The following is a 144,179-nucleotide window of genomic DNA, read 5'->3' on the forward strand; positions in this document are numbered from 1 at the left end:
TGGTAACTATTCCCACCCAGTTCCAGCCATAGGAACTGAGCAGTCTGACCATGGCAGCTGTCTGATGCTCGTCATTAGGAATGGTCCTCATGAAGGCAGGGAAGCGACTCTTATCACTCAGAATCACAGCCGTTGATGAATAACTTATCTGGAGGAGAGAAAACCAATGATTTTATTCTCATGAGATGTGTCATTTCCATTTAAGTACATGACAAATAAGGGGGAAAAAAGTAGGTTATAACGATGTATTATTCACATGGAAACAAGTAGGTTTTCTCATTATCATGTGAAAAAATACTTGTAATAACAGGAAAGGTGTTTGAAATATTAGACCGTCTCTGTATCTCACAAAAACAGCAGTGTTGGATGCATGTGCACATTTGAATGGATCGATCAAGTCTTTTAGGGCTAACACATAATGAAACTCCTTTATTACTAAGCAGCCTAGATGGGGTTGTTATCAGCATGCAGACCCTTCCAAGAATATAGTCCACTCTGCTTCTCTACTGGAGAAAGAACCATGGGATGTGATTGTCATAATAAAAGCACCTACTATTATGAAAAACATTATTATTATAATGAGAAAAGTATTTCAAAATGAGGAAATACTTTTTCTTGTTTAAATGAGAAAAGTTTCTAGTTATAACAAGATATTTTCTTGTTATAATAAGAAAGGTAGACGTATATTTCTTTTACTAAAGGTGGCAGCCCTGCGCTGGCGTATAAAAGAAATGAGGCTAAAAAAGTCAAGTTTGTCCAGAGGGTGGCACTAGAGGAAAAGGTCAATGCAGTCATAATTTATATTTGTACTTTTCCTGCTACATGGGAAAAAAGTACTTTGATCTCTTTTGGCTTTCATGGCAGATATATGAAGTTCAAAGTTGATATTTTGCCCTGATAATGGTACTTACGGAAGCCAAAAGGTGGTATTTTTTTATCTTCACGCACAAGATAATAACTTGTTCCTACATGATATTAACTTGTGCGCACAAGATAAAAAAAAAATCACCTTTTGGGAGTTTAGGGGCTCTGTAAAAAACATAGCAAATTGACTATTCAAATAAAGCAATGAACGCCACCATGTTTCTAACATAATTGAAAAAATCAACAAACCATTAAAAGCTATAAATGCAACTTACCCCCGAGGTCTTCAAAGCATAGACCTATCATGCCTTTACTGTACAGATACTAACCTGTTCCCACAAGATAATCATCCTGTACGCACAAGATAATAACTTGTTCACACAAGATAATAACTTGTTCACACAAGATAATAACTTGTTCAGACAAGATAATAACTTGTTCACACAAGATAATTAACTTGTATGCACAAGATAATTAACTTGTTCACACAAGATAATTAACTTGTATGCACAAGATAATAACTTGTTCACACAAGATAATAACTTGTTCACACAAGATAATAACTTGTTCAGACAAGATAATAACTTGTTCAGACAAGATAATAACTTGTTCACACAAGATAATAACTTGTTCACACAAGATAATAACTTGTTCACACAAGATAATTATCTTGTGCGCACAAGATAAAAAAATACCACCTTTTGGGACGTTAGGGGCTCCGTAGGTACTTGACAATATAACAAGCTTTTAAAATACAACACATTGTTAAAGATGAAACCAGTGGTTTCCAACCTTTTTGGCTTTTGACGTCTTACAAAAAGCAGTGTGTAGTCGGGGTCACATTTCACATGTCTATGAGTTGTTAACAGCTCCACCAAATAGTGATTTTTCCCTCTAAACTTCTCACATGCTTTCATTTCAATAAATGTTCAAATGATCCAATATTTCAGCAAAAATCAAAGATTAGAGAAAAAGTCCAAAAACTGAAAACAGATTTGTGTATCAGAACTTTGTTTTTTCTTCTTTCCTCTCCCATTAATCATCTCACCACCCCTCAGATTTATCTGCTGACCCTTTGGAGGGGCCCGACCCCTAGGTTGGGAACCACTGGACTAAACTAGCTAACTGTATATAAAGTAGTGTAAACTAGCTCCACCTCCAGCAGCTACAACAGTAACATGCTGCTCTAACACTGATGCTTCACTATTAATAATCTAATGATGTCATATATAATAATATATCAGTCAGAGGGATCAAACCACTACTTTTACTGCAATACTTTAACTACATCAAGCTCATAATACTTATGTACTTTTACTGCAGTACTTTAACTACATCAAGCTCATAATACTTATGTACTTTTACTGCAATACTTTAACTACATCAAGCTCATAATACTTATGTACTTTTACTGCAATACTTTAACTACATCAAGCTCATAATACTTATGTACTTTTACTGCAATACTTTTACTACATCAAGCTCATAATACTTATGTACTTTTACTGCAATACTTTTACTACATCAAGCTCATAATACTTATGTACTTTTACTGCAATACTTTTACTACATCAAGCTCATAATACTTATGTACTATTACTGCAATACTTTTACTACATCAAGCTCATAATACTTATGTACTTTTACTGCAATACTTTAACTACATCAAGCTCATAATACGTATGTACTTTTACTGCAATACTTTTACTACATCAAGCTCATAATACTTATGTACTATTACTGCAATACTTTTACTACATCAAGCTCATAATACTTATGTACTTTTACTGCAATACTTTTACTACATCAAGCTCATAATACTTATGTACTTTTACTGCAATACTTTTACTACATCAAGCTCATAATACTTATGTACTTTTACTGCAATACTTTTACTACATCAAGCTCATAATACTTATGTATCTTTAATTAAGTAGGATTTTTCATGCAGGACTTTCACTTGTAATGGAGTATTTTTATATTGCTGTATTGATACTTTCGCTTAAGTAAACAATCAAAAACTTACTTGTGGAATCATCATGAGGGTCATTTGCCGGGCTATAGCAACAGATATTTCAGAGTGAGAGGCTCCTACAATGGCCACGACTAGTTGGCCACATGCGGAGGCGTTGCCTCCTGTGTAGCAGCGGGTCTGCTGGGTGAAGTACGCTGTGGCCCTCAGAGATGTGCTGACATCAGAGCAGGAGTCCTGGATCTGGTAGCCCAGAGTGATGTTAAGAGCAGCCAGCAGAGGGGATTTGTTCATGATCTCTACTGCATTGATCATAGCCAGAGCTGATGTCAGGCCTTTTTCATCAAACCTGTGTTTAACAGTATCTTTTGTTAATACAATACAATATACAGTGTATAATAGGATTTACTTACCATGTACAGAATATTACTACACACTATCATTGTATACTGTACATACACTCACTGGCCACTTTATTAGGAACACCTGCACAATCTAATGCAATCCAATACAACAGCTCAGCTGCTTATTATTGAGGTCGTAGTGGGTAGTGGTGGTGTACTGGAGTGCATTATATTGAAAGGTGTTTCTAATATTTTTCCTCCTTCATTTCCAGTTGTGCTCATAAGTTTACATACCCTGGCAGAATTTGTGAAATATTGGCCATTTTTTGGAAAATATGACTGATCATGCTGAAAACTTTTCTTTTATTTAGAGATAGTGGTCAGTTGAAGCCATTTATTTTCACATAATTGTGTTTACCCTTTTTCAAATCATAATGATAACTGAAATCACCAAAATGGTCCTGATCAAAAGTTTACGTACCCTTGAATGTTTGGCCTGATAATAAAACACAAGTTGACACACAGCTTTAAATGGCTATGAAGGGTAAGTTTCCACAACTGTGACTCGTTTGATTGTCATTAGTGTCTGTGTTTTAATAGTCAATGAGGTTCTCAGTTCTTGAGAGACCTCTGCACATTTCATCTATGCTGCTCTGGCTTTACTGGATACTGAGCCATGGGGAAAGCAAAAGAACTGTCAAATGACCCACAAGAAAAGGTCATTGAACTTTATAAATCAGGAAAAGGATATGAAAAAATATCCAAAGATTTGAAAATGCCAATCAGTAGTGTTCAAGCTCTGATGAAGAAGTGGAAAATTAGGGGTTCTGTTGATACCAACCCATCGTCAAGTACAACAACAAAGATTTCAACCACAACTGCTAGGAAAATTGTTCGCAACTTCAGCTGAAATACAGGCTTCTCTGCAAAAACGTGGTGTGGCTGTTTCAAGATGCACAATAAGGAGGTATTTGAACAAAAATGGGCTGCATGGTCGAGTTGCCAGAAAAAAGCTGTTACTGCACTTACACCACAAAACAGCCTGCTTACAATATGCCAAACAGCACCAAGACAAGACAAGCCTCAAAACTTCTGAAAAAAATCATCAGTATTGTTATGTATATTCTTCTTATTATTATATCTTAATACTTGCATTTAGTACACTTTAAGTACATTTAAATTGTGGTATTACTACTTCTATGTTACTTCTTCCTCTATTGAAAAATAATGAACATCACGTTGTATTGTCTCATAATTCCTCACAGGATTAAATGACTTATTAAGATACCTGAAGTTTATGTAACAGTTTTGGGAGTTTGGGTAATTGCACCCATAGGACAAATATGATAAACACAGACTTGGAGTAAACAAAAAGGTAAAACATTGTCTGTTTATTATTGATTGTCTCAGACTGAATGGACTTACCTGACACACGGCTGAAGGTGAGGTGCAAATGAGTTGTTCTGTTTCTCTACATCTTCATGAATGGGGAAGATTCCTCCAATAATGATATCTCCTGGGGCTGTAGCTCCAGGCGCTCTGATGTCCTTTTCAGTGGCATGTCCTATTTCCAGAATAATAAGGAAAACTATGACATGCAAATAGATTCGACGAGCAACCCAGGCCATGCTACTGTTTTCTCTGCTATCCCTCTGTGTGTGGTTTCTAAACTCTCTTTACCCCTCTTACTGGGCTCTCTGTGTCTCTTTACCTCCGGCAGAGTGATACTCTCCTTTTTAAGCATCTTTACTGGGCTCAAAGAAAATTACCTCTTGCTTCCTGCTCCAGAGCTCACTATTCTCATATTCTCCCCTGCAGCCCTGCCCACTTCTTCATGAGTGACAGCAGGTTGAGTCACTGATCTGCAGAAGCAGCTTTCATCATGTTTGTTGTGCATAAGTCATTCTGGACTCTCAATTAGTGGATTGAAAATAGGACTGTGGGACACTTTACCTTCCACCACTTGTAAACAAACTAATTGAAATGCATGAACACAAACTGCAAACACACACATACATGTGTCAATCATTTTGGCACATGAACAGATTTTCTGTGTACTGGGTAACACTTAGCTGTATGGTATTTGTGTTAACTATGAAATTATGAGGTAACTGTTGATACTAAGCTATTGGTACTAATTATATATTGGCACTAGAATGTTTTTAATATTATATGATGAGTTAATGGAGACAGTAACTGAATAAACATTCAGTAATTGTCTGTACAAGAAACTCATGACAGGAAAGAGGGAGAAGGACATCTACACATTGACACTGAGCTCAGAAATCATGTTTCTGCTATGTTTTAGTCAAATAAAAAAAGCGCACACACGTTCACCCATCTTGGGGATTGCCGTGGCTGTGCTGTCTCTCCAGTCCGCTAGGTGGCAGTGATACATTCTAATAACAGTCACCGTGTCGGATGGGATACTGGCTCGAGAAGTGGCCGGAAAAGGAAGAAAAAAAATGGAAGCGGCAGTGTTCATTCTGTCACTTGTCGACTGCTGTGCATTGATTTTTCTCTCGGTCTACTTTGTATCCTTCTCACTAGTGTGTTTTCTTGTGTGTGTGGTGCGTGTACGCGAAATGTGTTATCTTGTCGAGAGCTCCTGAGAATTTCATTTTCTGTATCAGCAAATGAACGTTAGCAGCCGAGCTAACCGGTCAGTCGTCTTTCTACAAGTGTGTGACAGACGAAGCTGTTTAACAGTGTAACGATGTGACAAAGTGTGGCCAAAAGACTGCAAATGCATCATGAACGCTGGATTGAAGGTTTTACTTCAAGATAGCCATAGTTGGAGATAAAACCGTTGAGCAATCTATTGCGGTCTCGGTTAGCCCCAGTTTGTGCCTCATGTATCGGTAGATATTCACTCACAGAGAAAACATCAGTTTCTCTCAAAGATCATTAACCAGCAATATTTTAAAACCCACAAGCTCGTTTTAAAGCACTTACTGCTGTTCTGAAAATCTACAAAGACTCTTCTAACCATCTGGATAAAAATATCAGTCAGCTACACGACAAGAAAGCTTTTTAAGCCGTTACCCAAATTGTGACATTCCTGACCAAGTAGCCGGCGGGCTGCCATCTTTGTTGTGACACAGGAAGAGAAGGGCAACTTGGGAAACGAGTTAAAAATCTTTCTTATGATTCAGCAGGAGAAATATTTTTTCATCCAGATGGTTTGAAGAGTGTTTGTGGATTCTGGAAATACTGTTTGAACGGATATAAGTGTTTTTAAACGAGCTTCTGGGGTTTGATCTTGTAGAGAAACTGATGGTTGTATGTTGGTGTGTGACTGAATGTCTGCTGATAGATGAGACACTAACTGGAGCTGGGTCAAGGTTGGTGATAGGCTCACGTCTCAGGCCAGAAGCCATAAAACTAGCTATCTAATGTTGCTTTGGCTGTCTGTTGTCAGTCTAATCCTGTTGTCAATTTCAGTTAGTTAGCTGATAGATACAGGGAATGACGATGTTGACATCCAAGATATATTTTATGTATTCAACAGTCGCCAGTATATGACACCTTGACTTAAAGCTCAGATCATCACCCTGTCTGATCTGGAATGTGACTACATCAATGCCAGAGCCTGCTGCTCCAAGCTCAACAAAGTAAGTCTGGATTGCTATCAGATGAAACTTGTATATGTGCACCTCACAGATGTTTACTCTAGGGCTGTAACTCGAGGCTTCGCTTGTATTCGAACATAAAAATCAGTCTTCGAATATTCGTATATGTATTTTTCTTTCCCGGGGGGCGGTGGTCTGATAGGAAGAGGAGGGGGGGAAGAGAGAGGGAGAGATGACGGAGGCAGTGGGGGAGGATGAGTCTCACGGTGCAGGTGCTTCCTCCTCCTCCTCTCCACTCCGCTGGCCTTCCTCAGTGTGGCTCATCAGCTCACACTGAAGCGGCTTCTTCCGGCGGGGAAGCAGGCTGCTGTCTCTGTCTCAGACAGGCAGAAAAAGAGACAGTAGTAAGCAGCTACACATTGGGGAGAACAGGGTAACAGGCGTGACATGGGGACCCGCCAGAAGAAGAAGAAGAAGAAGAAGAAGAAGAAGAAGAAGAAGAAGCAGCTTCAGCTCGAGCTGGACGCCAAACAAAACACCGGCGGGCGGAGAGGAGGAGACTCGCTCTTCCCAGCTGCCGTCTGTCGTCTCTCTCTCTCACTCTCCAACCGCTGCCGCCTCTTGTATAACATGCCGGCGTCTGTTTGATTGCTAAAGCTGTTTTTAAAATGCTGTAGAGAGAGGCTGATCTATAAGTGCTGTTTTTAATGTGTATATATGTTTGATATTTTGTGTGTTCAGTGGGTAATTCCAGAGATGGTTGGCCAGTGTCTGTCCACTATGCTGATGTTGGTCTCCATGCACTGGTTCATCTTCCTCCTCAACCTGCCTGTAGCAGCCTGGAACATTTATAGGTACACTGCCAAGATTTGATCCATATCGCACAGAGTTCATGTCAAGCGAGGCTGCTGGGTTTACTCTCCTCCGCTGGTCCCTGTTGTTCCTGCAGGTATGTGAAGGTTCCGATGGGGAATATGGGCGTGTTTGACCCCACTGAGATCCACAACCGGGGTCAGCTCAAGTCCCACATGAAGGAGGCCATGATCAAACTGGGCTACCACCTGCTCTGCTTCTTCATTTATTTGTACAGGTATGAGTCACAGCATCTATAGACACACATGATCATTGTCTGTATAATAGTGCTGGCTGTTAGTGCACTGTCAGTTCTGTATTAACACATCTGCCACCACTGTTTTTTCCAGCATGATCCTGGCTCTGATCAACGACTGAAGCACTCAACTGACTCTCTGACCCCGGCTGCCAAATTTCAAACTCCTGGGTTTGCTGTTTCTCCCCTCACATCCTGCTCTTGTACTGTATGCATAAAACCTCTCAGAACTGCTGTGCTGAATACAACAGCAGAGTTTTGACTTTAAGATAATACTAAGGTTAATATTTAACCATTTAACACTTCAATAGCATCATGACAAAAAAAACCCCAAAAACTGTAAAAAAAAAAATCAATAAAATCCTCAGTGTTTACACAGTGAAAAGGCCATTCTGGGTATTATCAGAGTACCCAATTTATTTCTCCCCAACTTCAGTGTTTTTTAACATGAAGCCAAATAAGGTTAAAAACACCAGTATTGTTTCCACTCGATGTACCACTTCACATTATGTTTAGTACCTAAAACACTTGCTTTGCCAATTCTCAAGATCCCAAAACCTTTCAGTTTAACAACTGGAAGATGTTTGGGCTGTAGTTGATTTACTTGCAGCAGCAGCTTGTAGAGTGGAGCAGGTGAATCTGTATTAAACCCTGCAGGTACAGTATAGTCTTCTTATCAGCTGGCGTTCTGTCAGATAGTGAAACATGTAGCTCCGTGTTTGGCTCCTGCCATCAGTTTATCAACCTGTTCATGATGCACAGTTCAACACACAGTGGACTGTTTAGTCTTCAGCTGTTTGATTTTTGGCTTTTTATTGACAAGAATCAGACCGAAACCTCTGTAATCACCTACTCAGACATCACTTTCTACTTTATTTTTTTTCCCACTTGTGCCTTTTCTTCTTCCACAAGTGAAGTAACTGAACAGTGTCAATTCTAAGTTCTTAGCAGACATATTATCATCTCAATCCATATGATGAGATTCATGAATCCGGTATATAGTGGTGTGAAAATAGTTGTCTATTTTTTTTTTTAGTGTCTTGTTTTTTTTAGATAATGAACTCATCTCCCACAAGCACTGAGCATACGTGCACGTCATCTGGCAGCTGTAGTCTTGGTGCTGTGATCAGGTGTCTGATCCTCACGTTCTCACCATCCAGAAGTAACAAAACAGATGTGGAAGATATTTGGTTTGTGATGGTATTGAAGTGTAGTTAAAAGATTAGATCACTAATCCTGTTCTGAGACTTTTTTATGCATACATACCCTACCAGACATCCAGAATTACACTCCATCAGTAACGCTGATTAATATACAGGCAGATCTAACTAACTATGAGTCTATGTGTGTTCATTACTAAACTGGTCAGTCTCTGTGATGTGCTGCTGCTGCACCACTGTGGGCAGAATGAATGACAATCACACTACAACTCACACACACACACACACACACACACACAGATCAGCCCTCTCTCACCGTATCTGCGCCAAAGTCTCCTGTCTGTCGTGCTGGAAGGATGTCACATCACAGAGCTGGATACTGTTTGAACTCCGGGTCAAAGTGTTTCGCCATAAATATGTTGTTCTGTTCAGTCTGGAAATAATTGATGTTATTACTGTACGAGTGGCAGTTTGGATTTGACCTCAGTCATCACGCACTGATGTTGTTGAAGTCTGACATTCCCTGTTTTTTTGAAAGTTCCCTGCATCAGGAGTTGTCTCAGCTTCTCACTGGGATGACGGATGTGTGTGCGCACTCCTCTTTATTTGGTGAAATGTATAGACTGCTCTGTGTTATGAAAAGCCTCTACTGTGAGCTGTATGTGCAGATATTCTGGAGCCATTTCTCTCTTCAGTAAACTTAAAGAGGGCTGCTGGTGATTCCATTCATGTCTGATTCACACTAAACTGTCTGATGCAGTTTTAAGTTTCTTTTTTGAGAGATGTGGAGTTTCATAAATAAATCTGAAAGTGAAGTCGTTTTGTCTTTATTTCAATCGTGAAATTAAGTTTCATTTAAATAAAAATCCGTTCTCTAAAATGAATTGAATAAATAATTGTGCAAACTTAATAAAACATCAGAAAGATATGAAGAGAATATTTTGATCATCAGCTCCTTTTAGCTCCTGTTGTTGTTGATCTTTTTGAGACGGACAATCAGTTAAAAAATGAACATTTAATATGATGAATTTTGGATGTAAATAGTTCACACAATAGGCTTCAAAGTTTCTCACAGAGTCACTGACTTCACACAAGGCTGGATTTATCACTTCTCTAAAGCACACCTGGATCTAGCTCCTTCATCTGGAGCTGTTGTCATAGCAACAAGTCACTAAACTCAGACTTGCAAAAGTGCAACTTACTGGTAACAGTAATAATAATGATAATAATAATAATAATAAGTTTATTTAGTATAGTATCTTTCACAGAAATGAAATTCACAAAGTGCTTCACAGGAATAAGAGTTGAAAATAAGACCATAAAAACATACATAGAGTAAAAACATATGATCATTACACATCACACACAGCAGTCAGTTGAAAAAGATGAGTCTTCATCTTCATCTTCATCTTCATGGAAGTCACATCAGATACGAATCCTCACAGAATGTTGATATGACTGATTTTACATTAAATAAAAATTGAAAATTTATCTGTTATCTGTTATCTGTTGGTGCATGTAATTATCACTATTATCACAATTTTCACAATGAAGAGTTATGTACCATTACATGGTAAAATAAACAATAAAATAAAAATCAGTACACCAAAGAAAAAGAACTAAAAGTTTCTGTTAATTCAAGATTCATTAACATATTAATATACAATTCATATAACATTTCATTATGGCATCATGGTGAGTTCATGTATATAATGGCAATAATCCAAAGTAATAGATTGTTTATTGATGAATGATTAGTGAACTGTGAAAGGAAGGAAGTGGTCATCTAGAGATCCTTTCATCTGCTCTGTGGGAAGTTTTAACAGGGTTTCATTTTATAAATAGAATGTTTCCTCAGATTTGAAGGATCAATCTTTTCTGTTTCCACAGTTTTGTTATTTTCAACAAATCCCATAAAAAATCCAAACCAACAATGTGTTCGTTTGTCTTTCAGTACTGTCTGACTTCTCTACCCTGTCTGGGATTCTCTGCTCTAAGCTCATTGGTTCCTACTGAAGATGAAAATCTTTAGAAATCTCTCATTCACTCACAAATATTTTGCTTCATTTTTGAAAAAAAAGGCTCAATAATTTCTCTCAACAGCTGGTAAATGTAGTTTAACATATTAGTTATTAGTGATTCAAACAGAAGGAAATAGTGAATTTGTTAGGGACTATTTTCAGCAGCAGATAAATCTACACTTGGTGCTCCAGTTTCTTGTAGCAGGATGGTGTGTGTGTGTGTGTGTGTGTCAAGATAAACTACAGTGTGTGTGTGTTCATGTTAATGAAGGAACAACAATCAGGCTTTGATCTACTAACAAGTATTGTGTGTGTATCAGTTCATTGTTAATGTGTCTGCACATGAGATTAGTTCATAAAACATAGAACATTTCTGGCCTTATGCTGCGTTCACATAGATTCAGGCAGACGGCAGACGGAATACCTTTTGGACGGCAAGGGAAAACGAAACACGCATGATATTATATTGCTGTGGTTATGTTGTATTGTTTACAAGGAATGGAATAAAATATAATAAATAAAATTATTTTGTGTCTATTATTTGATGTAATTATGCTGGTAATGCATGTAGCTACAAAATGCAGATTTCTCTTAATATTCTATTGCAAACTTAAAATGAATGTTGAATTCCCTCCAAAACTCCTAAAATCCTCGATTGGATTTCAAGCTCTGATTGTATAATTCTGGGTGTTAACTTCTCGTCATCCATGTTTCCTCCTTGTGTGGAGAGAGAAGGGTCTATCTGCAGTCTGGCAGACCTACACGACACACCCACTTTACTACATGACACACACGACACATGCCCCGTGACCCCTGACCCTATAACCATCTCACTGCTCATGCCTAAACCTAACCAAGTGGGTATGTCTTGTAGATTTGCTTGTATGAGGGAGCTACATACATCCAGTTGTAAATTCCACCATGGAGGTAGGCAAAAAGTTAAAATATTTTAACTTTTGATGGCATACTGTTACTGTTGCAAGTATTCTGCCTTCTCACCTGATTTTACCATCCTGCTCTTGTCCAGTAAAATGATCTCCAGTTTGCCCTCTACCGTCTGCCTGCCTGAAACACAGCATTAAAATGATCTTATCCTGGGCAGCTGCAGTAAAAATGTGCTTTGACTCTACATACCACTCTCAATTATGACTTTTTATATTATTTTTGCCTTTATTTTAAAATGTGAGCACACTTTTTCTAGCAAATGTTAGACGTATTAGAAACTGTTTCTCTTTGGACGCAGCCAAGATATTTATGCAATGTATGATTCTTTCTCATATGTCTTATTGCATCACATCAAACTTTAAAAACTCTGGACAAAAAGCCAATGCATTTCCATCACTGTAGGGTACTAGAGAAATACAATTTACTGAGCTGAGAATTTTAGATTATTCTCAAATTTGTGCCTAGTTTATAAAATTTTATATGGTTTGGCCCCTCCTCCACTATGTGACTTTGTGTACACTCACTCAGTAAGTTCTATTAGATCCTCCAGAATATCCTCTATAAAAAGGTTGTATCATACCATTTCATCACATGCATTTGGGCATTCAGCTTTCTCTGTAGTCAACTCAGTAGTTCTATCAATGCATTCAAGACAAGACTGAAACATGTACTAAAGACCAATCAGCTGTGTGCTAGTTTACATCATTTCTAATTGACATTGTGGGTGTATGTGATGTGTTGTGTGTAGCTTTGTATTTTGTATGGTGTGTTCTGTGTGGGTTTTTTCTTTTTACTGTTTGTTGTTGTGCTGTTGTATGTTTTTTGTCTACAGATGCAAATTAGCTTCAAGCTAACTCTGGTGCAGTGCATCTTTAATGTTTCAAACGGCACACTGTCCCATGCAAGAAATAAATAAGAATAGCTGACTGACATGTTAGGGTCATGATGAATGGGGCCCTGGTGCTCGTTGACACACTGGTGACACATGAAAGAAACACTGTTTTAAGTACAGATCAATTGCGAGACATTAAAAAGTAAATGATGCTTTAAAACCCTGAATGCTTTATTCAAAATATGCATACATAACACTTCTCCTACAGAACAATACAGAACAGTACAATCACTTTTTGTAATAACACATTTAAAATGTAAAATGGTTTCTGGCAGAAATCGCCTGCAAGCAAACAAAGTTCCTACTTTGGCTTCTTACAGCAAGAAGAGAACAGAAGCCTGAAATACTCAGAATAAACAAAGAAATTTGCTGAAGCAGAGACTAGAACAACACATCTGTAATTGACTCAAGTGTGTGTGTGTGTGTGAGTGAGAGAGAGTGAGAGTGAGAGTGAGAGTGAGAGTGAGAGTGAGAGTGAGAGTGAGAGAGAGAGAGAGAGAGAGAGAGAGAGAGAGAGAGAGAGAGAGAGAGAGGAGAGAGAGAGAGAGAGAGAGAGAGAGAGAGAGAGAGAGAGAGAGAGAGAGAGAGAGAGAGACATCTATTGTTGTGTACCACTAGTGTGTGTTCTGTGATGGAAGAGTTGAAGCTGATGATGGCTGTGATGGTGTCTGGGCAGATTAACAGGGTTCCCACAGTCCTGACACTGCTGCAGTTATCTTCCACAACTGTAAATGTTTTGGACAATTTTTCATTTAAATAAACTTTAAACAGAATCTGTAGAAGCAGTTTGGTAAAATGTCACAAAAATAAGCAGGCTGAAATGCAATTTCAGCTGCATTGTAGTAAATAAATCTCAGAACAATTTTTTTTTAAAAAAAATGTAAATGTGCTGATTTATATTACAACAGCAGTGCAGTCAAGAAAGTTTGGTATGACAGTCTGAAAGAGCAGCTGAAACCTTCTTGAATTTGACAGTAAAAAACAGGCATGGGAACCCTGAACAATTGTCATTTGTACACAGCCTCATAATACATGCCATAACATACAAATATACAGCACATATTACAGAGAACATCGGATCAGTCAAGATTGTTCTTTTGACTCTGAAAGGAAACACTTTGTACAAGTTCTTCATAACTTTATGTTACATTTGTGTACAAATGTGTTACACACTGATTGTTAAAGATACACTCCATCATTTTGTTACTGTGTGTCCTCTCAGCTCACTGGTGATGTGTCAAAACTTAAAGGGTAAGTCTGGTGATATGCTATATTTTTTTTTTTACAGTCAACATATCTCAAGTGCAGACTCAACCAACGATGAAATGGTCTACTAACAAGTAATGTCTGTGTATCAAAGCCTGATGTATCTTCTTCCTGTGTCATAGAATTCCACTGTTGTCCAAAAAGTATTAAAAACACATCAGTGAGTCACACTGTTGCACTGGATGACATGTTCCTTCATTACCATGAACACACACTGTAGTTTATTTTGACTCAATCCCACACACACCATCCTGCTGCCAGAAATACTCACTAGAACACCAAATGTGGATTCATCCACTGCTGAAAATAGTCCCCAACAAATGTACTATTTCCTCCTGTTTGGTTAACGTTTGCTAAAACTTACAGTGACCAGCTGTTTTAGGAAATTACTGAGACTTTTAAAAAATGAAACTACACATTTGTGTTTCTGTTTTTTTTTTAGATTTACATCTTGACTCTGAACCAATGGGCTTGGGGCTTTTTTGCCAAAGAGTGTAGTTAAGTTAGAAAGTAGTGAGAGAAGGACTATTATATTGTTGGTTTTGGTGTTTTCATGAGGTTTGTTGACAATAAGACACATATAGAGTAAACCAGCCTCATCTTTTTAAAACAGTTCACTGTTGAGCTGGGGAATATATGGGGATTAGGGAGTGCTATCGGGTGCAGTAAGAAATCAGGGAGTGTCTCTTTAAATGTTACAGTTCCATTTGTAGTGAATAAAAAGATAACACAGTGATAAATACAACTTAGAAACATGTAACAACTAAACCAAACCAAAATAAATGTATATGAAAACTTCTGTTTGTACGCAGGGTGAGATGTCAACAGGTTGCAATCAAACAATGATTCGGAAAATAAAGAGCAAATAGTGAAGCCAGAGCAAAGCTGTTAACAGCAAAATAAACAGGAAGTCCTCAATGAAGGCATGAAGGAAACTACACTCAGATAAACCATATACAGAGAAAAGGGTTACCTGTCCACACATCAGCTGCTGTGTATTCTCACAAGGCAGCTCACCACTTGATGTATTTTAACAGGTATAGTGAGGACGTAAAACACCAGTTAGCCATCAAACACATCATCCTGTGCAATCCTATGCAACATGCTCATCAAATAATATTCTTTCTCTGGCTATAAGCAGGAAAGGTGAAAGAAAACAAAACCAGGAAATCTATTCTGTATTTTTTTTTAAAAAAGACAATATAATGTAGAATTTTGAATTTAAAAGATTCTCTTCAAGTGGGTGTTACATCCATCAAATGTTCCTGCAGGTAAAATCTCTTAAAAGGTTCCAGGAGTGAAAGAGGAAAAGAGTTTGAAGCTTCATGTGAGCAGCTCAGATGCAGGACTGGAGACAACTACCAGAACACACACCCACCACCAGGTGCTGCTACATCACAGCCTAGAGCCCAGTGAACTACTCATGAATAAATTATGTGGCTGATAATAAATAAGAGGAGGTGGGTGCTCCTGGATGGAGGTGAGCGTATGGGTCCGGACAGGAAGAGATGGTGTGTCAGATCCTGGAGGTCCTGGAGTCCAGCGTCACCTGGCCGGCCATACTTTCAATAATTTGATGGAGTCTGACATCTCTGTGTTGTGATGACCTGATACACAGCAGCCGCCAGCCCCGCCTCCAGGAAGCAGCTGTCCAATCACCATAACTTTCCTTGCTTTATCCATTCAAGTGTCTACAGAGTCTTAATGCTCCTCAGGTTCACAGCAGCAGCAGATCATCAGCTGTCCATGCTGCAACATTCTGACAGGACAAGAAGAGACAATGATAGAAGTATCGCTCATGAATCTTTATTCTGTCTCCTAACTGGAATAAAACTGGTGTAGTTTTTTCTGTGCGATCATATTTCAGCCAGTTGAAGGATGTAAAACGGGAGTGAAACAGACAAGCAAAATATGAATGAAGCGGTATGTGTGATTTTGAAGAGGTTTATGTGGGTGCGCTGTCATCAAATAAAGTGATGGAAATAAATACAGCTGAGCCGTGTGCACTGAGGTATTAACCTGTTCAGAGCAGGCAGGCAACAGATTGCACAAAATGTGGTCAGTCAGTACTAAGTGTGCCCCAGAAAAATTCCAAGTGTCACACCATACTTGAGAGTGTTTAAGAACCTGATGATCAGTGATTGACAAATATTACTTTAATTTCTTACACTGATGACCTGCAGATTTCTAAGGAGTGGCTTGTCTGTCTTTTAAATCTTTCATAGACAACTAAGCACAGTTTTCATCTACTCACCATTGAGCCCCTCTGAGTCCTGGATATCCAGGAAGGGGGCGGGTCCCCAGATTCGGACTGTCCCATCGTCGGAGGCGCTGGCCAGCAGACCGGGCAGGACGGGGTTCCAGCTCACACAGTTGACTGTGCGGGTGTGACCAGTCAGCTCTGCAATGGGCAACTCACTGCGCCGGTGCCAGATGTAAACTTTGTGGTCTGTGAGGAGACAGAAAACTTTTATCTGCTGGTTTATTTAGTTCAACCAAACTTACACATGAACATTTGTTTACTCATCATGGTTAGTACTCAGCCTGTCAACACTTTCTGTGCCTTCTGTGGCTCTAGAAGAGTTTTGTCATATCTGAGAAAATAATCCTGATGATGTAATAGTGATGTCATCAGGGTTGTCATCACAGTTCACAACAGCGTACACAGATAATCAGGTTATCCAGATTAGAGAGTTGATGATATTACATGAGTCTGGATTTTTTGCTTTTCCAAAGCTGAGAATTCTCTTTGAGACTTTTATAAATCTCTCATTTATAAAATTGATTTTTAAGTGTGTGAATGGCCTTGCACCACAACTATTCAATCAAATGATTTTCAAATATAAAGCACTACGAGGGGAGCAGTTAGTGGAGACTGCAAACCAGCACAATACAAAACAACATTTGGTCAATCCTCTTTTCCAGTTAAAGGTCCACAGAGTTGGAATACCCTGCCATCAGAAATAAAAAGAATTGAACAGATTTGCCTTGGTTGAAGCCATGGTGTTGCTTTAGTATTTAAAACTTTAAATCAGTGAACACTGAGATAAATGGGTTTATACAGCATACATACTTTCTTTCCCATTTGTTGTTCTTAAATCAGCGTTTTCAGACATTGTTCTTATTGTCGTTTGTTGTCTTCATCATCAACATCAACATCAGACTTCAGGTTTTTCCTGTATTTTCACAGTTTAGTCAAGTCAAGTTTATTTTCCTGTTTTATACACAAAACTACATTAAAATATGTGTATTGGGCTCTGAGCACTTCCAAAATGCAGGTGACCTACGCTCAACACTGTACCTGAATGCCTCCTGTGTAGACACAGGGAGCTCTCGCTGATGCTGCTCTGCTAAACGTGCTCAGAGGGAGGAGGACAGGAGAAAGGTTTGATAGTGACTGATGGCCATTCTTCATTCTTTCTAAACTTCACTCGGTATTTTGATGTCAGGAATATTGTTATTTTACTGACATTTTTGATTTCTTTCCAGTGAGATAGTATTGAATTTATATTTATAATTGTATTTAAGTGTCCTTTTATAACGTGTTTCTTTTGCACTGTCTCCATGCTTTTATGTATGTAAAGCATCTTGAATTGCCATGTTGCTGAAATGTGCTATATAAATAAACTTGCCTGGCCTTTGTCTGAGTGTTGTATTATAGCCTAACCAGGGACAAGGTCTGCAAATTAGCTACGGCTACGTCCTACATATATTGCATCGGTTGCATTTTATTTAAATGTAACAATGCTATCATCCCTGTCAATCCCTGTCAAATAAATAAATAAAAAGCCCAAACCTGCTATAGTGCAGCTTATTGATAGTTAGCTGGATCATCACAAAGATCAGATATGTCTCGCTTTCTCAGATTTATAATAAAATAATATTGATTTAATTATGATTTTGGGTGAGAAAATACAGGTTATTGATAAAGCATTGTGATCTATTGGTGTAATTATCACAAATAAATGAAGAGTTACCTATACTCAAAGATGATACAACTAAATAAAAGTTTGTGCACTAAAAAGGAATAAGTCCAAATGTAGTTTGGGATGCTCTGAACAAAAGACCTAAATTTAACTTAAAGATTCTGACTGTTGAAAGAGCAGCTGAGGTAGAACATATGACATTTCATTTGACATTTGAAACACTAAAACCTTTTAAGTGATTAACTATAAAGCTCACTTTGCTGAAACATGTTAAAGCAATTATAGCTGCTCTTTGGGATGTTTTACTAAGGTTTAATTTTCATAACAGACATGTGATTATCACCTAAAAGTCTCTTGTATGTTCAACAAGGAGAGCTGTACTAATCTCACACCCAGCATCACTGGCAGTCTGACCACACTGACTGGTAATATCTGATTGTTTAACAGTGATGAAAAGTGTGGCCACAATAGAAACACTGTGGAGCACAAAGTGGCAATGCGAGTTCTGTGGTTAATCATTTATTTATTTATCTTCAACAAACAATGTTGGATTGGTACTTTTTTAGTGCAAAAACTTTTATTTTGTTGTATACGTAAATGTATAAGTAAAGGTAACTTCATTATAAAATTTAATTGTGATAATTACACCGGCTGATCATAATGATTTATCAGTAACCTGTATTTTCTCATCTAACATCATAAATATATCAACATTCTTTCATTATAAATATAAGAAAACAAGACATTTGTATCTGAAAATTGTCAATAAGCTGCACTTTAGCAGGTTTGGGTTTAAGGACTTCCAGATGAATTTGAAACCAGCTTTGAAGAACCAGACTCATGTCAGATTGTCAGCATTCTAATGTAGATAACTCTGTTAACTCTGTTATGTCATGTTGTCTTGCCTTCACTGCCACTAGCAATGAAGTCTTCATTGTGCCCTCCAAAGCAGGAGTGGATGGTGTAGAAGCCCTGGGTCACCCCTTGGTACTTCCTAACCAGCACCCGGTCCTGCAGGTCCCATAGGTGCACTCCCTACAAACACAAAGCAGATACCAAAATCCAAAATCTGGCAGCAACTAGCTGAAGTTAAAATGAAAGGAAAGCATGTTGTGGTGTGAAATGTGAGGAAGTAAAAAGCTGCTCACCTGGGTGGCGACATTGAGCAGAGCTAACCTTCCATTCTTGGAAACAGTGAAGGACATAATGGGATGGTCCTCCTGCACTCTGGAACCCAACAACACACAACATCATCCACAAGCAGAGACATGTGGCTGCACAGAGAGGCCTACTGCTTCAAGTGAAGAAAAATTAGTTGTGTCATATTGCTTACATAATCAACAGGCTCACTTCAGTTCCACACATGCTGTTTTCTGCCAATATCCATTCCGTTAGCCTCTGTCTTCCACTGGTTGTTTGTTTATTCCCTAGTGGAGGTATGTTGTGTGATTGTAATATGACTTTGCGGTTTGGCTCGTTCATTCAAGTCACTAAATTTGATGCTATCTTATTCTGGTGAGACTCACATCTCTGTTTGTGGCTCATCTGTGTTGGTGGAATCTCTCCAGTTTGGAGGCTAACAAAGTTTATACTATTCCTTGGGTGAAACGCCAATGTGACATGGTTAATAACTTTAGCCTGTAATAAGACCTGGTTGTGCCTTCTTTATGACTCAGTCACATTTGATATTTTGAGATCTGCATGTAAACCAGTATGTATAAAAGGATAAACCTTTATACCAGCAGTCCAAACCTGGGGCTCAGGACCCACTAAGAGGTCCCAAGATTAACCTGAGGGGGTGCAAGATGAAAAACTAAAATATATCTAATACACAAATAAAACAGAAATATGCGCTGTGAAACAAATATCATGTCTGATTGGATTTCTGTGATGATGAATGGGCACAAGTCAAAAAGGTTGGAGACTACTGCTTTATAACTTCATCCCTGTCTTGGCACAGCCAGAGTGAAATGATAGAGCCCAGAATTTAGGTTTGGTTACACGTTGTGACGTCTACAGTGAGAGCTGGCGCAGAGAGTGTTGAGGTTTCTCAGCCCAGTCATGATCGTGACTTACATGTTTCTGTCAGTCAGGTCCTCAAAGTTGTATCCTCGGATTCGTTGGTGGGTATCGGATGCGAGGACGGTCCGGCCGTCACTCAAACACCACAGACACTGCACCCGCACTCCCTCCCATGAGTCTAGCAGGTTTCCATCCAAGTCCTGAGAGACAGCAGGAAACAAAATCTATTCAGGACCACCATCAACACCTGGATCATTCAATATTTGGGCTCATTATTTGTTGTTCTTTATTTGAAAACATCAAGTGGATAGTTCCGGGTCTGAAAAGTGAAGCCAATGCAGAAGTGCCTTAAACCTGCATTCTCTCTAGTTGCCAGCAGGGGGCGACTCCACTGGCTCCAAAAAGAAGTCTGATTTTATGATGTCTATGGGAAAATGACCCTACTTCTCACTTGATTTATCAACTCAGTAAACACTTTCCTACAGAGTTTATGGACTCAATCGCTAGTTTCAAGTCCTCTTCAATACAGCATGATGTTCATTTTGTAAATTATGGTCCCATTTAAAGTAAAATAGACAATAAAGTAGGGTATGCTTTATGGCATGTCTACCTTGTGTTTGACAAGTCACTACCAGTGTGTGAGGTGCTGTAGTTGGACCCTGGGGAGCTCCTCGGCAGCTCCACGCGTTCACCCAAGTATGGTCACTTTTTTTCACTTCTGACTCCAAAAAACCAAGATGGGGACTGTCAAAATGCTAAACTCGAGGTTTCAAAACAGGAGTCCACAAACCAGTGGTTAAAGTCATGGTGACTACATCCATTATTTTTATACAGTCTATGGAAAACAGCCAGTGAATGTCAAATCATTATCAGGTCCAACATTCTGTAGTTTCAATTTCATTTTTTTTTCAAATAAGAAGCCTACTCTTGATTCAGGCATTTTACCCAACTATAGACCTATATCTAATCTTCCATTTCTCTCTAAGATCCTTAAGAAAGCAGTTGCTAGTCAGTTATGTGACTTTCTACACAACAATAGTTTATTTGAGGATTTTCAGTCAGGATTTAGAGGCATCATAGCACAGAGACAGCACTGGTGAAAATCACAAATGACCTCCTTACTGCATCGGACAAAGGAATTCTCCCTGTACTTGACTTGTTAGATCTTAGTGCCGCATTTGACACAATTGACCATCACATCTTATTACAGAGACTGGAACATTTAATTGGCATTAGAGGAACTGCATTAAGCTGGTTTAAATCCAATTTATCAGATTGATTTCAGTTTGTAGATGTTAATGATAAATCCTCCATGCATGCAAAAGTTAGACAAGGAGTTCCACAAGGTTCTGTGCTTGGACTTATACTATTCACCTTATATATTCTTCCTTTAGGTAGTATTATTCGGAAACACTCCATAAGTTTTCATTGCTATGCAGATGAGATTATCAATGAAGCCTGATGAAACCAATCAGTTAAACAAACTCCAAGCATGCCTTAAGGACATAAAGACCTGGATGACCTGCAATTTTCTACTACTAAACTCGGACAATACTGAAGTTATTGTGCTTGACCCTAAACACCTTAGAAACACATTATCTAATGATATAGCTACTCTGGATGGCATTACCCTGGCCTCCAGCTCCATCGTAAGGAATCTGAGAGTTATCTTTGATCAGGATATGTCCTTCAACTCCCGCATAAAACAAATCTCAAGGACTGCCTTTTTTCACTTATGTAATATTGAAAAAATCAGGCACATCCTGTCCCTAAAAGATGCAGAAAAACTAGTCCACGCATTTGTTACTTCTAGGCTGGATTATTGCAATTCCTTATTATCAGGCTGCCCTAACAAGTCTCTAAAGACTCTCCAGCTGGTCCAGAATGCAGCTGCACATGTACTGACTAAAACTAGAAAAAGAGATCATATTTCTCCCATTTTAGCTTCGCTGTACTGGCTTCCTGTAAAATCCAGAATTGAATTTAAAATCCTTCTCCTCACCTACAAAGCTCTTAATGGTCAGGCACAATCATATCTTTAAGAGCTCATAGTACCCCATTGACCCACTAGAACACCGCGCTCCCAGAATGCAGGCTTACTTGTGGTTCCTACAGTCTCCAAAAGTAGAATGGGAGGCAGAGCCTTCAGCTATCAGGCTCCTAGGGGGCAGACACCCACTCTACGTTTAAGAGTAGGCTCAAAACTTTCCTTTTTGATAAAGCTCCTATTTAGGGCTGACCACCACATGTCTGGACCAGCCCCTAGTTATGCTGCTATTGGTCTAGACTGCCGTGGGACTTCCCATGATGCACCTCTCTCCTCCTCTTCTGCTCCATCTCAATCAATCAATCAATCAATCAATCAATCAATCAATCAATCAATCAATCGATTTTTATTTATATAGCACAAAATCACAACAAAAGTCATCTCAGGGCACTTTCATATAGAGCAGGTCTAAACCATTCTCTTTAATGTACAGAGACCCAACAATTACCCCATGAGCAGCACTTGGCGACAGCAGTGAGGAAAAACTCCCCTTTAATGGGTAGAAACCTCAAGCAGACCCCGTCTCTTGGTGGGCGGCCATCTCTCTTGACCAGGTGGGTTTCTCCGGCTATTGGTGCTGTTTGTTGTTGCTAGTAACATCTCTATTACTATTATTGTTATTGTTATTACTGTTGTTGTTCTGCTTCTTTCTGTCTCTCAATTGTGTCGAATTGTGTGGTCAATTGTGTCAAATGTCCTGAATTCAATTCAATTCAATTTATTTATATAGCGCCACATCACAACAAAAGTCATTTCAGGGCACTTTTCACATAGAGCAGGTCAAGACCATACTCCCCTTTAACGGGTAGAAACCTCACAACAACAACATCTGAATAATTCTGAGTGGTGCTGAAATATGCGGTCAACAGAGGATCTGTTGACTGTAAACTGCTGAGCAGTGCAGATGAGCAGACATTCATAGGACTGAGGATGAACATTGGGATATTATTAATTAATTCTTCTCTGCACAGAATATTACCAGTGGTGATGAATTAGTCCCTTGATGGAGTATGTCACTAAAGACAGCTCTGATGACTGATGATAATGAAATGATTACTAGTTACAACCCTCCCTCTTTCTGACAAAATGAAAGACTATACTATACAACTATATTATGTTCAAAGTGGACTAATTCAATTAACTTGAGCCCTGACCTTGTTTTTAGAGTTATGTGATGTTAGAAGCTGTGATGTCTTATGAGAATAAAAATTCAGTGAATGTGCTTTCAGAGGGAATGATCATGATGAAGTGTGTATGAAACCATGAAGACTGATGTGATGCAGCCTGGACACATAACCTTTTGAGTCCTGCTACCGGCTCATTCAATGCACACATGACAATCACACTTTGCTGAAAGTTACTTTTAGTTTCTTTATACAAAAGTCCTGCTTTTATATTTTTAAGTCAATGTTTGGACAGTTTTTTTTAAACATACAAACTGATATTGAACCCAGCAAAGTGAAGTTCTACTTTAATCAGAATGACAAATCCAAGGTTCTGTTTGTGAACAAATAAGCACCACTTAAGTCAGGTGAAAGACAGGGACAATTTCACATATGAATATCATGACAGCCTTATGACGCAAATTGGGAGCTGGACTGGCCCTGACCATAGTGCTTAACATATCAATGCATGTCTATTACATGTGTTTTTGTGTGTGTAATGGAACTGTGTATTTGCACACAATGTTCAGAGCATGTGAGCACTGACAGTAGAGTGTGTGCTGTGAAAGATACTTACACACTGGTAGAACTGGCCCCTCTGGCCACCGGTGACAAAGCGTTTACCATCTGGATTCCAGGCCACGCTGGTCAGGCTATCCTCGTGAGACTGACTCATCTTTGTTCGTAACTCCCCAGTCTACATAACAGAACAAAGAAGGGAACGCACTGAAATAAAGTTGATTCAGATTTACAGGTTCATGTGATGTGACCCCCAGTTACTTGAAAACACAATCTTACACTGACTGACATCTCATCTGTCATCAGGTTAGAAGAGGTTTGGGACAGACTATTAGTCAGTTATTTCTATTTTGTCATTTAGCGTCCCCTGCTGGTGGTTCTGTATAATAGTCATTTAGGTCATGTGTATCTAGTTGATATCAGTTTGCATCAAGGCGGTTCTCCATGGGTACATCTCAAGTCTTTTATTTAACCTTTCCTTGCTCCTCGCTTGAACCAGAAGTTATTCTGGTCCGCCATCTTGAAGGCTGTGTCAAGTCTCTTATTCCTGCTCTGGGGATCGAGGAGCGAGGAGGATCTCTGAGGAGCCATGAGTGAAGATATACCAGAGGCAGCCTTCAAGGAAATCTCATTGAATATTTGAATATTGAATATACAGTTATTGATTGGCAACTGCAGCTGATCGAACTGATTTGATACATCACAACATCACTGAGTGAAGACAGATGACAGATCAAACTCAAGTGTATCACTCCCAAGTTTTATATTTTATTTATTTGTTGGTCTGGTCAACTTAAGGACCAAAAAGACTTTCTTCATTTATTAGAAAGATGATCTGATCTCCTCCATTAACTTTTATTATTGATAAAGTTAAAGTCAGGGAGAGTCTGTCTGCCAGCAAGAAACACTTTTGAAACACATTTATTTTATCATTTGTCGTCATTTCCATTCAGTCACATGTGAGACTGAAAATTCTTGAGTGTCGGGTTTGATATGAGTTACATCATTTCAATTTTCCCTGAAACATTAAACCTAATAAATAATTGCCAGTGTTCAAAAGACACCCTGATCATATTCTGGGTTATTAAATAATGAATTCACAATCAGAATATCAATAAATACAGACGCAAAATGATATAAATATATTTTGTCATTAAAAATGGTTCCTGTGCCTCTGAGCAGGACACAGTACACAGTATAAATACAGAATGCAGGTTTTTATTCATGTGCAGGAGTTTGTTAAACAGGTAACAGGCTGCAGAGAGAAAACAGCTGCTGGCAGTGATAACGCTGCGCCTTTATTAGTGTCAGCACAGTGCACGTGTGCAGACAAAAACTGCATTAGAAGTTGATACAGCTGTTAAAGCCGACTGACAGCTGATCCAGCTGTGAGCAGCTTCACAGGACGCTTCAGAGGAAAGCACGTCTCATTTCTCTAAAAACATATTTCCTCGTTTCCTCTCTCCTCGCTTGGTTTCCTTGTGTCTCTCCATGCATCCTTGGTTGGAGGGACTAAGACACAAGAAAAAGACGCAAGTGAGGGAAACGTGGATGCAGTTAAGAGATTTGAGATGTACCCCATGTCTGAGCCTATGGAAAGCTCATGCCTTTTCATCTGACATCATCAATGGTATGTAAAAGTAACCTTTGGGTTCACAATTATTGATAAATATGAATATTTTCACAAATCAGAGATATTTGAGTGGTTTGTGTGCAGATAAAAATACAGATGGTGTATTCATGTTGGCCACATGTTCTGGCTAGTAGTGAGAAAATGTGCATGAGATACATTGTATGTAGCAACATCATGCTTACCAATAGCCTATATCTCATGTCTCATATCTTCATGACACATTTGGTATTTTGTATATCTTGTGTATTTTTTGTATACTTAATACTTACCTTGTACTCACCATAATGGGAATTTGAACACTTTTTGGCTGTTTTTCTTTGTGTCAGTTTTACCCTACTGCCTGTAGCTATATTAAAGGTCAAATTGGAACATCTTTGTCTGAGTAGTAATTGGGGAAGGAGTTCATCTGCCTGTCAATTCACACAAGGTGTGTGAAGAGGAGAGGACAAGAACACAATATGTCTGCCTTCACAGAGTACAGGTGCCTTTTACATGAAAGTGACTGGAGCAGCAGCAGCATGGTTTCATCAGTAAGGCACTGAACCAGGCTTGTTTAAAGCTGTGCTAATCAATTTTTTTTTTATAAACAATGGATCAAATGACTCAGTTTCATGTGAAAGGAGTCATGTGTAGTGACAAATCCAGAGATTTATCATAAACTCTGCGATTTCTTTCAGCTCTACTGAGTTCACTGTTTTAGTTTTTCTGCTCTCATCAACCTGCTTCCTTGCAGCAGTGACAGGCACTCTGATAAACACACTGTACAGTTCCTGCTCAGCACCAATGTTTTCACATCTCAGCAATTAACTTTGTAGCACAGGCAGAATTTCAAAAATAAAACCCAAATTGTAATAAAATAAAAATAAAATGATTATTTAAAAAGAATGGTTCACATTTCTGACAAGTCTGTCTGTACAATATCACACAGCTAAATGTACATGAAAAGATTTATGGGCTGTTATCATTGCTCCTGTTCATACTGACTACACTGTAAGAAATGGGGGTCAAAATCCACAGTCCTCATCCTATGCAAAGTGTATTCTAAAGTTCAACCAAACCTAATGAGAGGCTTCAATGGACTGAGTTAAACCATCAAATGCACATCTCCCAAAGTTTCAGTCTTCTTAGTACGGAATTCCCTCTTTGCCACAGCTCAGCAAGGAAAGACTGTCCATGAATTTTGAAAAAAAAAAAAGAAAAGTACGTTTGGAAGATCCCCACTTGATTTGTCTGACTCAGATAGCTGAAGCTTCATATTAGCTTCGGGTGGACTTTAGAATGTATTTTTACACAGAATAAAAGACTGGATTTTGTCCTCTGACTCTTACATTTGAGTTACACTCAGTAGGGATCTTTTCATGGCCAGTATGAAGAGGAAGGTACAGAAGCTGCAAGAAGTGCATCTTGTATGAGGAATGGGTATGACTTGTGTGGGTGGAGTAATAACAGCAAAGAAGAGAGGGAGGTTTCATGCTACACTGTGAGCTGACACTTCAGTACAAGGAAATAGCAGCACTACAAACGTTTGTAGGGGTTGTTCATTTGACCATAAAGACTCCATCTGAGATACAGTTTCTACTGTGGAGTTTGTGTGTGTGGCAGATGGACAGGCGGTGACAGCTGGTTGTCATAGAGAAGTTGGTTGGCTGGTTGTTGCACAACCCACAGCTTGTAATCAGGAGCAAGAAATACATTTGATCTAAAGCTGCATAATTAATCAAAGATAATCAAATGCTTAGGATTTTTTTTTTCCACGTAAGGATTTCACAAGACTGAAGTATTTTTGATATTTAGGTTCAAACAAACCTATATTCTTCATGCCATTTTTTTCCCCTTTTCATGATTTTAGCTGCAGGGTATGAATGACATACAGTGACAGAACAGCAGCAGAAACATATAGGATAGAACTGCACTACACACTGAAGACTGACAAGAGTAAAAAATTAAACAGTGAAAAACAATATTATACAAATATGTCACTGAATTTTTTCTTACTATTACATAAATGATGTTTTCTATTTGATAAATTGGCTTGGTCTTGCAGGGACCCTCATCAGCTTTTTAAAGCCTGAAAAAACAAACAAACAAAACATGCAGAAACATCCTAACACAGTTGTGATTGACCTGTGGTGCAAAGCTTCAGAGACTCAACTGATGCTAACTGATCTGATACAGTTTTGCACATGACAAAAGAGCTCAGCTTTTCCAGGACAAACAGCTGCTAGCAGCACCCGTTCAGTTACCTTTGTTGTTGTTCTGCTTGTTGAATTTGACTAAACATGGATACCAGCGGACGTGAGCCACTAATGTGCACCTGTGTGATGATGTTGTACCTGTACGTTCCACAGCCACAGCTCAGAGCAGTCATCAGGACCACAGGCTATCAGATAGGCATCATCAGGGCTCCATGCCAAGTAAGAGACACCATAAGCATGACCCTCTAGAGTCTTCATCAACTTCAGCTGGTGGGTTTCCTGTTGACCGAAACAGGAATAAACCAGTTATTTCAACTCTCAGACACCAACTCCTCATTTTTCCTGTTCTGAAACGGAATAATCAGTGAATGATGGATTACCGTGTCAACATGCCACACGATGACTGTGGTGTCTTTCGACCCGGTTGCCAGTTTTGTGCCATTGTTGGAGAACTTGCAGAACCAGACTTCATTGCAGTGTTCAGTGAGGATCTGCTGAGTGTAGCAAGGGAACTGTTTCCTGAAGATTAGTAAAACACACACACACACACACACACACACACACACACACACACACACACACACACACACACACACACACACACACACACACACACACAATACAGACATCCAGCTTCATAATGTATATAAAACATGACAGATCAGGTGACAGATGACTGGCTACTTTGTAGTTTGAATGATGACATATGCGTTGCAGACCTGCTTAGTACAAAATGCATATCAGAGTGTGTCGATCAGGCTGGGTGGAGTCCTGGTACAGTGCAGCGTGTGTGTGGGTTCTTACCGGCTGCAGGCATGGTCCAGCAGCAGTGATACAGAGTCCAGTCCACTGTCCAGCTTAGTGTTGTGGTAGAGGCAGCGCTCCCTCTGCAGCTCTACCGCCTGCTTCAGCAGAGTCTGCAGGCGGCGAGGAGGCAGCATCACTGACGGAGGCAGGTACGCTGCACACACACACACACACACACACACAAAGATTCCACTTAGCGCACAATATATAGTGACCGACTGCAGAAACCGATATTAAGTACAGAATCACAAATCCAAATTTGACACACATTGAGCAACTTTGATAGTTACTTAGTTCTCAAAACTGCTGAGATGAGGAGTGAACAGCCTGTTTTAAGTGGTGTAAATGTTACCCAACAAGTGACTCTCCCCCTTTCTTTTCATGTTTACATTCCTTACACCTCACACCTGTGCAATGTCCAGAAATTATTTATTCAGTTTTATATATATATATATATATTTATAGAGCTCTCTTTTTTTAATATAATGTTTTTATGTGTTTTTAACGATATCATGCTTGTAATCTCATGCTGCTTTGCATCACTGATGTTTTTACTGAATGACAATAAAAAGGAATCTTGAAATCTTGAATCTTACATTTGTTAACCCTCCACATCTGACTCTGCACATTACATTAACGTCAAATTTGAATTATTACTGTTATTGCACATCTGTATACCCTTTGAAGCCAACACTACTCATCACTAACATACTACTTAAAAGTTCTTTGCGTCTGTGTATCCTCATCTGCTCATTTGCAAACTGCATATATTCTTTGTACTATGAACATTTACACACTCCGTAGTCCATATTTTGTGCATTCCATTCTCTTCATTTTAAACACTGGACAGCTTTTTCAATTTAGAATATATTTCTTAGATTACTAGATGTTTGCAGTACTTGCATTTTCACATAACAAGACAAATTCCTTCTATGTGAAAACCTAAAACCTGTTTGTGATTCTGATTAGGCACAGGACCATAATCAGTACCATACATATAGGAATAGAATATTTTTTCTTGTTCATAATTGCAATAATCAGTAACAAAGATATGAGCCAGTGCACTACACACTGTGGCAGAGACACCACAGACAAAAATACTGTAGACAAAAGTGTATCGTAATGAGTGAGCTTTTATAAATCATATATATCATATGTTAACATAACTGACATACCAGAATAATTTTGGCAAGGATGAACATGATAAAAAAAATATTTCACATAATATTGAGAAAATCTCCAATTCAAATCTGATTGCAGTGTATATATTGGAGATGTCTATAAACATGAGGTGTAAATGTAATCCAAATAAATCATATCCACACATAATCTAGACAGGAAGCTTCATTCTAATGTCATGTAGGAAGCAGCAGCAGGATTACTGTGTGGGCAAGAAGGCGATGAAGATTACCCACTGCTGTTAATGCTTACAAATCAATATGTGGATATACAGTATACTACAGTGACAGTGCTCAGGGAGTTTAAACATGGACTCACTCTGAAGCTTATCCAGCAGCTTTGTTCGGGATGCAGTGCCTTTGCCTTCCCACTCTGCTTTGGCTCGCAGGTCCTCTGCCTGACTGCACATCAGGTACCTTCAAAACACATGACGACAATTTCTCACCTACTATCAGATACACTTATAGCCTGTTCTTTTGTGCATTTCACATATAAAAAAGGCTCTTACACAACTACTACATAAAATCTTCAGTATTCCTGCATATGGCTGTCATTCTTACTCTTGAAAGAGTCTAAAGCCATCTGTGTACAGCACCAGTCAAAAGTTTGGACACACTTTCTCATTCAAGTGAATGGGAAGGTATGTCCAGCCTTGTAACTGGTAGTGTATGTGACCGACTATGCACTGATTGTTTTCATTTGAATCACCTTCACAGTATTAGACTGACCAAAATATTCTGTGATATCTGACAGGCAAAGTTACAAACATATTCCACATAAAACTCTCCTGGCTGTTGGTCAGTTTGGTCAGTTTGGTCAAGAGAGTGTTATCTCAGCAACTACAGGCCAGATTGTCATGTCATGAATATCCATCACATGCCAAATTTGCTATGGATCTTCATGGTCCCAATAAGATGGCATCCTATTCATTTTTATTTTATTTTCCTATTCTTCCATCCTCAGGTTAAATTTTTGCAGGAGCCCTCTGTGGATGCAACCCCACTACACTGCTGTCATGTTACAATGTTACAATTGTTAAAATGTTACAATTCATTTAGCATACTCATTCATACTCTGACAGGGAAAGTCAACAGAGCGGCTGTCAAAATAAATTCTACCATATGTCTGGGGGATTTGACACATCATTTCTACTGCAACATGGAAAAAACTAAACTTAAATTCCAAAACATTTCAGTAACACTTCACATTTGAAGTGAAATTCTCTCTGTAAGTTCTGCTTCCATTGACATGAATAAACATAGAACCGACCCGCTTAAGATGTGGATGCGCTCTGTGTTGTACTTGAGAGGAGTGAGCTCGGCTCTGAGGACCTGCAGGGCCTCCAGGACCTTCCCATCCTCCAGATACTCCAGATACTTCTGCTGCAGCAGCAGGAACTTCATACGCTGCACAGATAGACACACAGAAGACAAGACCAAAAAGGACAAAAGATATTAGCCATCATGATGTCTCAAATAAGAGTCCTATCAGTCAGTAACAATGCACTGACTCTCTCCATACTGTAGAGCAATAAGTCTTTTCTTTCCAACCATAATATGGTTCCAACTAAACAGACAGAGTAGGAGCCTGTGTTACTCTACTAGAGAACAATATGATATTTGAGACCATGTCCATCAATGTCTAGTACTTGTATTTGAGGTCTTTGTGGCTGGCTGCTGCTCTCTTTGGTGTGAATGAGTAGACAGTTGGTCACATCACTGGCTCTGCTCTGTTGGTCTTCACTGACAAAGACTTTGAGATGAAAAGTGTTATTCTGATATCAAACAGTCATTGGGAATAATGCTGTTGTGATATAATAAAGAATGAAACAAAAATGAACTGCAGTAAACTCAAACTGAAGAAGCAGGATTAAAAAACATTTCATAATTATACTAATGATTTGAGTTGTTTTCTGTGTGTTTCTTTTTCAAAATTGGATTATTTCACAATGTCATAGTTATATTGGATATTTTGCCTATATTTATTCATATGATGATTTATTTCATATTGTCTTATTTGTTTCATTTTGAACACTTCATAGTACCGTACATTCTTGAAGACAATACATCTGGTGAATTTTGTGCTCATCCTTTTTTTCTAAGACCTACAAAACCTCATCTACAAACCTGGACTGACACCACATGTTCACCTGGCACGAGGCTTACCAACTGGGGAAACTCCACGAGCCCTAGGAGCTTCAAGCTTTCTGTTCATCATCTGGTTTGTAGTGGTGATTTAACTGACATTTTGGGAAGAGTGCCGGGCTGTGACGCCAATTTGACATATTGGCCAAACCATGTAATTACAACTTCTGAGTCTGTCATGTGATACACACTGGCCCAAACAGCATTTTTCTCACACACAATCATTGGAAAAGGCGCGGCTGTAGAACAGTGAATACTTTTTTGGAGTGTCACAACCCTTGCGAAATGACTCAATTTATTATTAGAATTTGATCCATTCGGCCCCATAACATTCGGAAAATCTAGTATTATTTTAACCCCATTCAAGTGAGCAGAGCAAACCGGAAGTTAACCAGCTTGACCAGTGGAAGTCCCTGGTGCACATGCTCTATGGGCCCAAAAAAAAAAAAAATCAGGCACATGGGCAACATTGGGGTCATTTCTTTACAGCTGGAAGCTGATTTTTTGGCTTCATGCACCACTGAGAAAACACTGAACATCTTTGAGTCTGGCATCCAGTTCTTCTCAATACATCCATGGTTAAAACCGCCTGTTTCAGACAGAGCCTGAGGCTGTGTAAAGAGTCACGATGCAGCAATACATTTACCAGAGGGCAACAGACACAGGGTGCCCTAAAGCCATTTTGCCACACCCAAGCCCAAGATCATATCAAGTATCAAGTTATGCCACTTCTGATGCATGTGCAAAGTTCTGTGATTTTTCGAGCACCCTCAGCACCTCAAAAATGCTAAAGGTAATTAGGGGGGCGCTATAGAGCCGAGTTTTTGAACAAACAAATGGAATGCGAAAATTTTGAAAAAACATGTTGAGAATGTTGAGAGCAATGATCCCACTGAATTTCATTAACATCCAAGCAACTTTGTCCAAACATGGCCATGTGTTTGGGGGTGCTATAGAGCCCCCTGGCCAAACCTGAGCCCAGTCATTAGAGAACTTTGCAATGTTAGCCAGTTCTGACATGTGTGCCAATTTTCATGAGTTTTAAGTATCCCAAGCACCCTCAAAAATGCAATGGTGTACTAGAATAGTAATAATTAAAGCTAGAAGCAGCAATGAACAGGCCCTTGCTCCTTACGCGAGTCGAAGTGATCGGCAGCTGTGTTATCACTATTGGAGGTCTGTTGAAACGGCTCTGAATTTTCAGGATTATCAGACACTGTGTGAATGGGTAAAATATTATTTAGTAGTTAGTAAAAGTATGGGGCCTATAACTTCCTGTTGCCAGTACAGGTTATTACTATGATTCAATATTGGCCTGTACAAGTCTTCAGACTCTTATCAAACATGTGAAATTTTGGGAAAGATCTGATGATGTGGAGTTGAGTTTGTTTGTTCATGGCGAAATGTCGAAATGCAGCGTCGGTCTTAAGGCTTTTCTGATCAAATTTGAGGTGGATCTGTTCAACCCCCTAGGTAGAGGTTGTAAATATACAGCACCTTTAACTTCCTGTAGTCAGTAGGTGGTGCTATGACTATGAGTCAATATTGACATGTAGATGTGTTCAGGCTGGGGCCCTTATCAAGCATGAGAAATTTAGTAGCTACGCCAAGGGTAGGGCCGCTCAATTATGGAAAAAAATCATCATCACTATCATTTTGGTCAATACTGAGGTCACGATTATTTAACATGATTACTCAATGACTTTGGAAACATCTTGCATTTTACTGAATTTTTTAATAAAACTTGTCTTTTTAACAGTGGATTTCTTTGAACTTGAAATATAATTCAACTAAAAAACAAATAAAAAGTTAATGTAAAAAGATGAGATAAACAGCTAAAATAAATATACAATATATAAATACATATATATATTTGAATAAATAATATAAAAATAATAAATAAAGATAAATTAGACCAAAATAATTGAGATCATATTATTGTTGTGGTTAAGATACATGTTGGTTCAGTGCTTGTTCTGTGAACCTGCTTCCTGTTTTTTTCCTTTGCTACTGACATTGTTGTGTTTGTGCACTGCTTTTAAAATCTTGATTTGTTGATGAGACAATACAGCATTAGAGATAAAACTGAGTCAGTGGTCTGAGGATTGCTTACCACTATGGCACTTGGAGAATGCATCAATGCCTTCAGCTCATTCAGGTCACTCTCAGCCTAAATAAAGAAGGAATATCATAGATTAAACCCATTACATACTCTTACAGTGATGTGAAGCATCTGTCTTGGAAAATTAAATCCATATGATTTCTTCTACTTGGCCTGAATAAAGTGCACAGATTACTGTGATAAGGAACTCCTCAAAATATGGACATGCAGTTCAAAGAACTTGGTTCAACCTTGTCCCACTCTCCTTCCATGACATGATTGCGAAACTTGGTGGCAGAGGGGTGCTCCAGTCTGCAGCCAGACTCCTGCATCAGGAGGTCCACCGTCTGACTGTAAATAGTATACACAGCAGAGTAAAAATATCACTTCACATTATAATCAATGACCTGAGAATGCCTCAGCACTCATGATCAATTTTTAATACATAGACTGGAAGAGGAACATGACTTGTCATGTGAACAGCTGATAAATAACAAATGACTGTGACTGAAAGACGTGCACTGAGTGGGCTGAGCCACCAATTAGATTAGATTAGATTTTTGGTTGTGAAGAAAACAGGTGGGTTGAGCAAAAATTCATGATGCTCTTTAGCGCTAAAGACATGAGCTTCAGCTCTGGAAAGTTGTGATTTGCATATTTCACAAATTGCTGCTTGGAAATATCACTTCTTTTGATGGTTGATCACATTTAAACCACAATACACAGTGCTGTATGAACTACAAAGAACATGAATTTGGGCCGTAAAGGATGGATGACCTAAAATAGTTATGTTTACCCTTTACTCCATCAATATCTTTGATGCCAGATACAAACCAATCAGAGACGAGGAATAGCGCTTCTCTAAGTGGTGGGAGAGAACCCATGCCAAACTCCGTTCCCAACTCAAGCCATTTTGAGCCGAATTACTTTTTTCTCCACAATTTTCATTGTGGCGAACATACAGTAAGTACATACAGTATGATCCACCAAGCTGCATCTGGTTGTAATGACACGGTCACTGTTTCCGTCCTCCATAAACGTGCGTCAGGAAAATACACTGTTTAAAAATTCCATCAAAAGCTTGAACTTCGACCACTGTCCCTAACAGAATACTTATTTGCTTGGTGGGTTAAATATAGGCAGAATTCACCTGCGAGGCTTACAGACTCGTAACATGTAGTTTAGTTATGTGTAATGCTGTAAGTGCATTGTTGATAGATAAGACAGCATCAAATTTCAGTTCAAACGACTTTTAGGAATCCACGCTACACTGGAGAGAAGGAAACCTGTCCAAAGGTCATGATAACTGCTCGGACTGCATGATGGATTTCAGTCAGATAATTCATCTGACAGCTGGCTGAACACAGGAGCTCCACTAGCGCACTTACTTGAGACCTAAATCGTGTAAATGTTGTCCTATCAGCCTGATGACGTCCTCCTCAGACTGAGACAGACGCTTGTTCTTCTTGACGCCTGAGTTGGCATCGGTCGAGCTGTTGTTGTTGGATGCAGGCTGGGCTGACACTCCGTTGTTGTTGCTGACAGTGTTTCCATTGTTGGTGACTGACAGAAGTCCGTTGGAGTGAGCTGCTCCGGCGGAGGACGACTCCCCGTTCTGTGCACCGTTTCGGCAGGACACTTCTGAATCTCTGTCCTGTCCTGCCCCGTTAGCCTGCATGTTCTCACGGTTTATACGGGTGAGACGGTGTTTAAGTAAACGACTGACAGGCGCGACGGGACACTACGGGGAAAAGAAAACCACCGGTACAGCCGCCGATGGGCCCACTGACCCAGATGCAGCCCCGAACTGCCCTGTTCCCCCTGCGGCCGAGTCTCCGTGTTTTTTTCGCGGCGATGACCGCGACGGTAACCTGTTTTCCGATTCGGAGGACGAAGACACGGAGGCCAGAGTTATATCGACAGCCGCATTTTGTGAAATTCGGTGGTAATTGGCGATGTCAGGTACCGTTTCCACCGTGTTTGAGTTGTTGGTTATCGCTTGTTATTGTTGCTCTCAGACAGCTGCAGCCCTGTTATGGACATACGCAGTGACGTCAGCGGAAATTCCTTCACGTCTTTTTGTGCAGCTGCGTCACCGTTAGGGGGCGCTGTCCGCCTCTATTTTCGGAATAGGCATACCATTACACATATGACAGTGCAATAATAATAATAATAATAGCGTTCTTAATTTCACACTCATCATATGATCATAACCAAATTAAACATATAATTATAATTATTATAATGATTATAGTCAATAATATTGTGATTAATGTATCTTCATTGTCTAGATAAGCCCATTATACCACTGCTGTCACCAATACAAATATTAATGACACTAATTTAGAATGTATGTTTTGTTTTTGGTCTATGTGGCAGCTCTTCAAAATATATATACACACACCTACATGTAACTGTATTGTTACATAACTATATGATACTTACAATACTATGTAATACTTAATTGTATATTACATACCTGTACATATATGTACTATATTATATGTATGGATATATCCATACATACAGAGGGGAAGGTGGGGGTGCCACTTTTTCTTTTTTTGATTTATATTTTTGTTAAAATGTTAAAGTGACGAATTACTACTTAGTTGTATGGTGTGTTGTGAACAAAGGTTGGCATCATCTCGCCAGTAGGGCTGTTGCACTTTGTTACATTACTTGACATAAGCCTACATGTAGCGAGTTGCGCAAGTACAGTACGGTCCTGTCATTCCATCCACTCCGTGGGCAAGGAGGCTTATTTAACCTACAAACACGCAACACTTACTGCAAGTCAACACTGAGTTTGAATACAGGATGCACCTTCAAAGCACACATGACTGACCTTTCCAATACGGCACTTATAGTATGGATGATACAAATCAAAATCAAAACAAGTAACTACGAGTTACCACAGAAACAGAAGCAGCAACTGCGTTCAAGATCTCACGAACTATTAACTTATATGCTTTCAAAACATGACATGTCCAAACTTTTGCGCACATAATCAATTAGGAGTTTCTGCTCTGACATTTTCAGTGGCAAATATTAACGGTGGAAAATATTCCAATACATTAGGCTATAATAAAGTTACACTGCATGGCAGCAGCATTGAATAAACAATTAGCCTACCTTGCTGCAGTCACGCTGTCTGTTATAGCCTCCAAAAGTGGCTCCTGCCGGGCCTTGCACGAGGTCCGTGGTGATGAAGGATCGCATCAGGGTATATAGCCTATGTCCAAAGTCAATATGTTCTCATGTATGAGAGCGCAGTCTCCTCTGGGTCATTGTACTGCTAAAGATTTTGGAATGACAAGATTTTCTAATTCCTCTTGCTCTCTAATGCTGCGCCTTCATGTATCAGACAGGAAATGTACAAGAAATGAGGCACAGACAGATAGTTGTGTGTCCAGTGATTATTACCAAAATGTTTCAGTGATGCCTCATTTACCACTGTAATTCATTGATCAATAATGAGAAACACTTCTTCTCTTTATTTTATTGCAAATAAGAATTACATTTACAGTATTTTATTTCTTATTTTAAAGGGCGTATTATGTAGGCATTTATCTAATTTTAAGACATATTAGGCCTATGTATCTTTTCAACAATTTAAACAACTTCCTTGAATCTGTGAAAAATGTTAGTAATTTTTCTTTGTAAAAAAATGTATTGAAATTTTAATTTTCCAAGTCAAAAAATTTCAAGCACCTCTTTCTTCTCTTGTATTAATATGCCATTTTTGGTGGGTGTAGCAACCACCAAATTTAAGATTAATTATTTCCAACCATGCCTGGCTACCTCACACCTAAGAGTAAAAAAAGAATTACAAACTGGGCAGCGGGCTACAGTACATTAGATAAGCAGTGGTCCTGGCTCCAAAAAGCACAGCCAACTGATGAATCAATGCTAATTCATTGCTTGTTTCCCCATTGTGACATCATCAAGGGCAATAATTCTGAACAGCTTGTTTAGGTCTGTTAATCTGAGGATTTCAAACCCTGGCTAAACACCAAGGAGTACCGTATTTATGTCATTTTCCCCCCATTGCCTAAATAACTTTCATTTGTGGAAGAGGCTTCCATCACCATTATTCTTTAGCATTATTCTTTTCTCAATCTTCTCCCTTTGTTCTACTATATTTTATACACTAATTTTTCACTGTCATGCCATGTGTAACTTTTAGATTATGGTTTATTGTTTGGATGGACTTGAGTAATGAGTGTTAGAACACTTGTCAGGTAATTTAGGTAATTTCCTATGCAATTATTGTTCATCTCAAAATGCATTAAAATGCATGGATTTATACTGTAGTCTTCAAAATTTTCGCGGGGGATGGGTGGGGGTCATAGAAATATGGCGGCTGTGACGTCAAAGCAGTAGCCTTTACACTTTCTTACAGCTGAAGTGTTTTACAGATGAATCAGCTGATGCTCTTGTCAGCCTCTTTGCTCAGACTCAGTCATCCTGCAGTGATGTTGTGATGTAGCGATGAAGAGCTCTTTCACAATCACTGTACTGTAGTTTCCAGTTACCGTGCAGTAATCATGACACTGAGGCTCATCTTTATTAGATTTTTTAATCAATTCACCTTATGATGACAACTGAAATGCATGAGGGTACACTGATTGAGAAATTCTTCAACTGAAAAAACAGGATTGGGATCAACTGCTGAGAACAGGTTGAGTAGACCTACAGTATGTCTAATTCAATCCACAAAAACTGTGAAGAGGAATCAAAGTTCGGAATCAAATTCTGAGAAAATCTGAAAAGTAAGAACAACTCGAAACTCAGGATTTAATCGTTTTGTTGCCGTCAGCTAGCCCTGCTGGCGTGGGCTCTGGCGTTTCAGTGTTGCTGTGTTTGTTGGTATTTAGCACAAAAATTGTGTTGCAACCAAAACCTGGAATCAAATACAGAGTTGACACATTATTCAAAGTGCTATTTTGTTCCCACACCTGAGATTGAAATACAAATCAGGAAACAACTATGGTCCACCTTTTAGCTTTTACATCCAAAGCCATTCCTTTATCATTGGCACTTTCACTTCTGCGTAAGAAAAAAAAAAAGAACGTCCCTGTCATTTCCAATAAATTAATCTGACCAGTAAACACTGTCTAAACTCTATGTACAATGAGGACACCTTCAGTCCTCTTTCCCTTTCTTTAAATAGAACAAAACTTGTACATTACATTATAAAAAATATGAATTAAAGGGGAAGGAATGATTAAACCTTTCCTTAAGAGAGGAGAGTGTCAGGTTTGTAGAAGAAGAAACTATTGCACTTTGATCCCATTCTACAGAGACACTAATGGGCTTTACAATCAGCAGAGGAAAGAGCAGTGGCTTCCTAAATACTTTCCCCCAAAACATACATACAGCTGCTTCCTATCAGGTGGGTGTGCTCCTTCTGCATGTCGCTGCTGGCACATCAAAGCCTCGTACATCCCAAGTACAAACATTGTGAATGATGTCAGTCAAGTTCCCCAAATGCAATCACATTCGTTTTGTTGCCACAAGCAAAATGAAAGGCTGGCTGACCTGCTGATAGTCACCATTTCCCAATAGACTGTTTGCCTGCGACTGGTTCAAACTTTTTATGTAATTAATTCAAGTGGCCCTTGACACACTTTTCTAATTTACCTGCTGTTTTAGGCGCCAACCTTTTCCACCTTATTTCCACCTTGGGTAGACAGACCATATCTAGCAACTGCAACATCTGTGTGAACACGTTAGCATATACAGACTACCAAAGCAGTATAAACAAAACCCTGTGTGCATCTGCTGTATGTGTCCATTTTGGACTATATGTGGCCCTTTACTTGACAAAGCAAGCAGGAATTAAAAAAAAAAAAACACACAGTTGAAAGTCGACTGGAAAAGCGAGACCCCATTTCTACCTAGTATTAAATGAGATCTACATCTGGATACCTTATCTAGACAAGGGGAAACCCATGTTAATGCAGTGCGGTGTAAATGTAGAGAGAATGCACATCTGGAGATGGTCTGCCTCACATTGTGATCAGATTTAAGTCAGGTTTAAATGACATTTGTGCAGTCTGACCACAGCCTTAAGAAAACATGTCACCTAACTCCAGTGACCTAACTCCGCCTCTTCCTGCTATCTCAAGCTGCCTGTAAGCTACAGGTAACATCTAAGAAGTTAATCAAAAAATGGATGACACTTGTCCATGAAGAAAGGTGGAAAACAGTGCTTCATAGCGCTGTCAAGGTAAAACTAGAAACCTTCTACAGAAAGGCAGCTAGCTCACCTACCTAAGACAGAATCAAGTAAACAAGAATGTTTATTAATTCTAGTTGTAAATCCAAAGGCCCCATTATTAGACATCATTATCCAGACACAGATTGTATGTTAACACCAAGAAGAGATGGTGTCGATCCAAATGTTGTGCAAGCAACATGGAAAGTTCACCTTCATGTATTTAAACTTTTTGTTGCTGTTGTCATTTTACTTCAGGAAATAGACTACGCTCTCAATTTACTTTTGTTCCTCCCAACAGCCATCTTTTCCTCATGATCTCCGTGCAGTTAAAGGAAAATTGCAGTTTATTACAGCCTGCATACTTTTTGGCTTTCCTAACATACTCACCAAGTTAACTGCTGAGATCATACACTATGTCACAGTGACATAACTAAAATAGGACCAAAGGATCAAGAAACATAAGCAGTCAGATGGTCAGACAGGTTATAAACAAGTCAACAGTTTATCCAGATGATTATTTTTATTTGGAGGTCAAACTGAGAGCCTGTGACCTGAAATATCACTAATAACCCCTCATTGTATGAGTACAGTTGGTCAAAGTTAAAACAGGAAGTGGGTGTGTAAACTGAGATGGATTTTACAGTTTGCTTTCATTGACTTCCCTGGAAGTTTCTTTCCAACCTGTCTGATCATCTGACTGCTCGTGTTTCTTGTTGTTCTATTTTTGGTGATGTCACTGTGGCCAGAGCTACAAAAATAAAAGCCAAGTTGTAATAAACTGGAATTCTCTTTTAATAGCAATGTGAAAGGACTTGAGAAGATTGTCCCTGCCTGATGAGGGCCATGGAATCCTTCAACTAAATTAAAAATGGTAATCACAGCTGTGATAGGCACTTCCATCTGTCCAAAATCAGTGTAAAAAATTTTTCTGCCTTGTGTGCTACACTCTGGACACCGTCAACTGTCCCCTCTCCTAAGACACATCATTTACACACTCACACACAGTACAGATGTCTGTTATCCTTTAACTTTCAACTCAGAAACATCCAGAAGCCAGCATTGGAGTGTGCTGTAGGAGGTCCAGGAACAGAGAGTAGAGCACAGTACTGACAGACCTGACCAGACCCCAGATCAGAATCAAGGAGAAAGAACACTTTGACTGTGGAAAAATACCCTATGAGCAAAGCACACACTCTCATACTACACATGGGCAGCAGCAGGTGGCAGATCAGTCTGGATCGTCACACTCTGGCATTGTATTGGTCCACTTCCAAATCCTCTTCCTCATCAGAGACATAAAATCTAAACTCAGTTCAGTCCATCAGGTGTCCTTACATGGAAGTATTTTGTAAATGGGGAGTAATGTCCAAAATTTAAGCTGGGTGCCCAAAAGCCCTGCAATATAATGTGTGGAGGAGATGGCATCATAACTAGTGTTTTTGCAAAAAAAAGGCTCATGTGTGTGATCAGTGTTCAGTTCTTATTTGAGAGATGTTCATGGAAAGAGATAAAACCAATCATTGTATTTAAACGGCATCCGATTCAATTAGTCATCCTCATGCTGAAATGTTGAATTCAAAACCATTTTCATTTGAATAACTCAAGTGAAAGATTCAATGTGTTTAGCAGTAGGATGAAACTGAATGTGTCTGAAACTGCACTTCATATGAACATGTGCAAGAAGACACAAGAGGTTGATTTCCTAAAGATTTGGGGCACTTTTAGATGCAGGTTTTTGGCAAAATTACAGAAAAGCTGCAATGTTGAAAACTGGGTGTTTGATGCAAAATGTTTTTATGGTGTTTGTGGGATGTAAATGTACATAATTAGCTGCTGAAACTGATTGGCCAGTTTTTATTGACCAGCAGCAGAGGCAGCTGTGTGTGTGTGACTGACAGTGTAATAGTAGTGGATGTCAAATCTGCTGCATTAGTATGCAAACTTTGGTAGAGAACACTGGAGAAGCTGCTTCAAATCTACAGGCTTCCAGCTTACTCGTTGGGGTTTGAGGCAGAAATTTTAGGGGTGAAACCAAACTATATGCATGACTAGATACCACGGAGGTTAGTGAGAAAATATGTTTGTGATTTTGGTAAAGGAGGCTCTCTTTTTCTCTGTTTGTTAATTAAGAGGATGTCTCAGACTTCAACTATATCTTAAGTTTTCATGAACGGCTGCATTTAAATAAAAACATCTGGCCATCCCTAGACTAGGTGGCATGATAACCCTTGTGCTTGACCTTGCAAATGCCAGCCTGTCCCATCTAGACCAGCCTACATGTAGTCTACTTATGTTATTTTGTATTTTTTCCTCTCATATATAGCGTCTGTATCTTCACGTCTGATGCTTCTGTCTTTTATTGTGATGCACTTTGTGATGTCTACTCTAGAAAAGTGTTATATTACATTCATTTGGCACTTACATTTGGGGAGCACTTTGGGGTTGAGCTGCAGCTGCCGTATATAAATAAACCATATCTACTTACTATGGGTATGTGGATGCAGTTCCAGATCCACATTAAATAAGTCTCTTAAATCATGCTCAGTTTCTAATCTTTTCAATGAACTCATTCAAATTATGAATGTTTTGAATTCCATGGTTCAAGTTGAACATGACGTTTTAATTCAAATACAATCTCTACTGGCATGTATATCTTTCCATAGACAGTGAACGTGTGTGTGTGCTCAGTAATGTCAGGTATCCTGTCACAGGTGTGTATGAAGTGTGTCACTATTATTTTTATCCAACCAGTAAACATTTTGTTCACAGAATTGAAAAAAAGCCCAGGTTTCTAGGCAAATGACTTCTCATTCTAAACTCTTTCCTCTGCCCCTCTCTGCATTCATCACACATAAACGTGATTACTGGGGAGTGTGTGTGTGTGTGTGTGTGTGTGTGTGTGTGTGTGTTTAGTCCTTAGCTGTCAACCACCTGGTGTGGCAGAGTGACAGAGGAGCCGTTGATAAATGAGCCTTGTTTGTCTCTTCCCTTCAGAAAATAGGTGAGCAGCTCCCCTTTCCCCTTCACAAAGATGGGCCCCCTCCTCACAAAGCGGAAACCGTACTCTTTCAGGATGTTGTAGCAGTCCTCCACAACCTGGGGGCAACACACACAGACAACATGATAAGGCTTTCACACTGTTTCTCAGAAAACATGTGACACATTCATTTGAAATCGAATATGCAAAGTTGTATTTGTGTTTGCAAAACAAAATGAACTAAAGTAACACTGAAGATGCAACGAGCACTTCATATAGAATTACTTTACTTGTGGAACAGATGCAACATGGAATCTATAATGTAACACAGCAAAACACTGTGCTTAATATGAAAAAAATAAGATATTACCATACAAATAAATGTGGCAACTGGCCTTTCTTATTGTACATGTACTGTTCATTTGATCAATGGAAGGTAATTCTGAAAAGAAATTATTGAATTAATAATATGATTGAATTTTTCATTTGAAATTTTCATCTCTGAAGTGATGATAAATGCACCAGAAAACAAGTACCTATTCACACATTTCATGTCATTTGAATGCAAAATTTGATTTCTTTTTTGCCAGTGGAGCTAAAACTGACACATATATCTTGAATTTGTATAATTTATTCACAATGAAAGTTGTGTAAACAGTGGTGGGCAGTAAAGTCTGGTGCTGTACCTGGATGTTTCCCATCACCCCTGTGGACTCCATGCGACTGGCCACATTCACAGTGTTGCCCCAGATGTCATAGTGGGGTTTGCGGGCACCGATCACTCCTGCTAACACTCCACCTTTATTCAGACCTGGAGGAGAGTGTTGACAAATGTGACATGTGAGATTATGACTGCTAATAAAAAATACTGAATATACTTACATGTTTTACTTGTAAGAACATGTTTTTGTAGTTTGTCCATCTTTCCTTTCAGTTAGGGTAACACCAGTGGCTACATCTTTATTACAAAGTCCAGGCAGACAAACAACTCCAGCAGTCAGACTACATCTTGATTTGTGGTTGATCAGAACTGGTTCTTACGACCACGTCAAATATGTTAATAGTTGTCCTGAACAGCTACACTCAAAGTCACTGAGAGCGGAGGGGGTGGGAGAGATATCATCCGACAGTCTCTCCTGGAAGGCAGTCATAGCTGTTCACATGAAAAGTGACAGAAATAGTTGCATCACGAATGACAAAGGAGAGCTAGAGAGAAAAGTTTAAACCCTGGCTCCTTTCTCACCTCTGCACAGCTGACCAATTGCTCATCGGTGTTGAAATGGCCGTGCACAGCCCCCCCCCCCCCCTTATACACCGTCAGAAAGCTGCGGGATTGGATAGCCTGTCGGATGATATTCAACCATCCATCAGGCATGTCTGAAGGAGTATGCCAGCCGCTTACCTGACAGGTTTTTTTTAAAGGACCATATCACTGGTTTTACATGTTTTTGCATACTTACTGTGAATCACATACTTTTCATAATAGTTAGCAAACCATGATGTTTCTCTACAATGACAAGCAGCCACTGGTTTCACTGCAATTCCATATAATATGAATGTTATTAAGCAGATTCCGGAGACATGATACATGATTTAAGTGCAGGTTGTTTTGAAAAGCCTCAGACTGATGATGCAACTTTGACAATGTTTTGTATTCATTCATGACTGTGATGATTACAAAACTCCAGCAAGTTTCAAGAGTCTGTGGATTGATTTTCATATTATACAGAAATAAATCAAACCAACTGATATCATGAACAGCAGGTAAAATAAATATAGAACTATACAGCTTGCATTTGAAAATGTTTGGCACAAATGTGCAGTAAACCTGATTTTTAGTTGAAAGAAGAAATCCACAGCTGAATATCTATATGAATACATGAACATCTAACTACTCCTTTGGAAGTGAAACAGAATGTGACTAAGTTGTCTGCATTGTAAAACTGCATGTGCATACAACTTTTCAAGTACAATAGGTAAAAGTTGATTCCATAAGGAGTTCTGCAAAAGTTCATGAACATTTACAATCACAGTTTGGGTAATAAATTCAACATTCACCTTCATTTTTAACTTAGATGTGGTTTATGTCATGTGAATAAAATGTGGACTTTAACAGCCCTCTTGTGAGGTTGCCCTGTATACTCTCTCTTCACTCATGTCCTGCAGAGTCATCAATCCCTAGATCTCACCACTTCAGTTGGCGAGTAAAATGTGTTACCACAATAATAAATAACACACAAAACTATAGATATAAGACCCAATTTGTAAAAAAAAAAAAAAAAAAAAAAAAAAATCTCTTAAAGGTGCAGTGTGTAGATTAAGAAGTGGCATCTAGAGGTGAGTTTGCAGATTGCAACCAACTGAATTCTCCCTCCCCTGCTAAGCATGTAGGAGAACCTACAGTAGCTGTAAAACTTGTGAAAAACACAAAAGGTCCTCTATAGAGCCAGTGTTTGGTTTGTCCATTCTGGGCTACTGTAGAAACATGGTGGTGCAACATGGAGGGCTCTGTGGAAGAGGACCCGCTCCCTATGTAGATATGAAGGGCGCATTCTAAGGTAACGAAAACACGATGATTCTTATTTTCAGGTGATTATACGCTAATTATAACATACTTTTGAATATTATATTCCACTTCTGCCAAGTCCATTCTGCTAGATGCCACTAAATTCTACACACTGCACCTTTAATTGTAATAGTCACACAGTGACAGCCCCAAATGGAAGCAAGAGGTCCAGTAAGTATTTTAAAGGCTTCACCAGCCAGAAGTGATGTGACCCTGTGATGCCGTATACAAGAACACACCAAAGAGAGGAGAAAGTTAAAGATCCTTTAAGGTTATTTAACAACTTTTATTTGGATGATGCATGTCAGATGTGGAGTTCCTGCGTCTAACCATACTGACACCAGAGGGTGAATCCATGCTGTTTCATTGAGTCAGACAGGGATGCTCCTCTCAGCTGCAGCAAACTGACACATTCTCAAATATTTACCAAAATTGCAGGGAGAACCAGGCCTTCATTTCACACAGGTTCATTCAGAGACGCACTTTTATTCCTAATTTTGCATATATTCAATCATATTTTAGTAAGTCTGCATTTTTTTTTATATAATGCACATTCCCACACTGATTCCATCAGTACAACAACAGAGTTGCCAAGGAGCTGCTAATTTACCATGTGAGCTATTACCTTACAGGCAATTTTATCAGGTCTTTATTAGGGAGTGACCTTTTGCATTGAATATTTTTGACTTTTATTTCAGAATTTACAGTACATTGATAACACAAGTTGATTTTCAAATCTAACTCTTGCAGAAAGCAGATTTTCTTTCATTTAAAAGTCCAAAAATCCTGTACTCTAGGCCTCATTTCCATTACACAGGAGGATTTTCCCCAATATTACCATAACTGTTAGAAGTTTTGCAGAGCTGCAACGATGTCAATTAATCGATTAGCTGCCAACTATTAAATGAATCACCAACTACTTTGATAATCATTTAATTGTTTGGAGTCATTCCTTAAAACTTCTGTGAATTTGGCATGAAATAGTAAAAATGCATATATGGAATCAAGGTTTAATTACTTATTTATTGGGACCATGTACTGTGTTAAACATAAATGTTACCATTTGATGTACTGTATCAGAGATTTTCATCTGCAGTCCCTTCAGAAGGTCACAATTAAAACATGTAACAGCACAATAACAAACAGCACAAAGCAAAAAGCACAGGACATATAATACAAAATACAAAACTACACACACTAGCACATCATATACACCCACAATATCAACTAGAAATTAATAATGCAAGCTTGTCAGATTAAAAGCAAGATTATTTGCGTTCATGAGAAGACCATGAGATGAAATTTAGATTCAGTGGTTACAGAGCTGAGTAGTTTTAAGCAGATTTTTTAATTTGGTTTTGAATGTACTGATGGAACTGCAGCTCGTCATATCATCAGGTAGGGTATTCCAAATGCAGTGCAATGAAATGGTATGGTACAATCTTGTATAGAGGATATTCTGGAGGATCTAATAGAACTTACTGAGCGAGTGTTCACAAAGTCACATAGTGGAGGAGGGGCCAAACCATTTAAAATTTTATAAACTAGGCACAAATTTGAAAATATTCTAAAATTGTCAAAGCTCAGTAAATTGTATTTCTCTAGTACCCTACAGTGATGGAAATGCATTGGCTTTTTGTCAAGAGTTTTTAGAGTTTATTTGTATAAGGACTCAAGAAGTTTTATGGCTGTTTCTCCAGCCTGCCCCCAACATGTGATGCAATAAGACATATGGGAAAGAATCATAGCATGCATAAATATCTTGGCTGTGTCCAAAGAGAAACAGTTTCTAATATGTCTAAAATTTGTTAAATTGTACTTTATGGTTTTAACCATTTTTTAAAAACATTTTTCTTAAAGTTTAAATTTGGATCCAGATCCAAGATTTATTTGTATTTCTATTATTATTTTATATATAATAATTATTATATTACATATATTTATTTTATATTATTTTTAATTATTTATGTATTTATTTATTTTATATCAAGTGCCTCATTAAGCATCCCCAAAAATCTGAGTGAAAATAAACATTCATAACTATTATAAAACCTAGCTCAAAAAACAGCTCATTTTGCTGTTTAGACCATTTTTCAAGACTGGGAGGCAGATCACGTTTTGATTGACACCCGCACCGGCTACTGGGAGCTGGCTAACTACAGTAGCTAACAACTGGATTTCCGTGGTGCAGAGCCACATCTCTAACTGACTGAGCCTTGCCTCCAACACAGCAAATAAACTGCAAATATCAGGAAACTTTACAAGAACTTAAATGACAATATTTCGAATTTGGATTGAAACTAATTTTTTAATTTTTTTTTTTAGATGCTTAAGATTATGTACATAAGACCCTAAATGACACAGTCAGAAGACTTTTGTGGATTTGGGTTTCCAGTGGTTTTAAGAAAAATATGTCCAAATTCTGTCATTCCAGCTTCTCAAATGTGAATATTTTCTGGTTTCTTTAGTCCTCTATGACAGTAAAGTGAATATCTTTGAGTTGTGGACTGGAAACAAGACACTGACATAGGACATCATCTTTGGCTTTAGTAAGTTAGCGTTAGTGGCAGCAATAAACTTTTGCTTTTGATTCCTACAAGGACAGAAGTACAAAACAACAACACACACATGCATGCATGCACACACACACACACACACACACACACACACACACACACACAGGTGAAGGGTTGGCGGGTTGGCACATACCAATGCGTAGCATGAAGTTGTTAAATGACTGGTAGTTGATGTTCATGAGTGTGACCTTCATGGCCAGAGCAAAGTCTGCCAGGTCTGCCAGGTGCTGCCAGCGCTCTCTGTCAGACTGCTCCTCCTTCTGACAAACAAACACAAAACAGCTCAAACTGCACCTCAACACAACAATCATCATGGCTGGTGAGAACAGTAAGTATTTCAATAATAATCATTTGAGAGGTCCAAGAAAGAAAGACTCTGTATATAGTATTCTGTTATATCATCACATTGTATTCTAAAGGAGTAATTTTCATGTTAGGTTGATAAGTCAGGGCTGGACAGGTCATGTGACCATGCTGACCTTCATACAGGTGTAGCCATTGCTGATGTCTGGGGTGACACCTGATGCTGCCATGTAGGTGCTACCGATGGTCTTGATTTTTGTGATGCAGCGGAACTGAGTCTCATCCAGCAGCTGTCATGGATACAGTTTAAAGGTTACGGTTGCACTATTTACATCTAGCAAATAACTAATCATGATTTAATTGCGTATCATGCTTTCCATAATAATGGTAGTAACCCTAATATCACCTAGAATTTCCCTGATAAAGACCTGATACTTTATGATAAATAATGGAATGATGTTACATAAAAATTGTTTGTCAAACTACTCTTTCAAATGTCAACTCTGAAGAGGAAAGGGCAGCATGTATGTTGCCTGACACGCCAAACACAAGGCAAAAAAAGGCTGCAAATGACTTGCGACTGCCCTGAAGCTACATTACTGTGAGTGCACAGAACTGAGGGCGATTCAGACAAGCATGTGTGTCCCCTGCCTGCAGACTGCTACTAAAACACAGTGAGGCAGAATGAAGAAACCAGCTTACACTGTCAAAGTCTGAGATGATCTCGTTGAGGAACCGTAAGCATTCAATCCCTCCATTATTGATGCTCTCCTCTGTGTAGAAGTCAGAGAAGTTGGGGATTGAGGCGAACATGACTCCAATCTCATCGTAGGACTGACTGTACAACTCCTGGAACATGGCAGATTAACAAGAGAGCCAGACATCACCATATTGTGTAACTAATGAACCAAACCAAAGAAATACTACAATATGATCTTATATTTATGGGATACAAGTATCAGAGTAACACTGCAGATAAACGTGCTGGGTTTTCTAATAATTCACAGGATAGATAAGAGACATCCTGACTTTTCCTGACAATTTTAGTTGTGTGACAGAAAAGTAATGGAAGTCTAATAACTGATAAGCAGGAAGATATAACATTACTTTTGGGATTAGCAATGAGTGATTTCTTGTACACACACAAAGTGAAGTGAGGACTGATCTGGGGTGTGTGGATGTGAGGATCTTACCTCATCCCTTTTCTTAGAACCCAAGAAGTGTCGAGCGACGTGTTCAGGCAGCATGTTGGTCACCAGTGCTTCGTTCCAGCGCCTCATCTCATACACCTTCTCCTTCTGCTCATGGACCTCAATCTTCCACAGGAACAGGGTGCGGGCAAGCTTCTCCACCTTCAGCCAACAATAGACACTGGTGTTAGCATTTGACAAGTACATGGATTTGAAAGCAGATGTGACCGAAATTTTTTTCCTGGTAAGCGATTCACTTGTATGACATAATGTACATAGTGTTAATGTTGCTCAGCGTTTCATTAAGAGGTGTATTTTTGGAAAAGTTTTCAAAAGAGCATTTCTGACACAGTTCAATAGGCATCTCAAGTAATCATGATGGATATGATCAATCAAACTGCCTCCAACGCTTCAATATCCTAACCTAAGAATGACATTACAGATACCATGTTTTCCTATGCAGTAAAAGTACAGCAGATGCAAACTTACATGTCGGGAGAAATAATAGAAGCTGACCATCATAATGAAGATCATAACTGTCATTGTGAACTTGGAGGGCACCAAGTATGACCTGCAAAGATGAACATTAACATATTGACAATTTATGCTACAATACATGAGTTCAAGAAAGCCCAACACTGTAGTTATTGTATGTTAAAAGATGGGTTCACATTTTTTCAAGTGTGTCTTAAAACAACAGTCAGGAGCCCAAATGAACAGTGGGCTGCACTGAGTATGCACCCTGGTTCATTTCTTCAACTGACTGTTAGTCTTTAACTACTGTTACACAATGATCTTTGCACAGTGAAAGTGCTACAAGAGGTGTACAGGTCTCTTTTTCTTCTCACTTGTAGCCGAAGCGAGCCATGTCGTAGCGGTCGAAGATGTCCCTCCAGCTGTAGATGTTAACGATGCCTGTGGCCACTGTGATGAGGAGCATCAGTGTGAGCTTGACCATGTGACTGACTTGAACCAGCATGGTGGTGGCCATGAGTGCCAGCACAGCAATGAAGCTGTAATATTTGGGGTTGTCCAGGCAACCGTCAGGGCTGGACCAGGTGGAGGAGGAGGATGAGGAGGCGGAGGAGGGAGCCATTGTGGTGCTGACTGAATCTGGGACTCGAGGCAGACAACTCAGCTAGACAATGGAGAGACACAAAGTCATGAGCTTACTACTGTAATTACTAATATTACTATTATTCCTAAAAGTACTTTGCGTACATTTCATATGCAAAACAAAATCCCCACACTGGTTTAGCCTTTTGTGGCTGTAAGAAAAAGCAGGGAGCAGCTCACCATGTCCATGATGTCGGCCATGGTGAGGATGAAGATGGCTGCCATGGCCCAGGTGTTACGAGCCCAGCGTGTGTGGTCTATCCAGGTGGAGAAAGACACCAGTTTCTTGGGAAAGACCTGAGACAAACACCATCTCAATGACTAATTCTAACAGGGTTTAGAGTGTTCACACTGAAAAACTATACTCAAGAAACTGCAACACTGATAAATCCTAAAATATTACAAACATGTCATTAACAAAATTTGATAAAGGAAGAAACTTTCCAAAGTCACAGTATGATTTATGATAACTAGTGTGGTTTTATCATTTTATTCACATTTTAGTCATTTTATTGTCAGTTTAAATTCATCAAAAGTCTTTCAACTTATTCCCATCTGTCGTGAGACTGACTGAGGAGAACAGACTTTCTCACTATATCGCTTTTCTCTTTCATATGCATATATGTCTGCACACACATGATGAGCCTGACTCTCCAAAATGTTTATTTTATTTATTACTGACTTGCCTGAAACCAGACTTTTATTGTTCATTTTTCTCTGATTTTTACACTTTATTTTATTGGTGTAAATCTGAGTCTGAAGTTAACATTTAAACCTGACATATGATAGGTTGTCACAATAACTGTTACAAGAAAATAAATGTATAATAACCTGTGGGTAATGTGCTCTATTTGAACCAACTACTGTATCTACTTTAAGGTTTCCAAATTTCACCTGAGATTCTGCAGCTCTGTGCTTCTTTCAGTTTGTTGATTCATTAAATTCAAGAGGTTAATGACAGAGCCACAGCAATCCTCAAACCCATCTTTGAATCACCTCAAAAACTTCTACTTACATTTTTTAATTTAACTAACTAACTAATCAGGGCGGGTATCCACCGTATCTCATTTTCTCACTCTTAATCGTAATAACCCCCTCTTTGCAGAAAATACACAAACCTGGCAACTCTGCATGGATCTTACTGTTAACATTATGTCAAATTAAAATGGCAATATTTGAGATCGGTAAAAATATTGGTAGGGACAACTCACCCTGACATTGGTCGGGACATGTCCCTACCGTTCAAACCCAAATCTACTCCTAGGCCTCGCACAATAACTACTTTTGTTGATAATATATTGTCCCAGGAATAAATGCAATAAATGAAATTATTGTTAAAACCAAAACAATAAATAAAATGGACTCTAGGGTTCTGTTAATAAAAACTGCACTTTAATATGTGTTTAAACATTTGGCACAAGTGTATAGAGAGTCATTCAAATCCAATTTCTCAATGGTTAACAAAAAGTGCAAAGTATTAGTTATAAGTTAGAGATAAATAACAACTACATAAATAACAAGTAGAGCAAAGCAACATGTTTGACATAAAGTCAGTTTAGGACTCCTCCTTGTAGAGTGTCTCTGGACATAACACAAAGGCACAGATGCCTCAACAGGCCATATCTGCTGCCAAATCTGTATTTTAACTGTTAGGCAGATTCCGAGCAAAGAACACCAACATGTTTTCCTTGCGGGGCCTAAGGCAGGATTTCTCTGGGGTAACAATGTTGCCAGCTGTGCTGAATTTTCTCTTCAAGCTAGTGCTTGTTGCACAAATGCACATGCATTTTTGTGCCAACTTGGCTATTGACGGAAATCTTTTATGATTATCACACCACCACATAAAGGAATCAGATGATGCATCAAGTGCTTCTTGCTGGAGGAACTTGGTCAACTCTCCGTCAGCTTGCACTCTTTTTGGTACCAATACAGCCTGGGTCTGACGACTTCTGAGTTGGGCTCTTCTGTTCTGGAGAAGGACACTCAGTCTCTTCTTCTTGGGTGGTGGAGGTTCAGATCCATCATTTCCCCCTGAAGCTTTCCCGCAGCTCTCACCACTGGCACCTCCTTGACTTCCCTCTTCCTCTTTCAAGTCTACTAGCTCTTGCAAGAGCTGATGTTTGACATCATCCAAGACCTCTGCATCCTCCATGCTACCACAATACTTCGGATCCAAGATGGTGGCCTTTCTCAGTCTTGGATTTCAGGTGGGCTGTATTTCTCCATCAATACCCTGCACATGTTTTCCTTTATCTTTGCTGTCAGTGCAGTGTCATTGGGTTCTGGTGATAAAAGTTCACCTTTAAGAAATTCCAACACAGCTTTTAATGAGTACACAGTGACGCATTTTTCCCTTGAGAGAACATCTGTGATATCAGCCACTAGCTTCATTGCTGCATTAATGGATTACAACACAGAAACATCCCGCCAGGTTGGGTTTAGGTGGCAATGTTTTCGATCTTCAACCAGGACACATCCTTTGGCTGGGAGTTGCTCTAGCACTCTCTCTGTCATTTCTTGCTTGGTGCCCCATCATGTGGTGACATCTTGTGGGAAAGATAACATTTGTTCTTTTTCATTAGTTAGTCTATATCAACATTATTCAACAAATACCACTTTTTAAATTTCCATTATTTATCACAAATAATTGTACATGGTTATATTACACTGTAACCAATGATCTAATACATAAATTCATACATACATGCTCACAAAAGTATGCATGTACATTAAGGCCCCAAAGTAAGTTATAAATTTAAAAAAACAACCCTTTAAATTAACCCTTTAAATATTTTGTGTTGCATATTAACTCAACTATCAATGATTTATCCATCACTCACCAGTATTAGACTGTGTTGGGGAAGATTGGCTTCAGTCTGTGCCTTCCTCAGGTCTCTCTCTTTATCCAGCTCAGGTTGAAAGTGTTGACAAGATTCTTACAAGTCCCATGGCACGTGCTGTGTGATCCTTGTCACTGTCCAAGCCATGGGGACCGGCCAAATGGAGGTTGTGGCCAAAGCAATTGAGCCATGGCCAGCCAAGTTTGCGTACTGCAGCCACAATGTTAGCACCATTGTCGACAGTTATACAGATCATTTGCACTCATCCAATGCCCAATACCCTCAGCAGCATGGTGCTGGGCTATGTATCTGGTCTCAACACTTTGACTGCAGAGTCCAGTCAGCAGTTATGTAATGTATGGTCAAGCTCATATATTTGAGCTTGATCACATACCTGTAGTGGCAGAGTAAAGGGAGATGTCTTTTATCTCCTTCAGATTGTCGTCTTTCACTTTGTTGTACAAGGCTAGAATTCTTTAACAATTCGTACTGCCTGTCAGAAGTCTGCAGCATTTCTTTAAATGCTAGTTTTTTGACCGTATTGAATGGCTGCATCTCTTTGGCTATATAGCGAGTTATGCTATCTGTGAGCATGCACCATTTCATGCTGTCACGTTTATATTTGCACTGTCAGGAAGGCCCCTCTCCATCTCCAACTGCGGTTTCGTTCCCAGCTTGGAAAACTGGATGGGGTGGGTATGTATTAGATGAGCTTTTAGGTTAGTTGTATTGCTACTTTTCAACGCCACTGATTTTTAACAACTCTAATTGTGAATTGATTAAAAATGTGTTCCATTATTTTTCAACCTAAGTCTGATGTTTGATTTTGGAAATCAAACATGCTAACTCATTTGTGTGTGGAGCGATGCAAACACAGACTCTGGTACTGGTGAATAAGTCTATGCACCTCCTTTTTCAGCAGACATTTTGACTTGACATGGACAGTAAAAGCACAGGTGGACCTAATAATATGAACGATGACACCAATGCATTTGATTGTCTCAGTCGCCATAATACCTGAGCCCTGGACAGCTACACAGAATGCAAGCATCATTAATGTTAATAGTTGCACCTGTGTTTTTGCTGCCATGACATGTGAAAATGTCTGCTGTGAAAAAGGTCTGTGGCTAGTGACAGTGTACAGTGAAGATGATAACATGCACACGTGCCTCTGTTAATGGACTGTGTTGAGTTCATGGAGCTGGTACTGTAGGCTCGTGACATTGTGAGATTTGATACAATATTGATAAGCACTGAAGAGCCTCGAGCATTAGTTCCAGTGACTCTGCATTTTCACAGGCCGTGTGATTGACTGCCTGACTGTATGCGTGTTGCTGATTGACCTGGGTTGAGTGCTGCTTGTGAGGGGCAGTCAATACTGCTGGATATCAATGCATCTAAATTTCCATTATCAGGCTGAATCAAAGTACTCCTCCATGCCAAACTCACAACAAGTACATATGCTGTACAAAGGGTGGCAGCTACACCACCATGCGGTCCTTTATGACAAGACACTGCACCATCATTAAATGTATTAAGAGTATATACAACAAACTCAAAAATATACAACTATGTTTTTTACGAAAGAGGATATCTACATGTTCAAAAAAGTCTTAAAATATCTAGATTCTAGACAAAGGATTTTAAAGGGATAGTTCAACATTTTGGGAGAAATACTTTGCTTTCTTTCTGACAATGAGATAAGAAGACATCAGTCCGGCTATAGTGTGGATTTCCAGATAGAGTCTGTGAGCACAGCTTTCGGTTATGGTCTCTGTACAGGCAAAATGGTACCAAACCTGTCAACCTCATTGTAATGACAAGACTTCAGGAAGCTGTGCAGTCACTTCATTCGACTGTTGTTCACCAAGAAATAGTTTCACCATGGAACATTTCTGTATTTGATTTCTGCATTTTGGAATCTTGTCATAACAGCGAGGCTGCCGGGTTTTGTGCCATCATGCCTGTACAGAGACCAAAACCAAACCTGTGCTCACCAACTGCATCAGACAGCCTGCGCTATAGCCAGAGATGCTGCACAGGAGTACTGGACTGGATATACTGTTCTTTAAGAAATAGTTCCATCATGTTATTGACATAGTAATTGGCAGTTGCCATAATTAGATAAGGTGCTGCTACCTGTAGTCATAGGGCTACAGGTTGCCTTAATTATGTGTAAAGATAGTGAAAACATGAGAAAACACCCATTTATAAAAGTATGAAAATGTGTTGAAACTCACTCTTGGGAAGATGGCAGCCAGAGAACAGATTGTCAGGATTAGCAGCAGGACTTCTCCCACTGCAAAGGTGATGTAGTTTGCAATCAGCCTGTTCAACAACACATGAACATAGAGCAAGAGACAGAGACCATGAAAGAGATGTACAGCACTGAGAGCAGTCAACAGGCCAAGTCCAGACTCTCTAACACACGTCTGTGTTAAGTCATGAACAGTTGCATGCAGATAAGGCAGAAAACAATCTTGCAAAGAGCAATGGTACAGGCAGTGGGCCTGTGCAAAATGTACACATTGCAGAAGTGATGGATTAAAATGTGTGAGATCACAAAAGTGGAGGATTTCTCCCAGCACAGGATAAATAATAGGATCATTTTGTAAATTTATGATTTGTGTCCAAGACCATGTGAGCTTGGGTTTGTTTTCGTTTGCTCTCTGGGTAGGTGTCTCAGCCAGAGTACGACATGAATCAAACATGGCCACATAATAAATGAATAAAAATGTTTTAAAACAGTGTGAGGAGACCACTGCCGGCCTTGTGAACTGACCAGGGGTCTATGAGTGCTTCCATAGCTGCAGTGAAGAGCAGGACCACACAGGAGCAGGAGAAGGCAGCTCCACTCTGCTTCTCCTTCTCCACCGAGTAACGAGTCTCCAGCTCTGGATCCACAAACCTCAGGGAGAGCTGGTTGGTGTGTTTCCCCTTCAGACTGATGAGACAAGAGAACCTCAGCAGTTACATCACATGTTAAAGGGGACGTATCATGAGCATGTATGGGTGTACACTTATAGTCTGGGACTAAACTGGAATATCTTTGCATGACTCCTTATTTATCTTATACTCAGCAGCCCCTCTGTCTGAAACAGGCTGTTACAGCTGTCTCTTTTAGACCCCCCGCCCGATACGCCCACTCTGTCTTGATTTGCCAGCTTCAGGAAGCTGCCCCTTAACAGACTTCCAGCAGTCCAGGATGCTACATAAACAAACAATAGTAGTAGTATTTCACTTTACTCAAAATGGAAACTTCTCCAATACATCCATACATGTTCAAGCCGAAATCCAATCAGAAATATGCAAGTGGACAATGTGAACAACACATGGAAGAACCATAGCAACAAAGGCTACAGAATGGACAGCCATTTGTGGGCATGCACGAACAATCTGACGTCATAATGAGGAGGAAGTAGAGGTAACTTTGCAAACAAAGCATTGAGGGCAAGTTGAAATCCTGGCTTTTGACTTTCAGGGAACATTTTACATACATTCACCTCAAGTTTTGGAACGTTGACCATGTTTAACATCTGACATGATAACAGTATGTAAACGACAAAAAATCAAAAAAGGCATAATATGTCCACCTTTTTGGTATTACATTATCTACAGTTTACCTGATATTGTAATACATTTTTCAGCAACCCACGGTTTTGTAGTAGGGAATCTCATGCTACAGTATATTGTTACACCATTAAAAACTGATGCAATCTACTTAGCTCTACACTGTTTTGCGATCTTATGTGATACCTAATATGACCTTAACACCAGGTATGAAAAACTGTCAAGTACTGAAAGCTGGCATCAAGCATCTGGTCAGTTTCATAATCTTTCTAATCAAAGTTTTTGTACAACTGCATGTGTTCAGACAACATTAAACACCAAGTTTATCATTCACAAAGTAATTTATCAGAATAAGTATGATATAAGTATAGTATTGTTCATTGTAAGAATACTAGTATGGGAACGCTTCCAACCAAAAATCAGCGCACTTAATCTGTGGTTTACAGTAGGAGGAGGGTGCTGCTCTTATAGCAGAAACCAAAGTAAGGCTGTCAGAACTCCTAGCAGCAGCAGATGATAAATCTTCATAAAAATCTGACCCTGCTAAAGTAAAAAAAGAGAGAAAGAGAGGGGGCTCGGAAAAGCAATGAGATGGAGGGTTTTAACTTGAAAAAATATAAGCAACATTAGCTGACAAGGAGTAAAGCGGTATCATTAAGGTAATCTTCATTTGGTTCTAACAGCCAGGCTCTTGACTTACGCTTGGACTGTCTCTCTCTCCAGCAGAGCCTCGTTGAGCAGTTTGTTGAGCTCCTGTTCGTTCTCCTGAGCATCAATCACCCTTTCAGCCAGGTCGCGCAGCCGTAGCCTTCTCCGAGGGTTAGGGAAAGATGGATTCACAACCTGCAGTCCCACAAAGAGAAAGCTGGAGAAGGGAACAAGTCTATATCTGATATTTACAATATCAGTGGCACGTCAGCTATGTCAGTCAGCTGGTCTGTCCATCTAACACATCACTCCACAGCAAGAAACCGCCTCTGAACACATCAGGTCAAGATTTCCACTTGATCAACACGATAAAGTAACCTACAGTACGAGTACATTTAGATAAAATGTGCTATGATTGTTCATGATCCACTCAGGTTGATTCCTCATGTTTTAGTGCTACTATCGAGCTCAAATGTCCCCTAGTAGACAAGAGATATCCAAATCTCATGAGGTGACTACCATGACATTTCCTGAGCACATTCATTATTATCTCATAATAATCTAATAAATGTGCTCAGCAAATTTCATGGCAATCTGCCTAAAGGGATAAACCCTTTTGGTTTTAATGACTGTGATTTCCATTCTACAAACTTAAAGCTGGAGCGTGGGACTTCTGTCTCCCTCTCCCGGCAGTGAGAGTAAAAGGGGGTGCTCGGCTGTGATTGCCTGAGTTCAAAGACGTTACTAGGATGAGGGGAGGACATTTCTTTTGATTTGATAACATTAAAAGTAAAGTTAGACTTTTCTGTTGACTTCCCAACTCATTTTAAAAAAGACAAGAGAGAAAAAGAGAGAGAGTGAAAGAGCTGAGAGCATCAGCAAGCGAGAGAGAGAGCAGCTGTGATCGAGCAAGCTAGAGAGTGAATGAAGAGAGGGGGCAGTGGTAGCAAGAAAGCTGGTGAATCAAGTCAATAAGACATTATGTTCTGATTGTTTCACAGCGGTTACATTCTAGAGCACAAACACGCCCACACACCCACACCCCTCCACTCAACGCTGTGGCAGTGCGCTGCAACACTTGTTTTGGTCTGAATATGGCCAGACATGCAGTTCGCTCTCATGCACACTCTGAATGACAGGCATACAGAGAGGGCCAGTAAGAACGGATATGTTTAGACGATCCACTGGCCAAAAAACATATTTTTTGACGACCTACTGGGATTTGTCCCAGTATGCCCAGTATATACTGTAACCTACTGTTGCGGCTGTAAAACTGTGGAAATGGTGGCGACATTCCTGGCGAAGAGATTCCACTGAAGGAATTGATTGTGGTCCAAATGCTTGTATGACCATAAAGTGATCAGTATTTTGACATTCCAACACTTTTGAATTGCGAGTTGTAAAAGAAAAGCTGCTGTCTTTTGGAAGCCACTGGTGGGACTCTAGCTACATGACATTGGAATCTAAATAATGACTGCAGTCCTTCATTACCCTTGTGTCCAGTTCTTCAGGTTCCTCTGGTGTGGTGCAGGCTGTGTTAACACTGCCATTACATTCTGTGGTGTTGATTAACAGCGGGGAGTTTCCACTGGAAGAGGTTACAGACAGCTTCTGATGTGAAACAAGAAAAAGTACAGAGTGATGACTATTAAAAGTTGGTAATCAACAGGCTTTTCATTTTTTCTTTTTCACATTCCTTATCACATCTATTTATTTTGAATGTTGAACATACAGTATCTTATGTTTCTAAACAATATACAATTCTAGTTTTGGTATTCAAATGTGACTTTACATGTAATATTTCATCACTTTCCCTACGCATCAGCTGCCTGAGTATGTTTGAATATTCAAATGTTTGCTGTGTGGGTGTGTGGCAGATTTGACTCACTACACCGTTGATGCCATTCTTTCCCACAGGTCCTTTAGGAACAACCACCAGGTAGGTCTCAATGCCCCTCTCTCTCAGGTAGTCACAGCGGTCGCCTCCGTTCCCTGGCTCCACATCAAACTCCCCATGAAGACACTCCATGGTGCTCTGTGAGATGTGGACACGACTGGTCCACACATACAGAGGGGTCAAAGGTCAGACAAGTTACTGATCTACCAAACTACCATGAACGAGCTTCTGTAGATTTGATGGAGCCCTGAAAAGTGCTCATAATACTTCCCTAATCATTTGAAAATATGGTATAATGTTGCTAAAACATATTATACTATATTCAGTCAAATTCACCTCAATTAATTTAAAATGTAGGGATTTAGCTGAAATTCACCTTTAATTAATTGTCATTCTAACCATATCCATAAGAATACACATATGGCAGTATGAGATATGATTCCTCACAGGACTAGGTAATAATAATAAAAAAAAATAAAAATGAAAATGTGGTTGAGAGCTCTGGAAAATAATATTAAACAGACCTTGAATTAACTTTATTTGTCAAACTGTTGAAGAATGAACATCTGTGCTCAGTTATATTATTTTGTTTTGGACTAGTTTATTTCCTAACGCTGCACTAAACAGTATTTTTTATATTAAAGTGACTACAAGGAACTTTTAACTGGTTATAAAACAGTCTCTTGATGCTTCCGATTGACCTACATAAGCAAACGAGACCGTCAGCGAGAAGATTAGTTATTCTAAATGCCTGCCACCACGTCAGATTCCCCGCAAAATCAGATGAAACGATTTATGGCAGGCAGACCGGAAGACCCTATGTTCACATTAAATATAGCCAGTAGGTGATTTGTTATTTTTTAACAGGGGGATGGCCCAATGGGAGTGCTGCAGGATTATCATACAAGCCTAGCCTAATTCTTGATATTATACTTGTGATTATAATTTAAATTTAATGGAATATAGACATAGACATTGAATTTTGTCCAAATTGCACCAAATTTCATACTGCACTCCCTTTGTTCCTCAGCAATGCACCTGCCAAATGTGGAGTAGATCGGATGAACGGTTCAAGAGATACGCAAAGGACATACACGCAGACATACAGATGCACAGACAGAGATTCTTTCCTTTAGTAGATAGATATTATAGATCCAAAAAACTGACAGAAGGGTGGAACTGAGAGAAAAAGGTGGAATTACAAATCTGTCTGCTACTTCAGAACCACAGACAGCACCATGGATTTATCAATACACAGCACAGTTAGGCTACTGATATTTCAGAGCCATGGTTGGGGCCATAGATACTAACTTGTACAAACCTCAGTCAGATATAGGATCAATGAGTCCGGCAGGCTAGACTAACATATTCAACTAAACAACCCCTCTTCCCCTGCACTCTCTCTTAACAAGGAGGACTCATTTTGGTCATTTTGCCAACAAGGAAGATGAATCACCTTGCATTACAGCATGAAGGAGTCTAAAGACATTACTTAAATGAGGGGAGAACAGGGGGAGGACATTTCTATTTTTTTGATAATATTAAAAGTCAAGTTGGACTTGTTGTCATTATATATATTATATATTATAAAAAAGAGAAGAGAGAGAGAGAGAGCACGAGCGAGCTGAGAGCACCAGCAAGAGAGAGAGAGCAGCGGTGGTGTAGTGAGAACAAAGGAGTGAATCTGAGAAATAAAACGTTACTTTCTGATTGTTTCACTGCAGTTACACCCTAAAGCATAAACAAACACCCATACCTCTGCACACCTCCACACAACCCTGTGGGAAGGTGCTGCATTGCCAGATTTGGTGTAAATGCAGCCTTACATGTAGCCTAGGTGTATGAATGGCACTAAAACAAAGTTTTACTTTGCTTCACTGTCATCATATTACAAGTATTAATCTTACATTGCCACAAATAGATACATTACCTCATCGCTATGCATCCTGCAAACAGCTGTGTTTAAAAAAGAAAAATAGTACTAAAAATAAGTAGCGTCTTTCTTTCACTCGCTTCAAAAACAAATGCACATGCTAGCCAAGATCTTTACAACATGAGGCAGTTGTGCTCATGGGGAATGCAGTCCTCATTCCAGGAAAGCACTACTGCTTTTGTCCACAGGGGCCGCTAGAATCAACACAAAATGAAAGTTCCTTGTAGTAACTTTAACAACTGTTAATTACTAAGGGTCACATGAAACATGTAGTGATGAACTTGTGGCGATGAACCCACAGAGAAATTTTGATCTACAGAACCTTTAGCCTCTTTTAGCTCATTGTTTTGGTTTTATGAAATTCTGCTCTCTTAAAACTGATCTTCCAGCAGCAACAGGTAGCAAAAAACTCTTTACCTGCACAGCTCCAAACAGCATACAAAGTTAGCACCTAGCTGGTCAACACCGTGGAGTATTTAGCAGATAAAGAGCAACATATTTTTTTTCAAGAGTTGATGGAAACCAAAAGAGAGTCAATGTTGGACTTCAATCATCAGGTGAACAGAAATACAACTCCAAATGCATCATACTGTTCTTTGTCTGCTGGATAAAAAGACTATTTATTAACACATTTGTCATATCAACTTTATAAGGTGATCATATGTCCGATGTTGTGCTCACCTTGTTTCATTGCCCCAAAGTGGCCAACAGATCAATTAATGCAGCTTTAAATTTATATCATGTCTTATATTCCTTCTTGTAATTTAAATAAAATGAAAATAACGAAAGAAGTTTGACTTTTGTACTGTTGAACTGTCAAACAGGGCAAATGATGAGGCTCCTGTAAAAGCCATTATGGCATCTGATTTCAACTTCATGAAAATTAGGAAGGTAATTTATGACATCACTTGCAAAGTAATATGGGATTAGTTGTTGATGCCTTGTTCCTTCCTTATACACTAAAATGTTTTGTACTTTCTTGGGTATTTATATTTTTTATATACCTATAGTTGTGGATGAATGTTAAGGTAAGTCAGTTTAAGAACTAAGAACATCAACATCATAGGGCACAGGTCTGACTCGTGATTAGCAATTGATGCAACACACCTAGGAGACTCCTGAAGAGTCAGATCAAAGGTGTTGAGTTTTTTTTTACAACAATTTGTTTTTTTGAATTTTGTGACAATTTGAATTTTGCCATCCACCTTTTACCCTAAAATAAAACCTGAAGTTTTCAAGTTTTCAATAGTGGATTGATATAACTTCATTTTAAAAACTTGACCAACAGAGAGGTACTGTTCAGTTAATGTCTGTTCTTACCCTGGTATCCCTCCAGCCTCCATTTTGTTGGCTACAGTGACATCAGTGGACCAGACATCATACTGCCAGCGTTTCTGACCCAGCACTCCCCCCAGGACTGTACCACTGTGGACTCCAACCCGCATGTCAACATCTGTCTGGGTTTTCTCCCGGACATATCTGTGGTTGGTTTACACAGCATTAAATACACATTAAATAAAAACAGCAGGAACCACAACTGTGGCGTTTTAAAATTGTGACTGCCATGACACCGCAAATGCATTCTCAACCCATGGAACACACTTTCTCTGATCGTGTTTACATACACTTAAGTAACCAGAGGCCTGTACCACAAAGCAAGTTCAACTTAGCCTGGCTCTCTTTGGGTTGGCTGGCTCCACTACACCTAACATTGTCCGTCCTGGATAACCTGTATCAGGAAGCTGGCTAGGAACTAGCTCAGTCAACTCTGGGTTTTCCAGCTAGGAGTGTGTTCATATGAAAGAGCCTGTAGCTGCATGTTGTTAATTATGGGCAACATCATCAGAACAATGAATAAAGTACTTAATATGATATGAAATGAAATGGTGATACCTACAGGAAATTTGATTTTAGTGACAGCACAGTGATATTCAATGAGATGAAATGTAAACAATATAATCACATAACTACAACAGAAGATGTAGAAATATGAGAAATAATTCCTAAATATGAAAGATAAGGCTGAGGTGTGCGAATAATTATATATGTCTTTAGTATATCTTTTGCTTTTTGTCAGATGATAAAAAAACTATTCGGGACACACATAAAAAAGTTTAAATAATGACTGTTTCTGCTCCCAAAGCAGAGGAGAGGGAAGGTAGTTAATGCCTGATGAGGTCTATCTGACCCAAATGTTGCATTTATAATGATTGGAGCTAACAATGTGATGACCCTCTCTGGATAGACCCCTTGTCCTCTCCCTGCAGGAGCCTGGTGGGCAGAGTTGGGTCCACAGGGAGATTCAACTCCCCTGGACTGACAGGCTTCTATATTAGCTGGTGGCAGTCAGTCATTTGCCCTCTCTCCTCTGGCTTCCCCCATGTTTGGTTTTGGTTGTGTTTAGTTTCATTTATCTCTTAGTTATGTACACTGAATCTATTTTAGTTATAACTCATGTGTGGTCTCCCCTCCTTAATCTAACCTTGAGCAAGGTTGTGACAACAGTGTGTGGATTATTTTTCTAATACTTTTATCAAGACAACAGAGGATTTAGTTTTGTATTTTCAATATCGCCACAAAGTCACCTCATGTTATTCTGTGCTTCAGAGTGTAAAATCATAAACACTGTCAGCAAGCCCTTTAGGAATGAAAGAAACTTTGCACAATTGAAATACAGCTTCACTCATCATTAAGTGTTTAGTGCCATTAACTATCACTCCGTTTGTTAGCTCTGTTTTAAAACTAGAGTGGAAATGGAAAGCCGGGAAATGTAAAATGATTCTACTGAATATATATTGCTCTTTTTTACCTGTCACTTTATTGTAAACTTAGATCTTTTGTCCATGTCAGGATCCTGTAGGAATGACTCTGTTTTTCCAGTGATCTGATTGGTCAGTGGTCGGGTGTTGATGGGTTGTGATCCAAACCTCTGAATTTAACCATGCATGTACCTTATGGATGTCTTAAGGAGAAGCTGGTGATTTATCATGGTGATTTATCTCCATTAAAAGTGATCATGAACTGTGATAACCTGGATATTGTAAATCTGCATGTACATTTGAAAGTTTGGATACATTTTCTCATTCAAGTGAATGGAGAGGTGGGCCTAAACTTTTGACTGGTACTGTACATGCAACAGATCAGTAACCAGATTTCTACTAGGGATGCACGATATTGGATTTTTTGCCGATACCCGATATTTCCAACTCATTGTGGCCGATTGCCGATGCCAATACCGATATATGCACATATTTTTTCCAGCTGGCTGAGGAGACTATTATGCATACAAGCATAGATTGTACTAAGTATGATCAAGAAAGACCTTCGGAAGACTGGAGTTCAGGAGGTCAGCATTAAAACTTGAACCTAAACCTGCCAAGTGAGTAGAGCAGTAGAGTTTTCTTTGAGTTTATTAGACAGGATTAATGTGTAGAATTAATCTCAGGTCCACACTCCGGAGCAGAAGGTGGCGGTGTAAACCAAAAAGAAGTCCCCCCCCCCCAAACAGAGTGGTACATCCTGTCAGCCAAAGTGTTTCCTATCTGTGCAGCCGAACACAGCAGCTCCTGTGACTGACCGTCGGGGTGACACAGTCCGTCGAAGGAAGCACAGTCAGGCGGCGGAGGGGAAGGCGACATATTGGCCTCTCATAGTCGGCAGAATTCGCCAATGCCGATATTTCATCGAGCTTTTATCAGCCGATACTGATGACGTGCCGATAATATTGTGCATCCCTAATTTCTACCCTACCCTCTACCTTATTTTGGAAGTGTGGCTTACTGCTTTTAATTGTATTACTGATTGAGGACACTTTCTGACTGCAATCAATTTATGTTTTTTTGTTTTGGTGTGTGTGAGAGGAGAGGACAGACAAACAGGCAGACAGAGAGAACAGTGCTTTCTCTCACAGCATGAAAGTGTGTGAAAATAGTCAAATGTTCAGTAGTGGAAACTGACTTGTTTAAAGGCTAGTTTGTGTTAGTTTCAGTTTTAGTCCAATTTTGGATGGAATTATTTTAAATACAAGATGCATGCTCCTTGTAATGATGAATCTTTTGTCATGCACATGCATACTAAAAAGCAGATTAGAAACCTGATTACTTGTATTAATTGCAGAGATATTGGTACGCTCTGGGAGAAATCTAGCTGGGGAGACCAGGTTTCACTAATCCCCTACCCTGATAACAGTAAACAGGTTTCTGGTTTACATAGCATTTAAGAAATCAGCTTACTGGAAAGAGCTGACTGTAACCTGGTTACCTAACTGCATGTAAACACACTGAGTGATATACAGTATCTCTTTTAGTGCATCATGGGACACCAAAACCGAAGTAAATCCATTCAGGCACACTTGTGTGGAATCTGACCAAAATGTAGCATCAGAATCAATTGGAGGTTAATGACCTCTCATTGCAAACCAGTGTTCACTTTATTTCACAGCTGTAGTCCACAGAAAATCAATGTTAGTCCATCAGAGTGATCAATTCCACACCAACCATGTGACTGACACTGACTGATTTTATCACAGGCCAGTATCATAGCTGTACTCACGAGATGGCCTCCACCATGGCCAGGCCCATCATAATGGAGCAGGCAGCATGGTCCTCTCTGTAGTCTGGCAGCCCACAGATACAGTAGTAGCAGTCTCCCAGGATCTTAATCCTCAGCTGGTGATATTTCTGACAGAGAAGATAGCATTTAGTCTAGTAACGGCTCTGTAACTGTGTATGATGAGAAACATGATTCTCTGGAAAGTTCTGAAGCCTCTTTTATGATTTCTAAGCAGATATATGGACGTTTATGTGCAATGCATGTCAGATTGTGCCTTACACCATCTGACCCCACCCTTCAACTACCTTGCTGGGGAGGTGTGCCTCAGTGTTTGAAAACCTCTGGATTAAATGAATGAGATACAAGGTAATTATCAGTGATCTTTAGACATGTTGGTAGGTGTCATTTTGAAGTCTGGACAGTGCTAGCTATTTAAAAACTCAAAATCTATCCTTTAACTGACGATAGGAGAATGGTATCGATCTCCTCTTCTAATTCTAGGCAAGAAAGAGAATAAGTACATTTCCCAAAATGCTGTCCTATTCTTTGCAGAATTGGTGTGTAGTTATAGCCTAATGTTACCTTACACACCACTAAATGATCTTAATAAGTTCCACTCAGAGAGGTGGATGGATTTTGAATTTAAGAGAAAAAGAGCACTGGTATCAGATTAGTATCTGTATCGAGTGACATTATCAGAATCTTATCAGGACAGTAAAGGTCAAACAAGAGGATCCTTATTGTACTTATATTGCAGAATTGATATATATTTAAATATGTAAACTAGATAATAAATATAAAATCTCTTGATACAGCATTTAATTATTAGGCCAGTCATCCTTGGGAATAAGGAAAATACGCAAACTCACAACAAATGGGCCAAATCTGCAAGCTATATCACTGAATCAATCATTTAAAATGATCCTAAATAATTCAAATGTAAGATTCATGCTAAATGTCCAGATATCAGTTAGAATATTTGACAATTTCTTGTAACCTTGATGTGACCCATCATGAAAATTCATACATGTATAGAACTGGAACATGTAAATGTCATAAGATCACTGTTGTTTGGTAATAATGTGAAACTCACTGCAGCCAGTTTGTCAAAGCGAGCAAAGAGCTCATTGAGCAGTTTGACCAGCTCCTGAGCACTGCAGGATGATGACAGCTGGGTGAAGCCCACAATGTCTGCAAACAAAATACTGCACAACAACAAGAGACAGATACAAGATAGCATATTAGTACAGTGCAGCATCCTGCTACAGTGGCTGTTTCAGGCTCGGACCATACTGTTACACAGCTTTATGTATGCAGCTATTTGCTTTGCAATCAAAAGAATCAATCAACAATATTCATTCTACATATGAATGTACCACCCTAAGGCAGGCACACACAGCAACTGCATGACAAACCTCAGGTATCAGCACCTTAAAACCTAACGGAGGTAGCAAGTTACCTGACGTTCTCATGTCTGTACATGTACATGGTGTTGAACTGCTGCATCTCTTTCTGACTGGGCTCCTTCTTCATGTCCTGCAGCATCTCATCTGCTATATGCTTTGGAAGGATGGACAGCAGCAGGCGTTCCTGTGGAGGACAGACACATACTGAGACTGTTGTAGAACTAACTAGTAGTGCACAGCTTAGCTACAGAAAGCCCTTAAAGGAATGGTTCAACATTTTGGGAAATATGCATATTTGCTTTCTTTTCAAGAGTGAAATGAGAATATTAATGTCTCATGTCTGTGTGTTAAACTGGAGTTAGGACCTGGTTAGCGTAGCTTAGCATTAAGACTGGAAGCAGAGGGAAACAGCTAGCCTGGCTCTGTCCAAACTAAGTCCAATGATACACCTGCCAACACCTCTAAAGCCCACTAATGAACACATTTCTTGTTGGTTTCATTTATGCACAAACAGTAAAAACGAAAATTTGAGATTTCAGGGGGAGTTGAGTTCTGAAACTATATAATGTTGAAAAGCAGAAACGGGGGTTCCCTGGTGGCCTAATGGTTAAGGCGTATACCACAAAAACCACGCGTCGATTCCTGGCTGGGGGACCTGCGTTACATGTTACACCCCTCTCTTTCCCGACATTTCCTGTCTCCATACTGTCTGTCAAAAAAAGGCAAAAAGCTTAAAAAAAACCTTCTTAAGAAAAGAAGAAATGTTCAGCAGTCTATGTGTTTACAGAATGCCCTCAAACTGTCAGTCAGCATGGCTGCAGAGATCCTGCTCACAGTGACCCAGTCCCACAAAGACAGACAACACTGAACTATCAAATAAAACAAAAGCCTCTATTACACACAGACACACACACACACACACTTGACCTGTGTCAATACATATTCAAAGCAGGCCTTCACACACACATACACACACAGTGTACATGTAGAGGAGTGGGGGTGGAGGGCAGCGTGGCAGCTTTCAATATTCTTATCAAAACCTGACAGAGGCAGAGAAGCAACAAATGGCTGAGCGGTCTGGTTCTGTGATTACAGCTGACATCGTCTCAGGAGGCTGGTTGCCTAGGTAACCGGCAGTGATCGGATGCTCCGCTCCTTGATTGGTTGACGGCCCTTGTCTCCCAGCAGCCTGTGCTTCTCCATTAGTATTCTAGGAGTTTCTTCCACTCGTGGTTTTATCAGCCTTCTTGCTGTCTTTTGTCCTCTCCATCACTCCTCATAAAACCTTCTCTCTCTCTCTCTCTCTCTCTCTCTCACTCTCTGTCTCTCTCTCTCTCTCTCTAACCATCTGTTCCATAAATAGTAGTGATGGAGAATGCCCAGTGGCCACAGATGTGAGGAGAGGACGAGAGCTGACACAGTACCCGCTAAAACAGACAGAAGCCAAACAAACCAGTACACTCGCACATGCACACACGCACACACACACACGCGCACACACACACACACACACACACACACACACACACACACACACACCTTACTTAATAAAGCAAGATTTCTATGTAAGCCAGATTTGATTTCATAACTCAAGCTTATTTTCAGGAAATCTTGTTTCATAAAGGAGGTTTAAATAAGTCTGATATAAGTTACCATGGAAATGTATCACTCCAGACAAACCTGGTCCCAGTCAGGCTAGTTTTCAGGCTTAGCTTCACCTCAGGCATAACCAGTGTTACAATCAATCTGCCAGACTAACACACACACCAACACGTGACACACGACACAATGATAATGCTAGCATGCTTGTTTAGTAGGTATGTTTTGTACCATGTAACCACTTCTAAATTTACCATGCTAATATTTGCTAATTAGTACTAAACAAAGTAAAGCTGATGGTAATACTATTAGTTTAGCAGGTATTTGGATAAACTGAGATTTTGACCAGATGATGGCGCTACATGAAAAAGTCAGGTGATGATCAAAGTTATTACAATTCATCCTGAGGGGAACATGAATGATCATGTCAGTCCATCCCATAGTTGTCAACATTCCATCTGAAGCAAAATGGTGGACTGAGCAACACTGCATTCCTATGGTAAACATTCCTACAGTCACACTGTTAGTGTGGCTAAAAAAGTACTCTTGTGAAGATCAATACATTTACCATCTGTGTGCAAAGATAGAATTAGTGGAGATTAGAACAAGAACGTGAAATGGACTTGGGATTTTTATGTTTCTGACAGACAACATGCAACCCAATCCTGAAAATGCAAATGCTAACTTGACTTTTCCATTTGATTTTGAATGATGTCCCTTACCCTAACCACTGAAAATAGAACATCAGTTTGCATTTTCATTTGTATAATGGCAGCAGCCTCCCAGGCTTGTTGTGTGAAATCTGCCAGTTACTCATTAAAAAAACAACAACAAACAAAGAAACAATGGACTGGATGTAACATTTGAATGGCTCAAGCGCACCAATCAGAGGACCATTCCAATGCTTGGGCCAGTGTTACCATTTCTGCCTAGTATACTACTGCAAATCCTTACCGGCAGGCCTCCCTGCACCTACATTCAAACCTCTAAAGATGATCCAGAACGCGGTGGCACTGCTGGTCTTCAATCAGCCCAAAACAGCACATGTTCATATCCCTTCACTAGCTCCCAGCTGCTGCCCACATCAAATTCAAAACCCTGACATTTGCTTACAAAACTCGCAACTAAAACGACTCCCGCCCACCTGAACTCCCTCATTCCGGTCTACACTCACTATGCTCTGCCAATTAAAGGCACCTAGTACCACCACAACAACAGGGCCCTAAGTTGCTTGCTAGACTCTTCTCCTCTGTAGTTCCCCACTGGTGGAATGAGTTACCAAACTCTGTTCGATACGCAGAGATCCCTCCCAATCTTCAAGATTCTTTAGCTCTTTCGCAAACACCTCTGCACTTGATGGACTGAAGGAAAAAAAAGAAGAAAAAAATCTGCTTCTATGTAATCTACGCACTCTATGCATTGCCTCTGTGCACTGCCTGTTGGCATCCACGTGCTATTGGACTCAAACTTAGCTTTATGGCACATACTTATGTTATTCTCTCCTGACTAGATCCGTGCATGTATTGAATCAGCTGTATGTCACTTTGGATAAAAGTGTCTGCTAAATGAAACTGTAAATTGTAAATAGTATAAGGGAATTGGGGCTTGGCTGTCTCTGTACCGGACACACAGAGTAGTATATTACCCAAAATGTCTAAATATCCCTTTAAACACACATGCAAACACAGTTATGTTGTTTTGTTTGACCTCTGACCTGTTGTTGGCTCTGCTCTTCCAGGTTGAGTTTGACCTCCAGTGACTGTCTCGCCTCCAGAAAGGCCTTCCGATGCTTCCTGTCTGCCATGTAGTACGACATGACGCCCACCGTTATGGCACAAACATAGATCACAATATTGGCCAGAAGCTTGAAAGCAAAACAGAATGCAATAGTTAGGGCTCAATATAACATGAACACAAACATAGTACGGGCACGACAGAAAGTTTTGAAGAGTCCAGCTTTAATGGAAACTTTTCCAACATTCACAAATAGAGCAATGTGATATGGGTATGACCACAGGTGTTTTTCATGGTTATCTACCTGTTTTTCACACCTCCTTGTTTCCTTACCAATATTATTTTGCTTTTGAGTTCTGCCTGGAAAGGGCAAAATGGTTGAGATGATGTTTGAATAAGGATTATATCCATTGTTTGGGTCAATCATAAACTTATAAGCCTTTAAGAATGTATTTTAATTTAATCTTATCCATTGAACACTTATATGTTGCTATAATCTATACACACACACACACACATATATATAGCATAGGAGTGACATGAAATATTGTATTGCTGAGTGATGGACCCAAGTGGGAGCATATACAAATTAAACAGCAGTGGACCAAGAATTGAACCTTGAGGGACTCCACATGGAATGCCGACTTCACTTGAATCAAAGTTACCAATAGAAACAGAAAAAGGTCTTCCAGTAAGATAGGAAGAAAGCCATATGGTTTGGATTATCAGTTTTTTCAGTATTTTTTCGATCAGGATAGTGAGCTCTGAGGTTTTGCCAACATGTGTTTGTGCTGGCCCTGGGTAAGCAACCAGAAGTTTTTGTTACACCCTGCTTCACCATTATAGGATACAAATTAAGCTTGTGAAGTAGTATATTATATATATTAGTATTATAGTATATTCAGAGATATCAGATTATTATGGTACAATTCAGTGATCTATGTACAAAAAATGATAAGTATATCCAGAAATGTAATGTGCTATGCTGTATCTCCCATGTTGTTTAGCATTAATACTTCCTTCTGAGTGTCTCATCATGTCAGTGAGTATTGTGTAGCCAATAGAAATGTTGCTGAATTTATTCCTATACAATGCAATTGTGTTTCCCAATGATTACAGTATGAACTTAGGATCAAACTATTACATTGTAGCCTTTAGAATTGACATGTGAATGATAATCTACTGTACTGTGCCTGTACTAGCTAGTGAACGTATGTTACAGGGTTTCTGCCATTGTATTGCAAGCCCGGCGGCCCACTGGGCCTGAGTTGAACCCCTGCCGGACCTAAGCAATGGGGAATTTAAAAAAAAAGACAGAAGTATTTTAAGATGTTTTTCTAAACTAACATCTGTTATACAAGTGGTATTGCTCCTTTGAGGAATAGCTCAGTGCATAGTGAATGCGCAGTTGAGAGAGAGAGCATGTGTGTGTGACGTTGAGGCTGCAGCGCACACAGACACAGGGACGAGCCAGAGGACGACTGTTATATGAACTAATGATTATTTTCATGACCAATTAATCTCCAAATTATTTTCTTGACTCATTGTTTAGTCTATTAAATGTCAAAAAATAGTGAAAAATGTTAAATTACAATGTCCTAAAGCCCAAGATGATCATGGTCTTATTGTTTGTTTTGTCTGTCCAACAGTCCCAAACCAAAAGAAGGTCAGTTATCACATAAGACAAAGAAAAGCTGCAAATTCTCACAACTGAGAAGCTGGAACCAGCAACCATTACAACTACTATTTCTATTGTTTTTTATGATTTCTTTTGAATTCTAATAGTCTTCTGGTTTATTGTGGTGTATTATGTTAACATTCTGATGATTGGTCATTTTGATTGTCTGATTATAGAAAGTTCAATGAGGTGTGAAGAGCCATAAACAATCCTGAAGTGTCAACGTCCAAAGAGTACATGGCCTTGAACATAGTAGACACTCCAGATATGTTGTATAATGGCCTGTGAGGGCTCAGTGTTTTCTACAGCTGTTGTTCTTCTCTCTGCTCAGTGCTCAACACTTGAGAAACTTCCATAATATGCTCAGTGACATCTGTTTATGTGTATATAGTTTATAGATCATGATTAGACTCAGTCAGGCATAAAGCAGGCATTCTTCTACATTTTTCTTATTGTCAACAAATCCCATGAAAAGACCAAAATCAACTATGTGTTAGTCCATCTCTCATTAGAAAGCCAAACTCAACCCAGAACTTTTGCATTGTGTTCCAGAAGTGGAGACACCTCATTTAAAATTCCATTGACATTTTTAATAACACAAATAACTAAAAATCCAGCCTTGGTACATAACCTTATTCAAAAGTGCATTGTGTTGTTTACTCCATGGTTAGATAAGGATGGTTAAAATAAACAAAAAACAAAGTTGTTGTGTATTCAATATTTCTAATTTTTCATGGCCTTTAACAACTAACATTTCCTATAAGCCCTAGACTATCACAGGTTGAACGTCACGGCTTGGCAAAACAGAGCCAGGCCATTGGTGGAGGGGCAACAGTTAGTTCAGACAAGGCAGAGAGGACTGAACAGCATTTTTAGACAGCAGATATTACAGCTAAAGAGTTGGGAATACTATGGATATGCTGCACTGGTAAGTTCTCCTGGGAGCTGTACTTTTCTGTATGCTCACAAAGCAATTGTTTTCAAAGATTTCCATTTCTAATATGCAGTGCTCTAGTGGATGCCAGTTTGTCTTAAAATATGGAAAGTAAACATCTGGACCACACTTTATTTTCAGACCGAAGGACCAGTGAAAGAAATGCTGAGTAAGAGATTGCATTGAGTTACCAAAGCTAGTGGAACAGAGGCTAGACAGGACGTGACATTAGGAATACTTTCTGGCTTCCCTATTCTGTATGTGGCGCCCCACTTCCATAGGTTTCTACTAAAGGTGCAAGTCTTTAAAAACAGCTCACAAATATATAGTTTAATTATTTAAAAAGTCTAAGTAATTACCTAAAACATCTGGTCACTGTCATTTTTAATAAACGTTATTCAAACAGGAGGAAATGGTGCATTTGTTGGGGACTATTTTCAGCAGCGTATTAATCCATATTTGGTGCTCCCTTAAGTATTTCTGGCAGCAGAACAATGTGTATGGGAATGAGTCAAAACAGTGTGTGTGTTCATGGTAATGAAGGAACATGTCACCCAGTGCAACAGTGTGGCTCATTGACAGGTTTAATAGTTTTTGGACAACAGTGGAGCTCTATGGCACAGAGGAATAAGATATATTAGGCTTTCCGATAGGTAGAAAGAAAGACAGAAAGAAAGAAAGAAAGAAAGAAAGAAAGAAAGAAAGAAAGAAAGAAAGATTGACAATTGAAAGGAATATCTCCAGCCTATTCCTTTAATGTAACATTTGTCCTCAAAGAAAAAAAATCACAAACTGGAATTCATATATTTTCTTATTTTACTGTGTATCCTTGCATCGAGTGAATAAAATGCAGTGTCATTCTGAGACTCAACACTCTCACTGTGATTCTATATCTGACATTGCAGCCATCACTTTCTTCATGTTAACGACTCCTTCAAGACTGTCCTCCAAGCAAACCCACACAAATGCAGGTCTGTGTCATGTGATTGCATGTAAAAGTACAGTATGCATGTCACTGTCTAAACATAAAGCCCACATTTCTCATCTGTTTTTTAATGTAAAAGTCTGAAGTGTGCCAGCTGAATAATTAGCCTTTTACATTGCTAAATTATTATCAATGAATACATTGACCATTTTTCAAAAAAACAGCAGTCAATTAATTAAAATCAAATGAATAATTTGGCAGAGTTTAAATGATGCATTACAAAACTCAAAGAAAAAAAATAAAACCATAAAAAGGTCATTAAATCTTAATCTGAACATCACCTGTTTCAAACCCTCTAGAAATCTGCAAGAAGCAGCTAGCTGATGATGAAATAGTAATACAGGATTTTACCATTGCTTTGGCTCAGTTTTTAAACAGGCTGAATAATGTCTTCTGTGGGAGCTTCCTTAAGTGCCTTTTGAAGCGTTTTTGCCATTTGTCACTCATTCAACTCATGGAACAGATATACTTCTGTTTTTTGTACCAATCTGACATTACAAGATCTCCTTCGTTATTTTAATGCTCCGAGTCTAGTGTCTTTTTTTCTGGTGCAATTTTAGTGAAGCATAATCTCAACAGCCAGCCATTCAAATACCTCTGTTTTATATGTTGTGAACTTGTGGACTGCATCTAGAATGACTGATCAAGGGGCCCCATGTTGCTTTCTGATTTCACTATATTGACACCAATAAATTAATAAATAAAAAACACAGCTGTTTTCCTCCCTTATCCCTTGTGTCGCCTACTTGGAAACCATTGGCCTGAAGCCTGGCAGGTATCTTCTCAGCTGCTGCTGTCAGGACAGCTGTTCTGAGGGCACTAATGGCTGAACAGAGGTTGGAGTCTGTGTGGATTGAACAGAGTTGATGCTCCAATTGTTCTTACATGACACTCATGTCTCACTTTTGAAGAGGACTCCCAGCAAAGCCTGAGAAAACAATCCTCATGATGTCACAGTGACATCATCAGGGTAAATTGGTTTAGGCTTACACAACAAATATATATTGCATATGACAAAAAAAGCTTTCAACAACTACTGCAGTGGATGCCAATAGGCCTTTTTGACATTTAGTCAAAAAGTTTGTTAGTGGTAACAGCACAGGTGAAAATAATCTAATTAATGATTGCTGGATTCCATTTAGCTGCTTCAGTTTCAGGCTCCTTGTATTGTGCATGCTGGCTGGCTGACATGGAGATTTGAATAGAAGAGAACCACCATCAATGTTATTAATAACACCTGATGATTTTCCTGCTATGACTATGAAGTGAAAATGTCCAGTGTGAAAAAGGTCAATTTGTTCTAGAATATAGAAAGTAAACACCAGGAGGAAAAGAAATCCTGAATGAGAGATTATAGAAGTCTCTATTGTGTTGCATCATGGGGAATGTAGGATCCAGTGTTTTTTGAGCTTGAAGTCAGGATATGTCAGCCTCTGCTGCTTTCAACCGTTCTTCTTCTTTCAATCTGTCTTCTGTGAGTACCCTGACTCTCTGGAGTAGCTTGTTAATGCAAAGAAATGACTCACTATAAACTGCTGTGGTCATAGAGAGAAAAACACTCAATCACATGCTCTGTCCTCACAATACAGACAGAGCTCACATTAGTGCTGAAACAAGTCCGCTCATTGATTCGTTGATCGACAGAAACTATTTTTATAATTGATTCGTTATTCGAGAGGGCAGACACAATAGGTCATTTGAAGATGTCACCTTGGGCTCTGTGTTTTTGTGATGGGCTACTTTCTGACACTGAATAGACGTAAAACTGATAAATTGAAAAAATAAAAGACAGATAAATCAATAATGAAAATGAGTTATTTGCAGACCTGGTTCAAATGCTACTTACAAGCTACACAGAGCAGTAAATCAGTGCAATATTTTTACATTCAGGTGAGCATCATTGCAACATTTTTTCTAATCACTTCACCATCAGTACAATGCATGTCTTACCTTCTGTTTATTATCTCAGTGTACAGAGTTTCTGTTACTGTGGTGTAAACAGCTGCATTTTCTTACTGTATAACTGATTACGAAAGAGACTTAGAGTTGATGTTTTATCTGATTATCTAATGTTTGGTGTCTTGAATAGAACTTGAAAATTGTGCTTGATACACAGAGACAGTAAACATGAATCATTTTGTCAGACTCTAAGCCACATCATATATATATTTACAGTATGTTCAATAAATAAAATGAATCTTTTTGAAAGGAAGTTTTCCTCTACATATTTTTAAACACTGACTTTTGAATAATTTGTACATTTTGTCTCATTGCTATTTGTACGACTGTTGATGAAATGACCATTGCAGCCTCTATTTTGATAAGATTTAATTACAGCAATATTTGATAATGATAAAACCTAAGGATCCTTCTGATGAGATGTGAAACGACTGAGAATCTCACAGACGTTAGATAATGAACATTTGAGTAAAACAGTGATTAACTTTATACGTGAAGCACTACCTCATTTGAGCCCAAACTTTTTCACACTGAAAATGTGTTTTCAAAAAAGCAGCTAAAGCAACAGTAAAACACTAGAATACCAATAGTTCTGTCAAATGTGTCCTTTGAAGTACAATACAGCATTATGAATTGCATATAAACATTTGCATGTTCAGTCCATGCACCGGACTAGTTTCAATGTACTTATGCATACATGGTGTTTGTACGGTAAAGTTAAAGGTGTGCTTTGTGTAGTTTAGACCTCAGTCTCCAGCTAAAGTTGGTCTGGAGAAAATCTTTTCACTATAACAAAAACCTATTTGATAACGTGACTCAGGCTGGTGATCAACCCAACCATACTTTTTGGTACAGACTGCAATGTGTCCATAGAAGTGAGTAAAAAACAGTCAAGCACAGAAAGTTAGCATCCAATGTCTGATCAGATTCTTAATCTTGTTGACTTATTCTTTTATCTGATAGTTCCTGATTTAAATGATCATTTAGACAGTTTTACAGCGTCTTGTATTCAGGAAAACTTCTTGTATGCCTGATTGTGTTAGTGTGTAGTAATAATATTTGATAATAAATAATAAAAAATTGAATATTTGAGAGCTCTAGCATCTTTTGTTAAAAATCTCTATATAAATATATATATGCATATATATAGACTGGTAAGTGGACCTTGAGTTGAGACTGTTTTTTTTAATTGGCTGTCTCCAAGCTTAACAATGAACTGTCAAGCTCAACTTTGAAGTCATAAGAAGTCAGAACTGTGTCAGACATCTACAGTTCTTGGGAAACAACTACATCTGCTGATGAGGATTGTGTGAAATGGTCAAAAGCTCTGGAACAAGCGAGTAAGTGGACCTTTAGTCAAGATTGTTTTGTCAACAGTTTCATTTTAGTATCAGTAGCAAACACAATACCCTTGCTTGTTCTGTAGCCATAAATGTGACCTTTAGAAGCCCTGTGGAAACAGTTTGATCAGTCAGGTCTAGAAACAGCAGCTCTGGTTGGTTCTTGGCCCACTGCCCCTTTTTGAACCTAATTTTTCTGTTCAAACTCTTAAACTTTTGTAAACTTGACGAGTTGGAGGTCTGGCTACACAATATTACTCACAGGCGAGTAAATGCATTTCAGGGCAAACATCTACCTGTCCCTCACCTCTCTTTCTCCCCTCCCACTCTTACCTGTCTGCCAAGTGCTGCCCCCTTGATCTCTTCCTGCTGCTGCTGGGCGATGGTGACTCCCAGAACCAGGGTGTGGACCCCACAGGATACAGTAGTGATGAGCACGATGGGTGTCAACCTCAAAGGCAGAGTCAGGAAAAAGGAGAAGCTGAAGAAAGCCTGCCAGCCAACTGTGTCACTGGCCTGGTGGAAGCGAGCATAGTTCAGACCCAAGTAGCAGAATATCTGAGCTGCTATGAGCACCCACAGGGCATAGGGCACCACCCGCCGCGAAATGCGATCTGGCAGCAGCCCAGAACGGCACAGCAGGTAGAGGATGATATCTGCTGCCAGTCCCACTGATGCCACCAAAACAGAGGCCAACTTGTCAGTGGTGTAGACCACCGTGCACATGACGATGATGTAGCTGTCGAAGAGGGCGGCAAACACGACAAGCACCAGCAGGGTTTCATGTCTCTGCCGTCTGAAGTAGGTCTGGTAGAGGTTCTCCAGAGACTCGGGCGCAAAAGTGAGGCGCATGAACCGAGGGAGGCAAAGGCAGCATCCTGAGCTCCGAACAGTGACCTCATGTGTCCGCCCCACCGCCTGCCCAGGGTCAGAGGGCAGCGTCACTGAGCAGTCCGCCGAATACTCTGCAGAGTACTCCGGCTCTGAGAAGGCTCTGTTCCGAGGCATGGTGAACACTCAGAGCTGCTTCCTGCTTTTTCCTTTCTATAAAAAAAACTTCAAACCTGTTTGTTGTCCGACAGGAGTAGACCAAATGCTGCGATATTTTCAGACATAAATCATCTGCTTGTTCCTGGTCTGCTGAGTAACCACCTTTGTCCCCTGAGAAGCCACATATGTGGCATGAATCACAGCTGTATGTTGATTGTCAGGAACTGTACATCAGAGTGTCTCTTACATAGCTGTGCCTGTGGTCACTCCATCCAATGCTCTCATTTGACTCAGTTAGTCCTGTGTCATATGCACACGCCTACTCCTCTTCAGCAACGTGATCCAAAGAATATGCACGTCTTGTTTCCTCATTCAGCATTACAAACGTGACTGTTTCACCAGCTCCTTTCTGTGTTTGTACTCCACAATCATACACCATGTCAGAGTGGCTGAATTCCTTAACTTTAGATCAACTAAGTTGATGTTTGCAAGCCCGCCTCTGCCTCCATCATTCCTCTTGGTTGGAGAGCTTTTTGCATTTTGGCCTTCCATAGTCACACCTCACATGGCCTGAATAAAGAGGGACACATGAAGAGGAAATTCACTGTGGCTTCATTTCTCAAACACAGATGCATTCAATAAAACCCGATGATCCAGGGAGGTACAGTACAATCCCTAATTCCTGCACCTGGCTGCTATCAGCCACTCTCGTCATGCCGACATCTATGTCAAAATCTAGCTGTTTATTAAACATTGTCTGTTCCTAGAAGAACATGACTTATTATTTATTTCACAAATTTCAAGAGTCACACTTCACCTCAACATACATCCAATCCGCCAATCATCTTTTTTCAATAAAATTTGAACAGGTTTCTTTAGCATTCCCTTCACAATGTTTATTCAAAATGCCCCTACATTGAGGTGAGCATTTACTATATTCAAGCTAAACATTTGAACCTGGTATGCTATATGTATGCCCGACTGAAAAATTGACTGCCAAGCTTTTTTAAAAAATACACGAGTGATATTTTTGCGGGGTTTGTACTTTTGCAGATAGAGCAAGACAACCTTAAATTGGCAGATTTGGGCGTCAGGCTCTGTGCTGCAGGCCTACCTACTTCCATGCTGCGCTCTGCCAAACACACAGGTGGTGAAAACACATCACAAACAACAGGCTCCTGTTGCTGAAACATTAAAGACTGTGACAATAATCACAGTGTCAAAGCTGCAAACTGTCACAATGTTCTCAAGTGATAAAGAGGATCAATGTGGGGCTGAAGCCGCCACTTAGTCATCCAACAAACCTGTTTAGATGGCTGCTTTAGCATCCCTTCGTCTAACTCTGTAACGTTATGTTTGACAGATAATATCTGAATATGATTTTCATGTTGGCTCTTCACTGTCCATCATTACAATGTCTGCTGTCTTTGTTTAATTAACCTGATCATCTGGAAGCTGATATTTTTGTCCCTGTGAAAATCACGTACATAATCTACACTGATGCATCCGCTTACCGTGTGTAAAGCCGGATTTCGTCTCCTATGGGTGCTAACGTTATTCCCATTGGCCAGATGTGGGTGTGATCAGCCCGCCTGAAACACAGCAGCCTGCATATATTCTACCTCAGTCTAATGGAAAGATAAAATGGCTCATAGAAACTCGCCTCGACGGGTACACAAACCCCCGCTTCCAGCTTTTTTGGTCTTGGGTGTTTTCCGCAGAAGACAGGGAACAGCTTCACTATGAAGCTACAAGCATTACACATACAATTTCCGGTCCATTTCGAAATAAAAACCTTTGTTTGCAAATATCGATTTTCAACCTTTTTTGAGCACAATACAGATGTGTGAAGTCTTTTCACACATCTGTATTGTGTTTAGGAGAATGGATAAGCTGTGGCCTGGAGTGCCTATAACCTTATAATCTATGTTTTGGGAATTTAGTTTACTTTAGATATGTTTACTATTTACTACATCTCAGCAAGTTGAGCATAAAAGCTCATTTTTTGATCTTGGAAATAATAGTTGTAGCTACCAAAAAAATCTTAGTTCTTCCATAGCTTTTAACCATATCTACTGACCTTTATCAGTGGATGGAGTTGGCCCACTTGCCATGAAGATTATGTACTGACACAGGAGCTAAATCCGTTACAACTCAGCAAACCCCATTCAGTGATGTAGATGGCTGAAATGAGATGCGGTTGAAAACTACAGGAAAAAGCTACTAAGCGGACCTTGAGTTAAGATTTTTCGACCCCATTTCAGAAAATATGAATCGCTTTTTTTTAAAATTTTGGTGTCCATTAGGGCGCTACGTATCATGCTTTTATTTTGAAGGAACAGGTTATAGAGTTTCCGCACTTGTTCTAGCGTTTTCTGTGTACTTTGACGCGGCCACATCTCCATCTCCACATTTCTCCTCCAGTGTCCCCGCCCCCTAAACCATCACCTCCTTCCCTCCATCCTCCTGTAGCTTAGGATCACAAGTATGGTGTAAGAACACTGTACAGAGTCTTACTATGGCTCTGAGTAGCACATTTCATGACACATATATATTTGTATCAGTCCATGTGTGGATAAAGGATGGCAGCCTCTCCACAGACTGATTATGGCTCGGCCTCAGACTGCGATTACAATTACGCCTCCTTTTTTAAAAAAACTTTATTTAACCGGGTAAAGTTCACTTAGCTTTATTTTGTTTGTTTGTAGTTGATTTCAGGAACGCCCTCTGTTCAAGTATAAGCACACTTTTCTTCTTTTTTCCTCAATGATGTTCAGTTGAGGTCTGGTGCCTTGCTCAAGGACTCTTTGACAGAAGTTGTTTTAGGAGGAAAATGTGCTACTATTGAATGTCCACATGTTTCCTGCTGATTTATGGGTTCAACAAGTGTCCCAGGAAAAGTAATTTCTAATGTCATTTCTAAGTCAATGTCTAAAACTGAAAAACTAAATCCATTCTCATTTTCTATCTACTATCTACTGCGCAGATTCTGGCTCTAAATGATGTCACACACACAAGATGGCAGCTCCTGGGAAGGAGATATTTTGAATTCAGTTTTGGAAAGCGATAGGAAGTGGAGACGTGTTGTCCATATTTATATACAGTCAATGGTCTTGCTCAAGGACACTTAGACATGTGGACAGGGGGAGCCATGGATCAAACCATCAGCCCTGAGATTAATGGACAACCTGCTCCACCTCCTGAGCCACAGCTGTCCTAGAGGTTTAACATGTTCATTTTAAGACTTTTGTAGCATTGTTACTGTTTAGTATACTTGGAGTCAAGTGGAAATGATTCATTTGAATTTGATTTCAGTTGCAGACAAGTCATAAAAGACACAGGGACAGCCCTTGGCATAGGCCACATAGGCAGTAGCCTAGTGCATCAAACATGGAGATGGCGCCAGGGGTTGAGCTTAAGCCTTGAATGTTTTGCAGTAAAACCCAAATCTTTTGCTGTCCATTACACATGGCATTTATGCTTCTAAACCCAAATCATAGCTGCATGGGAAACCAATGAGTTTTAAACAGATTGGTTGGAACAAAGTGCTGATGGACTGGAAAACCCCTCCCCTGTGTAGTTTTTTCACTCTTAAAATAAAACAAGTAAAGTAAATACATCACAGGACAGATCTAAACTGTAAAAACAAAGTGCTCACCAATAGCTAACTGTACCATAGCGTTATTATTATATTTGGCAGCATATTCAGTGTGTGTGAGCATGCATTGTGTGTCTATGTGCCTGTGCAGACTGATTACAAAATATAAACACTATGTTACAAAACAAGTGTCTCAATCTAAAATGATGCCTAGGGCACTAACATAGTCAGGTCTGGCCCTGGACCAGCAGTTTGACTGCAACACAGTTGACTTGTGACTTCATTTGGACTTGAGGGTGACTATAGATCTCCTCATAGTTTCTCAAAGTGTGTGACATTGTTCCAAAAGATGCTCCCTCATTTGTTATTTGGATGATGTGTTGTTCTCATTTATATACTAATCAAACCATTCACAGTGAGTTTTAAACCCTTTTTCAAAGTCACTTAGATCTTTGTTCTTGCCATCTTGATTGGACAACATTACCAATTTGTGGCCTGTCATTGGTCTTTGCTTGTGATTGTCAAAATAGAAAAAAATGAGTTCTCCTACACCAAAACAGTCTATCCCAACTTTTCACATATGATGCAATGGTGATTTAGGAATTTATCAGCTGTAGTATGAAGTATGAAGTATGTATGAAGCGCAGCTCACTGTGATACATAGAGTCAAGAGGCTATAAGGTGGAGGGAGAAACATGCTTAGATACAATACCACCATAATCAAGTGTAGACATAATTGTAGATTGTACAATGGTCTTCCAACTAGCAGAAGAGAAACATGATTTGTTTCTATAGAAAAATCCAATTTTTAATTTCAGGTTTTTTTCACAGGTGTTCCACATGGGTCTTAAAATTGAGTCTGGTGTCCAGAGAGATTCCCAAGTATTTTTTAATTTCAGAACTCTGAAGGGTATGGATATGGGCAGAAGGCCAGATAGTGGGATACACTGGATGCGTGAGCAGCGCGTGTGCGACGCGGAACCTCTTGCTTTTCATTTTGGCGCCCATGTTAACAGGTTAGAGCGGCCACACTGCCCGCGTGAGACGCGCGCCACTGGATGCGTGAACCTCAGCAGTGTGTGTGCGTCGCTGAACTGCTGCGTCTCTCACGCTTGCAGTGTCCACACAGGAAGCGTGTCTGCTGCAGCGCTTCTGGCACTGGCTGCCCTATCTTTCTCGTTTTCCCTGTCTATTTCTGCTGAGAACCGTGCGTCACGCGGAGAAAATAGGCGAGACCTCGAATCTCTAGATGAAGTGATGCAGAAGTCTCGCATGAGACACGCGTGTCACAGCAGTGTGGCCACTCTAACCTGTTAACATGGGCGCAAGAGGTTCCGCGACACACACGTGCTGCTCACGCATCCAATGTGTCCCAGGGGTTAGGTGGCCTTAAGAATACCATACATTTAGTTTTGCCAGAATTTCAAACAAGCTTACAGTACCGGTTAAAAGTTTGGTCACACTTTCATATTGAAGTGAATGGGAAGGTGTATCCACACTTTTGACCAGTACTGTATGCATGATGAGAAAGATCTGAAGTGTGTCAAAAGCAGGCCGTAGACTAGCAATGGCCAGATTAAGATAAGAGCCAATGGCATATAAAACAGTATCATCTGCATAAAAATGTACATCACAAATTGGGGCGGCAGAGTTGATATTGTTTATGTGTATGGTGAATAAAAGAAGTCCAGGAATAGACCCTTGTGGGATACCTATTCTAACCTTAAAGGACAGATTCACAATTTTTCAAGTCTGTCTTGAAGCAATTATAATCAGGTGCCCATATGAGCATTGAAACAGGTTTTGCTTACTATAATTATTCCTCCTATTCATACTGGCAATTAAAAGATTCCTTCCTGATTCTCTTACAACATAAGTGACAAAATTCATAGTCCTTGTTTGTGCAAAAAGCTATTCAGAAGTTTATCTGAAGATAATATGAGGCTTCAGTCATCCAAACTAGTCAAATCAAGTGGATATTTTCCAAAGTTACAGCTTTTTTAGGACAAAATTTGGAAGTTACCCAGTTGAATTGATTAACTCAGTCTGCTGAAGCTTCATATTAACTTCAATAAACTTTTGTATACATTGTTGCACAAAACAAGGACTGTGGATTTTGTTCCCCATCACTTTTACTGAAAGTGCATTAGGAAGGTACACTTCTATCCAAGGTTTTGCTTGTTAATTATAACAAGCAAAACCTGTTTCAAAGTTCATATGGGCACCTGACTGTTGTTTTAAAACAAACTTGAAAAACTGTGAAACCATCCTTTAAGGGCACCTGATTTAGAACCACTTGAATCTTATAACATGTAGTGAAACCTGAGCTTGAAAGATATGGCTGTACAGTGCTATAAAACACTTACAGTATATTCATGTTTCTACATGTAACCTGTCTGACACCAGCTCTTTTCAATGACACCACACTGCCAGTAATCCTGTATTGATTGTTCCATTGAAACACAGCTCTGAACCTTTGATCAATGCACAGATAGTTGGCAATCAACCAGAAACATTTTTTCAGCATCATCTACCAGCTGTTAGTGTTCCAAACTGACTATCAAGGTCACAGTGCAAAAACACAGAAACATGCACTTGCCTAATTATGTGTGTGCAGATTAAGAGACTAGACTACATGATAGGAACATGTCACCTTTAGTCTGGGGAATCATGTTGAATTAACCTTTGTCTCAGATGTGCTGTCGTCCACAGGGAATTGCCAGGCTTATGGATGGATCATGAGTAATTAATTTACCTCTGGATTTCCCAAACGATGTTACTGTGGGAGACAGATTACCACAGAGAACAGTCATCACCATAATTAATAAACTGTATGCTTCAACATGAGCAGCCAGGAGTACTGATGGTGGAGACAGACTAAGTGTTGGATTAAAGTACGCTGCTTCATTTGACATTTCACAAATTTGTGTGTCAGGCTTGTGTTTTAGGAGAAAACAGCTGGAATAGCTGTTATAATCCAAACAAGAAATGAATCAGAACATGCATTATAATCCATATGAGCATTACTTGATTTTCAGAAACAACTTCAATTGTTGCACTGCCAAAAAGATGCATGGGACAAATTGAGGAATTGTCCCTTGACATAATGTGCGTCTCACTGGAGTGAAGTAAATTATATGAAAACATTGAACATGAGCTTCTTTAATTTAAGTACTTGTGAATGAAACATTTATTTTATTGTGTATATATGACCATCTAAGGCCACACATGGAAACACAACATTTAGACAACATACTATGAAATTCTTAGATTTTACCCTTTAAAAAAACAAACAAAAACAAACAAACCCAAAACCTATTTTATTTTTGTTTTCAAATTTTACAAATTGAACAAAAAGACCAAACAAGTACATTTTAAAATGTAAAATTGAGAATGTGAATGTTGCAGATTACCAGATGAAAGATGACTATGAATGGGGCAGATATTTCAAATGGTCTCAGGTTAGATAGTTAAAGAAAGGCCACCAAACATCCGACACACTTATTGTGTTTCAGAATTAAATCTGCATAGTTGTTGTATTTGAATGATAAAAAAAAACATCTAATTTAACCATATTTTTAAACATGGAGAATGATGATGATTATCATTGTAAAATGAAAAACCTCATATCATATAAAAACAGCCAAAGATAACTAAGAGCAGATCTGGTTAGTTCTTTTCTTAAGTGCCTTAGAAAACTTTCAGCACTTTAAAATACCTTTTGCAAATAATCACATAAAACAGGACAAATCCCCCAAAATTAGGAGAGTGACCCCACACCTGTCATTTAGTTGGTTAACACTTGGTTAAAGGGAGTGCAGGCAGCATTTGAGTTGTGTGATATTGATTTCTCTATCAGCTGATAATCAAACAGCGGTAAGTGGTAGGTACTGTGAAAATTTTAATTTAATCTTTTTGCAGCTTGTAAGTGTCGGCAATGACACTACATAAACTTTCAATGCAATAACAAAACATAATATCAAAAATACAATACAATACAATACAATACGACAACACTATACATTAAGAGCAACATGTAACATGAAATTAATCATTCATGAATTTATGAACATTTTAGCTGCATCAGTTCTGGGAACTCAGGAGAATTTAACATTGTTCTAGACAAATGCTCAAGGTGTAACTCTTCCTCTCAGGATATTTTGTGTCATCTCTGCATTGATAAATGGACTGGCAAAACAAGGTTGATTGGTCCTTTATGGTTTATACCAAATACACCCATTAAACGTGCTGGAGAGGTTCAATGTTCTTGTGACTTCTGCAGATTAGAAAAGGAAAGTATTTATCATCCTTTTACCCAAATTATTTTGATGTTGAACTTTTTAGACTGAGATGTTTTCTTTGCAAAATTGTTATTGATTATTACCTTGGATTCTACAACACACATTTTGCCAAATGTTTCCAAGGCACAATAGTTGTATAGTAATAATTAAGAAACAACAAACGAACAACAACAACAAAAAAAAACTTTTGGTGACGTCAGAGCGCAGCGTACGCTACCTTACGCTGCTGCTGACGTGTAGGTAGGGAAGTGGCAGTCGAGTGTAGCCTCTAGCTGCTAGCTCTTCCTCTTCATCATAAGCCTTTTTCATTGACAGCTCATAATGATATCATCTGATTTAGTACTTAGCTATCTGGTAAAATAACAACGGAAGACAAACCGGAGCATTTACACAGGTAGGAGACAAATTAAATAACAAGAGCTAGTATGCTAGCAGGTTGTAGTGCTAACTATAGGCTTTAGCAGTTGACAGATTAGCTGTACTTAGCGGTTGCTACATCACATAATACTGTCGTGTTGTCACGTTACCGGTGAAAACAGAAAAGCTTTTTATATAAAACTGTCACCATTCATTCATTTACCTATGGTGGTGGTGACGGTACTCATGTCTGTCAGCTGTTAGCGCAGGTACCTGCAGGAGAAAGAGGACAACACTGGACTATCTGCTGCTGTTCACTAACGGTACACTTCTATCCAGCAGAGGCTGACACAGCCATCAGTCTCAGACGGTTTTGTGCTTCTTCGAGCTTTTGCTAACACTAGAGCAGCACGTACAATCAAAATCAGATTTCTTTTGTAAACCATGTGACAGACTCAGTGGTAAATATCTTTTATATGCTGCTGTCTCTCAAAGGCATGTACAGTGATTTACTGGTAATACACTTGATTAACTTCACTCTGAAGCTGGTAGAATGTCTCAGGGATACTGCTCAATATATACACTCAATTGCCAATTTAACAGGTACATCAAGCTTAAACTGATATAATAATAATAATACACTGAATGTGTACTGTAGTGTGCTGTATTTGCAGTGAATCCCATAGTGCTACATGCTGTTAAAAACATACAATACACAACATAAAGAAAATAAGTATTAAGATGAAAAAGGCTTCCTGAATAGAAGAAGAAGGTTTTTAGACTGATTTAAAAGAGTCTAGGTTCTGTGCTGTCCCCAGATGATCAGAGAAGCTGTTCCACAAGCATGGCAGATCTGAGGGTGCAGGTGGAGGTTTGTGGTATGATCAGTTCCTGTAGGTAGGGAGGTGCATGTCTGTTGATGGATTTGTATGTGAGTAACAGGACTTTGTAGTCATTCCTGAAGGAGACAGAGAGCCAGTGCAGTGAAAACAGAATTTGTGTTATATGTTTGTGTTTTCGCACTCCCACTGGGATCCAGGCAGCACTGTTTTGAATGTGCTGGAGCTTCTGGATACTCCTGTCAGGGATCCCTGTGAAGAGTGCATTGCAGTAGTCCAGCCTTAATAGTAGACTTTCTATTGCATGCCACGAACAATCCAAAATCCAAAATCTGAGGTTTATAATGATTTAAGTCAGACAAAAGCAGCTTCGCTCGCAGTACACTTCACTGCTCTGTTGTGGTGATAATCTACAATCCTACTCTCACAGTATTTTTTGATATTTTGGACATGATTTGGGTGGCACCTTTCTATGTGCTGAGCCAAACCATATCTTATTCTTCTGTGCCATAGTGCTTTATTGTTGTCCAAAAACTATTAAAAACACATCAATGAGTCACACCGCTGCACTGTTTGACATGTTCCTTCGTCCCTGAAGACAGTGGTTACGGTAGTTGTTTAGAAATGGCTTCAAAGAGTAAAAACAGCGATGAGATTGTAACTTGCAGGAGAGAAGTTCCTGGTACGTCAGATCCCGTTCCTGCACATGCTTGGTGGCGTCATCCCTACACGGAACTACTCTTCTGAGACTGAAAATGTGAGCCTAAACAAGTTTCTAAACAAACTAACGTGACCTTCATAATGAAGGAACATGTCACCCAGTGCAATGGTGTGGCTCACTGAATGTTTTTGATAGTTTTTAGACAGCGAGGGACGTCTCCGGCACAGAGGAATAAGATATACATACGCAATACTTAAAATCACTTCATGTTGGTTTGGCTCCAAACATGATAATTGTTGACCAGAAGAAAAGTCTAGAAAATCACCAGAGTTATTCTTTGAGTTCCAAAACAGAAGTTCATCGCTTGTATTTTATAGTTGATATTACACAAACTCAGCTTCGTAATTGTACAGGTATTGTTATCATTTTTTCTCTAGCTGACATTGGCTGGATTAATAATGACTGGACACTGTATATAAATCATGTTGTAGGACTGGTAAAATTGAAACAGTTGCTGACATTACATTCATGTCATTGGTATGTAGAGTGCTTGATAGCGGCTGGAACTGTGTCACAGGACCTGGTCAACTTGGGCCTATTCGAGTGTAGTTTTTTTTTTGAGCATCGTGGTGACTCGAGCTTGCTTAAATGTGGTGGGGAACACACCCATTGTAAGCAAGGAGTTAATGATGTGTGGGGGGAAATGGTCTGTAGAGGGTTGGATGATCATGGGTCCCGTGGACAGGTAGTGGGATGAGAGTCCAACAAAAGTTTGGAGACTTCCTCCTTGGTCAGAGTGTTAGCTGGCAGCTGCAGACTGAGTTGGTCAGGCTCAGAGAACTGGTTACTGATGGCAGACACCTTGTCAATAAAGAACATGTGTGCAGTGAGCAGAGTGGAGGGCGTAGGAGGAGGCGGATTGAGGAGTGAGTTAAAAGCAGAGAGCATTTTCCGAGTGTCTGTGGCGCCACAGATCTTGTTCTGATAGTAAGTGGTCTTAGCTGTTCTGCCGGTGGAACAAGAGCAATTGTAGAGGAACGTGATGATGTTCTGGTAAGGAGATGGTGAATTGAATAAAGAAGTGGTCAGATAGATGTAGGGGGGGGTGACAGTCAGATTTGCTGTGGAGCAGTTCCGATTCAAAATCAGATCAAGAGTATTGCCTTCTTTGTGTGTGGGAGGGATGGAGGACAGTGGCAGGAAGTGACAGGAAGTCAGCTGCTTGGGTTTTGTCAGAATGGATATTCATGTCTCCTCTGACAATCAGTGATATGTCATCATCAGGAATGGCTGAGAGTAACATGTCTAGTTTGACTACAAAGTTCCCCTGTCTAGTTGACACCCTGGTGGGCGGTATATGGCAACCACAAATAGCTTAACCTACTTTAGGAACAATAACCCTGATTGCATGGTATTCAAAGGAGGAATCGTTGCTTTGCATAGAAAGCTTAGTGAATTTCCAGTCTTTGGAAATGAGGACCCCCGTACCTCCTCCACGCCCAACAGAGCGGGATGTGTTTGAGAAAGTGGAGTCAACAGAAAATAGTGTTTTCTGGACAGACCCAGTTTTTTTGGACAGGGCTAGTACCTGAACGCCTGACAGATTAGCATGTCTAAACACAGCTGCTGCAGAGGTGCAGCAATCTCCCTGTACCCCCAGCAGGTGGGGGACAGAGGATGTAAAAGATAAACTACTAACTTATGCTTCCTTGCGTCCTCTCTCCTACCGTGACCTGGAAATCGTTCTCCCTCCACCATCATGGAGGATGTTCCAATCCCTTAAATGCACCTGAAGGAGCAAGGAGAGTGAGTTAGAGCAAGGAACGGCAGGTTTATCCTACGCAGAAATGTTTTACCTCACGGCAACACTCCTTTGATCCAAAGTGTTTGATTGGTCGGCTGATCTGTTGGGACAGTAAACAGTCGGGCTGTGGTTGTAATACAGCAGGTCAGGAAAACTACCTGTGGAACAGGAATGACAGCACCTACAGCAGTTGATTATGTTTATTCATAAAATAAAAATGACTGAATCATGAATCAATCATAAAACTCTTGTAACTATTATTTTCTTCATAAGCCAAAAGGCTTCTTTTCTGTTTCAGTATGTTTCAGCTCCTTCAGGAGGATATGACATCATACAGCTGCATGTCTCCTATAATATCCTGAACCTGAACAGGACGTCAGACTTTCACAAACTAAATGAACTTTATTTTATTTACACATATTCTGCAGGCTACAGCTGTTTTTCTTGCATCTTTATGGCGGTTCTGTAATGAAAAGATTTAAATAGTCTATTTGTGTCTTATTCAAATGACAAAAATTGAAGCAGTCACCAGGTGTTTTCCTTCCTGCTATCAATATGTAGAAATGATTAAGTAACAGTTGATTAATGTTGATTAATGGTAATGAATATTTAGTTTAAACTCTAAACTGTTTCACTAGTTACTAATCTCTACATATTGATAGCTGACTTCTAAATATTTGACAGTTGAGGTGCTGTGCATCATGGGTAGTTGTTGTATCCTCAAAATGATGCTGGAGTGAGCGAAGACGTCCCATTCGGTGAATTCACTTCCTCCGGCCCTGTTGTCTTTTCCTGGCATTTCTCTCCCACATCCTCGCTGGGAGGAGCTAAGATGCAAGGAAGAGACGTGAGCGAGGGAAGTGAGGAGACACGTTAGTAGAATGAAAAGCACCCTAACACTCTCTATTTTCCACAGGTGTGCTTGAATGCAGTGATTTTATGAAGAAGCGTGAGTGACTTATAGAAAAATGGGGAAGCAGAGGGTGCCAGATCTGTACAGAGCCCCCTTTCCCTTATACTCCATTAAAGTTGACCCTAAAACAGGACTGGTGATCACAGCAGGAGGAGGAGGGGCTTCCAAGACAGGCATAAAGAATGCTGTGGTAAGTACTGTGTGCTGTAGAATAGGGTATAGTATGACTACATATATATTTTAAAAGGAATATTTAAACTAGAGCACATTTAGTAAAAGTGTATGAATGAAAGTCTGGATTACAGCCATTATGAGAGTGTAAAAGTGTTGCAGCAGTAATAGACTCCTGACTGTGTGTTTCACAGCACTTCCTGGACCTACAGCTGGTTGGAGAACACCAGTACAGTGCCAGCCTCCTTCACTCTCATGATACTGACACACGTGCCACCATGAATCTGGCTGTAGGTAATGGTGTGATCGCTGCAGGCCAGGACGGGACCTGCTGCCTGATGAGGTTTAAACACTGCACACAGAAAGAAGGAGGCAAAGCTGCTGCTAAAGATGGTAAGGTCCACTGCTACAATATGAAATATACCTGCATCAAACAATATGCCACATATAATGCACATATATGATAAGTGGCAGATTTATTCATTGAGTGCAAGTACATTAATGTGCATCTTCATTTACTTAGCCATAATCATTTTTTAATATGCAGTTACTTGGATGGATTCAGTTAAAAGCACAATATGCAAATTCTGCCGCTAGGGGTCTCCCAATCAAATTGGGATAATTTAGTCCCTGTCAGTTATGAGGCTGTTGAAAGGTTTTGGTCGGAACCTCTGTGCATTCTTTTGTGAAACTTCATCCAAACCACAGTACACAAACTTTCTCCACAACCCATATTTGTGCATATTTGTAGAAATCTGATTAAAATGGGCATTAAGAACTATTTGAGGAGAAGGGCTACCCATAAACTGTTGTACAACAGTAGAGAGGACTGATACCAGCCTCATTCATGTAAGGTGCACTACTTTAAGAAATTAAATAATTTGCACTCGTAAAATTATTGGGGGCGCCACTCTTCAACTGAAGAGAAATTAGTATGAAATGAATCAGTCTCATAACCAGAAGTTGTGAATTCTCAGTGCAGGAACCTCTAATCTCTGCTTTAAAGGAATATACAAAAATAACAACTGTCAATAATTGTGACTGAATGATTTGATTGAATGATGCAGAGTTACCTATGATGTAGTTTGTATGAGTGGGCTGATAAACAGATGAGATGACTGTTACCTGAGAAGCAACGGTACAACAGTTTAGTTCTGTTGCAGTTAGAAATGATGAAAGTGCCAGGGTTTAAGCTAGTTGATGAAAGTTGTGTAGAAATACTTTTTTGGTCCCTGGGGTGCCTTCTCATGGAGAATGGAGTTCGATGTGCTGGGGTGAGATGCTGGAGTCTGGATCTGGAAATGATGAATAAGGTGGCCGGTCTGGATTTGGAAAGTTCCCATTGGAACCTGCTTTATGCTCTCTTAGTCTTGATCCTTAATTCATGACTCTAGATTTTGATGTTTCACCTCCTATTGTTCTGGTTCACATCTTCAGACTAGCAAAGAGCAAGCATTCAAACAGCGTGGCAAAAAACAACAAGATAAAAATAAAAGCCAAAAAAGGGCAATAAGCTAACAGCTTTTGCTAACAGCTCACACTGGGTTGTGAATTGGTTTTTCCATGTTGCTGGCTCTCAGGGTCAAAGGTGGAATGGGTCGGTGGTGGTTTAGCAGGGATCTTCATATCTCGATCGTTGCTGTTTGCAGGATGTTCTTCATTTCACTGATGTTTTGTTGGCCAGCATTCCTGGGGGGTTGAAGAAAGAGCTGGTCCTGTCTGTCTGAGGATCTGTACCGTCTGCATTCGAAACATTAGGGGACTTTCCCCTACATTCATATACTGTACATATACATTAAACTTGTGTCGGAGTTCACCCTGTGTGTTTCTCACTTGTTATTGAGTAACAATGAGTGTCATCTCTGCCGCAGGGAACAGCATGCAGCAGGGTAATGCCAGGCGACGAGCTGGGAAAGGAGACAAAGGTGGACAGGATGGAGCCGCAGCATCTGGAGATATGTCAGATATGAAAGATGAGACAGCTCACATCTCTGTGACTGGTTTGGCTGAAGTGCAGTCAGACCTGAACCCTCAGGACCCGCTCCAGAAGGTGGTCAGGTTCAGTCCTGACTTGAGCCTTCTGCTGACAGGAGGCACAGACGGATACATCAGAGTCTGGGAGGTAAACACCGTCTAGTTGTTCTTTTCAGTACAGTATGTCCACAACAGCCATGTGTGAATGCTTTACTGCTTTAGTTAGATTCATTTTGGAGGTGAGGACAATCTATCTACTAAAGGAAGGAATCTCTGTCTGAATGTCCATCAACTCCACACTTGGCGGGTGTATGGCTGGAGAACAAAGGGAGTGCCATCTCAAATTTGGTGAAATTTGAACATGCGGCATGATTAATATTAATAAACATAAACTGAATAAACAAGCGATCAGCCGCTCTGCAGCGGCGGGGCGGGGCTTCTAGGCTGCAGTCATGATCAGAGCTGTACAACCATGCCATGAGAGAGAGGAGGGGACAACATCTCTATTTGTTTAATAATGTTAAAAGTTAGGCTTTGTTGTGGGTTTCCTGAGTCACTTAAAAAAGAGAGAGAGAGAGGGTGAGTGACAGAGAGACAGCCTGGAAAGCTTTCTGAGAGAGAGAACGCTTGTGAATGACAGAAATATGTTATTTTCTGATTGGTTCACAGCAGTTAAAAAATAAACTCTGAGCTCTCCTCCTTCCAGTAAACGGCTCCAGATAAGAGCAGAATCCGGTGTGACTCACAGGTGTTATTCGTCCCAAAACTCTTGCTTTGTGCTAATGGCTGAGTGGGTGTTTCCATTTGAACAACCTAGAAACAACTACAATTTGGAATATCAAAAACACTAAAGAACACTATGAAGGTAGGTTAACTTTATTAGCATAAATTAGCATCACGTAAATTAATTAAACAAAAATAAATAAATGAAAAACACTTCTCTATTAGAGAGAGGACTTTATTTGTAATTCCCTCTGTTTGATGAGTATATTTGCTCATATTTTAGTACGAAGCCTCCTTGTTTTCTGATCTGCTTCGGTTTGCTCTGTTAACTTTTTGTTACTGCATAACCAGTAATTACGGTAATCAGCACCATGGACTTCCACCGGACAAGACAGCAAACTTCTGGTTAGCTCTCTGCTAACTGGAACGGCGATAATTGTGCGGCTCTTCTAGACTTTCCAAATGTTATCAGATTGAATGGATCAAATTCTGACAGTGAAACGAGTCATTTCGCAGGGATTGTATGAGTTTTGTTACATTAGTAATGTAATGAGAACTCAACAGGCTGCACCTGCAGCAGTAGCGTAACTATTTTAGACTTTTATTGTTGACAACTACAGTGGACAACTACATACCTCCCGATCCACTTTTTCTTTGGAATATTTGGAACTGCCTGTGCAGCTTCTCATGCACCATCTTAAATGTAAAGACAGTTAAGAGTAGAAAAGCAATAGCAGTCAATAGCAATAGCAGTCTAGAAATAGAAAGTGAAAATGCTATGAAGAAAAGTCACTCTCTTATCTGCATCAGACACAGGGCTGTGGGGAAGAACTCATTTTTGGCAAAGTTGAAGAGCCCCTGAGCTGGGGCTCCTTCCTGGCCTGCAGGGACAGTTCTGACAACAGAGCTGGCAGGATCCGGCGGACAACATCTGTTGCCTCCTTGCTGCTCTCCCACCTTGTCTGATTGCCTCCCTGAAAAGCAAAGGTAACACTTTGCATACAAAGTCGCTCAGATATATAATGTAATAATGATAATAAAAGATATGTATCAGTCATTATGGCAGTTCATCGAACCTGCAGTTTTAATTGTGGGAGGTCAAAGACATTTTCCATCTCCTGGAGGCTGTCAGTACTGTTGCTGGGTCCCTGGTAAAACCAGAAGATGGTTCTCAATGTCCTTGCGTACTGTGCCAGGGAGGGTACCCTTTTTGTCTGACTGATGCAGTCTGACATGGCCAGGTTGAGTCGGTGGTACATGTAGTGGACCATGATCAAGCCCCGGAACATATCTGTGAGCCACTTCCTTTTTGCCTGGAAATGGGATACCCATTTGAATACAAATTTAGAAGTAAATTATGTTAAAACTGGTGTTAAACCAAATAATTCTGAACTTTTGGAAATGCACCGATCATCACAGATGCTTCATCAATGGCAAATGATGAAAACCCTGCCATGGAGAGCTTCCTCTGGCTTCCTCTGGTGTGGTGAGGCCACTTTTGTTTTAAGCACTCGTACATGATCTTAAAACAACCCTCCAGTGCTTAATGCCCTGTGTCCATCTGGGGAGCCATGGCTTTCTCCAGTGTTCTTCCTAGATAAAATAACATTATTTGTTTCAGACATCATATTTAATTGTTATACTTAATGTTTCTCTGTAATTACTTATTACCTTCTCTAAGCCTTTTTTCTTTTGCTACTTCCTGCCTGTGGACTGCTGAGTTCCTGTGGCTGATGACGAGAATCCAGCCTATAAGTCTTGCGGGGCTGCCTTACCCATACAACAGCCGTGTTGATGTGCTTTGTCCACATTGCACAGGTCATGCCCAAGTCTGTGTGGTGCAACCAGTAATGGGTTTGAACCCACTCTGGGTTGAACCCACTGGCCCTATGATAGCTGCTCTTTTCCTTTGACTTCCTAAAAAATAAAACAAAATAATACAATGTTAGTTCATGTAATTCCATTCAGTTTTCAACCTTTTAGTCTCAGATCTGGTGCTCACCTTCGTGCCTGTTGTCCAGCTGCTTCTCCTAGCTCAACTTCTTACTCTATCACTATCCCTTTTTTGGCCTCTACCAGTGCCTCTCCTGACCCTCCTGGCCTACTTCAATGTCATGAGAGAGAGAAAAGATTAGGCCTGTAGGAACCACTGAAGCACTTATCTTTTACATGCTTTATTTAGAAATATAGCCAATGGTTGGCTATTCTAATAAACATTCACCTTTCTCCCTCATCTTCCTCTCTCCTTCTCTTTTGAGAATAGGCTGCAATTGTGCCTGCTCTCTTCATGATCAAGCTGAAAACAAAACGAAGCAAAAAATACTGAAATGTATTCAAATTGAGAATAATAATTAAAACAAAGAAAAAAATACATTTTTAATTTTCAAGAACTTTTTAAAGAACCAACACAAAATGGTTGATTTTCCAGGTATTCCAGTACTTGATTTTTTTCACTCAATTCAAGGACTTGAAGTAGGCTAACATTACTTTAACTACCTTGTAGGAAACCTGACAGAATAGTATTGACAGAAGTATCTAGCTAGCTGTACTGCTAATCACTCTCTTAACCCAACCACAAATACATTGACAATCTCCGATTGATAAGCTGACGGTGGCCATTAAGAAAAACTTGACATATCACTCAAGTTCTGGAATAAAAGATGTATACATTTATATACATTTGTAGCGTAACGTTACTCATGATATTTATAAATTGTAAACAAGCTGAATTTCATTCATGCGCGCCTGATGGGATGACAAGCATTGAGGTGGGGGTTATAGTATTGTATTGTAACTCTACAGTGACTGGTAATCCAGAATAAAGGATAGCTGTCTCAGCCCCTTTCACATATGAACTCCAGACAATGTCCGGAGAATCAGGTCTGGACATTTCTGGAGTTGTCCTTTCACACATGTAGCACACAGCAGAGTTTATCAGACACGTTCTAACCTACTAGAAATACTCTATTTGGTTTAGGAGAGGGGTGCAGGAGGCAGGACATGCTGCAAAAAGTACGCTGTGGTTATAATTTAGTGTTTTTGTAATTTTGTGATTTCTCATAAAATCAAATTTTATGAGAAATCACAGGAAGCCCTCTCTCCCATTGGCAATCATAGTGTAATAAATTCTTGCAGTGTCTTGGTCGGGAGACTGGCAACACTACAAGTATGACCCCAACCAATCATTATTCACAACCTTGCATAAGCTCATAGGTTGTCATGGATGAGGGTCAAGAAATTGTCATTCACGGATACAGAAGCACTATGTGTGATGCTGGCTGTCATGTTCCGAAAAGGAAAAGAAAAGAAAGGAAAAACGATCGTGGACTTGTTCCTGGGTGTCACAAAGAGAACAGTATAGGCTGTATATCCTTCAAAAACAACTTGAGATAACGAATGTGTTAACATGTCAAGAACATAACATAAAGCCATAAGGAACACATCGTAGATGTCAAACTAGATGAAAATACAAAAAATTCTGACATGCTAGACTTTTCGTTTTTCCTTATGTTTTGTGTCATGGGGCGTCCCAGGCGCCACATCACTGTTCGTTGATTATGTCACACTACTTACCTGTTTGTTGTCCCACGATGTTCATAATTGGGCCGGATGCTGGAAATTTGTTGGTGACGACAAAATTGTGTCAAAATTGGGCTGAATTCATGCAGTCTAATAAAAACACAATGGAGAGGATTTGAATTGCTATTTTTATTCTCATTTCATTGTCATTTTGGCGCTGGTGATTTTCCTTTGGCACTGCTAAAACCTCTCTGGAGGGTGCCAAAAAATTCCTCTGTGCAGGAAAAACCCTGACTCTGTATTTTCTTCTTTAAAGTCCCTCAAATGACGTATTTGATAACTCAAATGTTTTTTTGAAAAGCTGCCACAGAATTTAGTTGTTTACCTTAATAAGCTGGTATATATGACATACTGGTTTCTGGACGTATACACTGATGTCTTGACCTTGATTATATGTTCTTGACTTTTCTCCAGTTTCCGTCCCTGAAGAAGAAGTTTGACTTCAAAGTGCATGAAGGGGAGATTGAAGACTTGGATATGAGTCCAGGGAACAAGGTTACACATTGACTCCTCTTGCTCTGAATACTTAATGTAGGCTATTAATAATGGTTAGGTATATCGATTTTTTAGTAATGGTCAATATATTGTGTTTCACTCCCTTGCAGCATCTTGTGACTGTTGGCCGGGACTTTGCCTGCAGTGTATGGAGTGGCAACCAGCTGGCTATGGGTCTTAAATGGAATGAAACCATGCCTCAGATAGCTGAGAAGACTTATCGATATATGGCTTGCAGGTAAAAAGAAAACATTCTTCTATGAAAGAGCATCCCAGCTGTTCACCTCACCATATCCATCTGAATGATGTGACAGTGACTGCACGTGATCGTATTTTCATGTATTTCAGGTTTGGAAAGGTAGAGGACCAAAAAGACGCCCTGAGGCTTTACACAGTCCAGATTCCCCATAAACGAGACAGAAAACCTCCTCCTTGTTACCTCACCAAGTGGGACGGCAAGAGCTTCCTGCCCATGCTGACAGCTCCCTGTGGAGCTGAGGTCATCTCCAGCTTGGCTGTGAGGTAGGCTTCAGGTTTATATAATAATATGTGAAAACCATGAATGCTAGGAGACTCACCTTAGACTAGGTCCACACTAATACGTGTTCATTTTAAAACAGTGTTTTAAAACGAATATGATCTCTGTCCATACGAGTGTTTAAGAACCTTTTCAGAAATAATCTCCGTCCATACTAACACGCCCAAAAAGGCATATCACATGACCATTCACATACACTGGGCATGTGTGTGCCGATGTAAACAGGAGGCAGATTGTCTACTCTGTGGTTGGTTTCTTATACTACAGAGGAAGGACAGCGATGGCAAAGAGTAAGACCAGAGATTTCTTTGCTTGGACTGACGATGAGGTGGAATTGTCACGTGAAAGGGGTGTGACTAATCAGGGAAGGACCTGTCGTGAATATCTAATAATTTCTCCATTCTCTGTTTATAGTAGGAGCGGCTGAGATTGACACTAAAATGAGAATAGCTGTTCCACCTTAAAGGTCAGTCCACCTTAAGTGAGTCTGGTCAGGTTAGGCTAACCCATTGTCGCTAACTTTGGGGCTAACCCCCTTCACTGTTCCATCAGTTGGGCAAACAATAAATGACTATTTTCTTGGTCTTGAGAAGCTGCAGCATTTATTAACTGACACATTGTAGTCTGTACTGTAGATTTACTGCCACACTGACAACTTACTAACCTTTTCCTCTGCTCTGCTCGTATTCACTGTCACAAATCATCACTGTGGCTGTTTGTACTTGTACTAATCCTCCCTGCGGTTTTTAGCGCTGCTAACAAAGCTCTGCTCCTTTAGCGAGGAACACGTTTCACTTCCTGTAAATTCTTCACAATAAAAGTCTCCTGTTATTTAGTCATTTAAAAGCTTTCAATTTGAAGCAGTAAAGCAAGACATGTTGGGTTTGCACTGGCGGTAAAGTTACACAACTTTGAGATATAAAGCTGGCCAATCAGAACAAAGTGGGCTCATCGGGAGGGGGGCCTTAAAGAGACAGGAGCTAAAACGGCCTTTAAAGAGAAACTGTGTATACTGAGGAGCTGCACAAAGGGCCACTAAAAGATAAATAAGGAGTTTTTTGAACTGTGAGTCATGCAAAGCTACTCTAGTGGAGAAATGAATTTAGAGCTGATATGAGCACAATAAGTCCTCTTTAAGCAGCTATGCTACTCATAACAGTACCTTTCACATAGAATGAGGAGAGGGAGGATGACTCAAAACAATGCCGTGGCAACTTAAGGTGTTATCATGCTTGCACAGTGTGTGAGTGAAAATCAATGGTAGCCCATTGATATTAATGATCGTGTGAAATTTTAGCAGCAGTGCTCATAATGTTGCAGTGGCAGTATGCCGCTGCAGAATGAATATAGGGGGAACAATGGAGTCTTACCAGAACCACCGTGCAAAAATCTAAAGTCCCCTTCCACTTAAAAATATGTTTCTCTTCTTGTTCATTCAGTTGGGTGTTTGAGCTTCAATATACAGAGTGATGTACTGTATGTGCAGAGTTTGACACTAGATGGCTGTTGTCACGTTCATCTGCTAAGAGTGGAAAGTTTCTCTGTGCTCACTGGAAGTCTGAGTTAAAGAGGAGGGGACCTACTACCATGACATGTGACATTACAACTAGTTTGGAGCCAATCCTGGTCCAGTATTCAAGAAGTGTGTTGTGGAAACACAACTCAGTTACTACTCAGAAAGCATTGTGGTTCTATGCTCTATACTTGGTCACATATACACTGTTCTCTTAAAAGCGCTTGGTCTTTTAGTTTTGTACGTTTTAGGATAAACCATATTATTTCGTGCAGCAGAGATGTTAACTTGAACCTTCTCTCTGACAGTGACTCGGGAACATTTCTGGGCCTTGGAACTGTGACAGGATCAGTAGCCATCTACATTGCTTTCTCTCTACAGGTAAATACAGAATGGACACACATTAATCAACACACCTGCCATGTTATGTGATGATAACCTGGTCTTGCTATGTGTGTGTGTAGAAGTTGTATTATGTACAGGAGTCCCATGGCATTGTTGTGACAGACCTGGCCTTCCTGCCCGACTCGCTGAAAGGCAGAAATATCAAAGGGAACAATGAAACGGCCATGTTGAGTGTAGCTGTGGACAGTCGCTGTCAAGTACACACTGTCCCCAACCGAAGTAAGTTCTGCATCATTATCAAATGAACACACTAAGACTGCATATTATAACCTCAGACCTCTCATCTTAACCTCCTTTTGTTTTCATTCTCTCAAGGATCCTTTCCTATCTGGCTGGTGCTGTTCTTCTGTGGCCTCATGGTGGTGGGAATTGTCCTCCTCCTGCAGTACCTCTTCCCTGGATTTATTTAAATCATGCAAGTGTTGTCACAGGTCAGGGTTGATGGAGCTTGGACACATCTTCACGACTTACTCTGCCACTGTCAACATCAGCAGTCCTCAGTCCAACCAAATCAGCCAAACCTCCCAGTGCTGCATCAGAAATCCCAGCTGAGCATGTGAAGGCTCTCTCTGCTGCAATGCTGAATCTAAACAGCTTTTATGGCACCCTGACATTTCCCCCCTCTGCTCCTACTCAGGGTTGTTCCTCTCAGACCTGTTCACCCAGTGGAATCACACCAGGACAGACTGTGGGATTTTTATTTGCTTTGATCTCTATCAATTATTCTTAATCTTTTGTGGATTCATGTTTGACAGTTGAAGGGCTCAGGTTCATGAATGTTTAAAGGGTGGGATCTTTTTATTGATATATTTAAGGAACAATGTAAAAATATATAAATGATTGACACACAATGTGTCTGATTTTGTTTCTTGTTTACACACAGACACTTTGAATTAGCCATTCTCTCTGAATAATGACTTCTGTGATTTTCATTTGATCCACTAGTGGGCAGCAGAGACCAGACAGTTTACAGTTCTGCCTGTGAAAATGACATTTGGTTAAATCTCCACATCTGTTTGTCTCAGTACATTGGATTTATGTTTTGATTTACTGTGCCAGTATTCTGGGTTACCCACTGTAAACACTTCTATACAGTAATTTTTTTTACTAATGGAGAATAATTTGATCTCATTACAAAAACTAGATGTGGGAAAATATGTGTGAAGTTGCTATTAGCACAGAGGTAAAAGGAAGTCTGTGTAAAATTCAAGAAAATGGTATTTTTACTGGAGCGAAAGCTGCATATTCCCTTGTTTTATGAAGACATTATCACCTTTAATTTTATATAAACATTCTGACTGCAAATATGATACCCAGCAGATGTAAAAAAAAAAATGTGAATGAATTTTAAAATGATGCCCATATTATTGTAACTAACTTGGTGAAATGATAGAAGAAATAAAATATTGATAAGAAAGATAGCTTTAAAAACCTTTTGGTTCCTTTATGCTCCATGGTCCTGACAGAGTCTCTTCTCTATGAGCCGCACAGCTCATTTTTCTTAAGTGCCTTTCTTGTCTTTTTGCGTTTAAACACCAACACAACACAGATATATCTACTCATTTTTATATAAAGGCTTTGCCATTTCCCAAAATAGCTGGCAACTGTATTTTTTAGCAAACATTGATGACTATTCTCAGCAGTGGATGAGTCCACATTCAGTGTTCTAGTTAGTATTTCTTGCAGCAGAACGGTGTGTGTGGGATTGAGTCAAAATAAACCACAGAGAAGCACAACAACAACAACACCAATAGATACATGACTAGCAACAACAAACAGCAGTAACAGTTAGAGAAGGACGTCCCCATGATCACGGGCCAGAGCCTGGTCCATGGGGTTTCCTGCGGATGAGAAAGCACAAAGAACTCCAGGGAAGAAGTCAAGTTAGTAACATGCAGTAATGGTAGATGAATACATACAGATGGAGAGAGGAGCTCAGTGCATCAAGGGACGTCCCCCAGCAGTCTAGGCCTATAGCAGCACTACTAAGGGCTGGTCCAAGGCGAGCTTGGTTGGTCCTAACTATAAGTTTTATCAAAAAGGAAAGTTTTAAGCCTACTCTTAAGCGTAGAGAGAGTGTCTGCCCCCTGGACTGAATCTGAAAGATGGTTCCACAGGAGAGGAGCCTGATAGCTGAAGGCTCTGCTTCCCATTCTACTTTTGGAGACTGTGGGAACCACAAGTAAGCCTGCATTCTGGGAGCGCAGTGTTCTAGTGAGATAATAGTGTACTATGAGCTCTTTAAGATATGATGGTGCCTGACCATTAAGTAACATCAGTTAAACAAATGAGACAAAAACTTTGAACTTGTTTGTTAATTTATTGAGGAAAATGATCGATGTCACATATTTGTGTGTGGCAAAAGTATGTGAACCTCTAGGATTATCAATTAATGTTAAGGGGAAATTAGAGTCGAGTGTTTCAATCAATGGGATGACAATGAAGTGTGAGTCTGGGAGGCCCTGCCTTATTTAAAGAAGAGAAATCTGGGTCTTCACTGTCAAACTCTTAGCTTCACAACACAGATTTGTGGAAGTGTGTCATGGCTCAAACAAAGGATATTTCTGAGGACCTTAGAAGAAGAGTTGCTGATGCTCACCAAGCTGGAAAGGATTACAAAACCATTTCTAAAGAGTTTGGGCTCCACCAGTCGGTTGTCTGGCAGATTGTGTACAAATTGAAGATGTCCAACACCATTGTTAGCCTCCTCAGGAGTGTTCATACAACAAAAATCACTCCAAGAGCAGACATGTAATAGTCTGGGAGGCCACAAGGGACCCCAGGGTAACATCTAGGAAACTAAAGGCCTCTTTTGCAGTGGCTACGGTCAATGTTCATGAGTCCACCATCAGGAGAACATTGAACATCAATGGTGTACATGGCAGAGTTGCAAGGAAAACTTCTCTCCAAAAAGAACATTGCTGCCATCTATGGTTCGCTCAAAACCACGTGGATAAGCCAGAAGGTGACTGGATCGATGTTCTGTGGATGAATGAGACCAAAATCAAACTTTTTGGCTTAAATGAGAAACATCATGTTTGGCAATGAGCAAACACTGCATTCCAGTTAAAGAACCTTATCCCATCTGTGAAACACTGAGGTGGTAGTATCATGGTATCATGCTGCCTCTGAACCAGGACAGCTTGCAATCATTGAAGGAGCTATGAGTTCTGAGCACATTCTATAGGAAAATGTCAAGGTATCTGACTGTGAACTTAAGCTCAACAGAAAGTGGGTCATACAGTAAGACAACCTTAAACACACAAGTCTTTCTACCAAAGGATGGTTAGAGCAGGAGAAAGATAATGTTTTGGAATGGCCATGTTAAAGTCCTGACCTTAATCCTATAGAAATGCTGTGGAAGGACCTGAAGCAGGCAGTTCATGCAAAGAAGCCCACAACATCCCTGAGTTGAGACTGTAAGGATGAATGGGCTAAAATTCCTCCAAGCTGATGTGCAGGGCTGATAAACACTTACTGGAAACGTTTGGTTGAAGTTATTGCTGCAAAGGGGGTCACACCAGTTACTGAAAGCAAGGTTTCATGTACTTTTGCTTCACACAAATATGTAAGATTGGATAATTTTCCTCAATAAATAAATGAAAATTTTTTTTTGTGTAATTGGGTTCACTTTATCTAGTTTTAGGACTTGTGTAAATATCTTATCATGTTTTAGGTCATATTTATATAGAAATACAGAAAATTCTAAAGGGTTCACAAACTTTCAAGCAGCACTGTATGTCAGGCTTTGATACATGCACAATACTTGTTAGTAGATCAATTCATTGATGGTTTAGGTCTGCACATAGTATTTGTTGACAATAAGGAAAATACAGAAAATCACCAAAAACAAAAGAAGGGATACGGTAACAAAGCAATTTGACTAGACCAGTTGTGAAAAAACTCAAGTACATTTGGATCTGTGACAGCTCATTCAAGTCTTTAAAGGAGACACTTGTTGAGGATTGAGTCCTGTTGAACAGTGATTGTCCCTTTCTCTTACTTCACATTCTTTTATAGCCTTGTTGAAATACCAGTGACCTCTGCTCCTCTGGCCATCTGAATAGCAGCTTGCTGGAGCCCCTTTCAGCTCCATCATTTAGATCTGGCATTGTTGGAGAGTTGGTGAGGTTGCCAGAAGTCCACAGGGCCCACAGCTCAAAGAGAAGAAACTTGAACTTTTCACTGTAAATCAAAGGTTGCTAATGGTAGTTTGTTTTGAGGTTTTTGGTGGATTTTTTCTTGTGTAACTTCCATGAAGAACAATATAAAACACATAGAATTAAAGCTGCAAGCAGCGTTGGTCGGGACCTCGCACTCTGGCCCGTCAGGATCAGATCATTTTGCTTTTTAAAAATGAGGGATATTTCTTACAAGTGTGGTGTGCTTTTATTTTGAAGGTTTGATTGACATGTGTACTGTCAGGTGTGTGAGGATGAGAATTTTTTCCAGGGTGAGACATGTCTGTCTTGCTCACACCTGTGTCATCAAAATTATGCAAGTTTTGGGCCCATTCACTTGAATTTCAATTAGTAAATTGAAAACTCTTGATGAGTTTGTGTGTAAAACAAATTAATTTCCTAATTTTCATCAAGTCTATTTTTAGAGAAGGAAAGACTTTTAGCCCACATGACCTGGTCAAAGTTTGATTGAAATGTGTACTGTCAGGTGTGTAGAGACAATAAGTAACTGCAGCTGGACACAGAAAAATACTCATATATTTGAATGGAGAGTGTGAGCGAACCCACACCTTTTTGAACATTTACTGCTTCCACATAGTTTTAGATACAGACTTCATTTGAACTTCAGATGAGTCACGAGACTTTGACCTACAAATCTTGAATTTACATGTTTTTCTATCTTTTACTGTTTTTGAGATATTAAAGTCTGAGTTTTAAAGTCTTTCCTTGCTCCTCCTGTGATTTTATAATGAGTGTGTATTGCGGAGTGTTTCACAGCACTGAGGGAGTGACATCACCAGGAGCAGTTGGAGAGGAGGATTTTAGTGTACGCTTCTTGTGAAACCACCTCATAAATCCCATGACTTTGGCCAAATCTTACATTAAAAATCATATTTTAGTAGGAAATTTCGTGGTGAATCCATTGATACAGGTTTGAAAGTGGTCAGACTTATAATTTAGATGTCAGATGCCTCTGTTTGACACAAAGTTCATGCCTCCCCATTGTTTTACATTGTCAGGTGTGATGTAGCACTGCAACTTTGAGGGCTTATAAAATCCAAACCGTTTGAGTTATTACAAAGTTTTTAACAATTTCTTTTCCAGCATAGTGTCATAAGTCACCTATTAAGTTTGAAGCCAATACCATTAACACCCTCGGAGGAGATAGTGTTTGTTCGGGGGCCAAAATTGGGGCAAAGTCTTATTTTGAAAGGCTAATTGCGGACTTCCTGTTGGATTTAGGTCTGGGGTATCAGTGTATGATTTGTAGATCTTGATGAGACGAATAATCAAGTCTTGGTTTGATCTCTCCACGACATTCCTACCGGCTGTGGTGGTCATTTTAGTTACATAGGTGCCGCTAGAGAGCACATTTTGGCACTTTAGGGATTAATTTTGACATTTTTTCAAATTTGTCACCAGATCAGATGTGTGTGCTAAATTTGGTGAGTTTGTGAGCATGTTTAGGGGGTCAAATTTAGGTGTGTCCCATAATAATAAAGACAGACAGAAAGAAAGAAACAAACAAAAACACAATAGGGTCGAGGACTACTGTTTTACAGTTGTCCTTTGCCTTTTGGGCTCGGTCCCTAATAAAATAAAGTTGGAAATAAAAATAATAATGAATAAAAAGAAATGAACAAGAACAACATATGATAAAATAAACTTGAAGATAAGAGATCAGCTTCTAAGCTTAAACATTAGAATTAGACTTCAAATTAGACTTGCAAAAGCAAACTCCAGCAGGTAATGCTACCTCAGAAATGTAAAACAAAGTTTGTAACATGTAAGATTATATATATATATATATATATATATATATATATATATATATATATATATATATACATATATAGATATATATATATATATGTATTGTCAAAACTTAATGCATATGCTAACAGACAGCTCATTCATATTATTTACACGGAACAGAAACAAGTAGCAGCAACAACAGGTTGCAATTCAGCTGCAACAATAACTTATATGTGCTACAACTCCCATTTAAGTGCGAAAAAAAAAAATTGAAATGCCGTGAAAAAACATCTGAGGAAAACAAAACTCAGGCAAGATCTAGCCTGTAAGCCTACTCACTGTCATAGCCATGCTCAGTCACAGTTTTGCGTGCAAGAAGATAAGAGCATCAGCGTGGGCTGGATGAAGGCTCGCCCACTGTCACGTGATGGTATTCCCAGTCAGAGAAAAAAATTCTCTTGCTTGGGGTGCTGGTGGCTGGAACAGCCAAGTATCTTTTACATAGCTTGGCCAAATAGGGAAATCTGTCCTGGTTGTGGGCCCACCATTGCAGCAGGTGTTCCATGGTGGGAATGCGCGGTGTTATGAAATAATCATGGACTTCTTCGGCTGCAGTGGAGTAATTTCCTGCTTTCCTACCTCTTTGATAGTGTGGCCCAAAAAGTTGCTCAAAATCTTGCTCAAGCCTGGCTTTTTTCCCAGTAACTGGCTCACCTTCGTTATCAGCCGCATCCTCGCTTCGCACACCCTCACCTGGGATGAAAATTAATAGTTCACCATATAGCCGCGCATGTTATAACTTAGTTGTTTGCTTGTGTGAAGCACTTTGTAAGGTGGGTGTGGAAAAGTGCTCTAGCCTATAAATAAAGTTTATTATTATTATTATTATTAAAGCAAAAGAATATCATTTTGAATCGATTACGGTGGCTGACTAGTTTCATTCAGCGGACCCACCTGTTTCTGCGAGCGGCTGTCCCTCATCTTGTAGCAGGCTGCTAAGGTGGTTCTGGGCAGCCTCTCTTTTACTCTCTGGGATGAACTGAAGATGCTTGAACCGGGGATACAGGCCATGATGGGGATGGATTCTGTCAGATCATCGGACTTCGATTTGAACTGTTTTTCCAACTGCTGTCGAACAGTGTTCTTGAAGTTGCTTACAGCTGCAGAGTGGCGCTGATCATGTTGAAAATCACCGGATAGATGAAACACAACCCCACGTGTAACCTACTCATTACTTTGGTAGCCTTAGCCAAAGGTTTCAGCACTGGAATCAGCTGTTCCACCAACTCTCACTGTGATGCTCTCATGGCGAGTGACTTCTGGACGCTTGGTTTGGTGACTGTTTCATCTGCGAGCTTGGATTGCACCACAATCCTTTGCTCGAACAGCCGCTGGAGCAAGACGACTGTGGAATTCCACTGGACCGGACAGTCAGTCTGGAGTTTGTTGGCACTTATGCCAAGCTGCTCCTGCCGTTTCCTCAGGGCGCAAGTGGCCAGTGCTGAGTGGCGAAAGTGGCTGACAACTCTCCTTGCTGCATCGATAGCCTTCACCATCAGGTGATCAAACCAGTCTTTATTGCCAGCTGCAGAGTGTGCCTGGTGCATCCCAGATCACCGGGAAACATTTCACACAGCTCCATGTTCACGTTACTGGCATTATCATGGACCGTGCAAAACACCAGTATGCCCCATTCCTTGATTATCTCAGTCAGACAATCAGCAATGTTAGCAGCAGTATGTCTCTCTGGCATCATAGATGTACACAGCACTTGGGCCTTCAGCTGCCATGTGTCAGTGATGTAGAAAGCAGTTACCGTAATGTACGGTTCCATAGTGGAGGATGTTCACAGGTCAGTTGTTAGTGACACACTCTGGCCTTTCATTTCCTTCACAATATTTTCATGCAGGCTGTCATAGTGGTGTTTAATAGTTTTCCACAGCGTTTTGTAAGATGGGACATCGTAGCCAGGTTCAAAAAAATGCAGTAGGTCTCTGAAGCCTTCTCCATGTACTGCAGCTAAAGGTCTAATATCTTTGACAATGAAATTCACCAGCAAATTGGTGATTTGTAACCGTCTTTTTTCTGTTACGGCAGGGCGTTTGGTGAAGTCGCTAATTGACTGCTGTCGAGAGGATTTGGATTGTTCCTAACCAGATAGCGTTAGCGGATGCCTTTTCAGATGAGTGTGCATGGCACTTGTACTTTTGTTGTATTTCAGAACGGACTTGCATATTTTGGAAGTGACTGTAGTACAGGTTTCATCTTTAGTGAAGTATTTCCACACACTTGATGTACCGCTACTGGTTTGCTGCAATGACCCACCACCAGGTTCCTCACCTGTTGTCTTCTCTGAGGCGTCCATGTTGTTAATGTCATAATCACGTGATCAGTGACTAGTCGACGTCAAGCTTAAAGTATCATCACAGAACAGTAAAGTTGACAAGTCGACTAGCCTTTGCAACCCCTAATATATACACAGTCAATTTCGATTTTGTGTTTAGATGGTGGGCAGAGGTTCATGGGGGAATAAGCCACAGGACATAAAATGAAAGTATATAGTAGCCCAAAGCCACATAGAGCTTTATATACACGTAACTTAAACATCAATTTTAAAGGTTATTAGAAGCCACTGCAGCCTTGCTAAAACTGGCCTAACATGTTGTCTCTTTTTTGTTTCAGTCAGCATTTGGAGTCCTGGATCAAAGCCTGTCACTAGAATGTTTTGAACCATACATCAAAATCCCAAATGATCCTGAAATTTCTGGCTTCAGATGAAGAGATAAGATGAGTGCTGTGGCTCCCTAAGGGACTGAGACTGAAACCACTGACAGAACCAACTGGGTAATATTTCTCCATAAAACATAAAAACAAGTAGTTTATGGTCAAACAAGTGAACTTGTGTGGCTGCTTTACAAATACAAAGTGAACAGATACACATGCAGCTTTATATTTCACTGTTATACCTTCATCTTCCAGCAGATGGCATGATGTGCCTGCTGAATGCCCTATGCAGAGTAGTGAAGTTGTGATGAAGTCCCTGTGTGTTGGTTTAACCTACATTTGGTTCAGCACCCGGTGGACTGGTTCTTAGGCGTTGGATGGTCTTCAAGTCAAACACTGGCACACATAGATTAGGCTGGAGTCATTGGTCAGGACATAATGAGCTTATTAATACATAAGATACTGTTCTTAATGTCTTGCCTGGTACTATAGGTTAAATAAAAAAAAAATTCAAAACCCTGCTTGGGTTTAACCTCATTTTATGTGTGTGTATGTGTGACAGGGAGAGAGAGAGAGAGAGAGAGACAGTGAGAGAGAGAGAGATTACTGAAGAGACAGATCCAGACATATTGCCTAGAGAGGTAGAGCAGGTCGTCCACTAATTGGAAGATCGGCGGTTCGATTCCCGGCTCCTCCAGTCCACATGTCGATGTGTCCTTGGGTAAGATACTTAACCCCATATTGCTCCTGATGGCTGTGCCATCAGTGTGTGGATGTGTGTGAATGATTATATTTCCTCTGATGGGCAGGTTGGGACCTTGCATGGTAGCCCCTGTACCCATAAATGTGTGTGAATGGGTGAATGTGAATCATAGTGTAAAAATTCTTTGAGCAGTCGGAAGACTAGAAAGGTGCTATACAAGTACAGTCCATTTACCATTTACATAGAATGATATCACAAAAGGTCAGCACCTATGTATGTTCTGTACACGCAGATGCACCTCCACCTCCACCTGTCACCAAATTGTGAACCTGTATCCGATATTCAACAAATACAACCTCACCCAATCACCCCTCATCAGCAAACCTCTCACCTACACTGCAGTCCATCAGAATATCAAGTCTTCACACAGGTCATTGTATCAGATGTCATGAACACACAATCAAAACTTTTCTGTCCCGGGGGCTTGCTGCCTCACAGCAGCCTCACCTTAGGAGGGGTTCAAATGTCACGCCTTGAAAACATGACTAGGCAAGAAGAGGAGCTGTCCTTCTTCACTGCAACAACTAACACCAGGTCTGGCAAGATAATGGAGGTCACTGGCTGTGCACAGCAGAATATTCAAAAATGGAACCAGCAGTTCCTGTGTGTCCAAGATCTTGAGAGTTCACGCTGCGTGGCAATTAGTTTGTGTTAATTTCAATGACTGCAGTTTGTTTAATTGTATGCTCTACTATAAATAGACTGGAATGATGAAGGCCTCACGGTAGGCCCTGCATTTTAGCTTGGTCTTGAGGCCCTGACTTGTATAGAGGCCCTGTGTCAAAATTTATTTTTTCAACTCCTTATTATTTCAGTTAATACAGTTATTGTTAATATAATATAGTACTGTGCATGTTACAATATAAATTTACAGTAATGTGCAAACATTTTAGACACTTTAGATGTTTAGATTCTGCAACACCATCAGGGAGGCGTCTGATGGTCCCAAATTTATTCTGCAGCATAACAACAAGCCCAAACATCCAGCCAGAGTCATAAAGAACTATCTTCAACAATAAGAAGAACAAAGACTCCTGCAACAGATCGTCTCTGATCTCAACATCATGGAGTCAGTCTGAGATTACATGAGGAGACAGAAGCAGCTGAGATGCCGAAATCCACAGAAGAACTGTGGCAACTTCTCCAAGATGCAGGAACAACCAACCTGCCAAATACCTGAAAAACTGTGTGCAGGTGTATCGAGGAGAACTGCTGCTGTTTTAAAGGCAAATTGCTCACAGCAAATATTGATCTTATTAAAGATTCTTGTATTTACTGAACTTTGTATCAAGTTAACTGATAAAAGAAAACTATTTATAGCATTATTTTTAAGAATCCTCACTTTACTTTTACTTTTATGTTCATTGCACGTTGCATCGTGCAAGACAGGACTCTGCATCTTAATAGGTGTCAGATCGTGTGATATGTAGTGTGAAAAGATGACAACATGGCAGTTCTACTGAATCCATGTATATCTTCTGGCCACCACTGGCAGCACAAATGACAATATTTGCCTGAGCGTCACACCCCAAATGGACTCTTTGTATTATCAGAAACCAATTCATTCAGTCTAATAAAATTTGAAAAGTATAGAAGAACTGCATTATTATATGATTGAATGTATGCAGTGAGTCAACTGGAAGTCAACTTGCTCGGTTAGATCATGCTCCATGGCCCCAAAAGCTAGGAAGCCTGAAAAAATGTTTCGGTATGCTGTATGTGCTCAGTGAGCAACTTTCATAGGTATGAATTGGGAGTCATCTTGGAACGCTTTCTATTCAGTTTTATTACTATAATACATACATGGGTAGGACTCACACGCCATCTTTGATTTGAATTTTTTTTTGGTCAGGAGGAAATCTTTTTTTTTGTTTTATTTTGTTTTTTGTTACTGTGCAACTGCCTGACATTGTATTTTGCCTCCTTATAGGTCACTGAGAAGACTGCCTACTACCTGATGAGTTTATATTTGCAATATTCTTGTAACAAACTTGACACAGTGACTGAAATGTGAGAGTCCCAGGTTATGATGATCCAGGACTGTATGTATCACAGTTGTGGATTGGGCCAATGCAGTTGGTACATCCTTGTTTATTATTTTGTTTACTTGCTGCGCCAAACATCAGATCAGGTCAGCATAAGCTACATGTGATGTTTTGTGTGCTAAACTGAAATGGTATGGAAACTGCCACAGAGTTCAATGGTGGAGTTTGATAGAGAAGAATTACTTCTTCACCTAAAGAAACTATCTCCTCCACCTTCCTCTTGTGGATCTCTCGATGCAGATAGTTTTGGTTTTATTCTTCCAGGTTATGATACAGATATTTATCTCTGAGATTTCTGCCTCCAGTGATTGAACTGAGCCACTGACTGATTGTGAGTATGTTAATAAATGTGTTTAAAAATGTCATCTGTGGGATTACATGACTGTTTCCATAGAATCTGATTGGACAAACTCATCATCCCCAACTAGCTAACTGATCCATTGTAAGGAGGAGCTATACCTATACATTATGGCAGGACAACATCTGTCTTCTGTGCCCCTGCTTTCTTCAGATGTGAAAACACAGCTGCCCAGTTGGATACAGTGCTGCTATCAGAGTTTTGAATGCTTTTTAAAGGTGTGAGATAGAATCATAAAGCATGCATGTTTCCACTATAAATGCAGCCCTCTGCTGTTGCTGCTTCACTTGTGCTGAAGATCAAGCATTTCAAATTAGAGAGAAAAAAACCCAGCTTTCTCTCAGATGAAAAACATCTCCTGGGGTCAAAAGCATATAAAATGCCAAATGTCTATTAAAGGCAGTTTGGTTAAGTGAGCATCAAGGGTAATATGAAACAGACAAGCACACCAGACATTACCTGCCAGCATTACCCTGTTAGCAACTCACAGTCCACCAAACAGTCTTCAGTCCTAAATACAAGGAAACAACCACTGAAATACTGTGATTTCTTTTTTGTTGTAGATTAATCTGTCATCTTTCTCTTTTATGGATTGTCATCCTTAAATAAAGTGAACTGACTGATTGAGTAAAGCTGAACCAAAACTGGTACAGAATCAAAACTCAAATTGTATAAACATATTAAAACTCCTTGTGCAGAATATGAAAATTTATGACTTTGGCTCTATGATAGTAGTACTATCATAGAACACTGTGGTAGATGCAGTGTTTGCCTGTATTTGTGTTCTTGAGAAATAACATCAGTTTTGATCCAAGTACTGTCTCAATTCAAAATCCACATTTAGCCAAGAATGCGGAAGTGCTCTCGCTCCACCCAATTCATGTAGGACTCTTTGGGTGCTGGGCTTTTTAAGGGTGATATTAACACAGGGTTCAACATAACCTGTGGCCCCATGGCCCAGGGAGATCAGAACTCAAGCAACACTTGTAGTATAAAGAACAACTTTATTAGGTGACTGATGCGTTTTGGCTTGTGGCCTTCGTCAGGGTTATCATAAAACACATTATAGACAACATTTAAATAGAATAAGTTAGGTATGAAAAAAGGTAAAAAAATATATAAAGGACAACCAATCATGTAGATCCAGACACATATCAGCCTCTGGGGCATCTACAAAGATGGGTTGGATATAAGGTCATGTGGCTTCAGGCCAATCGTTCCAATCGTCTGGGATTAACAGAGGCAAGGGGAGTGTCCAAGACTGGACATGGGTAACACCATATTTGGTCCACTAACTGGAAAAGTAAAAAAGCCCAATGGCCTGGGGCCAGTAAAAGTTTACGCAGGGCAAGTTGAGACAGTGAGGGCCAATCAGAGTCTGCAACGTGAGTCAAAGGAGATGTCATCCTTTTCAAGACACGTGACTGATGAAATGCACTGTGATTTGCTGAAATACACATGGGGAAAGCTATGTTCTTAGCCTGCTAGCCTCTTACAAGTGAATCCGATGGGTCACCAAATACAGTGTAACGCTGGTACTCGAAAAATGTCAATGAAAGAAACTTACAAGGCTATGGAAACAAAGAGGGGCTTTTGTCTTTGTGGAAGCAATAGTACTCCTGGGTGGAAAACAGTGATTGCAGTGATTGATTTCTTGTAAAGTTTGCTAGCTAACTCGCTAGTTTCGCTGGCTAGCATGTCTTCTGTGCGACTTTGACATTAGCAGCCTCTGCAGGAGACACACAGCTCTCTGTTTAAGTGTTAATCACCAAGGTTTATAAATGACAACATATACAGTTTAGTTAAAATCAATGAAATACTTGCTGCTATGGGGCAGCTGTGACTCAGGAGGTAGAGCGAGCAAGATACTGAACCCAAAATTGCAGCCGATGGCTGTGCCATCAGTGTGTGTGTCTGTGAATGATTAGATCCTGCTGATGAGCAGGTTGGCACCTTGTATGGCAGCCCCTGCCATCAGTGTATGAATGTGTGTGTGAATGGGTGAATGTGACACAGAGTGTGAAAGGTGCTATATAAGTGCAGTCCATTTACCATTTACCATTTGCTCTGTGGCTCCTGCCAGCTTTGTCAACATCTACCGCAGAAATCCCTCCTAAAGTACAGATATTACAGCTGTCACTCTGTCTCTGTTTGTTTAACTGCAGTTAATAAAGGTTTAAACCTGAAGTAATTGACCTGCGGTTTAACTCAGACTAAACACAAAAAATGCCATTATGTTCTTTCTCTCGCTGTTCACTGTTTGTACATTTCTGCAGATCTCTCAGTATTTATTTGATTGTTAATGTTAATTTCTTTAACTGAGTTTATTATCAAGGTCATCCATAATTGCTGAAATGTTATTATCATAAATTCTGTTCTCTTCTCCCTATGTCCCAATTTTATATTTTGTGTTATAATTATCAACATTACATATCAATAACTCAATGAAAAAAAAAACAAATTTAAAGGGAAATTCACTGTTGTACATATTATGTATAATAATATATACCAAAATTATGGAAAAAAGTTATTTTCATTTTTTGGCTGCTGGGCCAGTGAGAATATACAAAGGGCCAGTAAAACATATATACATACACACACACACACACACACACACATTATATGTATATATATATATATATATATATATATATATATATATATATCTGTTTCTTCTCATCTGGCCATGTTTAAACATGGCCAACTTGCCAAGCTTACAGTGGTGCACCCGCCTACTTTGCAAACACACACTCACACACACACACACACACACACACAGGGGCTGCCTCAATCATCCAATCAGATACATTATACATTATAGCAAAATCCTTATGAGCCCATACTCTCCAAAGGTCAAGGTATCATTTGGAATCATAGCTTATGTAATAAACAAGTATATTAATTGTTGCTGTCAAATGAGTTTTTCTAAAGGTAAAGATAAGGTTCATGTTTTTATTGGTCACTTGACATTGTGCAACAGTGTCGCCTCTCTTTAGGTTTGGTTCTTTATATAGTATGTACAGATCTCACCATACTTCATTTATTTGAAACTTTTGACATTTTCACCTTTCACGATATACGGCAAAAGTCCCTGGCCGTTGTGGTTATATGTAATGTGCCTTAACCATTCAGCTCTCAGGGCAACCCAACCACACTTCTATAATAATTAATAAATAGTTAAAATGAAAACCAGCATCTGATATTAACATTTGTTTTAATGTATTACCTGTTGAATGACAATGTTGTTGAAAGCTATGAAAAAGCTGTAAACATTTGTCACACAACTGACATGTTGTCACACAGCTGACACCAGATCGGCTTCCTACCTTTCCACATCTAGTGATTACAGTGAATACAGTATGAATCCTTGTTAATGATTAAATGAACCGTAAAAGAGTTTACATGTTTCAATATGGACACTACTGTTTTAGACCCAGCCAGGTAGAGTTCCACTTGAAGCTAGAAGGTAGAAGAGAAACCTGTCATAACGCTCATCAACCTCAACCTTTGAACAAGTAGATTGAATTGCTCATAAGAGCGTGGACAAAATAACAGAAATCTAATATATAATGCAACCCAATTCATTTACCCAATCAATAAAAAACACATTTATGTAAGCTTATAAAGTTCAACATAAGAGTATCTGACAGTTGTTAATTAAATTCTGTGGTCATTTCCGAGGCCACCGTTTATGTTTTTGAAAGATGTTCTTCTTGCTGTAATTATGTCCACAAACTTCCACAATGCTGGTCCCTGCCATACAGGGTGCATCAACACTGGACCACAGTTACACCACCTGAGGCACAGCAGGTGCAGACTGCACAGGTTCTGTACAGCTTCTCACAGATCCCAGACCAGCACTAAAGCACAGTGTTGCTTTGTACAGCACAGCACACGCATGCATTGGTCCATCCCAGGATATCAGAGCAGTGGAAGGAAGCTCATTACACTGTACAGCTCCCTCCTGGATAGTAAACTTTTATTGGAATGTTTGTGAGGGCACTGTCTTTTCAAGAACTAAGAAAGAGCAAAGAACCACAGTTACAGTATGTGAATTATACATTCAAAATAAAATGTCTATTATTTGACATAATTAAAACTAAGTAAAATAAAAGTTGTTGGGCAAGATAATGTTGACCAGTGTCAGTTAGTAGTATTAAAAGGAATAGTTCAAGATTTTGGGAACCACTCTTATTCTCTTTCTTTCTGAGGGGGAGATGAGAAGGATGGATATCAGTCTCATGTCTGTGTGTTAGGCACAGACTGGAGTCAGGACACCATTAGCTTAAAGACTGGTAGCAGGGGGAAACAGCTAGCCTGGCTCTGTCAAAAAATACACCTACCGACACCTTGAAGCTCAGGGATTAATATGTATCCCATTTGTTTAATCCATACACAAACACAACACAAACACACAAAGTTCCTAAACTGCATACTTGTTGGAGTTAAAGCTCATCGAGTGTCCAATTTGGACAAGGTCCATCCTCTGGTGAGCATAAATGTGCTCAGTACATTTCAAGGCCTCTACCCAATAGATTTCCATATTTCTTGGGTAAGTGGTAATTCTGATGGTGATAATGGAAGAAAGGTCAAGGGTCACCTGGAGCATTATGATTTATCAAGGGTCACCTGGAGCATTATGATTTATCAAGGGTCACCTGGAACATTGTGATTTATCAAGGGTCACCTGGAGCATTATGATTTATTCGCTTGGGACCATGAATATTTACAGTCATTAGTTTTTGAGATGTCATTGCCAAAGTGTTGGTTTAGGGAAAAAATTACACATTTTTGAGTAAATCCATTAAATTTTTTAATTTGTTCATAAGACCTACAGGGCATCTACAGAATACTTTAATTTACATTAAGACATGTAAAACACTAAAGATGTGGTGCTGAAACCATAACTGACTTTGGTTTGTCTGTCTGACAATCACTGAGCAGTGGTGACGTTTTATCTACATCTACATCGCCACATACAGTTATGGCTGAGAATAAATGTTCCTTTTATCTGTGGAATTTAAAGCTAAGCCTGTAATCCTCCCAGAGCAAACTGATTGTAGCAGGAGTGGGAGAAGAAGAAAGTGGGCTCACATGCTGAAGCAATAATAATAGCTAATGTGTTCCATCTCCCATAAAGAATTGTACCTGGTGCCACTCTGGCTGCCCCTCCACCTCCTACCATCCCACTGCTTTACACAGAACAGCTCCCACACACACACCCACTCCCTGATTATCCTTTCATTATAGTGAACCATGTTTCTGGTAGACTGTGGCACTGTGATGAGAATAAAAAGTGCCAGACTGATACTAGTGACCTTGTGGATAAAGTTCTCAGTCGCATCACAATCATAAAAATACTTGGTTGCAGCTTGAGATGGACTGTGTGCTTGATGTTGCATGCACAACCAATCATAGCCCAGCTGTGCTATATCTCCCAGATGTTCCAACCAGCCCTCTACATTAACTTATAGCACATTGTTCACACATATAATCTCGGACCTCTTATTTATTCTTGCCATGCTGTTGTTGTCTTCCTTTGCATAGATTAGAGTTGTGCTTTAGCAGGTTATTAACAGTCCTTGAGTCGTGACCTGGTCAGCCTAGTTTTTTATAAAGACTGGAAACAGGGGAAAACAGCTAGCCTGGCTCTGTTCTGACCTTTGTTTCATAACTACATGACCAGAATCCCACACTTACTGTAGGTCATGTGATGACAACTGAACCCTTTCCATGACAATTGAGCAGACTCTATTCGCTGATTCGGGTGGCCACATGTGGTTAGAAGTTCCAGGAAAAGCTAGCAAGTGGACTTTGAGTTAAAGGTCCCTTCCATACATGTTTTAAGAAATATAAAGATAATCAGCTTCAATACCAATTTGTCTGCTATGGTTTTTATACACAAGAAAAAATTAAATTACCATGTTAAAAATGTAACTGCTAGACACAAGATGTCTCCTACTTGTAAGGTCTGTAATGTCCATTCTCAGTGTATGTGCACTGGAGGCTTCAAGTTACCACATCACCATAATTTGAAAACAAATTGTGATGTCATAAATCCTGCTCGTAGATATATACTTCAAACTTAGATTTAATGTGAGCACAGAGAAACTTTCCTCCTTCAGCAGATGAATTTGAAAACAAACTTTTTTGTCATTTTGTTTTGTCAGATTATTTTGTCAAACTGTGTTGAAGTAATTTACCTTCTACTTCATCTCTTCATCACTCGCAGTAAGGCATGTTGCAGCTGTTAAGACCAGCGCAAGATTGATAAAAAAGTTTGTTTTTGACCAGTGGCCTTGCTGGAATGGACTGCTTGAAACTGACCCAGATGGTTTTTGAGGACTGTAATTGCAGGGCCCCATAATCTGCAGTGATTCAGCCCTCCTGTCTGCGACACAAAAACATGGATTAGTCTTCAGCTCCCCTCTTGTAACGCCACCATGATCTGTTTCTTCTCATCTGGCCATGTTTAAACATGGCCAACTTGCCAAGCTTACGGTGGTGCACCCGCCTGCTTTGCAAACACACACTCACACACACACACACACACACACACACACACACACACACACACACACACACACACACACACAGACACACACACATATACAGATACAGAAACACATAGGGTAGTCCTTCTGTTGACTCTTCAGTGGTGTAAACAGGGCTAAAGTTCTTAATGTGCTGACACTACATTGATACTGTATGTAGCTATTTGAAAATGTTGGGTCCACTGAACGTAGCAGACCAAGTGCACTCAGCTGATTTAGCTCCCAGCCAGTATTTCTCATAGGAAAAGTCTTTGTCACAAATGTCCAAAAGAAACTGACGATCATAGATGTAGTTCCCTTGCACTCCACATGATGACACAGACGTAGATGTAGACATGGACAAAGACACTGCATAGTAGGACTGTGGCTCAGGAGGTAGAGCGAGTCGTCCACTGATTGGAAGATTGGTGGTTCAATTCCCGGCTCCTCCAGTCTGCATATTGATTTTGCATTTGTTTTATTGATCGAGACAGTGTGCTGTTTTAAACATTAAAGATGCACTGCACCGGAGTTAGCTCGAAGCTAATTTGCATCGGTACTCCCCCACAATCAAAACATACAACAGCACAACAACAAACAGTACAAAGCAAAAAAACAGCCCCCCCCCCCCCAAAAAAAAACACAGAACACACCCTACAAATTGCAAAGCTACACACAACAGCACATCACATACACCCACAATGTCAATTAAAAATTAATAATGTAAACTAGACTCAATGTGTCCTTGGGCAAGACACTATTGCTCCTGATGGCTGTGCCATCAGTGTGTGAATGATTAGATTTCTTCTGATGGGCAGGTTGGGACCTTGCATGGTAGCCTATGTACCATTCAGCGTATGAATGTGTGTGAATGGGTGATTATACAACACGTAGTTCCGATCAAGTAATCTGATTGGTCAACTAGACATTTAGAACATGCTCAAATCAGCATGACAGCACACCTAGCCGTGCTCAAATGAAAAAAAGCCTAATCACTAAAAATATTACTCCGTCATTCATTAGAACTACAGACCGTGACGTCGCGTTAACAGTCACTTCTGGGTAGACGACTGGTGGTTGATTTAAAATTGCGGAGATATGTGAACTTGGCAAACTTGTTTTTTTCTGTTGTCACTTTCAGCCATAACTATAACGTTTGAAGATATATAGTAAAACAAGGTGGTCCGACCTATGTGACGTTTCTGTTATCTTTATTTTATGTACTGTGTTGCTTTGCCAGTGTCTTTTGTTTGTTTTGTTTCATGGGGGGGATCTGCGGTGAAAACCCGGAGTGGAGTTTTGAGTTGTCTTTCTTTTATGTTTGTGAAACTGGATTGAACTGAACTGATTAGGGGTTGTGGGGAAAACAAAACAGAACTTTTGCCAAGTGGACTGAACTCAGACAAACTTTGCCATTTTCCCCTCAGATGAGAGTATATCTCAGCTTCCACTCCGGCATCCTCCATCAGCTGTGCTGGTGCTACGGCGCTACTAGCCTAAAAATGTCTGTGAAGTTTGCGGATAATGGCTAAAAATGAGATTGAGCTAGCAAAGCAGTTTTGTGTTTATGTGTGAGGTATTTGTTCAGTTTGGGAAATGCCGCGATCTCCAGAAAGCATCAGCTGAAGTTGGCTGGCTGAGTCAGCAGGGACTAGAAATCATCTCTGTTGCTAGGTTGTTACTAAGGGTCGACCTACTTGCTTATTACTTATTTAACTAGGTTTTATTACATCAGATTCTACTGATGTGAGTGATTGTTTTCCAGGTATTAGTCATACCCCATGTATTTCCATGGAAGCGGAGATAACACAAGCAAAATGTTTTTTATTTTTAGAGCGAACTGCCTCACAATATGAATAACTTTTGTTTATATCTTTTATTTTGTTGGTAAATGTTGTATAATCGCAATATTACATGAGAGGGTGTGCTTTAAATTATTGTGGGCATGACAGTGATGCGGTCAGGAACGAGGCGCTTGTGCCAAGTTCCATAAGCATCACTGAAGTGACGGTAAGGCACACCCTCTTGTGTAATATTGCTTAAATATGATTCGTAATGTTAAAGCTCTTTGAGTGGTTGGAAGACCAGAAAGGCGCTATACAAGTACAATCCATTTACCATAGTCGGAACTAGGAGAGGCTGCTGCAAACAATGGTCACACTGCCTTTACACCAGTTCATGGAGAGAGAGGGAGAGAGAATACCAGCATCAAGGACCCCTTAATTTCTCTTCTTGTCTTCACAAAATAACTCTTCTGTTTTTCCTTTGAAATGTTGGTAACAGTGGCAGGTAGCAGTTAGCAGTTGACAGCTAGCTAGTTGTTTTGAATTAAAAAATATATCCAAAGGTGATATTTCCTCTTCTGAGATGTATTCAAAAGCCCATCTCCAGTGCAACCACTCTCTGGGCCCCCCCCCCCCCAAAAAAACAAAAAGCGAAGAATATGCTCTGTGACCCGAACAATTACTGTCAAAATAGTTTAATAATCCACTTAGTCTGACATGTGGAACAATAATTTTAGAGCACTACTTCCACCTGGAACGTTTTGGCAGCGCACCACTAGCATGCTCATGGGTATATTAGCCGGTTTAGCCAAGGTAGCCTGGTTACCCTGGTTACCCTTTACTGTTGCTGCCATCAGAATGACAAATGAGAGACCCTCATCTTCTCTCATGACAGACATTAAAATGCGTCGGCTTCCCGGCTCATTTTAATCTTAACGTTACTTTTAACCTTATCAAACAAAGAGAAATGTCCTCCTCTCTTCCTAGTAATGTTTTTATCTTCCCTCATTGCAGGGTTGTACAGCGGTATAGGTTTTGTTTCTCCAAAAGTGGATTCTGGTTCAACTGCCGCCCCCACACCTGCAGCCTTAATGCACAACGCACAACTGTCTGCTGCCAGCTGGTGACCTGAGGCTGGTCCTGCGTGCAGTTGAAATCATGACAGGAAAAAGAAAAGGAAAAATTCATTTTCTCTCAATTAAAAACGTAGTCTCCTTGAAGCTTATGATAAACTGCCAAAAATGAACCAACAATATGCAGCAGCCAAACAAGCGTTTGAAACAGCTGTTCTGTATTTTGAAACAGTCAATAAAATTCAGTAAATAGAGAAGCTGCCCGTTTCATTACTTTATATTCATGTAATAAATATACAAATGTCAATTAGATGGTAATCTACATGAGAAATTAAGAAAAAGAAAAATCGGTTATAATAATCATCCGCTTATAGTGATCAATTTGACCCGGATAGAAGTGATCACTATAAGCGGTTTCCATTGTACTTGTTAGTATGATACACTGATTTATGTTTTAGTTTGTATTAAAATGTTTGAAACCCCTCTAAGCAACTAATAAGGGTATATATTATTTTTGTATATCTAATACAGCAATACGTCACTACAGTCATTATCAAAACCAACTACAGTGATTATCAAAACCAACACCAGTGGTGGATTGGGGTTGGGGATTAGGGTTGGGGATGTGGGGGGGGGGGGTTTCAACTTTACCACAAAGATATCCTGTACTGGCCAACAAAGCTGAGCTGTATGTCTCAATTTAACATAAGATGGAAACTTTGCCAACTGTTCGAGGTTAATGGTAAATATACAACCTCTGTTTCTCTTACTGAAGTGTGTCAATAAATGAACATGCAGTGATGAACACTGATCATTGGTCCACTACATGTGACTGATATACCTGTAAACATGAAAAGGTAACAGTGAAATTTCCTGATTCTCCAAGTTGACCCAGCAAGCACACAGTTAAACAAGTCACTGACAGCTGATGGTTGGATACTGGGATACAAAGGATACACCATTTGTGACCTTCAAATTCAAAATAACGATCTGGTGGGCTGGCAGTCTGAGGGGCTGGCAGCCCCTCAGAGTGTGACCACTCTGTGGGGCTGTGCTGCTTCTTATCCTCTGAACGAACTCAGCAGTGACTGAGCTACGTGGAGCCAGGCTGTGAGTAAGACGGGAGTTCCAGAGAAGACCCTGCAGTCTCTCATCCCACGCACACTCACTCACACACCACAAGCGTCTGTGGGGCCTGCACACACTGACGTCAGCAATGGAGACTGTTGGCTCATGGTTTGAATGAGTGGGAAAGATGTCACACTGCTATAAATGGACCACCACGACACATGCAAATATGCCAGATACCAAAAACACACAAACAAGAGGCCACACTTTATTTAAAGTGGTGCTCAAAAAGGTAGCATAAGTGCATAATAAGGTCATAGAAGCACATTCATCATATCATAGCAGTTTAATATGATAAACACAATGTGGAAAACCTGTAGGCTGAATACTTTTAAGAGGAGCCTATAGAGACAATGATAGTTGAAGATAAGTAATCTAAAGATAAGATTTTTTCCTCTTTGATTTACTGTATAAACTATGTGTACACTTATAAACAATGCATACACCATTTCCCACACATAAACTGGTATTTATAAAAATTGAATGTGCAGTGAGAATGTGCACACCTCCTGCTGACTTCAGACCAGTGTACACATGTTTTTCCAGAGCCAGCTGTGGGTTACATGGTGAGGTGGAGATGGACAAATAAGGTGAGATATATTGTTTGTTTGGGTTGATTTTTATGTGGACTACAAAGCAATATGTAAATACCAATCAAAGTTTCATTTAACTTAATGTTGAAAAAATACTTTTGTGTGATGAATTTTATCATTCTTTTAATTTACATAGGAGACATCATTTTATTTGGCCGTTAATATTCTTTTTATTTTATCCTTAACTGTGACACACCTTGTAACATCTGCTTTGATATGACCAAGATGATTAAGCCTTTATTACAGGCAGTAGAGATTAGACAGGGAACAAGGGGGAGAGAGAGACTAGGAGGTGGAATTGAACTGCAGATGTTCCAGTTATGTGGCATGTGTCTTAACCAGTGGGCTACCACTAGGCACACTGGTTTTGATATGATCAATGATTACATTTCTGATGTCTAAAATGATGATAAAATATTACTGCTGACGGTTGTTTACAGGCCCATGTGATGAATTAATAATATGGATGGTATAACACATTGATCATTATGCACAGCTGTGCATAATGAAAGCTGTTCTGGCTGTTGGAGAACTTCTCCGGTGCAAAAGAATCAGTGAAACTGCGCTTTCCTGTTTGTTTCATAAACATAAAATACAATATATTTGCACTGGCAAGACTGGTGCACATCGGCTCTACGATGCATGTTACTGTTAATTAACTATTTCATTGCACAAAGTGGCAACTAATCAAAACCCAGACAGCAGAGGTGTTAACTTCCACAGAAATCGCACATGTAACATATCCGTCGTGCATTAATTATGCCTACGGCCATTGTTGCTTCAGCACCAGTCAGAAAACTGCGTCCTTACATTCTATTCTATCAAGTCAAGTCAAGTCAGTTTTATTTATATAGCGCCAAATCACAACGGAAATTATCTCAGGGCACTTTTCACATAGAGCAGATTTAGACTGTACTCTTTAATTTACAGAGACCCAACATTCCCCCATGAGCAGCACTTGGCGACAGCAGCAAGGAAAAACCCCCCTTTAACAGGAAGAAACCTTGAGCCAAACCGGGTTCGAGGAGGGCGGCCATCTCTCTTGACCGGTTGGGGTTCAGATAGAAAGAGGAAGGGGGAGAGGGGAGAGAGAGACACAGAGAAGCACAACAACAATAATAACAATAACAATCAATCAATCTCAATCAATCAATCTTTATTTATATAGCGCCATATCACAACAGAAGTCATCTCAAGGCACTTTTCACATAGAGCAGGTCAAGACCGTACTCTTTAATTTACAGAGACCCAACAGTTCCCCCATGAGCAAGCACTTGGCGACAGCGGTAAGGAAAAACTCCCCTTTAACGGGTAGAAACCTCAAGCAGACCCCGGCTCTTGGTGGGCGGCCATCTGCTTTGACCGGTTGGGTTGAGAGAGAGAAAGAGAGAGGGAAACAACAATAATAATAGAAATATGACTAATAATAATAATAGCAGGCATGGGGTACTGCTGTGCATGACCACAGCAGTACGGGGCAATCTGCCACCATGATCTATAGAAATCTGTGATATGAGAAAGCACAACTCCAGGGAAGAAGCCAAGTTAGTAACATGCGTTGATGGAACATGAATGTGTACAGATGGAAAGGGAGAGGAGGAGAGAGGAGCTCAGTGCTCATGGGAAGTCCCCCGGCAGTCTAGGCCTATAGCAGCGTAAGTAGGGGCTGGTCCAAGGCAAACCTGGGCTGGCCCTAACTAAGTTTTAAGCCTACTCTCAGACCACAACTGGAAGATGGTTCCACAGGAGAGGAGCCTGATAGCTGAAGGCTCTGCCTCCCATTCTACTTTTAGAGACTGTAGGAACCACAAGTAAGCCTGCATTCTGGGAGCGCAGTGTTCTAGTGGGGTAATACGGTACTATGAGCTCTTTAAAATATGATGGTGCCTGACCATTAAGAGCTTTGTAAGTGAGGTGAAGAATTTTAAATTATATTCTAGATTTTACAGGAAGCCAATGCAGCAAAGCTAAAATGGGAGAAATATGATCTCTTTTTCTAGTTTTTGTCAGTACAAATTCAGCTGCATTCTGGACCAGCTGGTGAGTCTTTAGAGACTTGAGACTTGTTATGTAGAAAGTCACACAACTTACTGGCAACTGCTTTCTCAAGAATACTGGAGAGAAAGGAAAGGTTAGATATACAGACAAGTGACAAATTAAAGGAAAAACTGGTACAGGTCTGAAGGCTGACCTCTACATTGAAGGGATCTGGTGGCTCTGTTATGCTGTCCTGATGGGAATGTTTTTTTCCAGGATGACAATGCCTCCATTCATAGGGCATGAGGAGTCACTGAATGGTTTGATGAGTATGAAAATGATGTGAATCATATGCTATGGCATTCACAGTAACCAGATCTCAACCCAATTGAACTCCTATGGGAGATGTTGGACTGTGTTAGACAGTGCTCTCTACCACCACCATCAAAACACCAAATGATGGAATATCTTTTGGAAGAATGGTGTTCATCCCTTGAGTAGAGTTCAAGAGAATTGTAGAATCAATGTCAAGGCACAGTGAAGTTGTTCTGGTGGCACATGGTGGCCCAGCACATTACCAAGACACTTTATGTTGGTTTTTCCTTTAATTTGTCACCTGTTTGTAGGACTGCAGCTCTGCCTCCCGGTCTCAATTCTGAGTTGTCATGGTTTTGGCCTAATAAACTCAGCCATATTTCTAGATATGAAAACAGCTCCATCCAAAGTAAATTGTATACTGTCTCTCCTAATCAGACCAGGTCTTCCCCAGGAAGTCTGCTGATTATCCATAAAGCCCACATCGTTTGCTTGACACCACCTTGACAGCCAGTGGTTGAATGATGATATGTGGCTATACATGTGATGACTGGTCAGATTTGGCAGGGGCCCAGAGAAAACTATGTACTAACTATGTAACTATGTATAACATTGTCTTTGCATATGTATGCACCAACTCAACATTAATTTAAGTGACCTCCACTTGGCGTAATTGGGAGTCATTACTGCTAATGTGAATAATAATTTTACCATATTTACGCTTATCCATAGCCAGCAAATGTTCTACTGTATGTCACCCACTCTGGCCCCAGGAATACATCTGACTATGGCCATAGGTGTCGATAACTTCGCATTTCTCATGATGGAGCTACCAATAATCAGAGTTGGTTTCTCAGAGGGTGTGTCACCAAATGGGGAGAACGTGTTAGAAATGTGAACTGGTTGGTGGTCAACTGTGGGTTTCTGCTTAGGGCTATGCTTCCATTGGACAGTCACCCAGCCACCCTGGCTTCCCGGCTGCTTGGGGAACTACTGGGGGATTAGGAGTCATGCTAGGTCGCCCGCACGACCTAATAATTGGTTTTCAACAGTGTGGAGCTGTTGAAAACCACTGTGCCTCACCTCATACACTGCCGATAAACTACATTTATTACATTTATTGTTATCACTAAAAGAGGCAGAGGAATAGCTAATTATATGACATACCGAGCAAGAGAGAGCAGGAGAGTGAGAGGGAGAGAGAGAAACCATCGCTAACTGCTAAGCTAAACACTGAGCTAAAGTAACTAAAAACTGTGGGATTAGTGAGAAAGTTGCTAAAAGAGGGAGAGCTAAGAGTGCTTGAGCAGAACTAGCGTAAGTTTAAATGTACAGTTGGTTATTATCCGCAGTAATGAAGAATTGAAAGTTGAGAGCCGCAAAAACATTATCAGTAACACAGTCGGCCCCCAGCTGACCACCCATCCTCTGATGCAATTTTATGAGGGATGGCGTCACAGCTGCGCGTTGGATGGACAAAACACTGAGACTGGGTCATTCTCTCCAGTTCTGCCATATTCCTCCTCCGTTCTTAGGCATCAAGGAGATAAATCTATCCTCCCAAGAGGGAATAGATTTTCTCTCTGAAGAGATCCAGGACCTGTTATTGAAACCGGCTGTCTCTGTCTTTCCCAATCACGACAGACAGGGTTTTACTACATGTACTTCCTGGTTCCCAAGAAGACGGGAGGTTTGAGACCCATTCTGGATCTCCACATTCTGAACCAATGCATTGCCGGAAAGATGTTCCGCATGCTGACCATCAGGAGATTGCTGGTACTGGTCCAACCAGGCAAGTGGTTCACCACCGTCGATCTGAATGCTTATTTTCACATCGAGGTGGCGCTGAAACACAAGTTCCTGCATCTTGCCTTCCAGGGGATAGCCTACGAGTACAACAGGCTACCGTTTGGCTAATCCCTGGCTCCCTGCACATTCAGCAAGTGTGTGGACATGGCACTGCAGCTGCTGTCTGAGCAGGGCTTCTTAGCTGACCTCATTGTCATGGCCAGGTTCAGAGAATGGGCCATTTTCCACACAGCCTGGTTGGTGCTGCACCTAACCCAGTTAGGTTTTGCCATCAACTGGAAGAAGAGTGCCCCCCAGCCATGCCAGCAGGCAGAGTATCTGGGAGCCATGTTCGACTTGGACAGATACCCCTGCAGCAGGCAGTCCTCAGACTGCAGTGGGGAAAAAAGAGTTACTAAAATGAGTGGATATAAGTGCACATTTCCTCTTATTCACATACAGCTTGACATCTGTTTGGTTTGTCTGACCCCACCTTTCTTATCCACTTGTGTCTCTGTATCTGGTCATGACGTCCCATCTTACGTCCTCTTTGTGTCTGTGGTGGTTGATGGGGCTATTTCAATAAAGGTCAGGGGTGTTTGTTTCAACCAGAACCCTTCAATTTTATTTCTATTTTGGCGATCCAGTCAGAATGAAGAAAGAGTCCCACTGCCCCCTCTCTGCTCTACGTGTCGCTTTGGCAGACTCTGTGTTTAGCAACATGGGACTAAATTACACAGATGATGAAGATCTTACTGTGCACACACCCTGCTTCCATTTTGGGGTGGTATAAGCAAACATGGAATAACATAGTTCCTATTAAGAGGAGGCTTTTGGTTTCTGACAAAAGGCGTAATGAGACAAAGAAAATGACAGGGTGAGTGGAACAGCCATGTTCCTCTGTCTGTCTGGGGCTGACTCCCTCTCTCTGTGGGTGACTTGAACTCTCCCTCACCACAGAGTGGTGACTTAGCCTCTCTGAGGCCAGACAGTGGGAACAATGATGCTTTGACAGAGTAACAGGATCATCACGCACCACATGTGCCACTGGCAAACATGTTTGAAGGCTTTTGAAAGTCATTGTATCTTCATTCGTCAACATTTAGAGAGGCATGTATGACTGCAACAGTGGTTGTTTCTAGTGTCTCCCACAGACCCTAAAAGACACACAGTCTGCCCTGATAACTCACACTGATGAGATGGAGGAGATGTGGTTTTTACTACTGCATGTCAGACTCACATGTATACACAGTGGCACAGTAATACCTTTAGACACAAAGATTAAGTCTCTAACTTTAAAGGAAAAGTTAAGTATTTTTCTTAACCTGGGTCTCATTCTCATAATTGTGTTCATTCTGTCTATATGCTAATAGTGAGCTTGTCACCTCTGTTGTAGAGATTTAGGAAACATGACAGTGTGAACTAAAGCTTTCCAAATAAAGATTTTACATAAATCATATTTCTGACTAAAACTAAACTCAGAAATTAGGCCGCTGGATTAGCTATTGTAGCTAACTGCAACTGACTGTCCTCAAAGATGGGCGCAAACTTGACACAGAAACTTGTCACACTATTCCAGCATAATCCACTTCTTCACTGGCCATCCATATGCTCAGTGTCTTTTTGATACTTCAAGTTTATCACAATACAACTATCAGAGCTGCTTTGAGAAAGATTACAGTGGGACACAAAAACAGTTTATTTGCCTTTTTTTTGCCACTTTGGGTGCATAATGAATACATGACATGGCCTGATAAAACATGACAACAATCACCAGGGCAAATGCTGTGGTAAACTACAAGTCAATTCCTGTGACACAGGCATGTATGGTATACAAATCCAGTTTAGCCTGCACCAGTTTGCATATGTAGCAGTCAAGTCACACCACGCCTGTAATTGAATGACAGTAACTTTTTGTGTCTGCCTTTTTTGCCTGTTTGAAAGACACTTTGTCTCTGTAAGACCCTAAGGTACTGTATAATTACTTTATTTAATAGCTGTTAGCAAACACTCCACTGATGACAGTATCTACAGTATGTTGGCCTTTAGCAATAGATGCAACAGGTTGGAGCCAAATACAGACACTGATCCAAAATGATAACAGCTGTAATACAGACTGTGGCTAACAAATAATTGTGAATTTTAAACTACTGAAAGGAAATAAGCCACATCGCTTCTTGTTCTTTTCATTTTAGACAGTCACTGTCATGTATAGCTGCTTATCTCATTTTACTCTAACTTTTCAATACTCCTTTTTCCCCAAATAAACTAGTAACATCAAAGACATCACTTCCTGTATAGAATTTTTCCAAAGAATTACCAACCAGTGCTTTGAACACCAAATGGAAAAGCTGTCATGTAATGACTTCAGGTTGAATCACTGCTGTGTTATATCAATCACTGATTACAGAGTATCTACTTTACACATATGAAAATGTAGTTTAACTTCAATCTTTACTTCAAGTAGTGAAATGACCTCATTACACGCTGTCGTCACTCTAAAGGTCTAAAAGGTCTGCTGGTTCTCACAAAGCCAGTATAACACATGCACTAACACTCCCACACACACTGTGGTGATTGTGGTGGGGGGGTTGCCTGCTTGCTGATGGCATCACTCTCTCCACCACACTCTCTTTAAGACTCCAACAGTGAAATTATACGTCTAGCCCTCAGGGCAAACAGTGTGATTCAGCGTAGTGTAGTTTGGATCCATCACTTTGTTTGTGGTGGTTCTATGAGGGAGGCAGAAGTGTGTATGCAGGCCTGAGGAGCTGCACATTGCACATTAAAGCTGTGTGGGTCTGTATGATGAGAAATCCCACATACAACTCTAGGAGAAAGTCATAAGTGAGCATACAGTTAATCATCAATTAACATTATCTACATTGAGGTTACCTGATATTAAAGGTGGTATGTAATTTACTTTAAAACATCACATATCATGGTCAACTGATAAATTACGTGACCAAGTGATACTCAAAACACAAGACCAAAAATAAACTGGAGCTAGAGTCTGCTATCCCAAAAATATAGATTTTATTTAAAAAGCATTAAATACAAGACTTTTCTCCATTAAACTAGGTTGCAGCTCGGCGGTTTCGATGGAAGGCCAATATGTAGGCCATAATAAAGGAGTGATGGAGTAAATTGTACATTTAATACACAGGTCAAATCAACAATAAATGAACAAGCAAAGAAAATAAACAACGCGGGCCAGACTGCGCTATCAGGGAGGTTAATGTAAAGTTATACATAAAAGAGGAAATGATCACAAAATACATTGGCAAATTATGAATAAACCACCACTACACACAAACCAATTTGAACCAAATCAAAACTGTTCTACAACACTCAAATTTACATACTGACAGCAAGCTAAGGTGACTCAAATCAAACAATAAAGCACACACATGCAAGATGGCTACCCATAACACAGCAGAAAGCCCCACAAGGAAAATAAAACTATGTTAATATTGTATTAAAGGGCCTAAAAACCCATTTAAAAACATCTCCGTTCTGCTTGAACATACCTTGTTTCTTGGCTGCTTGGCATACGCCTAAGCAATCATTCCAAGTTTTAGTTCCTCACCAAACATGAAGAATCTAAAAGTACAAATATTTAATTTAATGCTATGAGGTAAAAAGAAATACTTAATGGTTCTACAGATTTACTATGAAAATCATGCTTTTACACATATTTAAAAAGGAAGCCTACCCTGTCAAACACCAAAGGCTGGCCTCAGCTGCCGTCTCTCAGGTGTGTCTCATTGCAGGAAGAAAGGCCCAGGTGAGCTTCCAGCCTCTTTTATGGACTCTGCCCCTTGCCTGGGTCCTAGTGCTCTACTTCCTGTTACCTACCCTTCCACATTTAGCTCTTTCGGAGCTTATTTATTGGGAGTATTCAGCTGAAGTTATACAACAAAAAAGTCACTGGAAACATAAGGCTGGCTTAATAAAAGACCTCAGGCTCATTGCATGTCTCCCTGTGTTATATTGGTCTAAGAAACTCTTGGTGTCAGATCCCAGTTTTGAGGCATGTCAGTTTGTTTGATGAATGTCTGGTAAAAATGTTATGATCTCAACAGAGACAAATGACACATCATCAACTCGCATCATTCATTTGAACTGCTCTCATGTTCTAAAAATGCAGTGAAAAACAGGATTTGGGCCTTACTCTGGCGCTGTTTTTTTATTTTTAACTTCATTCAAATTTATTCTGTAAATATTGCATTGTCCGGTGTATTCTGCATGATTTTATGCTATATATATCTGGTGGTTGGTTTGTAGACATGGGACAAAGCAGCAGTTACATTTTGAGAAATTGGTCAGGAGTTTGTGACACTGTCTTTGGCCTCCAAAGCTCTAAATCAGTCATTAGTGAACGTGTCCCACAGTGAGATCTGTCACTGAGTCACTGACAGTTCTCTCTCTCTTTTTTTTCTGGGATAGCCAAAAGTTCAACAGAGTGTAGGGCCCCTTAAACATTCTGATCAAAGCCTTCTCAGTTATGAACATGAGTCATTTAAGGGAGACTGACAACAATCTTAAAAGACATGTGGGCCCATGGCCAAGGTGGTACAAGGGAAGGTTGCAGTAGTCCAGAGCGGGCTTGGTGAGATGACTTGAACACAAACAAAGCAGGCAAAAACAAAAGATTGGGCGTCACTCTTTATGGTTGACCACTACGACATCTGACGCAGGAATGGAGGCTTCCCACAGGGTTGTAACAAGTGAAATGTGTCAAAATTAACAAGGAAATGATCTCATGTTGTAAATTGTTACCGTTGAGCTTCTTTGACAGAATGTGTGCACTGTCACAGGATGGGAGGGAGCATACAACATTCATGGACAGGGACAGAATGACAAAGGAAAGCTCGTCTGACATATCTGTTGGAGGTTTAAGGGCAGCTGTCAATCACAACTGTCAATCAAATAACTAATAAAAAACAAACTTAAAAAAGGAAAAATGAGCACTGAACAATTTTTTAGTTTGGCCTATATCCCATCTGCTAACATGGAGGGGGCGGGGTTTATGACCAGTACTGCAACCAGCCACCAGGGGGCTCCACTTTTGGGGCGCTGTCTTGTTTTCCATCTTTATATACAGTCTATGGTTTAGCCACCTTGCTGTCTTGATATATTCAAAGTTTTTCTGGTCAGTCCAAATAAGAAGGATTGTTTGGTCCTTGCAGGCAGTGTCTCCACTACAGTTAACGTCTATAGAACAAAATCATTTTGATAAACTGCCTTAAAATGCCTGTTATGTCTGTTAGGCTTTAGAGAACTGACCCAACTGCAATGATTTTCAAGTGTAAAAGGGAAACTCTCACCAATCTTACATCACATTAGCGATTCATCCATTATCTATACCCGGTTACCCTTTGCAGGGTCGGAGTTTATCATTAGGCTAACACATATACTGTAGACAGACACTTAGACATCTAACCTGCATGTGTTAAAGAAAACTTTACAAAGAAAGAACCAAAACCTTCCTGCCATGGGGCAACAATGCTAACCACTGCACCAATATGCCACCCTCACTTTAAAAGTGATCTGGGTAATTATCTCTTAACATACAGCATGAAGTGCATCACAATGGATTTTAATTCTTGAGAGCCAAGAGAGTGAAGTGACAGCACCTTTCAAAGAATGTGTTACTTAAGAACTCTAGGATTTACTATGTGACACTAAATAAAATGAAAAATATTTGTCTGGTAAAATAGTGGGCTCATTAACAGCACACCCACATACTGTATTTTATTTTTTCATTTAACCTTTATTTTACCAGGCAAAATATTAAGAACAGTTTCTTATTTACAATGACAGCCTAGCAAGTGCTAGAAGACACTTGAAAGGGGGAATGCCTCTGTGGATGCGGTACCATACTTCACAGAGCCAGGCAAATAATAACCACAACAATTACAAAGAAGTCTGACAGAAGTCACACAACATTCCATGATGGTGGCTTAAAGGACAATTTCACTGATTTTTAAGTTGATTCCTATGGTTCTGATGTGGGAAGTACCCATATATAAAGTACATTAAACTTTCTTCTGTCTTTCCTGTATTAAAATATCCATCCTCATACAGCTGACTCTGGAGATCTGCCTTTGAACACAAACTACTTCTCCTAATTTTTTGAAGTGGTGCCTTCAAGGACTGTCAAAGGGGGGTCTCCGAACTCCGGGACCAAAACAGTCCATCTGCCATGTTACTTTCTTGCTAGTGAAAGGGAAATTCAGACACTAAAATATCAGTATAATTGGAAGAAAACTAGTTTCATGATATGATGTTGGAATCAGAGATGTGGCGCTGCAGTTACAAGGCCGAATACCATGCTGTAGAATCGGACACAACAGAGTATGGAGGAGGAAACAACCACCGGACACCGGATGTACGTAACAGCCACAGTTGAAATAGAGGCCCTGCAGGTGAAGTGGCTTTGCAGCATTGAAAGAACAGAGACAGAACTGAAAACTCCACACTGCAACAAACTTAACAGTGCTTTGGTAAACCTGACTTTGTTTTCTAGGAGAATGTTATATTGGACTTTGCCAAGTCTAAGTAGAGAACAGCACAATGGCGAGTGTGTGTTATCTGGAATTTATGCGACTGCATTCAGCTTGAGCACTTAAATCTCGGTTCCTTGTCATCTATAACTATAAAAGAAGCAGTGTTTGGTTGTTGTTTTCATCCCTTCATCTAACATTGTCTCAAACCAAGCTGAAATGAAGTCTTCAGACTCAGAGGTTTTTTTGACTGTCCGCCGATGTGCTCTGGCAGCATTCTGGCTTGTGTACAGCTCTCAGTAAGTTTTCAGTGATCTGCATAACCATCTCCAGCATGCGGTTTGTTTTAATGATCCTTGTGAAGTGGCAGTGGTGGGAGAAGTACTCAGATCCTTTATTTAAGTAAAAGTGCCAATACAGCAAAGTAAAAATACTCCATTACAAGTAAAAGTCCTGCATGGAAAATCCTACTTAAGTAAAAGTACATAATTATTATTAGCTTGATGTAGTTAAAGTATTGCAGTAAAAGTACAAAAGTATTATGAGCTTGATGTAGTTAAAGTATTGCAGTAAAAGTACATAAGTATTATGAGCTTGATGTAGTTAAAGTATTGCAGTAAAAGTAGTGGTTTGGTCCCTCTGACTGATATATTATTATATATGACATCATTAGATTATTAATAGTGAAGCATCAGTGTTAGAGCAGCATGTTACTGTTGTAGCTGCTGGATGTGGAGCTAGTTTCAACTACTAGTTAGTTAGCTAGTTTAGTCCAGTGGTTCCCAACCTAGGGCTTGGGCCCCTCCAAAGGGTCATCAGATAAATCTGAGGGGTTGTGAGATGATTAATGGGAGAGGAAAGAAGAAAAAACAAAGTTCTGATACACAAATCTGTTTTCACTTTTTGGACTTTTTCTCTAATCTTTGATTTTTGCTGAAATATTGGATCATTTGAACATTTATTGAAATGAAACCATGTGAGAGATTTACAGGGGAAAATAACTATTTGATTGAGCTGTTAACAACTCATAGACATCTGAAATGTGGAGGTGTTCAAGATGGCCCAAAGTTTAGCCATCATCCTCTTCTCACTCACCATCTCTAAGATGTCCAGGGGGCACCCAAGGATGGATCCAGCTGTCAAATAAATGTAGTGCAGTAGAAAGTACAATATTTCCCTCTGAAATGTAGTGGAGTGGAAGTATAAAGTAGCATCAACTAGAAATACTCAAGTAAAGTACCTCAAAACTGTATTTAGGTATGGTACTTGAGTAAATATACCTTGTTACTTTCCACCACTGTAAACTGGTATAATGTAACTTGACTTGATGAGGAAAACGTATTGTAAATGAAAATAAGCCTTGGTAAAGAGATATACCGCTCAATGCTGCACTCTTAGAAAGGATGTGCTAAAATTGACTCAAATTGTGTTAAATTCTTACACGTCAGTGGGTGTGTTTTGGGACCACACGTGCTAATTTTGACACATCCACTGTGTAAATGATATTTACACAGGAATTGTGTCAGGAAGGTAAACACAAAGATGACATAATAGAAAACGGTTTGCACTGAATCATTCTGAAAGAGCAACAGCCAATGGGGAAACTTCAACACTTGGCTGTTCGACCAATAGTGTAACTTCATCACTCAGTCAGTGACTCAGTCAGTCATGGATGATTCCATTTCTAGGGGTGGTCCCTGCGGTCCAGCCAAAAATAAATAAATAAATAAATAAATAAAAGCTGCAAGCAGCGATGAACGGGCCCTCGCACCTTGCACGTGTCAGAGGGAGCGGCAGTTGTGGTATCACTACTGGAGGTCAGTTGACACGGCTCTGAATTGTCAGGATTATCGGACACTGTGTGAATGGATAAAACATTACCTCCTGTGTGCAGTACATGGCACTGAAGATGACATATTGGAAATTGTGTATACATTTGATGAACTATGTGTCATTCACTTCCTGTTGCCCCTAGGCAATACAACATAAGTGAAATAGTAATGCAGCAATAAATTTACCAGGAAAAACTGACATGGATATACATTTTCATGAATGTTGGTCATTGCATGTAGGAGATAACTATCACTTCCTGTGTCCACTATGTGGTGCTAGAGAACACCCACTAATTACATGTAATGTTGCTGTATATCATATGTAGATCACACCATGTAAAAGTCATGTAAATCGGATGATGTTTACTACATAAGGCTGACTTCCTTTTGTCAATAGGTGGCACTATGACTATGACTCAGTATTGACATGTAGATGTGTTCAGGCCTGGACTCTTATCAAGCACAAGAAATATGGCCAATTGGACAATGTAAAGTCGAGTTACAACAACTTCCTCTTCCATGTATTGGGCAAAATTGACTGGCACGCTACGTCAAGGGCATTCCACAAAAACTCAAAATTTTGCAATTTAGCATTGCAAAGGTCTTTAGATGTAACTTATCAAGTTTGAAGTCACTCGGGTTAAATCTCGAGGAGGAGTTTGCGAAAGTACAATGCCTGTAAATGGCTTCACTTTCCAAAAAACTGCACAAATTCAAAATGGACAATTTCTTGTTGGACTTAGGGTATGGCTCCAAGAGGCTTTTATTTTAAGTCTGGAGATGGAACATGTACCTACCAAATTTCATACATCTACACAAAATTTAAAGGTGGGGGCTTTGACTTTTCTAGTGTGCACCCTCAAGCCAATTTGCCACATCCAAACCACAGACCCATATCAGATATCAAGTTATGCCACTTCTGATGCATGTGCAAAGTTTTGTGAGTTTTCGAGTACCCTTAGCACCTCAAAAATGCTAAAAGTAATAATGGGCACTATAGAGCTGAAATGCCACGCCCAAGCCCAATTGCAATATCAAATCGAAATACTTACCAGTTCGAATGTGGGTGCAAAGTTTTTTGAGTTTTTGTGGATTGTCTTCTGTGGATTACAACTATTAAAATCCAATAAAAACTTACATATTTTTGCACCTCACATTTGTGGATTGTTTCTACAGGACGAATTGGACAAAAATCCACATATAAATAGGAGGGAAGTCACAAACTGACAGGAAGTGATCCACGTGTGTAAAACCCATTTCACCTGTACAAATGGATCCACAAATGCACAAATGTTTACAGGGTAAGTTATGCATATTTGCAAATTGCTCTGTATTTTTGTGGATATGATCATACACAATGCAAATAAAAAAATACATGTTTGTGGATAGTGAGATATTTGGGGATCATGGTACACATTTGTGGATTGTCTTCTGTAGGTTAAAACTAATAAAGTCCAATAAAAACTTCCATACTGTGCTAGGAAACTAATTTACTACCAGCATTTGGCAAACACACATGGATGTCTTATAAGAACTGCACACCAAACTCAAAGATGGTGCCTATTCAATCAAATGAAAATTGAGCCAAAAATTTTTCCAGCTTTGGGGTTTGCTCCTGTGTTGTGGGGCCCACTGAATATGTGCAGTAGTGTTTCTCTCGCTGGCCCTGCCTGCAAGTTCCTTCTCGGCCCATAGACTTTACATTTGGATGACATCACAGATTTTAAAATCGGTTTTCTAGGCTTGAGGAAAGTTTTACAAATATAAAATCATCATGGATTAAAAATTCATAATGCAAAGAGTAATACTTTACCTTGTTTGCAGTTGGATGTCTCCTGTCAGTTTTACAGACATGTCCTTTATAATTGTGGTCTATGGAGAAAATGTTTTTTGGGCCTCAGGGGATTGTTTTTGCAGTAATACCGCCTGTGGCCACTAGGAGAAATTGGCAGCAAGACTGAGCTGCAGTGCTCTATCCAGTTCTCTTAATCTATCCATGTAAACACACCATCACTGGCCTTGGGCATGACTCCAAGCAATGCATTCTGGTTGTTGTAGATTTACACCTTTAGAGTGATAGGGGAATCTACAGCCTTTTTCTCAGTTTTCTCTAGTCATAAGGTACCGATTTTAGGAATAATTGCACATATCTACTACATAGTTACAACCTAGTTTTAAGAAATCATCTTATTTATAGTGGTGAAATTCCTCTTTATTTAGTTAGTTAGTTTTATTCCTCTACAGTTACTGGAATCTCCAATACAATAATGGTCAAATGCTAAACACTATAGGCCAGTGTATATATGCAGGACACAACATAACAGAAACAGAAACCATAACCAAACAGCAACAATAACCATACATCTTGTCTAACCTTTGAGTAGCTTTTGATAAAAGCATCTGCCAAATGACAAAATGTAAATGTAAAAATGTACATAACCAGGGTTATCATTCACTAAACGAGTCAAATTATTTAGCCTGTACTACTGCAACCTCACTCCCACCCCCATGTAGATACTGGCTGTCAAGTATCAGCTGAGGGCCCTGCAGCCACCAAAGGGCCCCCAAAGAAACAAATTCAAAATGTGAATGTGAAAATGTGAATTTACCCAAAGATGCAGGTTGTATCTACAGTCAATCTGAATGGTAGATCTGGTCCCAGGGCCTTCCTCTGGACCTGGCTTTAGTGAACAAGCATCTCTAGGGCAGATGGGAATTTAGTTTGAAGTGGTTCAAGTTTTGGATGTATTTTTTTTACATCATGTATTCTTAACGCAAGGTTTACCTACATAGCTATTCCTGGAGCTTTGGACTGTATCCCACTGCTCTCCTCAGCAAATATGGGTGAAGATGGTAACCCCTGTCTCTGTTCAAAGATCGTCTCCAATCTTCTTGATCTTCGTCCACTGTCCACTGACTCCTGGTCCATCATCTTCATTCAGTCTCTTGTTCAGGGTCCCTGCTGTTTCACTGATCTAGTGTGTTTCTCAGAGATGTCACATGTGATGTCATGGGTTACCGGCAGCATTAACTCCAGCTATTTAATTATGACTCAAAATGTCATAATTACAATGACAGTGCTTTGCATTTATTTATTTTACTTTTTATCATACAGCCTAATATGAATAGGTACTTAAACATTTACTATGGAAATTAAAGTGCAATCATTACACTGAAAGATCTCCATCATTTACTTTTTACATCTCATCTAATATCATATGTATGGGTTTCACATTGAAAAGTCTTCAGACAGAATGCAAAGCAATTTTTTTCTCAAGTTGAAACATTTTCAACTCACTCAGATGCCACTTTGCGCCTATTCGCATCTTTGCATTACTTTGTATGTAATTGCGCATCATGAAAAATTTGCTTCACCTTCAGTCTGAACACAGTATTGGTCATGATCCAGCTGCACTTTTGCAGGTTTGGGCTTAAGGAGTTGTTGCTATGACAACAGATCCAGATAAATAGCTTTGAAGAATTGAAAAATTAAAAATGAAAAATTAAATCGTTTTTGGGTTGTTAAGAACATGGCTGCCTTTAGAGACACTGTAGAACTTTAGACCTGTAGTCTGGTCTTTTTCCTTGTGATTCCTATATCTTTTGTTTCTAAAGTGACCCAATTCCACAAGTGGAACTATAAAATAAAGTGTCTTTGTAACCATCATTCTCCTCACAGGCTCATGCTAGGGATAGCTAAATGATGCCTACAGCCCAGTATATCTAAAACATTTATGTGGGGGACAGAGAGCAGTGTTAAGTCATAGAGAGTCAGTATCTTAGGCTTTGCAGGAGATGCTTTGGTAGTGCTGTGTAAATGGGGAGGACCATCTATGGACCCAGTACAGAGGACTGTCTCATGGCAGTAAAGAAGTTAGAATAATATATATGTTGGATGAGGGCCCACTCTTTAAGATGGAGTCTACTCAGGGCAGTTGTGCACCCTTCAGAGTACTTACAGTGTCTCTCTGTGATGTCAAAGGCCCTCTAAAAAGCCTAAATTGAATCACTGTGATAGACGAGAGGGGAGATTGGGAACAATAAGCTACATGAAATTAGATTTTCTCCAGTGATCAGGTTCCATGCTTTCACTTTCAAACAGCAGCCATTTGTGACTTGGAAAAGAGGAGGAGGGAAAAAGTGCTTGCGGTACTTCATGATTTGATCATACTTTGAAATGTTAATAGGACAAAATTTGAATGTGATCCCTCTTCAAAATAAGCAGGGCTGGGGAGGGGCATATTGTGATTGGAGGGGTTAGTGTTTATCCTGCGTTGGGGCTCAGCTCTCTGCTTCAGAAAGGTTTTCTCTGGCAACGATGATCCAAACCAACTCAAATAAAGGGCCGCACGGTTCAAGAAATGGAGTGAGTTTCTGTCACCCTGAGTACTTCAGCAGCCAAGCCCCCAAAACAGCATAGGAAAACATGGCAGCCCCCGCAGGGCCCTGAGTCAACAGGCCTCCTTCCTCTGCTGGATGCCAGCAGCTGCTTTTCCAATCACAGGAAAACCTATCAGCAGCCGGCTGTGCACACACAGCAGCAGACTGCAAGCTTCACTCTCTATTTCTGACACACACTTTTACTATATCAGTATTGTCCACCTTGGCTTCTATAGGTATGATGCTGTTTGATTTTTACAGTTCTATAATGTGGGCTGAAGTCTGAAGATGGAGCTCTGTGTGCATTCTCTGTCTCCACACAGCCTTGGTGTTACATGAACCGTTGCCTTAAGAAGAAATGTTTCAGAACAGTAGCCAAAAGTCCTCTGAACTTCTCTACATACTAAATTATACAAACAAGTAGAGTACATTGTAATGAACTGTGAATGTCATAATAAAATCAATAACAGTTTGTATGGTAACTTGTCAGCAGCAGAGGAGTAAACTGGAACCAGTTTGATATCATCATAATACATGTTGTACACAATGAGCAGTTCAGGTTAAAAGCACTGGAGTGAAATGTCATCAGAATGGAGGAACAAGGGGGATGAATGAGGTGGATGATGTTAATAAGACACCTTTTGACAGGCAAGCAGTAAGTGTGTTTATGACTGTATGACTTGAAATCCATGTCATTAACTGTTATATTTACATTTACAATTAGTGAAAAAATAATCTTTTTTAATACACCTGCGGCAAGATTCTCTGCCGTCACAGTGGACTGCTTATCCAAGGCTAGTGATATTCAGAAATGTTCTTCTTCCCATGTGCAAATCCAAACCAACAATGAATTGATCTACTTAAAAGTATTGTGTGTGTATCAAAGCCTGATATATCTTATTCCTCTGTGCCATAGAGCTTGTCCGAATTTATTAAAAACACATCAGTGAGCCACACTGTTGCACAGTCTGACATATTCCTTCAAATTACTGAGCCTTTTAAAAAAAAAGAAACTATATATTTGTTAGACATTTTGTAGTTTGTGCTCAGGGTGAGAGCCACACATTGTTAGTTTTGGTCTTTTAATGTGATTTATTGGCTGTAGGAGAAAAATTGGCCTTACATCTCATCTCATCATTCTCATCATTTAATTATTTGTACTGAACAATATGGAGGAAATCAATCATGCATTATGGCTCTGAGTGACATTAACAAATTCAGTAGTTAGCATCTTTTTTGTTCCAACTTTACGTCATCTGCTCCAATGAGTTGTTTTGTTCATCTGAGTCAGACCCATGGCTAATGGCTCATGGCTATAGCACAATATTGGTTGCTTGTGCCACTAAGGTTCACCCAGGGTTTATGATTTGCATGTTCCAAATAAAAAGACAAAAGAAGCACATGCACATTATGTAATTTGATATTTCTTGTGAAAAACACAATCAGGGAATATTCCCTTAAACACCTATCTTTCTCTAAATACTCTTTCCGGTAAAGAATTCATGCAAACATATTCATATTTCATTCTTGACATATTATAAAGACCAAAAAGCAAAATCACCCAAGACTAACACTTATTTCACCTTAAACCACTAAACTACACAGCATGATTGCCTTCAAATGAGCACAAAACACACTTTCTAGAAACACACACCCAGGTGTGATCACACATTTATGGAGATGACTAAAATAGAAACCAGCACATAAACCTTTGTATATTGTTTTTGCTGTTATGTGAGTTATTGTTGCCAAACCGCAACATTAGCACATTTATTTAGTGGAGTTTTAGTATAATAAACAGAGAGGGATTTTAAGGCCTTGTTAACATTGTGTTAATGTCCATAAAGGCTTGTCTTCTAGCAACAGGAAAAGCCAAATTGAATTACATCTGTTGGGATGAGCTAAGCTAAAACAGAGCTTTAATGATTTCTGGTTGGCACAGTGCCCTGGAGACGGCGAAGCAAGGGGGTGGAAAGGGTGTAATTTTAGGAAAGGGGTGTAGGGCTGGAGCAGAGCCAACATAGAGGCTCCTGATGGTGTTTGTGTGCCGCCCCTCGGGGCTGAGCAGCTAAAATGTTTTCATGTCTTCATATTAAAGCCCTGCATTTGATGCGTTTTGGAAAGCATTACAAAGAAAAACTGAAAAATAAGAAGGTCCCGCTTTGAACATCAGGGTGGTCTAGTAGTCTTAGTTATTACTGTTGACTGGCTTCCTTCAGCTGCCATCTGATGGAGTGATTCCTCCAGAGCCTGACTGCTCCTGCTGCTGCTGGTGCTGCTTTTAGTAGGATACCACAGGAAGCTGAGAGGAAAAATGAACACAAGCAGAGAAAACAAGAACAAACATATTCAGAGAACACGCACACATTATGTTTATCACTGTGTCCAGTGATGAGCATGTTCTGACATAAAATGCTCATTATCTACATACAATTACCTGTTAGCAGTATTTTAAATTAAAAATAAAATGTATTCACATTTGTCATAAAAATACCACTCTGTGCAGAGTGAATGGTTAACTTGGTCACTCACTCACACTGGGGACTTGTGTAAGTTTTTTTGAGGCCCTAAAAGAACAAGTTGGCCAAGTAGGTCAAAGTTGAAGCAAGAAGTAGGTCCGTAAACTGATGGATGTTTTAAGGACAGTTTGGGTAATAATTTTACTGTTTGCCTTTATTTCTGTTCTAATAAAAATAAGTTAGTTGGGTTTGTTTCCAAACTGTCTCATTCTCTGTAGCGATGTCACCACAATCTCAGATCTCAGCAATTACTTTGGTCAGTACAGTGTCATCATAACTGAACCAATAGCCACAGCTACAAAAATAAAACCCAAGTTGTAATAAACCATAGTTTTCTTTATACAAGCTGCAACCTGTTTGATACAGAGCATTGATTTTAGCCAGAGGGTTGACCAGAGAAGAGCTGAAGACCAAACACTGTATATAAATGTGGAATTTGAATATTTTTATTTATCAAGGCCACAGACATTGAGGCCTCATTGGAGGATTGGTAGCTGGAGAGAAATGTGTTAAAAGACCATAAAAGCTGAAGATGTGCTGCCCATGGTTAGAATGACAGCATTAATAATGGTAAATTGTGCTTTAAATGAGACTTGATTAGATAAGGAAAATAACCTGTGGTTTTGTGTGTCACATTGTCGCTTTGTCACATAGCATTTCACCAATAAAAAATAATAATCATTGAAAAAGAAAAGAAAAATGTGGGCGACACACCAATATATATGATATATTTCCACCTGGCTCAAGGTTCACTATACCTGAACCCTACAAAACTGCACATTTCTGTCAACAATGACAGACCATTCGGTCATTTTGAAAAATGATTACCATTTACTTAACTGTCTCTGGACAAATTTTTGAGCCACAAATGGCTTTATATTTGTTCTATTGTAATGGTGATCCATTTGACCTAATTTAAAAACATGTCACTTTTTGTGGTCATGCATATCAAAACAGATATTAAGACTTTAAGGTTTGCACAATCTTTACCTATCCTTACCTATCAGCCTCTATCATCCAGACAGACGAATAAAGCCTTGATACTGTGATCATCCCGTCAGTTTATGATCTTTATTGAGGAGGTGTGGTCAGATGAGCAATCTGGAATCTGTCAACACCTCAGCTCCTTCGGCCGGGAATTCCTTCTGTAGCCCGG

The 144,179-nt window shown here is 39.8% G+C and overlaps 5 protein-coding genes across 10 annotated transcripts in view; 2 read left to right on the plus strand and 3 right to left on the minus strand.

The window, feature by feature from the left end:
- Positions 1-6,712, minus strand: part of gprc6a (G protein-coupled receptor, class C, group 6, member A) — a 14,074-nt gene extending 7,362 nt beyond the window's left edge. The window contains exons 1-4 of one of the 2 annotated variants that reach the window (XM_044359592.1): positions 6,226-6,712; positions 4,606-4,744; positions 2,891-3,185; positions 1-148 (exon numbers count right to left, since the gene is read on the minus strand). The exon at positions 1-148 is cut by the window's left edge and continues 620 nt beyond it. In XM_044359592.1, the coding sequence (XP_044215527.1) occupies positions 1-148; positions 2,891-3,185; positions 4,606-4,744; positions 6,226-6,268 (625 nt within the window). In that variant the 5' untranslated portion in view covers positions 6,269-6,712. Of the gene's footprint in view, positions 149-2,890; positions 3,186-4,605; positions 5,540-6,225 lie in introns of those variants that run through there. The other variant, XM_044359591.1, reaches the window with a different exon arrangement.
- Positions 5,607-9,835, plus strand: cnih4 (cornichon family AMPA receptor auxiliary protein 4). Its single transcript, XM_044359594.1, has 5 exons — positions 5,607-5,714; positions 6,726-6,794; positions 7,494-7,606; positions 7,702-7,842; positions 7,955-9,835. The coding sequence occupies exons 1-5, from the start codon at positions 5,646-5,648 to the stop codon at positions 7,980-7,982; spliced, it is 420 nt and encodes a 139-aa protein (XP_044215529.1). The 5' UTR covers positions 5,607-5,645; the 3' UTR covers positions 7,983-9,835.
- A 4,149-nt stretch (positions 9,836-13,984) lies between these two features.
- On the minus strand, positions 13,985-35,948 carry wdr26a (WD repeat domain 26a). The gene is made up of 14 exons (XM_044360276.1): positions 35,269-35,948; positions 34,132-34,231; positions 33,893-33,949; positions 30,905-31,041; positions 29,954-30,051; positions 28,454-28,610; positions 28,030-28,168; positions 27,788-27,928; positions 23,880-23,999; positions 20,147-20,292; positions 19,219-19,297; positions 18,976-19,105; positions 16,399-16,593; positions 13,985-15,903 (listed from the first exon to the last, which is right to left on the minus strand). The coding sequence occupies exons 1-14, from the start codon at positions 35,556-35,558 to the stop codon at positions 15,881-15,883; spliced, it is 1,812 nt and encodes a 603-aa protein (XP_044216211.1). The 5' UTR covers positions 35,559-35,948; the 3' UTR covers positions 13,985-15,880.
- Positions 35,949-38,440: 2,492 nt separating this feature from the next.
- Positions 38,441-80,630, minus strand: adcy3a (adenylate cyclase 3a). Of its 4 annotated transcripts, none has more exons than XM_044360275.1 (21): positions 80,410-80,630; positions 78,239-79,465; positions 70,990-71,139; positions 67,730-67,860; positions 67,364-67,475; positions 66,271-66,398; positions 63,040-63,198; positions 59,778-59,943; positions 59,381-59,497; positions 57,942-58,084; positions 56,454-56,615; positions 55,912-55,999; positions 51,012-51,128; positions 50,564-50,853; positions 50,205-50,286; positions 49,719-49,877; positions 49,228-49,374; positions 48,702-48,815; positions 48,356-48,482; positions 43,767-43,891; positions 38,441-43,199 (listed from the first exon to the last, which is right to left on the minus strand). In XM_044360275.1, the coding sequence occupies exons 2-21, from the start codon at positions 78,911-78,913 to the stop codon at positions 43,020-43,022; spliced, it is 3,372 nt and encodes a 1,123-aa protein (XP_044216210.1). In that variant the 5' UTR covers positions 78,914-79,465; positions 80,410-80,630; the 3' UTR covers positions 38,441-43,019. The 4 variants fall into 4 exon arrangements, with proteins under 4 accessions (XP_044216210.1, XP_044216209.1, XP_044216207.1 ...); XM_044360274.1 differs by having other exon boundaries at positions 48,356-48,479; positions 59,381-59,500; XM_044360272.1 differs by having other exon boundaries at positions 59,381-59,500.
- A 6,372-nt stretch (positions 80,631-87,002) lies between these two features.
- Positions 87,003-102,187, plus strand: preb (prolactin regulatory element binding). 2 transcript variants are annotated; one of them, XM_044359741.1, is made up of 11 exons: positions 87,003-87,188; positions 87,409-87,474; positions 91,372-91,558; positions 91,734-91,932; positions 93,411-93,661; positions 98,230-98,310; positions 98,421-98,548; positions 98,659-98,832; positions 100,670-100,742; positions 100,826-100,985; positions 101,082-102,187. In XM_044359741.1, the coding sequence occupies exons 3-11, from the start codon at positions 91,424-91,426 to the stop codon at positions 101,174-101,176; spliced, it is 1,296 nt and encodes a 431-aa protein (XP_044215676.1). In that variant the 5' UTR covers positions 87,003-87,188; positions 87,409-87,474; positions 91,372-91,423; the 3' UTR covers positions 101,177-102,187. The 2 variants fall into 2 exon arrangements, with proteins under 2 accessions (XP_044215676.1, XP_044215675.1); XM_044359740.1 differs by lacking the exon at positions 87,409-87,474 and having other exon boundaries at positions 87,004-87,188.
- The last annotated feature ends 41,992 nt before the right edge of the window (positions 102,188-144,179 follow it).

This window comes from Thunnus albacares, chromosome 8 (assembly GCF_914725855.1).
Source record: "Thunnus albacares chromosome 8, fThuAlb1.1, whole genome shotgun sequence".
Classification (NCBI taxonomy): Eukaryota; Metazoa; Chordata; class Actinopteri; order Scombriformes; family Scombridae; genus Thunnus; species Thunnus albacares.

Bases quoted from the DNA above. Each gene is read 5' to 3' on its own strand.
- cnih4 (XM_044359594.1), top strand. From the start codon at position 5,646: ATGGAAGCGGCAGTGTTCATTCTGTCACTTGTCGACTGCTGTGCATTG. The intron at 5,715-6,725 runs GTATCCTTCTCA...CTTAAAGCTCAG, and splicing joins TTTTTCTCTCGGTCTACTTT to ATCATCACCCTGTCTGATCT. The intron at 7,607-7,701 runs GTACACTGCCAA...TTGTTCCTGCAG, and splicing joins GCAGCCTGGAACATTTATAG to GTATGTGAAGGTTCCGATGG.
- wdr26a (XM_044360276.1), bottom strand. From the start codon at position 35,558: ATGCAGGCTAACGGGGCAGGACAGGACAGAGATTCAGAAGTGTCCTGC. The intron at 31,042-33,892 runs GTAAGCAATCCT...CTATCTGTGCAG, and splicing joins ATTCTCCAAGTGCCATAGTG to CGTATGAAGTTCCTGCTGCT. The intron at 28,611-29,953 runs GTGAGTCCATGT...GTGTGTGTGCAG, and splicing joins GCTGCTGGATAAGCTTCAGA to CGTACCTGCCTCCGTCAGTG.
- adcy3a (XM_044360272.1), bottom strand. From the start codon at position 78,913: ATGCCTCGGAACAGAGCCTTCTCAGAGCCGGAGTACTCTGCAGAGTAT. The intron at 56,616-57,941 runs GTAAGTCAAGAG...TTGTCTCATCAG, and splicing joins GAGAGAGAGACAGTCCAAGC to TCTGAAGGGGAAACACACCA. The intron at 49,878-50,204 runs GTAAGTTTGCAT...TGTTGGCTGAAG, and splicing joins TCTATTATTTCTCCCGACAT to GTGGAGAAGCTTGCCCGCAC.
- preb (XM_044359741.1), top strand. From the start codon at position 91,424: ATGGGGAAGCAGAGGGTGCCAGATCTGTACAGAGCCCCCTTTCCCTTA. The intron at 100,743-100,825 runs GTAAATACAGAA...GTGTGTGTGTAG, and splicing joins ACATTGCTTTCTCTCTACAG to AAGTTGTATTATGTACAGGA. The intron at 100,986-101,081 runs GTAAGTTCTGCA...CATTCTCTCAAG, and splicing joins ACACACTGTCCCCAACCGAA to GATCCTTTCCTATCTGGCTG.